General features: G+C 34.8%; 13 protein-coding genes and 2 pseudogenes across 14 annotated transcripts; 5 read left to right on the forward strand and 10 right to left on the reverse strand.

The window, feature by feature from the left end:
- Nucleotides 1-588: 588 nt before the first annotated feature.
- LOC112022294 (uncharacterized) lies at nt 589-1,038 on the reverse strand. The gene has a single exon (XM_024054861.2). It carries the CDS (start codon nt 1,036-1,038, stop codon nt 589-591), a length of 450 nt encoding a protein of 149 aa, XP_023910629.1.
- Nucleotides 1,039-1,415: 377 nt separating this feature from the next.
- On the reverse strand, nt 1,416-1,931 carry LOC112022295 (uncharacterized). Its single transcript, XM_024054862.2, has one exon. It carries the CDS (start codon nt 1,929-1,931, stop codon nt 1,416-1,418), a length of 516 nt encoding a protein of 171 aa, XP_023910630.2.
- Nucleotides 1,932-4,892: 2,961 nt separating this feature from the next.
- LOC112022305 (mannan endo-1,4-beta-mannosidase 7) lies at nt 4,893-9,108 on the forward strand. The gene is made up of 5 exons (XM_024054870.2): nt 4,893-5,216; nt 6,867-7,061; nt 7,500-7,622; nt 8,292-8,488; nt 8,578-9,108. The coding sequence occupies exons 1-5, from the start codon at nt 4,893-4,895 to the stop codon at nt 8,921-8,923; spliced, it is 1,185 nt and encodes a 394-aa protein (XP_023910638.1). The 3' UTR covers nt 8,924-9,108.
- Nucleotides 9,109-18,993: 9,885 nt separating this feature from the next.
- Nucleotides 18,994-28,399, forward strand: LOC112022303 (mannan endo-1,4-beta-mannosidase 7-like; annotated as a pseudogene).
- A 522-nt stretch (nt 28,400-28,921) lies between these two features.
- LOC136064692 (glucose-1-phosphate adenylyltransferase large subunit, chloroplastic/amyloplastic-like) lies at nt 28,922-33,985 on the reverse strand. The gene is made up of 14 exons (XM_065766755.1): nt 33,268-33,985; nt 33,061-33,183; nt 32,698-32,871; nt 32,344-32,436; nt 32,181-32,264; nt 32,029-32,084; nt 31,535-31,628; nt 31,252-31,437; nt 31,023-31,103; nt 30,556-30,642; nt 30,376-30,480; nt 29,671-29,777; nt 29,448-29,508; nt 28,922-29,320 (listed from the first exon to the last, which is right to left on the reverse strand). Exons 1-14 carry the CDS (start codon nt 33,499-33,501, stop codon nt 29,219-29,221), a joined length of 1,587 nt encoding a protein of 528 aa, XP_065622827.1. The 5' UTR covers nt 33,502-33,985; the 3' UTR covers nt 28,922-29,218.
- An 11,833-nt stretch (nt 33,986-45,818) lies between these two features.
- On the forward strand, nt 45,819-46,504 carry LOC112022300 (large ribosomal subunit protein bL31c). The gene is made up of 2 exons (XM_024054866.2): nt 45,819-45,952; nt 46,041-46,504. The coding sequence occupies exons 1-2, from the start codon at nt 45,893-45,895 to the stop codon at nt 46,395-46,397; spliced, it is 417 nt and encodes a 138-aa protein (XP_023910634.1). The 5' UTR covers nt 45,819-45,892; the 3' UTR covers nt 46,398-46,504.
- A 957-nt stretch (nt 46,505-47,461) lies between these two features.
- On the reverse strand, nt 47,462-48,093 carry LOC112022293 (defensin-like protein 19). The gene is made up of 2 exons (XM_024054860.2): nt 47,991-48,093; nt 47,462-47,648 (listed from the first exon to the last, which is right to left on the reverse strand). The coding sequence occupies exons 1-2, from the start codon at nt 48,061-48,063 to the stop codon at nt 47,476-47,478; spliced, it is 246 nt and encodes an 81-aa protein (XP_023910628.2). The 5' UTR covers nt 48,064-48,093; the 3' UTR covers nt 47,462-47,475.
- Nucleotides 48,094-49,015: 922 nt separating this feature from the next.
- Nucleotides 49,016-57,071, forward strand: LOC112022301 (protein RER1B). The gene is made up of 4 exons (XM_024054867.2): nt 49,016-49,130; nt 49,753-50,127; nt 56,329-56,509; nt 56,638-57,071. The coding sequence occupies exons 2-4, from the start codon at nt 49,778-49,780 to the stop codon at nt 56,686-56,688; spliced, it is 582 nt and encodes a 193-aa protein (XP_023910635.1). The 5' UTR covers nt 49,016-49,130; nt 49,753-49,777; the 3' UTR covers nt 56,689-57,071.
- Nucleotides 57,072-61,917: 4,846 nt separating this feature from the next.
- On the reverse strand, nt 61,918-67,019 carry LOC112022298 (eugenol synthase 2-like). The gene is given in 6 exon segments (XM_065766758.1): nt 61,918-62,252; nt 62,399-62,602; nt 62,948-63,185; nt 66,475-66,609; nt 66,736-66,860; nt 66,863-67,019. Coding segments are annotated over 6 exon segments (921 nt in total). The 5' UTR covers nt 66,915-67,019; the 3' UTR covers nt 61,918-62,085.
- A 4,133-nt stretch (nt 67,020-71,152) lies between these two features.
- LOC112022299 (phenylcoumaran benzylic ether reductase Betv6) lies at nt 71,153-74,707 on the reverse strand. Of its 2 annotated transcripts, none has more exons than XM_024054865.2 (5): nt 74,233-74,707; nt 73,975-74,109; nt 72,167-72,404; nt 71,629-71,832; nt 71,153-71,492 (listed from the first exon to the last, which is right to left on the reverse strand). In XM_024054865.2, the coding sequence occupies exons 1-5, from the start codon at nt 74,413-74,415 to the stop codon at nt 71,326-71,328; spliced, it is 927 nt and encodes a 308-aa protein (XP_023910633.2). In that variant the 5' UTR covers nt 74,416-74,707; the 3' UTR covers nt 71,153-71,325. The 2 variants fall into 2 exon arrangements, with proteins under 2 accessions (XP_023910633.2, XP_065622829.1); XM_065766757.1 differs by having other exon boundaries at nt 73,975-74,119; nt 74,233-74,341.
- Nucleotides 74,708-77,493: 2,786 nt separating this feature from the next.
- LOC136064691 (uncharacterized mitochondrial protein AtMg00310-like) lies at nt 77,494-77,988 on the reverse strand. Its single transcript, XM_065766753.1, has one exon. It carries the CDS (start codon nt 77,986-77,988, stop codon nt 77,494-77,496), a length of 495 nt encoding a protein of 164 aa, XP_065622825.1.
- Nucleotides 77,989-86,479: 8,491 nt separating this feature from the next.
- Nucleotides 86,480-90,016, reverse strand: LOC112040894 (phenylcoumaran benzylic ether reductase Betv6-like). Its single transcript, XM_065766754.1, has 5 exons — nt 89,744-90,016; nt 89,261-89,404; nt 87,512-87,749; nt 86,985-87,188; nt 86,480-86,839 (listed from the first exon to the last, which is right to left on the reverse strand). The coding sequence occupies exons 1-5, from the start codon at nt 90,014-90,016 to the stop codon at nt 86,673-86,675; spliced, it is 1,026 nt and encodes a 341-aa protein (XP_065622826.1). The 3' UTR covers nt 86,480-86,672.
- A 2,511-nt stretch (nt 90,017-92,527) lies between these two features.
- On the reverse strand, nt 92,528-95,970 carry LOC112022292 (phenylcoumaran benzylic ether reductase Betv6). Its single transcript, XM_024054859.2, has 5 exons — nt 95,673-95,970; nt 95,416-95,550; nt 93,560-93,797; nt 93,033-93,236; nt 92,528-92,887 (listed from the first exon to the last, which is right to left on the reverse strand). The coding sequence occupies exons 1-5, from the start codon at nt 95,853-95,855 to the stop codon at nt 92,721-92,723; spliced, it is 927 nt and encodes a 308-aa protein (XP_023910627.2). The 5' UTR covers nt 95,856-95,970; the 3' UTR covers nt 92,528-92,720.
- A 9,251-nt stretch (nt 95,971-105,221) lies between these two features.
- LOC111988033 (protein BPS1, chloroplastic-like) lies at nt 105,222-106,116 on the forward strand (annotated as a pseudogene).
- A 14,915-nt stretch (nt 106,117-121,031) lies between these two features.
- Nucleotides 121,032-121,653, reverse strand: LOC112001925 (uncharacterized). Its single transcript, XM_024034099.2, has 2 exons — nt 121,306-121,653; nt 121,032-121,214 (listed from the first exon to the last, which is right to left on the reverse strand). The coding sequence occupies exons 1-2, from the start codon at nt 121,651-121,653 to the stop codon at nt 121,032-121,034; spliced, it is 531 nt and encodes a 176-aa protein (XP_023889867.2).
- Nucleotides 121,654-125,912: the final 4,259 nt, after the last annotated feature.

Genomic DNA, 125,912 nt, shown 5'->3' on the forward strand with positions numbered 1-125,912 from the left:
TTGGACATGCATTTTTTAAGTCTGTAAAGTCTACATAAACTCACCACTTCCCACTCTTCTTCTTTACAACCACGGTGTTAGCCAACTACTCAAGGTAGAACACCTCCTTGATAACCCCTATTATTTGAGCTTTCTCACCTCAACCCTGACAGCATCGGCATGCTCCTTGGATGGGCGCCGAGGTGGTTGTTTTTTGGGAGTGGCTAACGGATTTACATTTTAGTGGTAACATATGAAACTCAGATCAATTCCTGGGGCATCGTAAGTGTCCCATGCGAACACGTTGACGTTTTTTCTGAGGAACGATATCAATCCTTCTTTTTCCCAAGGTGCCAGTTGAGATCCCACCTGAAAGAACCTCTCCGAGTCCTCGCCAATGGTCACTTTGTCTAAACCCTTGCATTTTGCCTCCTCGGCCAGTGCATTGATAGGCGACGTTGGGTTCTTTGATTGCTATGAGTTTTCTTCAACAAGGGTTGAGGACTCTGCTCTTGGCCGATGTGAGATAGCAGCCACCAGGCACTCTCTTACCATAGCCTGGCAACCTCGAATTTCTAGGACTCGGCCCTCGGAAGGGAACTTTAGCTTTTAATGCAGGGTGGAGGCAACGACTTTTAATGTGTGAAGCCAAGGTCTGGCCACGATGGCAGTGTAAGGAGAGTAAGTATCCACCACAATGAAGTCGACCTCCACTATCTTAGGGCCAGTTTGCACAGGTAGTCTAATTTGGCCCTTTGGCATGACAATCTTCCCATCAAAGCTCATCAAGGGGGAACTGTAGGGCATCAAATCTTTTGGTCCCAGCTTCAGCCCCTTATAGAGATCGGGGTACATGATCTCGGTCCCACTACCGTCATCTACCATTACCCTTTTCACATCATAGCCCCCAATCCGAAGAGTAATTACTAGCGCGTCGTCGTGGGGTTGGCTAGTTCCAATTTTGTCGTCCTCGGAGAAATTCAAGACCAGATGAGGATATATTTTGGATTTTTTCAGCTCTAGGCTAAAGTCATTGGTGGGCAGCCGAGCTACAAACATCACCCTGGAATGACATGAACCCGTCCTCCCCGGAACGGCAAAGATTACGTTGATTGTTCCTATAGGTGGTCTTAAGGACGTATCTCTTCGGGACTCTTGGTTTGCTTGGCCTTGGTGGTCACTGTAAGGATGTAAAAGGTTCCTTAGTTTTCCTTCTCAGACCAACTGATCTATGTGGCTCCAAAGGTTCCTACAGTCCTCTGTTGTGTGTTTATGGTCCTGGTGGTACTGACAATACAGGTTCGATTATGTTTCATTGAGTCTTCAGCCATCTTGTTAGGCCACTTGAAGAATGGCTCATTCTTTATTTTCTCCAAAACCTGATGTATTGGTTCTCTAAATATGGTGTTGACTATCCGCGCTTTGGCTGATCCAAATTACCCCGTGAAATCTCTCCTCGGACGGTCTTTACTGTATCGGTCCAACCTAAAATCCCTATTCTTTTGAGGGATAACCTTCTCCTTCCCTTTCCCTTGCAGCTGGTCTTCTTCCACTCTTTTGTATTTGTCAATCTGGTCCATAAGCTGACGTACACTAATGACAGGCTTGCCAGTCAAGGATTTTCTCAAGTCGTGCTCGGTTGGGAGACGGCTTTTGAAAGTGCTGATGGCGATGTCATCAAAGTTGCCGTCCATCTTATTATACATTTCCCAATATCTGTCCAAGTATACCTTTAGAGTTTCTCCCTCATGCATGGATAATGAAAATAATGAACTCAGAGGCTGTGGGATCCTGCTATTCGTAATGAAGCAAGAGCCAAATGCTTGGGTGAGCTGCTTATAGGAATCTATGGAGTTCGTTTTCAAGCCGTTGAACCATCTTATCATCACAGGTCCTAGGTTGGATGGGAAAACCTTGCACATTAAAACTTCGTTCTTGGATTGGACAGCCATTCTTTGATTAAACTGGCTCACATGCTCCACGGGGTCCGTTCGACCATTATAAATGGTGAATGTAGGCTGATGGAAACGCCGAGGTAACCTAGCCCCTTCTATCTTGTGTGTGAAGGGTGACTTAGAGATCTGATCCAGAGTCTTGCTCATGGCATCATTACCCAGGCCCCTGCAAGACGGGCCCTTGTGTTTTCGTCTATGGTGGTGTTCGTTTTCATAAGAGAAGGTCTCGCTCGGGGGAGTGCTTTATCTTTGCCTGTAACTGCTATCCCCCTCATCATTAAAGGATATGTCAGAACTAGGAGGAGATCACCTACGTTGTGCATGGCGCAGTCTCCTTTTTAAATCATTTATCTCCTGCTGCATGGCTTGATTATTGTTTAATCTCTGGGACACGAGACTACCCACTTGGGAGTAGCTTCTGTTCGTCTGGGTGGTATGCACACTCCCCTCTCGATTTCTTTCATTCTCATGATTTTGTTCATGTTTAAGGCCAGGAAGATTACCCTGCAGCTGGGATCCTATGGGCTCTATCCGTTGGGGGCCTACTTGGCGTGGGTTAACCTGGTGTGGACCTGAGCCTACCATGTCTAACTGTTGCACTCACGAATGCACAAATTCTTTCCCACAGATGGCGCCAATTGTGGGGGCCGGATTTGAGCACTTAGCCCTAGGGGTAAATGTACTCAAGCCCAACAAGTCCAATACAATAAATTTATAGAGAGTGGGTAGAAGAATTGGGTTTTAAAGAGTGTAACAACAACTGAAGATGATTTAAGGAATGAATAAGTAAAACAAGTATGAATTTAAGCCAGTAATTCAGTCCTCGGCACTAGTCCGAGGGGTTTCTATTTATTATTTCTTGATTGATGTGACAATGGTTACAAAACTAACTCAGGTTGCTACAACGTTTCTTTCATTAAAATTCCGATCCCCCTTTTTTCCAGAGCTCCTTCCTCCTTATATACTACTTTCCTCCCTCATCTCCACTATACACATGCATGTCAAATCTACTATTGTTGATCTTTGTCACATTAACCTTCCTTCCAAAGCTCTTAGGTAGTAGCTGTAAGTCTAAAAAACCACTACTCAGGTATCACTTCCACATTTAATGCAGCCAAAGTATTAGTTGTGGAGCATTTAATGTGGAGGCTGTGACTCTTCCTAGAGTTGCTCTGCTACCATGCTCCATAGTGCTTGTTTGTTATACTTATATTCTTCCCTGGGGTACTTTGGAAGGTTATTTTTGTTGGTAAGTCTCTTTATATTGTCCTTGGCCATGTTAGCCAAGGACAGAATTGTCCTCGGCATAGTTTCTTAGGCTGCCATGATTTCCATTGCCTTCCTTACATGCGACTATGGGCCTCATCATGGGCTTCAGGCCCAGTATAGAAGGTGGACACATATTTTTGGGCTTTATGACCCCATAATATCTTAATTTTAATTTAAAATGCTTTCATTCTATTGTCTTCAGGGTTCTATTATTGTGTTGTCACCAAACAAATGAATAATAATAAGCATTAGCTGCATTACATTACAGCATTCTGTATTCCTTGTAATATCTATTCATATTCTTTTGTGATTATCATTACAGTTTACCAAACGTGCCTTAAAGACCCATTTGGTACACTAAATGTGGATTACAACAGGAATTGTAATATTTATTACAGAAAATAAAAAAGTTTTTTTTTAGCCAAAATAAATTAATGGATTATTTAATGAGACTAATTAATAGTGTACATTTAATGATATTTTATTAGGAATTTATGGATAACATTTGTCCATTACAGTTTACCAAACATGTTCTAATATACTTCCAAATAAAAAAACTTTCCATATCCATGTAACAATTATGGAAATAAAAAATCATCAAAAATAACTTATCTCTCTCAAATGTTATAACTCACAACCAAGCTAATAAATATGTTTAGTTATTCCATTACAACACATTTTATTTCCAGTAATAAAGATTACTATTCCTATTGTAAGAAAGTTTAACCAAAAATAGAAAAAAAAATTATCCAAAAAAGAAAAATAAATGGAATATTTGATGAGACTAATAATGTACATTTAATGATATTTTTTTAAGGAATTTATGGATAACATTTGTTAATAATACATAGAAACCATATAGTAAGCAATAAGGTTGAGATGGACAAATCAAACTATGCCAATTGGAATCAATTGTCTAAATCATTATCAATAAATACAAAATTTAACCCCATGTCAAGCCATGGTAGCTCCAGCAATAATACATGGTAGAATCTTATCTTAGGCTTTGTACATCATGTTAATATGTCCAAAATTACACATAATGATGAATCCGAATTTTAGAGATATATTAAGGGCACGTTTGGTAAACTGTAACGATAATTACATAGGCATAGGAATAAGTATTACAAGGAATACAAGATGTTGTAATGTAATACTTATTACTATTTATTTGGTGACAACACAATAATAAAATCCTGAACACAATGGAATAAAAGCATTTTAAATTAAACTTAAGATATATTTTAGAAAATATCTTACTCATATAATTATATTTCCTAAAAAATAATATTTTTTGAATTTGAAAGAGAGAATAGTTAATTTTTTATGATTTTTTATTTTCATAGGAATTATATTAATTTTAGAAATTAATACATTTACTAAGGAAAAGTTATTACAACCCTTTTAGAGATGAATAGTTATTCCTTATTTTAAAGAATAATTATTCATAAGGAATGACTATTTATTGTAATAAAAATATAACCAAACTATTGAATTGTTAAACCATAGGAATAACTATTACATTAAGTACCTATTATAGTTTACCAAACATACCTAAGTGAAATTTATTTTGCAAATTGAAGGGCCCAACCATGTGTACATTTTTAGCAAATCCATCTATAAATACTTTCATGAACACGACCATGAAATCCTTATAGAGTGGAAGAAGAAGAGGAAGGGACAAAGAAGATGAAGCAATTGAGTGTAGCTTTCTTTGTTCTTCTTTTGATTCAAAACTATGGGATTTTGCCACATGCAGACCCAAATGATGGGTTTGTAACAACCAAAGGAATGCAGCTTATGTTGAATGGGAGACCCTATCATGCAAATGGGTTTAATGCCTACTGGATGGTGTACGTGGCCTTTGACCCATCTCAGAGAGACAAAGTTTCAACTGCCTTCCAAGATGCTAAAGAGAATGGCCTTACAATTGCAAGAACTTGGGCGTTTAGTGATGGAGGAGTTAGACCCCTACAGTCCTCTCCCGGCTCCTACAATGAGCAAATGTTCCAGGTTAATTAGTTTTTATTTTTCTTTTGGTTCATTTAATCCAAAAACTAATTATCACTATAAGAAAAATGTTTACAATGAATTTTTTTTTTTTACAATAATATCAGAGTTTATTGTAATAGTTGATGCGACGTGTTGCAATAAAATATGAGATAATAGATTTGTGCAATAAAAAATTTTGTTACAATAAATTTCAAATATTTTAATGACAACTTCGATGCTATAATATACAACTTGAAATATCTTGTAACAATATACTATTACTTTATGAATTTTATTACAAATTTACAATAAATTGCAAATAATTGACAAAAAGAATTCGAATCAAATTATTGCTACAATATATTCGTTGTAATAAATAATTATTTTATGTTTTTCATTGTAATAGATAGTAAAATAATTGATATCAGGTTATTGAATGATATCTTCGTTCTAACTTCATGTTTGTCATTACAATAAATTATAAAATAGTTTATATAAAGTTATTACAATGATAACTTCGTTGTCTTTTCTTTTTTTTCTTTTTTTTTTGGCAGTAGACTGCAAAATTTTGTATCAAATTTTTGCAACGATTTCTTCATTTTAAGTTATTTCAACAAATTTTTCCAATGCAATAAGGTATTAAAATATATATTGTAATTGAAAATTAGAAGTTATTGTAACTAATTATTGTTGATGTAACAACTTACCATTTTTAAGTTACAATTGCAACAATTTTTTATTTGTAGATGCAATATTGTATTTAATACTATTATACTTTTTTTTTTTAGAATAAAAAAAAAAAGAGGTCTTTATGGTCATATTATACCCCCGAGCAGGGAGCCAATGGCCTCGGTTGAGGTAGCCCGATCTCGGGGGCCCTTCTGTATCACTGTGTGGGAGTCACCTCACATTTGTGAGTACACCTCACTCCTAAGTTTACCCACCAACAAAAACATGTGGGTAGCGGGACTCGAACCTAGGTGTGTTGCACGAAGTGTTCGAGCCTTACCCACTTAGCCAAGCCCCCCGTTGGCATTTAATACTATTATACTAATTTTTTGTATTAGTACTTAATGCAATAGATTTATTCTGGTGTAGTGTATTAATAAGAAAAATTATTATTATTTTCTTTTGAACTTTTTTTATTATTGAAAATTACACCCCACATTTTACACTTACCAGTTACCGCCCCTAAACTTTCAAAATGCATAATTACCACCTAAACTATAACTCGTGTTTCACTTTGTACCATATCATCAATTGGATGATTAACTTGGACAAAAAACATGTCACATGTGACTTAAATGATCTCTAAATACGTGGTATCACATGAAAAGACTAATTTACCCCTCTTCAATTCCTAAAATGAAAACTGTTTAACAAATTTAATCCTTGTGATGCTAAGTAACATTTGTTTCAAGGGATTGAAAATGGGCAATTTCATCTTTTCATGTGATGCCATGTATGTAGTTGTCACTGAGTTGTAGGTGACATTTTTTTTTTCTTCCTATTCAAGTTAACGGCCCCATTGATGGTAGAGTATAAAGTGAAATACAAGTTACATTTTGAAAGTTTAATGTGATAAGTGCAACTGAGGGTATAGTTTAGGACAGTTACATGTAATTATCCCTTTAATGTTTTTTTTAGACATTTCTTTTTCTTGTTTTGTAGGGGTTGGATTTTGTCATATCTGAAGCTAAAAAATATGGGATTAAGTTAGTGTTGAGTTTGGTTAATAACTATGCGGACTTTGGAGGAAAGAAACAGTATGTGGACTGGGCAAGGGGTCAGGGCCAATCTGTAACATCTGATGATGATTTCTTCACCAATTCTGTTGTGAAGGGATACTACAAGAATAATATCAAGGTAGATTACACTACAAACTCTCTCTTTTGAGCTAGCTGTATATTAAATGTCATATTATAAACTTGCTCTTCGATTTTTTTTTTTTTTTTTTGGCTAAGTAATTGGATGGTTGGGTCAACCATAAATAGGAAGTTGAAATTAGTGGTATATGAATGATGAATCGTGAAGCATTAGCTGTATTATTTCCTCTATCGTTTTTTTGGTAATTTCATAAGAGTTTGCATTAATTTGCTAGTAGTTTGGCAAATTGTGGTAGACCACTTTTAACTACTTTGGACCAAAGGAAATAGAAGTTGCCCTGAAAATTGCTTCTTTGTAAATTCAAGAATTTGGTAATTTTATTTTGGGAAAGGCGGCTTTACACATTTTATGACATAGGTAAAACTAGTATTTTCCTTGTTCTATGTAATTTAACTATTTTATTGTTTTGTGTAACAGACTGTTCTTACAAGACGTAATAGCCTGACTGGAATTGCTTACAAAGATGATCCAACCATAATGGCCTGGGAGCTTATCAATGAGCCAAGGTGCCCTTCGGATATATCAGGAAAGACCATTCAGGTTAGCACACCAGACTCTTTTGCATTTTTGCTACTTAAAATCTAAGGAGTACTTCTTCTTTTTTTTTTTAAGGGAACATTTTTCTTTTCCATTTATGCACAAGATTTCTATATTGTACATTTTTTTTTCACTAGAATTTGGACAGGTTGATAGTATAACTTTTAGAATCAGAAAAGAAGAAACAGTGACTAAGACTTTGTACTTGCATTAGCATCAACTAAGAAACAATTAGTTTCATCAATGCATTTTTAAAAAAATAAAGGTTATATCCAATATAATTAACTCCAATTTTTGTAGGGTCCAACAGAAGTGAATAAGTGATTAGTAAATAAGTTTTTTTTTTTTTTTTTTTTTTTTTTTTTGGTCTTGGACTTGAACCATGACTTATCATTTTGAATGGAAGGCATTTGTCATGGCACAAAGGCCTGCTAAGCTGACCTCTTTAGTCTTCACTAATGCCTTAAGCATAAGGAAATGTGAAACATGGCTATTATTATGTCATGCATATAATACCAGTCACACACTAGCCAATAGAGTCAAACAAGAAAAAGATATCAAATTGCAATGGGCAAAAGAAAGCATACATACATATATATATATATATATAAATATATATCTGTGTGTGTGTGTGTGGTTTTAACGTTTTACTATAATGCATTTCTCTGACAGGCTTGGATTACAGAGATGGCACCCTACCTGAAATCCATAGATGGAAAACACTTGCTAGAAGTTGGTCTGGAAGGGTTTTATGGAGCATCAAAGCAACGATCGAATCCTAATAAGATACAAGTAGGGACAGACTTCATCACAAATAATCAAATCCCTAGCATTGACTTTGCCACAGTTCACGCATACCCTGATCAATGGTATGGATCCAAGTTTCTGCTTAAAAGTTAAAACTAACAATTAACTAGCAACCATTTCCTTAAAGAGGTTTTTTTTGTTTGATGAGCAGGTTGCCTGGCTCAAGTGATGAAAGCCAACTCTCATTTTTGACCAGTTGGGTTAATGATCATATTCAAGATGCACAGAATATCATTCACAAGCCAGTTCTCTTTACTGAGTTTGGAAAATCTTTGAAGTCATCTGGTATTGCACAAAGGGACCAGCTTTTCAAAACAATTTACTCAACAATCTATTTATCTGCTAGTTGTGGAGGTGCAGCCGTTGGCGGCTTGTTCTGGCAACTTCTAGCTGCAGGAATGGACGCTACCCGAGATGGGTATGAAGTAATCATCAGTGAGAATTCCTCAACAACTATTTTGATTGCTCAAGAGTCTCAAAAGCTTAGTAAGATTTGATAGTTGTGTGCTAGGCTGAGAAACATTGAGAAGTGGAAGAAAGCAAGGACAATAAGAATGAAAATTGAGCAACAATTATAAGAGTAGTTACAGATTACCAGCATTATAAGTTATGTACTGGAAATGTATGACTTTTAAGAGGTGAATTATCTGTTAAGTGTCTAATATTTTTAGCTTTTCGTGGAGTCATGGGCTTCCAGTAAAAATAAATAGAAGACATACTTTTAGTCCTTCAACAATGGGGTAATTTCAAATTCTTCCCTATTCATTTAATTGTGTCAATTTCATCTCTCAACTTTTAATTATGTCATTTAATTTTCAAAAAATCAAGCCGATTTTATTTTTAATAAAATCCACTTATAAGAATAAAATTGGCATAATTTTGAAAAAAAAAAAATGAGGGAAACATAATTTTGAAAATTGATGGGTGACATTGACTTCATTTTGTAAATTAAAGGATGAAATTAACACATTTAATTTTGAGGGATCTCATATTGAAAGTTGAAGGATGAACTAAATACAATTAAATGTATAAAGATAAATTTGAAATTATAACAAATGTGCAGACTAAAATTATATAGGCAAAATTGAAAGTGTGACTAATGTACAGAGACTAAGATTGCAGTTTGAACTAAATTGAATCAAGCAACAATTCTTTTTATTCAGGAACTAGGAGACCTTCCTACAGATATCTAAGGAACTAGTGATTTACATATATAGTGGCATTCCTGCTAGCGTTTATTATTGCATGCAATTTAAAACCAAAAACTAGCTGGCTAATGCTTGCAACACTGGCTTAATCTGGACATGAAGTCTTTGCAAGTGTGAAAGATCTAAATAACCGTTCCATCTTTAATTGTTGCATTCTTCAGTATTACCACAATCCCTGAATGAATGTAAAATCCTTCGTTTGGCCTTTCTACTTCCTCAACACCCTGAGAAGTCAAAAAAATTTCCTTAAGCAGAGTGTAAATGAATAGTAATATGCCATTCTTCAATAACTTGGATAAGCTTGAAGTGCAAAGCAATTCAAAATTTAAAGAGTGCGGAAAGCCATTCTTACATCACCATTTGCGATGACCACATCTCTTCCAATCCTCGCATTCTTATCAATTATGCAATTCCTTCAAGATAGTAGACATTAGAAATTAGTTAATAGACCAAGGCATTTCATTATGAACTTCTAAGACAGCATTCAGTTATGAAACTTTTTTTTTTTTGTTGAGACAGTTATGAAGTGAAACATTAATCACTTCTCATTATTCCCTATCATGCAATTTCAGATTCCGTTTGGTAGTAGTCTGCACCCATCATCATAGGGAGATATTAAGTGGAATTAATTGTGCACATTGAGGGGCATATCTACCTTTTTGAACAAAGTCCTGTTGGGGGTGATTTTTGGGGTGGGAGGAGAGAAAGTGGAGAGAACAATATTCCTTTGGGTGTCATTGGGGTGATTTTTAGGGAAAAATTTGGTGGGGCGAGTGTTTTCTTCTAAGCCTACCAAAATATATTCTCCTTAAATCAAAGAGAAAAGTGAAGAGAAAGACTAAACAAAATTTTCGAGTGTGTTGGACCAAAATTGCCTTGGGCAATGTTCAAATGAGTTTTGTTTTGTTTTGTTTTTCTTTCTTTCTTTGAATTTTGTCATTTTCAAGTACTTATTTGTTTGATTGTTTCGAGTTTTTTTTTCTTTGATTATTGTCTTTTAAGAAGCATGAGAGCAAATTTATACAAATTACATTTTTCATCTTTTTTTTTTTAATTAAATAAAAAAGTTTTTCATTTCTTCACTTTTCTACCCCAATCAAACACATAAGAAAAAACTAAAATCTCTCTTGTCCTCCACTTTTCAATCTCTTTCTCATTTTTTTTTTTTTTTAATATCCAAGATAAAAATTTTACTCTATCCTAATTTAAGTATATATAAAGATAAGTAGTGACCAAACCTCACCAACTAAAGCGCACCGAACTTTGGGCCAACCAAAGGAACTGATGCCAACAAACAGAACCTGGTGACCCTTTCGACGCTAGTGCAGTGACACAATCGAAGTTGATTTTCAAAGCCAACTCACGAATTGTACCAACCGATTCATATATAGAGATAGAAATAAGGGGAAAACAACATTCTTAGTAAATTACTAGAAAGAAATCCTCCTTACACCACCGAAATTATGCTACAACCACATCTATTTTTTTTGCCTAGGCCTTTAGTCATGTGCTCAAATCTACCCCAATTTTGTGCAAATCTGTCTCTTGCCCTTGCTATTTGCATAGCTCTAAGTGGTACAGATCTCTCACTCTTTGACTGTGCAGTTATCTCTATGTATTTTTTTTGTCTACATAATACTGTCTTGTGATTTTGAGTACTATGTTTACTAGGTATATTTTATTGAAGTTGACGAAAATATCTAAGTTCCTATTAGCTTTTGTGGTTTACATGGTTTATAGTTGGCTTGCACTAGTGTTGACTTTTTTTCCCCTGCAAAAGCACTAATACTAATTTAACTTTAGGTATTGAAAATATAAAATATAAATAATATTTATGATAAGATTTATTCATTGTAAAGCATTTATTTTGGTCAAAAAAATTATTATGTTATTGTTATTGTTGGACCTAATTGTGATTGAGTAATGACTAACAATTTTTTTTTTTTTTATTTACAAACCTATAAAACTAATTAATCGACCGCAAAAAACTGCACCGTTGTAGGTTGAAAAACTGACCCTTGGCAGTATGCATCAGTACTAGGTATGGGGAAATGGATCCTTATCGGTTCGGTAATAAATTTGGGAAAATACCATACTGACCTAACCGCGCACACCCCTAAGTGTATATATGTGTATAACGCTCCCTCTTGAAAAATTAAATTTGGCCCTTGCCCCCCACCCCACAAGATCTTTGTACTTATGGTGTGACCATCATGCCAAGCGCCCAGAAGTACCTCTTTAACATTTTCTATTCTCTCTTTTTTTTTTTCATCCACAACCAAACAAACACTAATAACAAGCCCTTTTTTTTTTAAGTGTAAGGAAGTTCAACCGAATAATAATAAAGGTTTTTGTAACCAAAAAAGGAAAACGTTAATGGAATATTTGACGAGACTAATAGTGTACACTTAATTATATATTTATTAAGAAATTCATGGATAACATTTTTTTTAGCTTTATTTATGGAAAACATAATAATAATAATAATAATAATAATAATAATAGGTGAAGCTGAGAGAAAATTCAATTAGATTTGAATTGAATTCTCAATTTTGCGCCACATGTTTTTTTTTTTTTTTTTTTGGGGTCAAATGAGTTAATTGGATTCTAATCTCATTACCAAGTCCAATGAATTTTAATTGGAATTCAATTTTTCCAAGTGGTGCATCTCTTGCAATATTCTTTCATTTTTTATTTTTAATTAATTTTTTGAAATTTATTTTGAATTCCCATGGCCACTTTCCATATTCAGCTTCTTGTTATAGTTCCCTGGGCACTTTGAAGTTTGAACCAAGAGAACAATGAACCTACGTAAAAATAAATAAAAACAATAAATCAAAGTAATGGTTCTCTGGAAAACAACTCCAAATCATATTATATTCTTATGATTATTTTCTTTGTACACGTGTATATTAAAATTGGACTCCAATTTCAAATTCTAATTGAACAATTGGAATGGCACATGGTACAAAATTGAAACTCTAATTTGGAATTCTATTTGAGTTTCTCTCTGCTTCACCTATTATTATATATATAGATTTTGGATAATGAAAAATTGGGTTTTTGATGAAAAAAGGTTGAGTTTATTCCTAATCATTCTATTCATGCTTACTTAAACTTTCTACCATGGGAATGATATTTTTTCTCAAACTCCTAAACAAGAGAACAAAACAAATATTTTGAAAAGATTTTATGATTTTATCTATTCCATTTTTTCCCACCCTTTTCTCCTTTTAGTAAATTTTGGAATAATGAAAATTTGAAAATAATTGAATAGAATCAATAGATTATAAAAATAAAAAATAGTGTAGTTCCTTGGAGTATCAAAAGACGCTTTTTGTGTAACAGGTCTTAAAACCCTTACAAGTTAGGTTTGTCTTGTCTGTAATTTGTTGAATATTAAATCAAGAACGAATTTGAAGGGATGATAAAAAATCTTTTTTGATAAATGAATTAGAGTTAGAAGCATTTGAATCCAGGAAGATGTCCATTGCTTTTTCTTTGGCTTTTACTTCTCCTTGTGCTCACGTATTTCGAATTTGCGTATACTAATATTATCATAATTTTATGAAAGACCATTGTGATAGTGTGGGTAATTGCATTTCTTTCCTTTCTTTTCCCAGAGCAATCTGATGGTCATGTTCTTTAAAGAGAAAAATTGAAAAGGGTACCTTGATTTCCAAATGAAATCCAATTGATAGATTTCCAAAATATTGAAGAAAAAGGAACTAGAAAGTCTATGGATTTGCTTAAAGTATAGCTTATAAATTGATTCCGTAAAAGTTGAAGTTTTGTAAACTGAGTACAATATTTTTTTCTATAGCTAATAAAGTTATAACCCCTTGAGTTTTCTATCCATCAAATTGACCATTGAGACTAACTTTTGTTAACTCTTATAGGCATAAAAATCACGTGACCATTATGTATCCAGTAGAGTGAATCAGTTGGTGTGTCTTATTAATGTGGTCACCTGAATTTTTCATCCATAAGAGCTAACGTAAGTTAGTCTTAAGGGTCAATTTGGCGGTTAAGGAACTTTAGAGAGTTAAAAGATGAAACCTCAAGGGGAGGGGGGTGGGATACTTTCGCATAACTAAAGAACAAAATTCAACGAAGGCACAAGTGTGTCAGAGGTCCTTACCATACCCAGGTACCTCTTGAGACTAAGGACAACCTCTTGCCTCCTCAAGTCTCCAGCTTGGCATGTTGGTGGGGTAGTAGGGACCTCTCTAAGGCATCGGCACATAAGTGCCTTCGCCCTCGGAAGTCCCTAAGGGAGGCATTATCTCAAGGGCTCCTATGAAGCATGGGGGCAGGCAGCCAGGCTTGGGGCTCGAATTTCCAGACGACCTCCTTTTCCTGGCCCTAGTGCCTAATTCTCAACTACTTTGAGGGTCGTCGAGTTTCATCCTCCTCCTAGGAAGAGCGAGATCTCCCCGTCCATTGGATCTTGCTTTGGATGGCTCTTCCTCTTTGGATCGGCGGGCTCAAGTTGAGAAGTCAGGGTCCGCTGAACGGAGGATGACCTAGTCTGCACAGGCTGAGGCTTGGGTAGAGGAGAAGGAAGCTTGGATTGTTGCTTCCTGGCGCGTCCTTCCCGGCTGGCCTTCAATCAGATCGAGCTGGCTAGTTTGAGTCTTCTTTTGAAACCCATCTCGGCCTGAGAAGAAATCCTTCTGACAAGATATCCACTTCGGTTAAATTGGGGTCGCCTAGGTCACAAAGAGGCCCTTAGACGGATTTACTTGGTCGAAAGCGCCAAATTCGTCCTCAGACGGACCCAATCAGCAACTTCTTCTTCTCACTACACTTTCTCCCTTGTCCTCTGTAACCTGATGGGATGAAGAAGGGCCTGACAATGGGATGCCCTCTGGGATAGAAGACCTTCAGGGAGTAAAAACCCATACTCCACTAGGTGATTTTGTGAAACGAGGATCTTGGCTCTAATCTCGTACTTCGGAGCCGAGAACGACTTCTGGATCGGATCGTACTCGAGGATCTTGTGAGCAGCCCTAACTTGATTGTCAACTTCGTTCACAAAGATCTCTACCCATAGTACAGTTTTCAAGTTTCCTTGTTGACAAATGAAAGTGTCGTCCGAAAATGTGTGGATCTGTAAAAAAGAAAGCACATTCATATTAGCACCAAAAATGCAAACTACAATAAAACAAAGATCAAGTTTTTCTACTCTATGCCCCACCCGATGTCCCCTCCTCTGTTGGACAATGAAGGTCGTCATGCCACTCCTGGACACTATGAGACAGTCTTATTTAACCCTCTACTGGACTCAGGAGGCACTGAATAAGCCAAACCTTATCGTCCTCGTCTTCATGTGTAGGACTTACCTTTAAGTGTTAGAGGTTGTAGCACCATTTACGTCGTGATGGGTAACCACGACCCCATCTTCTCGTTTAAGGCATCCATGCAACCCAAGATCTAAACACGTTAGTGGCGCACTGGGTAGGGGCTAATTGGAAGTTCTAAGGTAGTCCTCACACTGGCCCCATAGGGATTCTCATACCACCTTCAAGGAAGGCGATTATGGGATCACTACTTCGCCCACCTCCCTCTGTTGTACCAATCCCCTTATTCACAATACCTCAAACCCACATTATTGTGTATCCTATAATCGGCGATGAATCTCTCCATCGCCTCCTCAATCAACCACTTCTTAAACCTACCATCCTAATGAACGGCTGAAAGACTAGGGAAAGCGAAAGAAAGAGGGAATAAGGGAAAAGAAATCAGAAAGGGAAAACCAAGATAAGGTAAGAAGAAAACTTACAAAAATGAGGAAAAGCTCCAGGACAGGCTTTTATGTTGCAAAAAGACGCGAGTTGGGTTGGAGACTTGACTGGATTCAAGGTGTGTGCGCAAGAACTCTTGAAGGCAAAGTAAAGAGACAAATCAGTCAAATGGGTTTTATACCCTCAATTAAAAACACTATGCGGGGTTTCCTGCCCATAAAGGCAAAAAATCCCCACCGTTAGATTACCATAACACATTGACGTGAGGAGTATAGAGCCGCCAGTATTTATAAGGGTTCGCACCGTATACCGAAACGCCAGAAACGTGCATTGGACGGTGAAAAGACTCTAGCGCTAACGTAGGACTAGACTGGACAAGCCATGACAAGGGCCGAGGACATCAAAATCCCTCCCCGTCCGAAGAGCGGACAGCAAGATTTTGAAGGCCTATTGTGGGGCTGAGAATTTGGCGATCCCAGCCCACTTTTATTTAAGCCCAAGGCCCATACCGAGGATGGAAAACGTCCGAGGATGATCAAAGAAAGTCCAGTTGCAAGAAACATCGCCGAGGACAATCTTGTCCTCGGTTGCGAGATCATAGAAAGGAAGAGCAGCACGCCGCCAAAGGTGACCTCCTAAGCGCCAAGAAAAAGAGAAGTGATGGGTAATCCATGGAAGCATGGTGAGAGAGCAATTCAAGGAGAAACTGTCACTTCCACATTAAATGCCCAAACTAACGTCCTGGACATTAGTGAGGAAATGACCTTTGAACAGTGCTGTCTTGGTTGCTGCAACTCACAGGAGATTTGGTAAGGTGGTGATGGGACGGGTAGTCAGGTATAGGCTTGGATGATCAACAGTGGAAGGCAAAGATCGTTTAAAGAGGATATATAATAGGTAAAACGGATCTAGAGGGGGGAGGAACAATCCGAAGAATTCATGTAACCATTCTCATTCATAATATTACGACAAAGTTTCTCGGATTGTGCCGAGGACAAACTTTCTTAGATATTCAGTTCATCCTATTTGATTGTTATGAACATCATATTGACTGTTGTCATACACTAGTCTAGTTTTTTGGCCACTCTCTACAAATTTATTATATTGGGCTAGTTGGGTCTGATTCACTCACCCAAAAGCAGGAGTGCTCAAATCCAGTCTCTACAAGTAGTATCAAAATTTCCTTAAATTGTTTTGTTAACAATGCCCTAAGAGTATTTGTTACATGACCTAATTATTTTTNTTTTTTTTGGGAGTTATCACATGGAGGATAAAATTAGATAAAACAATGAAAAAAAAATTGCATTTTATTATTTGAGTTGTGCTACAATGAAAAAAAGAAAAGAAAAGAGAATTAAAAAAACCTATTAACCAACTTAAACATTTTAAGGTCGATTGAGCATTTGCATATGGTCAATAGTAGAGGTATTATTGATATTAAATTGGGTTATTAAACATACAGAGAGAGAGAGAGAGAGAGAGAGAGAGAGAGAGAAGAGAGAGAGAGAGAGAGAGAGAGAGAGAGAGAGAGTATTACTGTCCACGTTACTTATTAAATTATAGCAACCCAACTACCTTTCTTAGCAACCAAATGCTAAGCTGAATTAGATACCTTAAACCTTTAATTCATTCTTTTGATGAATTAGTTGATTTATCTATCAAGAATCATATACAATCAGTTCAAAACAATATAAAACACCGAAAAGAGAAAATAAAAAATTGCACATATACAAAGCTACACACTAGGCTAGAGATGGTAGCAAATCTAGACACCAAAGGAAAAAAAAAGATTTGTACAACAAAAACACAACTCTAAAATTGTGAGATACACTTTCAATTTCAAAACTACAACTATACAAAAATTCAATTCTTTGAAGGGCCTAAAACAACACACACTGAACACCACAAAAAAAATCCATCACTTATTCACTTGAAATTGGAATTCCCCATAGATAGTAAACTATCGTGTTAGAAAGGTACATGCGCAAGATTTTAAAAATATATTTCAATTTAACAAAAAAAAGAAAAAAAGAAAAGACCATGTTATAAGAGTAAAATCATGTTGCCAAGGTACATGCACAAAATTTTAAAAATATATTTCACATTTAACAAAAACAAAAATAAATCTCAATGAATGGTGACTTTCATTTTAACCACATGTAGATGAAAATATGAGTTAACAACACAATATTTTTGCATGGAGAAAAATAATTAACTAATTGTTTGAGTTTGTTTACTGTTCAGAAAGGTGGAAAGGAAAATGCAAAACGATATCTATTACTATTACATCCTTAATAGGGATAGTTGCAAACTGAATTTTATGGCATGTTTGTATCTAAAAAATTTTCAATTTCAAACACTTTTGAGAACAAAAGAAATCTAATACTCAAGCATGACTCTTTCTTCCCCTTTTGGGTTAAGTCGCCTTACATAAAATGATTAGATTTTAGATATCATTTCAAATTCATAATATCGCAAGTGTTTTTGGCTGGACAAAATCACCTAACAATTATTCAAACAACTATTCTTAAAACCCTTGTTTTAAATCCTCAAACCTAAATTTAACCTAACAAATGCAAATTTAACATCCACAAGAATCATTCGTTCCATACAAAATAGTGAAAATACATTACAATAACAAAAACCACCAAGAAATGAACTCTCTACTTTCTCGAATACCCAATTCCCTCAATTTATTCACCTAAGTCACTGACTTAAGAATCACTGCATTCCTATACCATCATTAAACACCAAAACAAATACATCAAAAACCACATTTTTATAAAAAAATAAAAAATGCAAATCAAAAGCAAATGCCAATCTAAGCAATGTATGTGTACAATTTAGCAAAACATATACTATTTACTGACCTTAATTATTTTTCAAATTTAATTAAACTCCTTACCACATGGAATGATTGAAATGGCTCGACAAATTCAACAAAACAATAAGGTTCATTTGACATGCCCAGTATTGCTTTTCGCCTTTATGTGATGTCACCTATAAACATTTTATTATGCATATGGATTAATGAGAGTCCCCATGTGATGCTCATCTTTCAGAGATCAAGCATTTCTATTGGAACATATTAAACAGAAAAACCTATATCTACACCCCCTCCATGTGATAACTCCCAAAAAAAAAAAAAACCAATAGCATCACTACAATTAACCATTTCCGAGCGGTATCATGGGTTACATTCTAGTTTGTTAATAATACTTAGACACTATATAGTAAGCATTAAGGTTGAGATGGACAAATCAATTTGTGCTAATTGCAATCAATTGTCCAAATCATTATTAATAAATACAAAATTTAACCCCATGTCAAGCCATGGAAGCTCCAGCAACGATACATGGCTTTTGTAACTATGTATTTAGGATGAAATGCCCAAATCAATTGTCCACATTAAATTTGGCGATTTTGTGTCAAGAAAAGATATGCTAATATGTCCAAATTTACACACAATGATGAAGCCAAATTTTAGAGAGATATTAAGTGAAATTAATTGTGCACAATGAACATTTTTAGCAAATCCATCTATAAATACTTCCATGTACACGACCATGAAATCCTTATAAAGTGGAAGAAGAAAAGGAAGGGACAAAGAAGATGAAGCAATTGCGTGTAGCTTTCTTTGTTCTTCTTTTGATTCAAAACTATGGGATTTTGCTACATGCAGGCCCAAATGATGGGTTTGTGACAACCAAAGGAGTGCAACTTTTGTTGAATGGGAAACCCTACCATGCACGTGGGTTTAATGGCTACTGGATGATGTCCGTGGCCTTTGACCCATCTCAGAGAGACAAAGTTTCAACTGCCTTCCAAGATGCTACAAAGCATGGCCTTACAATTGCAAGAACTTGGGCTTTTAGTGATGGAGGGGTTAGACCTCTGCAGTCCTCTCTTGGATCCTACAATGAGCAAATGTTCCAGGTTAATTAGTTATTATTTTTCTTTTGGTTCATTTAATCCAACCACTAATTATCACTGCCAAAAAAATAAATGTTTATAATGAAATAAATTGTTGCAATAACATCAGAGTTACAATAATTGATGCAATGTGTTACAATAAAATCTAAAATAATAGATGAGTAGTTCTAAGACCACAAATTATTTAACAACTTTTTTACCACAACTTTGACGTGGCAAATTGTGAGTGGTTAATTATCACTTAGACACGGACCCATAATTTTTTCTTTACCAATTACACTCTGTCACATCACAGTTGTGGTAAGAAGTTGTGAAAAATTATGTGGTCCTAGACTTTTCCATAATAGATTTGCATAATAAAAAATTATGTTACAATAAATTTCAAATACTTTAATGAAAACTTTTTAATGCAATAATATATATATATATATATTCTTGTAATAAATAATTATTTCATATTTGCCATTGTAATTGAAACGATTTCTTCATTTTATGTTGTTATTAAAAAAAAAAAATTCCTAATGCAATAAGGTATTAAAATATGTATTGCAACTGAAAATTATAAGTTATTATAAATATTTTTTTTGATGCAACAATAAATTACTATTACAACAATTTTTAACTTGTAGATGCGATATTGTGTTTAATGTTATTTTGAAAGTTCAAGGTGGTTACTTGTAATTACCCCTTTATTTAATTGTTTAGCCATTTTCTTTTTCTTGTTTTGTAGGGGTTGGATTTTGTAATATCTGAAGCTAAAAAATATGGGATTAAGATAGTGTTGAGTTTGGTTAATAACTATGCGGACTTTGGAGGAAAGAAACAGTATGCGTACTGGGCTCTAGGCAAGAGGTCAGGGCTAGTCTGTAACATTTGATGATGATTTCTTCACCAATTCTGTTGTGAAGGGATGCTACAAGAACAATATCAAGGTAGATTACACTGTAAACTCTGTCTTTTGAGCTAGCTGTATATTAAATGTTTCATGTTATAAACTTGCTCTTTGAATATTTTTTTCATTTTCCTTTTTTTGGCTAAGTAATTGGATGGTTGGGTCGACCATAAATAGAAAGTTGAAATTAGTAGTAAGTGAATGATATGAATCGAGTAGCATTAGTTGTATTATTTCCTCTAATGTTTTTTTGGTAATGTGATTAGAGTGTACATGAATTTGCTAGTAGTGTGGCAAATGGTGGTAAACTATACTTTTATACATTTTATGACACAAGTAAAACTAGTATTTTCCTTGTTCTATGTAATTTAACTATTTTATTGTCTTGCGTAACAAACTGTTCTTACAAGACGTAATAGCTTGACTAGAATTGCTTACAAAGATGATCCAGCCATAATGGCATGGGAGCTCATGAATGAGCCCAGGTGCCCTTCGGATATATCAGGAAAGACCATTCAGGTTAGCAAAACCTCCCACACCGGACTCTTTTGCATTTATGCTACTTAAAATCTAAGGGGTACTTTGTTTTTTTTTTTTTAAATGAAGCATTTTTCTTTTCCATTTATGCACAAGATTTATGTGTTGTACATTGTTTTTGTAAGGTTGAATTTATTCAACCATGTGTTGACTTTATTCCGTGCCAAATTTGCTTGTAATTCAACAATTAAATACCCTGTATTTAGGTGGGAGTCATGTAAGGGTTGTGTGTGAGAGAATGTGAAAAATTCAAGTGTGTATGCATTCAAAGAGCTTCTCGCGACTGATGACTCGCCAAAATGCCACACGTGTGAAGCATACAGGAAGCTGAAGGGTCACGAAAACTGGAGCACTATAGGACAAAAAAAGACAGTCTGGCTAGTTTGTTATTTCGCGACTAAATCTCGCAACTCATCCCAATCGCGAGTTAGTCACCAGAACACCTTATTTTGTAGAAAAATGACTTTTCACATTCCTCACGTACCTTACTATAAATACCTTTATACCCACGAAATGTAAAGAGCTCCTAGAGAGAATTTTGAGAGGGAAACCCAAGAGAACAACAAGATTGAGTTATCCACAATCTTATACCTTTGATTCTCAAATTCCTCTACTCTCACCCTCTCTATTAACATACCCTTGAGAGGTTCATTAGCCAAATCCTTATCTCACCATACCCATATCAGTGAGGAGATTATTTGGTGCTTGGGAAGCAGTTCAGAGAGGACCAATTCATTTGGTTGATGCAATGGGCTTACTGTGGGATCTGGAAAGTTAGGGAAGACACGATTAGGCTTAACCTTGTTGGAGCAAAAAGTTTAGAGGGCTTAGGTGCATTGGGTAGATTAGGCTTGGAGGGTTTATTGCGATTCGTATATCCTAACTTTATTCTCTAGTAGATTGTTTTGCCGCTTAGAGGGCAGTAGAGAGGTTTTTCACCGAGTTCTTTGGTTTCCTCTTTGATAACACGTGCTAGTATTATCTTTGTGTTTGCATCTATCTAACCCTTACTCTTGCCTTTTAATTGTTGCTGTGTTGTGATTAATTATGGTTTAGAGTAATTTATTTATTTGGGTATTGCTTAAACTTATCATTCCGTACATTTATTGTTTGAGTATAAGCTTGTGTTGGTTAATTTGAAATTGTGGGTCTAAACATTCTCTAGTGTTTTATACACCAAGTGAACTTTCAATTAGTATCAGAATTGGTACATTTTGTTGTATTTCTATATCCTAAGTGTGATCCTTGACCCTATAATGTATAGGTTTCAATCCCTGAATGCACCTCCCTTCTTTGATGGGAGCAATTACGCCTTTTGGAAAATGTGTATGTGTGCATTCTTGTGCTCTATTGATGAGAGCGTATGAGATGCAGTTGAAAAGGAATTAGCATACCTTGCAACGAACTTTCGTAAGTTCTTAAAATTCAAAAAGGATGGGAAGCCTTTTAAGAAGGGGAAATTCTCAAATTTCAAGAAGGATAAGAAAGATTTCAAGAAGAAGGATTCCAAAGATTCTTCTCCATCTCAAGCGGTCACGTGCTATAAGTGTAAAGGGAATGAGCATGTGAAGAAAAAATGCCCCACTTATTTGAAGGCAAATGGTAAATCTTTGCTGCTACCCTTAGTGACTCAGACAGCTTCAATTCAAATTCAGAAGAAAGTTGTGATAGAGAAGGAAATTACTCTGTATTTATGGCTATTGCACCCGTGGACTCCTCGGAAGATTTGAGCACTCTAGTAAAAAAGCTCGATGAGCACACCAAAGTGGAGTTTATGAGAGTAGGAGAGGAATCCGATGATGAAGGTGAAGGAGCAAAGGGATTGTAAGAATCCTATAATTTTTTTCTTGAGAAGACCGGAGAGTATGCTAGAGGGGCTAAGGCAGCCATTAGAAAAATGAAGAAAGCAAAACAAGACTACAAGAGCATACTTGTGAGATACAAAGAGACAAAATGTGAAGTTGAGAAGTTGAATGAAAAGCTAACGGATGCCTTCTAGGATCAAGTTTCTTGAGTTTGAGGTTGTTCAAGCTAATGCCAAAGTGGAGTGGATTACTTCAAAGAAACTTGATGAAGTGCTTGCTTATCAAAATTCCTCCTCTGATAGAAGTGGCTTGGGATACACTGAAAAAAGTAGCTTAAGTGCTAATGTGTCTAAGGAGATGAAGTTTGTTAAAGTCAAGGAACCAATGGTACCAACTCCACTTGTTGAGAATGTCAAGGTTGAGAAGAAGCCAAATGTAATTGCTCAAAAGTTTTGACAAAGCCTCCAAATCCACTTCTGGCCAAACCCAAAAAAAAAAAAAGTCTTTTCCAAAGTCACAAAGAGGTCCTCAAACTCATCATTTTTGCCATCATTGTGGAGTTTGAGGACATACTAGGCCAAATTGCCACAAGCTTCACGCATTGAAGAATGTGGGTTCTTAAAGGCCAAGAGGACAAGGAAAGGGCAAGGGGAACCATAAGCAGTCAAAAAGGTGAGAAGTCGATCCTGGTATTGGTGATGTGATGAAGATGATAGACACCATCACTTCTTGTTTGGCAAACTTCACCCTAAGGTTTGAGAATCGCAACTCAAATACTCAATCTTCTAAGGACATCACCCCAAACGCACATGCCTTGTGGGTGAAGAAGGGTACTCATGCATAAGCATTAAAACATGTTCATGCATCAATTCTTTTAATATGTTGTTACATTACTTGGTTGCTTGCGTATGTTTTCATTCTAGCATGTTTTTACTGTTTTTGTTTGTTTTTAAAAGCTTTGAATGATCGTTCTTATTTTATCAATATTTACTTAATTTGTGTCAAAAATCCAAAAACACATAAAAAGTAGAAAAATCCAAAAAGTTTGATTGGTATTATTGTGACTTGTCACACACATGTTTACACTTGTACCTCCGTACAAATGGCTTTATGCATTTACGAGCTTCGCTTGTTCTTTATGTACTTGTATCTTTGTGGGAAAAATCTTGACATCTATGTGATTGTTATAAATAGATCTTTAAACTTGTCATGAATAATTAGTCAATAGTTTTGTTGATCTTGAGACATGCATAGACTTATGTCTATATATCTTCCCACTCTTTTATGTTTTTGCTTTATAACTCAACAAATGTCAAATCTCAAAAAGAGATAATGAGTTGCAAAAGCCGTCGCACATATTAGTATTTGACTAGGAAAAAAGAAAAGCGACTTATAATGAAAATGTGTAGTGCCCAAAAGCCAAAGGCTTACTCTTAAAATTGAAATATAAAAAATTTCAAGCATCGATCTCAAAAAGATATGTATTGTTCTTTAATGATCAAATGTTATGTATTGTGTGAAGCCAAATGAAAAGTTTCAAAGTTATGTAATCAAGTTTTGTGGGAGGTCATATATGCACATTTTTATAATTGAGATTGGTCACTCTACTTAGTACTAATTATGTATGTCTTGGTTGAATTGATCATTGAAGTTTCACATTAAACTAAGGATCATCTCACATTTGATACCCACACACATCACACATGTCAATATTCAATGAATGCCTAATTCATTTGTGTGATTGTACTTGATTAAATGTGTTGTACCTACTCAATCATATGTTGATTAAACACAAAAATATTTTTGAGTATTTTTAATTGTTTTTGGAAAGTGTTTTGAATATATTCTTTATTGCTTAATCGCTTTGTGTTTGCTTCATATGCATTTCAAGATTTCTACTTACAATGAACTTTTTGTGATATTGTTTTCAAGAGAACTTGTCTGTATGGTTCAAGAGCTTCATAGAATCTAGAGTTAAGTGTGAGTGAGTTTTGACAACTATTCCTAGCTCACATTTTAAGCCTAGAGTCTGTTTTAGGGTTTTGTTACGGAATAGCCAAAGGGGGAGATTGTAAGGTTGAATTTATTCAACCATGTATTGGCTTTATTCCATGCCAAATTTTCTTGTAATTCAGCAATTAGATACCCTGTATTTAGATGGGATTCATGTAAAAGTTGTGTGTGAGAGAGTGTGAAAAATTCAAGTGTGTATGCATTCAAAAAGCTTCTCGCGACTACAACTCACAAGTGACTCACAACTGATGACTCGCCAAAATGCCACACATATGAAGCATGCAAGAAGCTAAAAGGTCATGACAACTAGAGCACTACAGGACAAAAAAGGACAGTCTAGACAATCAATTATTTCACGACTAAATCTCACAACTCATCCCAATCGCGAGTTAGTCACCAGAACACCATATTTTGCTAAAAAATGATTTTTCACATTCTCACGTACCCTACTATAAATACCCTTATACCCACGAAATGTAAAGAGTTCCCAGAGAGAATTTTGAGAGAGAAACCCTAGATAACAACAAGATTGACTCATCCACAATTTTATACTTTTGATTCTCAAATTCCTCTACTCTCACTCTCTCCATTAACATACCTTTAAGAGGTTTATTAGCCAAATCCTTATCTCACCATACCTATATCAGTGAGGAGGTTATTTGGTGCTTGGGAAGCAGTTCAGAGAGAACCAATTCATTTGGTTGATGGAATGGGCTTATTGCGGAATCTGGAAAGCTAGGGAAGACACAATTAGGCTTAACCTTGTTAGAGTAAGAAGCTTGAATGGCTTAGATGCATTGGGTAGATTAGGCTTGAAGGGTCTATATTTGTGTATCCCAACTTTATTCTCTAATGGTTTGTTTTACTACTTGGAGGACAGCGGAGAGGTTTTTCGCTGAAATCTTCAGTTTCCTCTTCGATAACACGTGCCGATGTTATCTTTGTGTTTGCAGCTCTCTAACCCTTACTCTTGCCTTTTAATTGCTGCTGTGTTGTGATTAATTATGGTTTAGAGTAGTTTGTTTATTTGGGTATTGCTTGTACTTATCATTCCGCACATTTATTGTTTGAGTATAAGTTTGTGTTGGTTAATTTGAAATTGGGGTTCTAAACATTCACTAATGTTTTATACACCAAGTGAACTTTCAATTTTTTACTGGATCATATCTCTTTCCCTTATTGACACTTCAGCGATCGATAAAATGTGTTTCCCTTGTATATACCATTTTACTGTGGCCAAGGTCGCTTTTGAAAACTATATTTTGTGTTTTTTCCCTAAAGAGACCTCATCCTTGTGTTTTTAAAGTGGAGTTGGTGTTTTGTTGAATTCAACTGGTGCTTTGTATCACTTAAAAAAAAAAAATCAACTTGTGCTTAGCCCACCTTAATCTTAAGCTTATTACGTAAATGTCCAACACTTCAACTACCCCCAAGAGAAACTAATGGAATAGATTTTCTTTGGTTAGCTGCTTGAAGCAGGATGGGGCAGGAATCGTGATCGAACCAAACCTATTAACTAGAATTTGGACAGGTTGATTATATAAATTTTAGAATCAGAGGAAAAAAAAAACAGTGACATTGATAGTGACAATGACTTCGTACTTGCATTAGCATCAGTTAAGAAACAGTTAGTTTCGTCAATGCCTTAAAAAAAATAAAATAAGAGTTCGTATCCAATACATTTTACTCCAATTTTTGCTGGGTCCGAGAGAAGTGAATAAGTGATCGTAATTCGTAAATAAGCTTTTTTTTGGGGGGAGGGGGGGAGATTGATTTATGGACTTGAACCACCACTTAATAAAGTGATAAGTGGCACTCATCACTTTTGAGGAAGGCATTTGTCATAGCACAAAGGCCTGATGGTCTGACCTCTCCAGTCTTCACTATTGCCTTCAGCATAAGGAAATGTGAAACATGGCTATTATTTTGTCATGCATATAATACCAATCACACACTCCAATAGAGTCAAACAAGAAAAAGATATCAAATTTCAATGGGCAAAAGAAAGCATATAAATGTGTGTGTGTGGTTTTAATCTTTTACTATAATGCGTTTCTCTGACAGGCCTGGATTGCAGAGATAGCACCCTACCTAAAATCCATAGATGGAAAACACTTGCTAGAAGTTGGTCTAGAAAGGTTTTATGGAGTATCAAAGCAGTGATCAAATCCTAATATTCAAGTAGGGACAGATTTCATCGCAAATAATCAAATCCCGGGCATCGACTTTGCCACAGTTCTCGCATACCCTGAACAACAGTATGGACTCAATAACAGAAAGTTTTTGCTTAAAACTAGGGGTGTCAATGTTCGACCCAACCTGCAAACACAACACAAACCCGACATAGGTTTTTTCGGATTAGGATTGGGCCTTAATGGGTTTGGGTCATAAACAGGTCGACTCCAGAAACATGTCATAAGCAGGTCAACCCGCGTAACCCGTAATAGACACGTTTGACACGCCAATTTATTTGTTTCAATCCGAAATGACCCACTTAACACAACTTGTTTAACTCATATAACAAATAAATATTTATTTTATTTTAGATTTGTCAAATACCTTTTATATCCAACATATATTTTAAATTTAAAAAGAAAAGTGAGTAATTACAAAAATTTACAAAGAATATAATTAGAAATTAAAACTTTACAGACCCTAGAACTACAAATACTTTTTTTTTTGGCATAGAACTTGCACAAATAAAATTGGATGAGCTTGTGGAAGATATTATGAATTTGGACATCAACAAAGAATCTATGGATAATAATCGTGGTCATAATCAGGATTAGTCTACTGTTTGCTCAAATTCTTTCAATATTGATACTTAGCATTTGGCGAGTTCCAAAAATATTATATTTTTGTTGAACTATGTTATTTTATTTTTTTTATTTTGAATTTTGGTTGAGTGTATGCACTTCTTTTGGAGTGAAAGAACTTATTTTCTAGATGAATGTTATATTTTTTTTGAACTATATTATTTTGAATGTGGGTTGAAAACTTGAAGTGTATGCACTGCTTTTTAGGATGTAAAAAAAATTATTTCTAAATGGATGTTATATTTAATATTATGTAGGTTGAAATGGGTTGTGTTACATTCGTGTCAACCCAACACGACTCATTTATTAAGCGTGTCAAATAGGTAGGGTCAGGTCAACCTACCTTATTAACAGGTTGGGTTAGAGTTGAAAGATTATGACACGATTATTAAATTGGTCGGGTTAGGGTTGAGCCATTTAGTCGAATACCCCTACTTCGACACGATACAAACCCGACACGCTAACCCAAATTGACATCCCTACTTAAAACTGACAATTAACTAGCAACCATTTCCTTAAAGAGGGTTTTTTTTTTTCCTTTTGTTTGATGAGCAGGTTGCTTGGCTCAAGTGATGAAAGCCAACTCTCATTTTTGGACAGTTGGCTTAATGATCATATACAAGATGCACAGAATATCCTTCACAAGCCAGTTCTCATTGCTGAGTTTGGAAAATCTTTGAAGTTATCTGGTATTGCACAAAGGGACCAGCTTTTCAACACTGTTTACTCAACAATCTATTTAAATGCTAGAGGTGGAGGTACAGCTGTTGGCGGCTTGTTCTGGCAACTTCTAGCTGCAGGAATGGACTCTTTCCGAAATGTGTATGAAGTAATCCTCAGTAAGAATTCCTCAACAGCTATTTTGATTGCTCAAGAGTCTTAGAGGCTAAGTAGGATTTGATAGTTGTATGCTAGGCTGAGAAATATTGAGAGGTGGAAGAAAGCAAGAGAGATTAAAAGCAAGGACAATAATAATGAAAATTGAGCAAAGAGAATCCCAACAATATTAAGAGTAGTTACAGATTACCAGCATTATAAGCTGTGTACCGGAAATGTATGACTTCTAAGAGGTGAATTATCTGTTACAGATGATATTTGTTTATCCAAGAGAGTAATATTGGAAAAGAGTTTTGAGATTTACACCTATGTATTAAGCTAAGTGTCTAATATTTTTAGCTTTAGCATCAATAATATTTTTAGCTTTAGCATCAGTCATGGGCTTCTAGTAAAAATAAATAGAAGGCAAATTATACTTTTTAGCGCTCCAACAATGGGGTAATTTCAACTTGGTCCCTATACATTTAACTGTGTCAATTTCATATCTCAACTTTTAATTATGTCCTTTAATTTTTAAAATCAAGTCGATTTTATTTTTAATAAAATCCACTTATAAGAATAAAATTGACATAATTTTGAAAATTGATGGATGACATTGACTTCATTTTTTAAATTAACGAATGAAATTAACACATTTAATTGTCTGAGGGGTCTCGTGTTGAAAGTTGAAGGACCAACTTAATACAATTAAAAGTCTAAAGACAAAATTGAAACTATGACAAACGTGCAGAGACTAAAATTATTTTGGCAAAATTGAAAGTGTGACTAATGTACAGAGAGACTAAGAATGCAGTTCGAACTACTAAATTGAATCAAGCAACAGTTCGTTTTATTCAGGAACTAGGGGGCCTTCCTACAGATATCTAAGGAACTAGTGATTAACAAATATAGGGGCATTCCTGCTAGTGTTTATTACTGCGTGCAATTTAAAACCAAAAACTAGCTGGCTAATGCTTGCAACACTGGCTCAATCTGGACATGAAGTCTTTGCAAGTGTGAAAGATCTAAATGACCGTTCCATCTTTAATTGTTGCATTCTTCAGTATGACTGCAATCCCTGACCGAATGTAAAACCCTTCATTTGGCCTTTCTGCTTCCTCAACACCCTGAGAAGTCAAAAAATTTCCTTAAGCAGAGTGTAAATGAACAGTAATACACCATTCTTCAATAACTTGGATAAGCTTGAAGTGCAAAGCAATTCAAAATTTAAAGATTGCAGAAAGCCATTCTTACATCACCGTTTGTGATGACCACATCTCTTCCAATCCTGGCATTCTTATCAATTATGCAATTCCTTCAAGATAGTAGACATTAGAAATTAGTTAATAGATTATGGTATTTCGTTATGAATTTTAAGACAGCATTCAGTTGTGAAACATTAATCATTTCTCATTATTCCCTATCACGCGTGTGCACACATATGTGCACTAAGATTAGTAACACAATTAAATCCTACCTGATTTTGGTATTCTGTCCTACGCCTACTGGAACCTTTCCCTCTGCTAGCAGAGATGCAATTTCAGATTCCGTTTGGTAGTAGTCTGCACCCATCATCATAGTATCCTGGAAAGTAAATTCCATAATCAAACATAATTAATTTTCACTCTGTAAAATGAAGAGCAAAACAGTAAAAGCTCCTACATCATGCCATATTCACCAATCAAAATTTGAACAGATTCAAACAGGAACTCACATACAAAAACTTCATTTGCTCATATTGAAGCTACTCTCAAGATGAATAACTTATATTGGAAGTTAAGTTCTTAAAACTCAATTATTGGAAATAATAACTATTATTGCTATCAATAAGTGCTTGAGAGGTTTACTCTGCACTTTGCAGAGAGATATTTCCTGCACACCTTGGAGTAGAAAGCACGAATTAGCCAAATCTTGGGAGGCAATTTTTTTTAAAAATAAAAGTGCAATACATTTACTTTTGGCTAGCAATATTCAATTGCATGGTTATCTTGTAGAATTACTGAAATAAAAAACCATAACACTATTCTGAAAGAGGTATAGACTACCGGACGTCTGAAGGAGCCATTACAAGTCAAACCTAACTTGACAATCAGCACCCACATGTTGTTGTGAATTGCACATCAAATGGCCAATTACTCTATATAGTCAAGGAGAGCTACTTAAGCATAAGATATTAGCTCACCTCAAGTTCTACACCATTCTCTAAACGTGAGCGCACACCCACTATAGAGTGTTGAACGCTACATTCCCGCAAGAAGCAACCATGAGAAATAATTGCATCCAAAATCTGCAAGACCCAGTTGAGTTATGAGATACAAGGAGCAGAGCTATCTTACATACTGATTTAAGCTCATGATCATACCCTGCATTTTTCAACTTTAGTAGGCGGCAAGAATCTAGGTGAGGTGTAGAAAGGTGTCTTTGGATAATTGAATTCAAACTTTGGAGGCTGCATGAAAGGAAGCATATTATCAGTTCATAGAGTCATTTTCTCGTTTACAAGGAAGAAAGACACAATTTCAATCTCCAAATTTCTAACATAGGTTTTTCAAATTTGCATGATTTTCTTTTTTTCTATTCTAAAGATTTCTAAGTTCATTTGCAAACACATGAAGAATTTTCCCACTCAGATTTATTCTTGGTTTTAACGGATTATCACTGAATTTCTCACCCAACTTTATAGCTACTACTGGCTTCCTGAAGTTTATACAGAATACTTTCCCGATTACCCCAAGTTGCCAGACAGTCATTTACTCAAATATCAGTTGCAATAGGATTTTTTTCGAATGATAATTGAGAAAATGTAACTTGGGCTACGATCATACCAACCTGTTCTGTGAGGGCCAAGTTGGCATCAAAAAAGGACTTTATAGTTCCAATGTCCTCCCAGTAGTCATTGAATAAATAAGCCTGACAATGAAATGAACTAGCCACTAAGAAACTATATGTAATTCAATAAACATATAAAAATCTTGTTTGCAATATTCAAATAGCTATAGGAAGATCAAAAACATTAAATAATAACACACAACAAATCATGTAGGTATTTCTGTCTTACTTGGACATTATGTTCCCTCACAGCTGACGGAATAATTTCAGAGCCGAAGTCATTGCATGAAGGGTAACTCCATCTCAATAATTTTAGTAGAACGTCAGTTCTAAATACATAAACACCCATTGATGCAATGTAAGGGTTATTCCGAGCATCTTTCTCAGAAAGTCCTAGAAGAGTGGTGTCAACTTGCTGCAGTGCAAATGAGTGAGAAAATAACCAATTGGGCATAGATATCTTAGAAAAAACTGAAAAGTTCAAACAACAGTGATGAGGTAAATTTGCCTACCATTGCTTTTAAGTCTGGGCCTTTTGGTTTCTCAGAAAATTGAATAATACGTCCTTTGTTGTCAATTTTCATCAGTCCGTAATCAGATGCACGGCTGCAAGACAAATACAAATATTAAACTATTAATATCAAGAAACCACAACCACAAGGTCCACGACCTGTGGCGTGGTGGTCACCTCACATGTACTAAGTGCTTGTGGTCACCTCATAGGTTCAAGCTCCGGAGGTAGCAGTATATGTAGGGTAGATTAGGATTTCTAACTCAGCTAAAAATACATATATCAAGAAACCAGCAACTGAGATCATAGAGCTTCTATGAAACTTAAATGCCATTTTCTTCCTTTTGGTTGGGATGCATATCTCACTTGAAGAATTAAAATGAAAATTACAACCATTGGCTGTTTTATTCCTTTAAACATATCACCAGCTTAAGAAATAATGTACAGTGTATGTTTGTGAATAGTTGAAACTGTGACATATAGCGCTAGACATACCTGTCATCCATAGGCACACATGAAACTGTAATATCAGCATCTGTGTCAATATGCTTCTGCAAACACAGATCCCATCAATAAGCAGGATTTTCCAAAAATGCAAATTAGTACTAGATGAACTATTGCACCAGTAAGTGGCTGAAAATAATTACCTGCAGAAAATCCATATAGTCCATCCGGTAGAGATGATCACCTGACAGTATCAATATATGCTCAATACTCTTGTTCTTGGCATCCTTCATGATTCAAACAAAATCCGATTATGCTTATTACGAGGATGCAATATTTAGTAAAAATGAAATCATAATCACCCACCTCAAAGACCCATGTAAATTGCCTTACAGCATCTGCTGTTCCTTGGAACCAGCTATTCCCTTTTTCTCCTGGTGTTTGAGTGGCAGCCAAAACCTGTTTGTCCATTTTATTAGGCTTTAATTCATCAGGAACTTTCACTGAAATTATTAACAAGAAAAAAAAAATTTTGATGAAGACTAATTTCTAAATTACTAAAACAAAGTTGTAAATCGTCAAGTAACATTCATTTCCACAGGAGATGAAAAATCATTAATCTCAGCTAGTATTGCCATGCAGTATCATTGATGCAATTCCAACATACTTCCATATGCCTAAAGTATCTATGAAGGTTTCTGTTTGCTTCAATTTTCTTACCTCCACAAACCCATCTCCAAAATTCACACCATTTCCGAGATTATAGGTGCGAGCAAGGTGGCGATTGAGGGAAAAAGAGTTAAACTGTGTCATAATAAAAATCTTCTTTATGCCACTATTGATGCAATTACTCATTGGGATATCAATCAGCCTGTAACACCCTCCAATTGGAACCTGCAGATCACACCAAAGTATCACAAAAATCCACCCCAAATTAAATTCAACTTCATAACAAGCTTTCAAAAACCAAAATTATTAGCTTTATCACTAATAATTGGTGTCTCAATATTGAACAAATGTCATTCTATAATTAATTACCAATGCCATAGAATCTAATTTCAAAAGAAATAGTTGATACCATACCGCTGGCTTGGCTCTTCTACTAGTAAGAGGAAATAAGCGAGTTCCAGCACCTCCACCTAATATGATCGAAGCTACTTTTATCGGGTCTGCCTTTGGAGTCTCAAAAAGTGGTTCATGAAATGACTGAAATAAAAATGTTAATGTAACAGTGAGAGTGAATAAACAAATCCTAAATAAATAAATAAAAACTCAAATGAAATCACTCACCAGGTTCTTTTTGTTGATATCTGAAGTGAGAACAGAATAGGCAACACCGGGCTTAAGCTTAGTGATCCTACTGGTTTTTTTTTTTGAACTTTTCAACAATTGGGTACTCAAGTCCCTGCTTTTCGGGCTCCCTCTGATACTCTCACCCCAAAACCTTGTACCTCCATTGTTCAATCCTCCGCCAAGTTTAACTGGATGAGCATTGGCCTTCAGTGTGGCACAGCAGGAATCCATGGTTGACCCACCAATGAATCAAATTCAAAGATCACTTTTTTCTTATAGATTTTACTCAGAAAAGTAACAAAATTCACACCCAAAAAAAAAACTCTCAGATCAGAAAACGATCCGAAAAGGAAGAATCAGAAACACCCAGATGCGAAGAAAGATTGAAATTTTAATTAGCGCCTAGTCTCAGGTTGTTGAAGTGATCAGAGTGAGGATGTGTTAATACGGACTAGTCTTGACTGAGACTGAGTGAGTGAGTGATGATGAAAATAGAGAAAGGAACTGAGGAGGATTGTATGGTCTTTTTGGTTGGATTGTGAGTCGTCACGAGAAACCCCGCAAAGTTGGTATCTTGTTGCGTCTGTTTGTTTTAATATTGAGTCAGCTATACGTGGTCTGTAAATTTGTGCGGATCTCTCAGTCTGTGACTCTGAAACGCTTCAGATTCTAGTTGTACAGCTTTGCACTTAATGCGGACTTGTAGTTTTGTATTCTTGATTTCAGGGGCCGTTTGGCAGGGAAGATTAAGCAATATTTTTAAATTTTTAAATAATATTATTTTTTTATATTTTTTTATTTACATATATTTTTAAAAAATATAAATAATATTATTAAAATAATATTACCAAACGGAGCTCCTTGGACTTTTTGCTTACTCTTTCACATTTGTTACAGTCCAATCCATACAAAGTCATGAGTGTAAATCCTTTGACCTTGCTTTCTCTCTTTTTTCATTCTTTTACAATCAACACTTTTCCACACTAAAAGATTCATCTTTATCATTTTTTCACACTTCTTTCTCTGTTTGAACTTTTGTTGGGAAGAATTTTTATTATAAGTTGTAAATAATATTTTGCAGTGAGAAATGTTACATTCTTAACAATTTTACAATAAATCTAAAATAACAAATTGTTATTAATTATTATTAATAAAAAAATAATTTCAATGAAAATTTTAAATTAAAATGCATAATAACTATATTTTTCAAAAAGATAGTATTAATTTTTCACATAAAATCTGTTATAAAAATATTTTAAAAGTACTGTTATACTTTTTGTATTCGGTGATAAATGTTTTATTATTACTTTTTTTTTTTATACAGAACATACTATATTTTAATATTATTTAAATTATCTAAAAGTCTAGACACTAGATTCTAGAATCATGTATGCTTTTGTTTGGAAAGATTAGTTTGAACTTTGAGGATGATTTCATCGTGTTGCTAGAGTTGTTGCCAGCTCTTCACTCTCACAGTGGCTCATTTCTGAGGTAAATATCAGGCCACGTGCCATATAAAACGGGATTTAATTTTGAAAATCGAGCTTAGAAAACGTAATCAATGAATTTCTTGTCCGTGGATAGCACTTATTGTTGTTGAAAGTTGATAAAAATTGATTATTGCTGAAAAATACTGTAGCAAAATAATTTTTAAATGTGTGAATAGTATTGTGAGACCCACTTTTAATATTAAATATTGTGTGAACAATGCATGAACAGTGCGTAAACAGTGCACGCACAGTACACGCAACGTGATTTTTGTCTCTCAAAAGTCAACAAAACCGGCAAAAAAGAAAAAAAAAAAAACAGAAAACGCAACTCTACTTTCAGCAAGAAGAAGCGCTATCCAAACCCAGGCTTTGTCAACGGAATTGTAACCATTTTTAAAGTACACATTTGTGATTTTTTTTTTTTTTTTTTATCATTTTTCCATGAAATTGAACTTCAAATCCATGAGCAAAGTTCACACTATATATCTAATCTAATTTGTGTTGGGAAGCTTTGTTTTTTAAGGGGGTCGTTGGGGATGATGATAATAATTTTCTTATTTATAGTCTGTTTAAGATCTGCTTATTTTGCTGAAATTGAAAACTTTTTACTAAAAATAATGTAGATAAAGGTAAAAGTCTACTGAAATAGTAAAGTGACACCCATAAATAATATCAAAAAGTACAATAAGGCCCATAAATAGTAACAAAAATAAGTTGAATAATAAAATAAATTAGTATTTCAATTTGGAGCCAAACACACACCTAATTTAATAATTTGTGTTGATTTAAGATGAATATTCTTTTAATCAAAGCTCTAAACAAAAGTTTGAGAAGTTGAGCATCGCATGTTACACTTGCTATTCTCAAAATGACATATCAAACATTTTGAAAGAGCATCATTTAATACATTGTTTTTGAAAATAAAAGTTATCAATTTTGAAAATTATCCTTCTTAACTGACACAATTAAAGTAAACTAAAATAATTATTGAATTCTCAAATTAGATAGTGTAAACTAACTAAAAAAAAAAAAAATAGTTGGGAGTTGAGAATTTAAACTTTGGATGTTTTTGCTAGAAACACTAAGAATTACCAGTTGAATCATATAACTATGTTTATTAAATTTTCAAAGTGAATCATATTTTAAACATTTCAAAATGGAAGAAGTGACAAACAATATGGAAGGAGGGAATAACAATCTTCCAAATTAGTTTCTCATACAAAAATAGTCGTAATGAATTTATAATATTAGAATATTTAGTTTTATATGCAAATATAATTATAATAAATAACTATTATAATTATTAAATTTCATATTTGAATCAAAAAAATAATACCGAAAAAAATCATATTATGTTAAATTTTTCCTTACATTAATACTTGGATTAGCAACTAGTTGAGAAATAACATGGAATGAGGAAATAACAATCTTCATGTGAAATTTTTACTTAAACTAAAGTTTACCCATCTCATTTTTTTCAAATTTAATAATATATATATATATATATACACACCCTAAAAAGTTGATCTTTTTGGCCGTGATGATAGTAGCTTTTTAGCCCTTTTATTTATTTAGTATTTATTTTGAGTAGCTCTTTGACTTCCTTACACTCTACAGTACATTATTTTTATTTTATTGGTCTAAGTTTAAGTCATGGATGCAGTGTCATGTTCCAAGTTCGCTAGGCTCCTACAAATGTCCCATGTCCATTACCCAATATGATGTTATGCCTAAATTAAATAAAACTGAAACTTATTGCTCCCCAAGCAAAATTTATGAACCTTAATATCCCATTCAATAAATAATAAATTTTCCCTTAAAAAAATCAAGTCGTTTAATTCTTTTTAAAAAAAAATACTTTTATCAATTAAAGTTTTAAAAAAGTTTGAAGATGTCACTTTAAGCAAATGACCAAAAGAAGCTGAGGACAAGTCTTAAATTTCACATATGAGAGAGAGAGAGAGAGAGAGAGAGGGGTGTACAAACTACAAAATAAATGAGAAATAGTTCAATCAATGATAAATAATAACTTAGAAAAATAAAACAAAACAAAATCATGTTGCCATGGTAATTAATCACAATAAGCTTCAATTTAAATATAAGTAATATTAGAGGTAAAAAATATACATACTCTATATAACAACCGACATGACACTAACAATTTATAGTTTGAAAATTGTATTAAAATGAAAATAATCATAATACTAGTTATAAAATCACATTTAGGGTCCTTTGGATAGCACTTATTGTTGCTGAAAGTTGATAAAAACTGATTGTTGCTGAAAACACTATAGTAAAATAATTTTTAAATGTGTGAATAGTATTGTGGGACCCACTTTTAATATTAAATATTACGTAAACAGTGCGTGAACAGTGTACGTATAATACATGCACAGTAAATTTTGCCCCCCCAAAATCAACAAGCGCGGCAAAAAAAAAAAAAAAAAAGAGGAGAAAACGCACAGAGGAAACGCGCCGCAACTTACCCTCCTATCTAAACCCATACTTAAAGCCTGCTTAGATGAAATGAAAAAATAAAAGGAGGGTAGAATAAAATTAAATAAAAATAAACTAATTTTAAGCTATCTCAATCGTACTTTTTTTTGCCTTTATCTCAATTTAAACGGATCATTAATTATAACGTTATGCAATCTCTCACACCAATTGTAAATTTGTTGTACCAATATAAACGACATCATTGCTGATGGTTTTCTATTAAAAAAAATTATAATCCACACCGACTCACAATAATGGAGACGTGTGGCCTATTGGCCTAGGATTAACGACTGTTATTGATCCGATGTCGACATGACTATCTGGGCATGGTTGTCGTTATTCGTTAACCCTTCTCTGATTTTTGGACTAAACTACAGTAGCATAACCCCACGGGGCTGCGTATCTCTTTTTTATTGGATACGTGGCTGTGTTACATTGTACTCGTACTGTCTACCCCATCCCCATGTAGTGCGTAGGCTCCACCACCTTAGAAATTTCAACGGTAGCTCCAATACCGACGTGGTATTAAGTGTGTCGATGACTCGATGCATGCATTTTTCTATTGACAAAAGGGTGGGTATTACATTTTGGGGTTCACTCTCGTACGAGTGAGAAGATGCATGCATCTAAAATATTTTATATTTTTTTTAATATTATAATTATTTTTATAATTTTATTACGATTTTGTTATGAGTAATAGAATCATAAACTTATATAAATTTATTATTTTATTTTTATCACTTACAACTTGTTATGACAGCAAATTATAACAAAAATGGTAAAAATTGTTGTGTTATTGGGAAGAAAAGATTGGGGGTAGCTTGATTTCTTACTAGGAAATAGCCATTGATTACGACGTAACTTTGGGCACAATTTGCAAAAATTATCGTAATTAGTTGATCTCTCTCTTTGTCTATAGCAATAAAATGACATGATGGTATATTGTGAAACTATTGTAGGCATTGCTTGGTTGGAACTTGAAAGTATATTGTTTGGATTGAGCATGATGCATGGTTTAATTTTCATATTTGATTGTGAAACATATATTGAAGTGACACAATATGAATTTGTTTTTGATAATCCACAATATGAATTTATAGTATACATATCACTAAATATTCCTATGGATATGACATATAGGGGCGGGTTCTCATGGATGAGTGGAGAGGTAGTAAGACTTGTTTGTGGCCCATAGAGAGGCAAAATGATACAAGAGCATCTTTTGGGCTGTTTTAAGATGTCTTTGTCTGAGTTCTAGCTAGCTGCCTTAGTTGTTTAGAACAGTTAGTTACTTGTATTAAATGTAACCAGTGTTAGTTTGACACTTGGCAAGATACTAATGGTTGTTAGTTGTAGAACAAATTGTATAAGTACTTTTGTACTATCATTTTGCAACCAATTTTTTTTAGAATTAATTATTTTAAGCCTTTGTGTGCTTTTCTTTGGAACTTAATGTTCTAGTAGAGGTGTCTAATCACGTACTAAATATTCTAAGCAACTCTCATTACTAAACAAACCCAAAACAGTTCAGCCTACACACATTCCCTACATTACAAAAATTTACACTTGAAAGGAAAATTGTTGATATACACATGTGAGTGAAGTCTAGCAATGAGAAGAGAGAGTAGCTAATATAATATAGTTGGACATGCCCAAATTTATAAGTTTAAGCTTTTAGATCAAGTTATGTCTCAATATGCTGCATTAACTACTCAATTGGAGCCTTCTTAAAACTCAAGGTGTTAGCTTTTCACTTCTTAGAGTCTTTTCAAGAACACAAATTACCTTTTTTTTTTCTTCAATGGGAAAAAAAATAATAATAATAATAATAATAATCGTGCCACTGGATCCAAGCGAAGGTCCAAGGCTTCTTTCTCAATTAATGGAGCACAAATCGACACACGAGATTGACCCTATGCACAGCCACCAATTCGACTCACCACTGTTTTCATTTCTCCTCTTCTTTGATGGTCATGGCAATACATACACACACAGAGAAATAAAATAATAATTTTTTTTTCTTAGGATTGACAATGAACAGTACTTGAAAACTTGGGTGATGTTCTGTTCATTTGCTACATTTTTTTTGGGTATTTTGTTGAGCATGATGCGAAGCATCATTGGATTGGTTATATAAGAGATGCTGTTTAGAAGAAGATAGGGTTTAGATGTACAACTATAAACAAGCCTAGCCAACCGAGAATAAAAAATTCAAATTTGTTTATTTAATTTTATTTTGAATGCAAGTTGGTCTTGAGTTTATTGCTAAATAAAATGATATGTTCAAACTTAATTTATTTTTTTTGTCAAACAAACTGAAGCATTTTAACGAATTACTTGATTAAGTTATTTTTTCCCCATATATAGTAATACTATAACTAGAAATTTTTACCCATACACAAATCTATAATTTTTTTAATGACAAATAGACTATTTATATTATTATTAAACTAAAAATAATAATATAATAAAATATAAACCTCTTTATAAACTCATACAATCTAATTTGAAGCTTGTATAAATATATTTTTAGAAATTATATATATATATATATATATAAATATATAGTATGTATAGTTGAATCTCATATGTTTATGAATTTATTCATAAACATATTATTATATTTAAGCTTAATTTATTTAATAGGTGAACTTAAACTTGAGCAGGGCAGAGCTGCACTTAGCAATGAGGGGGCCAATCTATGCGCCCCCCCCCCCCCCAATTTTTTTTTTAAAACTTCATAATGTATGTATATTTTGCAATTGTTTAAAATATTAGACCTTAAAATCAATATTTGGCCCCTCCAAAAAATAAGAGCTAGCCCCTACAAAAAAAAAATTGAACAACTAATTGTTGGGTTCCAAAAAATAGTTGTTAATTAAGAACAACAAACTACCTTGTAACATAAAATAGTCACTTTCAAATTTTTAGTTTTTTCCTCTCTTAATTGGTAAGTTTGTTGTTGTGTTCAAATAGTAAGTTTTTAATAAAATAAATTTCTCTTAGAGTTATTTTATTTGAGACTAAGTCTTTTTTTTTTTTTTTTTTGTTCAGTTTCAAATTGTTTGTCAATACTTAATTAGTTAGTCACAAAGCATCAAATGAAAAAAAAAAAAAAAACCTACACTGAGGATATGTAATGTTAGGGAGTGACAATACTTAAAAAGAAATTTTATCTTGGACACACACACACATATAATTTTTATATTTAATTTTCAATTTGGGACTAAGTCTTTTATTGTTATTGTTGTAGTTAAGTTTCGAATTGTTTTTCACTACTTGATTTAGACTAAACATATTGAATGAAAAAAAAATAGTAGAGAATAATTTAATGTTAGAGGGTAAAAATGTAACTGTGTAAATGTACGTATGAATAATAAATATGTAATTCGGTCCTCCCAAACTAAAAATCTTAGTTACGCCCCTAAACTTGAGCTTGAGTTTAACTTATTTCCTAAACAAACAAATATTAATAAACATTTTCCTGTATTAAGCTTAAACTATTCATAATCAGCTAGATTCATTTTCGGTCCTATGTTTAACACCAAAAAGGTCAATGGCGTAGCTTTGAAAACGACATGCCCGTGGTAGAAAACAAAAGGAAATGTCGTCGACCAAGCAAAACTCCAAATCTTTATGGCTTATTTTTCAACAGAAAACCTAGGAACTCTCTCTCTCTCTCTCGGAAAACACTATTCTGGTCTAAGCTATAGGGGACACGATTGAGAATATGTAGGTCCTGTCAATCTATGTACGGTGAGTTGAAGGGTAGCTGGTAAAACGTTGTTTCCCAAACGCATGGACGAAAATGTTTGATAACAGAGAGCCACGTGGAATGGAATTCAGTGTTATTACCTATCACTATCAGTATCCTTTAAAAGACAAAAAAGAAAAATACTTAAGTACAGCAATCATGGCCGAGAGTGAAAAGAAGGTTGAGCAAATTAATTGCAAACCCAAGATCCTTTTAGGTTGGTTGGTATATATATTTAAAAACTAAAAATTGTTATTTAAAAATATGTATGGGTAGAAAAGTATATAAAAATGTATGATATATTGTTTAAAAATTGAAAATTGTTATTTGAAAACACAAACTAAACACCCCTTTAACTACACATATATCATGAATTGAGACTATTATGCATCAAAGCAGGTCCCAATAATCATTTTGAGAAGCATGTATATATCCAGGACAAAGCTAAAAATATGCTACTAAAAAAGTAAAAGCCCAATGCAGTTTTTTATTCTAGATTTCCAGTTGATCTTAGGATGGATGTTGAGAATTTGAGATTGTGTTCCTTATTTTGTTGAGCACCTTTGGTTGGCATCTTTTGTAGCCAGATCGATATCTGATACTTCTAGTATTGTGTATTTTTTTTACAAATTTTTATCATGGTATTAAAAAAAATAAAAAAAATAAAAAACAGAAAAAGTTGGCAGTAGGAGAATAAAACCAAAGTAAAAAAATCAAGGAACATGGGACCAATAACTATTAGTCTATTAGAAGACAAATTACACATGGGACTTATGTGTTATTAGGATTTAGAACGATCATTAAATAAACTGCGATGGGATTTTTTTCATCTGCAAGAACCAAGAAGGTTGGATTTTTTATCGCAAGAAGGTTCGGTTGCAAATTACAATAACAAGCAATACCAAGCCCGTAGGCTTAAAAATTTTAAACCCAAAGTGACGTTTTTAGGCCTAAGTAATAGAACCGGATTCTTAGCCTAATGCTGTATATAGGAGCAATAAGTCTTATTTTTATAGCCCAAAATCAATCCTAAATGTATTTGAAATAGTGGTGGCCAGGTTTTCGAATTAAAATGGATATGGGTGAGTGTGTGTACTTTGTGAGCAAATGTTTGGTTTGAAACTATCTCAAAATTCATAATTCAAAACTTATCACTCAAACTCATCAATCATATCTCAAAACTCTATCTCATCAAAAATCCAAAACTAAAAACTTCTGTTTGATTCACAACTCAAAATTATGTTTCTCATTCTCATAATTCAACTTTATCACATTTTTGTAAAGCCACAGCCTGCACAATTCAAAATTATCACGGCTCCCTCCCACATGTAATATAAGCTAGAAAAGAGAAAGTAAAGGAATAAATTTATGTGAGGTTCAGAGTGGTGGATGAGATGAGTGAATGGGGAAGTTTGAATTGTAGTAATAGCTCCAAAGAGTAGAGAGAAAAAACAAAAGGGAACGGTGAGTGTATATATTTACTGACCTTATTGTGAAGTTGGAACTAAAGCTAAAGAAGAGAAAAGCTTCCAATGGTGGGTGTATAAATTTTTTACTTTAAATACATACATGTGGTTTTTCTTTTTCGTTTATGCTGTTTTATTATTTTATTTTTTATAAATATTTTTAGAGTTTCAAGTTTCAACCTTTTCAGTATCTATTTATTTCCTGATAAGAATTTCTAAGCCTCATGGTCAAAAATTTCTATGCATTCCACATGTTCTATCAATCGATCATAAAATGAGTAGTAAATGGATACTTTCACTTTCAATAAGGCTGTGTTTGTTTCGTGTAAACATTCTCCGGAAAATACATATTTTCCGGAAATGCTATTTTCCGGAAAAGGAAAATATTTTTAAGTGTTTGGTTGATTTATGAAAATTGTTGTGGAAAATATTTTCACGTGTTTGGATGTATTCTAAAATGCTATTTCCGGAAAATTTTTCACAAATTCCGGCAACAATTCAACAACAACAAAAAATTTCCGGTAGCGAATTCCGGCAACAACCAACAACAACACAACAACAACAACAACAACAACAATAATCAGTTCATCCAAAAAAAAAAACAACAACAACAATCAAATTAAAAAAAAAAAAAAAAAAACGGAGAGATCGAGGAAGAGAGAGTGTGGAGGCGACGGGGCACCGTCGGCGACGAGGTCGAGGTTCGTGGGTTGCTCTGGGTTCGTCGGTTCGGGGTTGCTCTGGGTCGAAGGCGATGGGTTGCGCTGGCGGTTGCTCTGGGTCGTGCGATTGCTCTGGGTTGCGCTGGCGGTTGCTCTGGGTCGTGCGATTGCTCTGGGTTGCGATGGGTTGCGCTGGGTCGAGGTCGCCGGCGGTTGCTCGTGCGAAGGTCTGGTCTGGGTCGCTGGAGCGGATCGGAGCTTGAGGTCTGGACCGGATCGAAGCGGAGGTCTGGACCGGATCGGAGGTCTGAACTTGCTGCTGAGCTTGGAGCTTGGAGCTTGGAGCTTGGAGCTTTGGTCTGGACCGGATCGGAGTACTGATCGGAGCGTGTGAGAGAGCTTTGTGTTGCTGTGTGAGAGAGAGTTGCTGCGTGAGAGAGCTTGGAGAGTTGAGAGATTTTTTCCGGAAATTGGTTTAAGGGAAAATAGAAGGTGAAAAGCATTCCGTCCGTTTTGGGTTATTTTCGGTCAAAGGGGAAATTATTTTCCGTTGACCCAATTTTCCCAAGCAGCCAAACACCATTATTTTAAGGAAATTGATTCCGGAAGTAGTTTGAAGTCGAAACAAACGCAGCCTAAGTCTCTTTTCAAATTCATAGAATTCATTTCTCACACGTTTAAAATTCAAGGAAGTTAATTAATGTATTGAGGTTCATTATATTGGGAGTGAGATATACTAAGTACTTGGTATGTGTCAATTGAACTATCACAAATGAATGTATGACAGCTGATCAATGATAGAGAGCTTAACTTTGTATCAAGTGACAATCTCTCAAACTCATCACTCAACCAATAACTATTAGTAATTCAGCAAAAAAAAAAAAAAAAAAAACCAATAACTATTAGTCTATTAGAAGCAAATTACACATGGGACTTCTGTGTTATTAGGATTTAGAACGATCATTAAATAATCTGCGATAGGATTTTTCTTCTTTTTTATTTTTTTCATCTGCAAGAAGGTTGGGTTACAACTTACAATTATAAGCAATACCAGGCCCGTAGACTTAAAAATTTTAAACCCAAAGTGACGTTTTTAGGCCTATCTAATAGAACCGGACTCTTAGCACCCAACACTGTATATAGGAGCAATAAGTCTTATTTTTATAGCCCAAAATCAATACTAAATGTATTTGAAACAGTAGTGGCCAAGTTTTCGAGTTAAAATGGTGATCGGTGAGTGTGTGTACTTTGTGAGTAAATGTTTGGTTTGAACCTATCTCAAAACTCAAAACTCATCACTCATATCTTAAAACTCTATCTCATCAAAAAACCCAAAACCGAAAACTTCTTGTTTGATCATAACTCAAAACTATGTTTCTCATTCTCATAACTCAACTTTATCACATTTTTGTGGAGCCCACAACCTGCCCAGTTCAAAATGGTCACTGCTCCCTCCCGCATATAATATAAGCTAGAAAAGAAAAAGTAAAGGACTAAATTTTTATGACGTTTAGAGTGGTGGTGAGATGAGTGAATGGGGAAGTTTGAATTGTAATAATGGCTCCAGAGAGTAGAGAGAAAAAACAAAAGGGAACGGTGAGTGTATATATTTACTGACCTTTATTGTGAAGCTGGAGCTAAAGCTAAAGAAGAGAAATGCTTCCAACGATCGGTGTATAAATTTTTTACTTTAAATGCATAAATGTGGTTTTTCTTTTTAGTTTATGCTGTTTTATTTTTTTAAAAAAATATTTTTAGAGTTTTAAGCTTCAACCTTTTCAATATCTATTTATTTCTTGATAAGAATTTCTATGTCTCATAGTAAAAAATTTATGTGCATTCCACATGTTCTATCAATAGATCATAAGATGACTTGTACATGGATAGTTTCACTTTCAATAAGTCTCTTTTCAAATTCATAGAATTCATTTCTCACACGTTAAAAATTTAAGTTAATTAATGTATAGGGGTCCATTATATTGGGAGTGAGATGTACCAAGTACTTGGTACGTGTCAATTGAGCTGTCACAAATGAATGTATGACAGCTAATCAATGATAGAGAGCTTGACTTTTATCAAGTGACAGTTTCTCGAACTCATCACTCAACCAAACTCTACGAATAACTATTAGTCTATCAGATGTCAAATTACACATGGGACTTCTGTGTTATTAGGATTTAGAACGATCATTAAATAATTTGCGATAAGATTTTTTATTTTTATTTATTTATTTTTTTTCCGGTAGTTCATCTGCAAGAAGGTTGGGTTACAACTTACAATTACGAGCAACACCAGGCCCGTAGACTTAAAAATTTAAAACCCAAAGTAACGTTTTTAGGCCTATGTAATAGAACCGGACTCTTAGCCCAACACTGTATATAGCAGCAAAAAGTCTTCTTCTTCTCCTTCTTCTTATTTTTATAGCCCAAAATCAACCCTAAATGTATTTGAAACAGTGGTGGCCAATAAGGCCCACAAATAGAAGCAAACTTGGTCGGGCTTGGATTAGATCTGTCTCTACCCAACTCAACATTTAGGCCCATTTTTTTTTCTTTAATATCTGTTGGTCCAAAATACTGATTTGTTTTCAATATGAAATTTGAACCCATTTGACCCAAACAAATTCTAACCCAAAAGAAGAAAAAAAAATATATAGAAAAAGAAGTGGCTTAAAAGTAATTTCGTCTTCTCATATCCATCGCAAAACAAAAACTTCATCACCCATTTCACGCAAACAAACACAGAGAGAAAGAAATGGCTCTAAGCCTTCCCAACACGTTTCTCCAAGGAAAACCCTTTCTTCCTATCAACAAGGCAAAATCCTCAACACTCTTTCCCTTTCCACAACCAAAATTTTTACTACCTTTTATTTCACAAATCTCTATTTTGTTTCAATTTTCAGGTAACCAGAGGGAAAGTTGGAAAAGCAACAGGTGGGAATTACCGAAATGTGGTGACGTGCAGGAAGAAAGACATACACCCGCAATTCCACGAGGAAGCAAAGGTGTACTGCAATGGTGAGCTGGTGATGACAACGGGTGGGACCCAGAAGGAGTACACGGTGGAAGTGTGGTCGGGAAACCACCCCTTTTACCTCGGCAACCGGTCGGCGCTGCTCCTCGATGATGACCAGGTCGAGAAGTTCCGTAGGAAGTACGGTGAGATTGCGGGAATCATGGAGATTCCTGTGCTCAAAGGAGAGATTGTGCTACCCAGTAAGCGCAAATCCATTTCCCCCAAAGGAGGGAAAAAGAAGTAGTCAATTACCAGATTGAGTTTTGGGTTTTTGTTTTTGTTTTTGTTTTTGTGAATTCTATGTTGTAGACCTTGTTCTGAATGAAATTGTGTGTTATGTGTTTGTGGATATGTCTAGAGTGACAGGTTTCTAATTTTCTCAAACTTAAGAAATCATTTCAATTTGAAACACTCGTTACCTTTATGTCTATGTTATTCATTTCTGAAGTAAAAAATTAAAAAATTTTAAAAAAAAAAAATTATTTCATCTAGTTTAAGTGGTTTTCATTTTGTGATAATCCACTTTCTTATTCTAAGTGGAACTTTGTCTGGCTACCATCTTTGTTTAATGGCGACCAAATTGATTTATGAACAAACTCTAGGTGAAGCGTAGAGTTTGGTAAATGGTTTTCAGTTTTTCTCTACTCTGTTATTACCCAGGATAATAGAAATGAGTTACGGAGATCTATACAGGCTTTGAATTGAAACAAGTTTATAAATTTGGGATTATGATTGTTAAAGCTAAAAACTTGGACTTCATCTGAAAGATGTTTTAAAATGTATATATATAGGCGTATGGGCTGTTTATCGGGGTAATAGGAAGGGAGATTTTGGATAGGGTGGATATGGATGATACCGGATGAGAGCTGCTACAAGGGTGGTATCAACCTCTCAGCTGTTTATCTAAGCCAATGACTTGCTTTGGTTGATTGTCTCCTGTTTGTGCTTTGGACCTTGAAGCTATTTTTCTGTCTGTTCCCTTACACCAGTAGGTCCTATATGTGATCTTTTTAGGAATTAGTATTTCAGTTTTTCTTGGAAACGAATTTCCTTATACTTTTTGCCAGATAAATGGATTTCCTTTTAGATAAAATGAGTGAAATGGGTAATAGCAGGGAAGATTAAAACAACTGTGACAGTAGTAGTAATATAGTATAAGATTATACTATATTGTAACTTGTGTCATGGATGACTTATAGTGGACACTAGGCACGCAGTGGTATTGTGGTACCAGTAGTTTTCTTCTACATGATATAACTATATAAAGTGCTTGATATATGAAACTTAAAGCTGAGGATGTCACTTTAGTAGTTGATGCTTGATCAATATGTGAAGTAACAGAAGCAAGCAAATCCTGGAAATTGGGTGTGACAAGCTCCATGTTGTGCACCCTCCCAGATCCTGCACTGGCTGTTACAGTGTCCAGAGTTTCCACAAAACCATGTCCATGTTTTGCTTCGCCTCTCGCAGAGGTTTCCTTCCACCATAAGCATCTCTGCATACCAAAAGACAAATAAATTATAGCATAGGCATCTCTGCATCCTCAAAGACAAATCGTTTAATGTTCAAGACACTATTTTCACGACTAGTTAACATGATTTGTTGTGATTGGAGTAACATTACTTCATTTAAGTCCACCATTGACATCACTTTTATTATGCACCAAACTAAACACAACATATCATGTCAAATGACTCAAATCTGTGAAAAATGTTACATCCCTGTACTTGATTATTGAGGCAAAATAGTTATCTTACCTTTTGCCATAAGAGGAATCATTAACAGTTGCATTCGGAAGGATCAATGAGGAAAGTAGGAATGTATTGATGATGCATACCAGTGGACACAAGAAGGAAAAAGAAGAGGAAGAGGAGGGCATAAGATAGTTGATGACCAAGTTCCTGAGCCATATTTGTTTGTTTTTTGGTAGTATGGTCAAGTTATTGGTCATGTAATTTGCTGTTATATATTAGCATTATGCAATGAATATCCTTGCAAATTACAGTTAAATGAGCATGAACAAATTGAACAGAACACAAACCAGTCGAAGCTTATAGAAGTCCTTTATCAAAACAAGATAAACATGAAAGTATTCAACAAATTTGGCTGCGTAGTATGCAATTCAAATCGTGTTCGTCACACCCTTTTGGTGTTCTATGTTATTCAAAGATTTTCATAAGGCAAAGGAAGAGAGGAAAGGGCCAACTAAGCAACTAAAACAGAAAAAAATAAAAAATAAAAAAAAGGAAAATCGTGGCACTCAAATACTCAATGGAGTGCAACTAACAAATTAACAACTTTTGTTACAAGTGACTGGTTGTTAGTAACTTTCATAACATAATTTGTGACAAGGAGAGTAGTGGAAAAAGTTAAGTATTTGTTTGTGTTTGCTAAATTACTAGATTATTAGTCCATTTTTATATTATTTTTGTGGCATGCTATTCTCAAGAGAACACAGTATATATGTATTTTTTTAACATATGGCTCAAATGAGATTCTCAAAACTTTTTTTCGTTAATTTCGTGAAATTACGTGGGTGTTGAATTTTAAATATCTTTATTAAAAATACGATAATATTTTAATTGTGTTGCATGACTCTAGATGATTAATAAGTAAAATTTTAAAATATGTGGTTTAATCTAAACTTTTAAAATTTAGGGTCTAATTAATTTGTTTCCATGCACAATATTTAATTTAAAAAATATAATTTACCAAAAAAAAAAAAAAAAACAACAACAACTTGGGGCCGATTGAAAAAATACGGAACAGAACGGTGCGTTTTGAAGCTATACGCATGATAACCGTGTGACACGTCTAGGCGAATGTTCTCTCTTCTGTTTGAAAAGTTGAAAACAAAAACAAAAAAAAACAGCTGAGCTCTTGGAAAACCCATGGACGATACTTAGGCTATAGATCTCCTCCCCATTTATAAAAACACAATCTAATCTGATCTATAAACTGCTCTTGTTTTTTGAAGGTGAGTTTCTACTTTGTTTCTTTCTCTCTTTTCATTCACTTTTCCTTTCCTTTTTTGGCCATCTTTGATGTCTTATGTTTATGTTTCTTACAAAAACCTTATTTATTATTTATTATATTGCCTTTTGTCTTTGTTACCACATTTTAATCAATGTTATATGGAAAGATTGTTTTTAGGATATTTTGATTTTTTTTTTTTAGGGAAAGTTTTGTTAGGGTTAGTTATATTTAAGGTAAGAAACTAACAATAATAGAATGTTTCATGGTTTTGGGAAGTGAAACCAATGGTGTTTTGAGTTTTTTAGTTATTCTTTGATTTTGAATGTGAAGAAGGGCAATATGCTTATTGGTTACTGAGAAAATAGGATTGGACATGAAATGATTGTGAAATGTGACTTAACATGTGATGTGACCCAGAAAACTAAAACTATAGTTTGAATTCATATTATTTGACTGCCAAAGCAATGGCAAGAATGAGATCTGAAATGGGGTCTTAAGACTTTTTTACATTTGGTTTGTTGTCTCGGGTTTTTGAATGGAGTGTGATTTTTTTTGGGCATCTTTTGTTGGCAGAAAGCCTAAAATTTAATCAATTTATTGCTTTTGGTGCTTTGGATCTGCAGGGGATTATTTAAAGAGTAATATCTAATGGAAGGAGTTGGGGGTGATGCTGCCTCTGCGGTGGCGCCTCTTGCCAAGTTGAGAAATGATTTCACGAGGATATTTCAGTACTATTTGGATCGGTCCACTCCTCACATGGTCCAGCGATGGCTGGGAACTCTTGCTGTTGCGGCGATTTACATGTTGCGGGTTTACTATGTTCAGGGATTTTACATTGTATCATATGGCCTTGGGATTTACATCTTGAATCTATTGATTGGGTTTCTGTCACCTAAGATTGATCCAGAGCTTGAAGTCTTGGATGGGGCTTCTTTGCCAACAAAAGGCTCAGATGAGTTCAGGCCATTTGTGCGCCGCCTTCCTGAGTTTAAGTTCTGGTAATCTAAGGATCCCTTGTGAGGACTAGTTTTGTGAATGATTTCACTTCTTTTGTTGCGTTAATTATCTTGAGAGTATGATCTTAAAGTGGTTTCTGGCTGATTCTCATTGGTTTATGACTGAAGGCCAAAATCAAGCAATAACCTCTCCTTGTCAAATTACACTATATTAGGATCTGGTTTAGAAAGGAGGAGTGCCGCTTCTTTCTATTAATAAAACTTGTATTTGATTAAACTACACCATTTTTATGGAGTTTACAATAACAACATAAACAAGGCCTTGTTCCCAAAATTTTTATGAAGTTTAATAATATAATACATTAGAGACTAGAAGTTGATTCCTTGAGAAGTACATGTTTTGTTGCTTTTATTTTATTTTAGGAGGAAGGTGCCATTTGAACCTTAAAATCTCCACCAAAAAAAAGATCACCAAGTGTTCAACTTTTTGACATTGTGAGTTTATCACTTATCTGAAGAAAAAAGAAGGCATTGCAAGTTTATTAGTAATTTAGTATTCATTTCACTCTAATTTTCTGATCTCAATTGTGAGAGGTATGCATGATCATCATATGCTGAACTATTATTTCTTGATGTTCATCTTTCTGTTTTCTGTTATTAGTCTGGATATCTTGCAACATGTAACACTAGAAGTCTAGAACCAGGCTAGAGGAATCAACTTAACTAGCATTGTCATGTAATATAAGTCACTTTTTTTTTTGATAGAAAATTGAAATTCCATTAACATGAACTAGAAACAAGTACATCAATTGAGAGAGCATGTTCTAAGAAACAAGGGCTCTCCTCAATCCAAGCAACATATTGCTCAACACTCTGAGCATGTTTTGCTAACAAGTGGCCTACCTGATTACCTTTCCTACCAACATGTGAAATAGAAAATCTACGAAAATTTTCTTAACAGTGAACTAATTCCATACACAACTGAAGCAATCGAAGATGGAGGAGGAGAAATGCCAGAAATAGCATTTGAAACCATAACAGAATCCCCCTCAAGAACAATCTCATGAAATCCCATATCTTTAGCAAACATAACTCCCAATTCATAAGCTTTTGCTTCAGCTTCCAATGGTCCCAGATGCTGATTTAGCTTCATTGACAAAGCTCCCATGAACAAACCTTCACAATTGTGTATTACCACTCCTACCCCAGATTTTCGTTGTTCTGTGAAAACAGCCCCATCAACATTTACTTTAAAAACAGAAGCATCAGGAGGTGGCCAAACCTGTCTACATTGTTTTGCCGAGCCTAATGCAGAACTTCCAGAAATTGTAGATGTTGCAGCATGTACAGAAGCTGCTGCATTTGCAGAAACTGGTACTGCATTTGATGAATCGGCAGAACTTGGTGCATTTGCAGAAACTGCATCTGCAGAAACTGCATTTGTAGAAACTGCATTTGCAGAAACTGGTACTGCATTTGATGAATCGGCAGAACTTGGTGAATTTGAAGAATTTGCTGCCTTGAATGATTCAATCTATTTTCCACACCACTTAACTAGTTCATAACCTGTCATAAACTGCTTTCCATTTCTTTTCTCATTTCGCCTAGTCCACAAAGCCCAAGCAATGGTCACAGCTAATGAGAGTACTTCCTCACCACTTTTCTGAACATGCACTAGGAACCAAAACAACTCCATAAAATCATTAAAAACAGATGTTGCTGCCTGCAGAAAATAGAAGTAAGAGCCCAGGTACTTGAAGCACATAAGCAGCTCCAAAACACATGACCTGAGGATTCACAGCCCATTTTACACTCTTCACATAAGTCATTCTCAACAATTCCTCACTTCTTAAGGTTAGACAATGTTGGTAGAATGTTTTTACACGCTCTCCACCCAAAGTGTTTAACCTTATCTGGAATTTTCAAACCCCACAGCACCTTCCAAAGTGTCTTCATATTACTATTGTCTGAACAGGAACCAGAATTGGGTTGTACTTTAGTCTCCATTGCAATTTTGTAGGCACTCCTCACTGAGAATTTCCCATTTGAGGTTGTACTCCATATCAAGGTATCTGCAGGCAGAGTTGAGCTAAGTGGCAAACCCAAAATGATCTCAGCCTCATGTGGTACAAAAATCTGATGAATCAATTGATATTTCCACTCCGCCGTATCACTGTTAATCAGATCAGAGACCAATGCTTGACTGCCCAGCACTCTTGGTGGTGATATTACTTTAAAGGTAGATGGAATTGGCAACCATTTATCAGACCAAATCCTAATCTTCTGCCCATTCCCAATACGCGATCTTACTCCACTTCTAACAATATTTTGTGCAGCCATTATACTCTGCGACAAATAAGATGGACGCTTCCCAATAGTTGCTGCCACAATCTCACAGTCAGGAAAAGTATTTAGCTTTAAGGATTTTATATGCAAGGGAATTAGTTTCTGTCTAAAGCTTCCAACCTTGTTTAGCTAGTAAAGCTAAATTAAATTCCTTAAGCATTTTAATTCCCCCCATAATTTTTGGAGCACAAAGTGACTCCCAACTCATCCAAGACATCTTCCTTTCATTACCCTTCTGCCCCCACCAAAAATTTCTAACCATACTCGTTAGTTCTTCACAGATAGAATCAGGAAGTTTAAAACAACTCATAATATAAGTAGGCACTACTTGGGCAACAACCTTTATCAAAATTTCCTTGCCACCTTTAGATAATAATTTCTCCTTCCACCCTGCCAATTTGGTAGCTAACTTCTCTTTAAGGTCCAAAAAGGTATTGCGTTTAGAGCGACCCACCAATGATGGAAGACCAAGATATTTTTCATGTTGGCGAATCACTTGAGCATCAAATCTCAATCTGAATTCTTCCTTGACATCATGAGGAGTATTTTTGCTAAAAAATAGAGAAGTTTTTACTCGATTTAAGAGTTAACCCGAGGCTTTTTCGTATATCCCAATTATTCTCTGCAAAGATTCACACTCTTCCATGGAAGCTCTACAAAATATTAAACTATCATCTACAGAAAATAAGTGAGAAATACTTGGTCCTCTTTTACAAGCTGCAACCCCATGTAACACCCCATTCTCCACAGACCTTTTAATTAAAGCAAAAAGCCCTTCAGCACAAATCAAGAACAAATAAGGAGATAAAGGATCACCTTGACGCAAGCCTCTAGTAGGAATAATAGAACCACTTGGTACACCATTGATCTTCAAAGAATAAGTAACTGTGGAAATGCATTGCTTCATCAAATTCCTCCATGTAACATTAAAGCCCATTTTTGCCATTATTTTCTCCAACCAAATCCATTCAACTCTATTATAAGCTTTACTTATATCCAACTTGAGAGATACCTCACCTACTTTTCCTTTCTTCTTTTGGCTAATGTGGTGCATAGTTTCAAAAGCAACTAAAACATTGTCAGTTATTAATTTGCCATGCACGAAAGCACTTTGAGTATCACTGATAAGATAGGACAATATTTTCCTGAGTCTATTAGCAAGGGTTTTTGATGCTAATTTATACACCACATTACAAAGACTTATTGGACGGTATTCAGTAACCTTGGTGGGATTTTTTGTTTTAGGAACAAGAACTATATGAGTCTCATTAAATTTTGGTGGCACTTTCCCATGGTTAAGAAAATCCAAAACCGTTTTAATTACACAATCACCAACAGATGGCCAAAAGTGTTGATAAAACAGAGGGGGCATACCGTCAGGACTTGGAGCTTTAGTCAGATACATTTGCTTCAAGGCTTGGGAAACTTCAAATCCATGGAATTCCGATGTAAGCATGTCATTCATTTCCACCGAAACAGTTGGCTGAACAGCATCTAAGATCTCTTCAAATTCAGTAGGTTGAGCAGATGTAAAAAGATCCGTGTAGTACTTCATGAAAACCTCTTCAATCTTTGAATCATCTTGCTGCCAAACCTGATTGTCATCAAGGATACCATCAATATGCTTTCTTTGAAGTCTGCCTGAAGCCTTTGCATGAAAGAATGCTGAATTCCTATCCCCCAACTTCAGCCAAGTGAGATGAGATCTCTGATTCCACATGGTTTCTTCTCTATCTAACCACTCATTCAGTTCAGCCCTTGTTCTACACATCTCCTGTTCAAGCTCCAAATTAGATTGTTGCTTTTCAAGCCATTGGAGGCGTTGTTGCAGACTATTGATTTTTGTTTGCACATGTCCAAATTCATTCTTGTTCCAGCTTTCCAATCTGTTTCTGCATAAATTCAAACACTTCAATAGTGGAAATTCCTCCCTAGAAAGCAATCCTTCCTCCCAAGCTTCGGACACCACTTTCTCACAGCTCGCATCTTTCAACCACATAGCTTCAAATCTGAATAGTTTACTCCGATTTCTACACTGCATCAATCTCATATCCAAGTGAATAGATAATTGAGAATGATCCAAAGTAGAGTTAGATAAGTGAAAGACTTTTGCACTGGGAAATAAATCGGACCAGGTGGTAGAAGCTAAAGCCCTATCAATTCTCTCCCGTATCTGAGTGCCATCTTGTTTAATATACCTCCATGTAAATTTTGAACCCACATATCCCAAATCTCTCAAACCACATACATCAATAGCATCCCTAAAGATCTCCATCTGTCTAGCCTGCCTAATTCTTCCTCCTTCTTTTTCACTCATTCCCAGAATTTCATTAAAATCCCCCACAACCAGCCATGGTAGATTGTTCCTTCGGTGTAAGTATTTGAGAAGCTTCAGAATCTTCTCGTTTTGAGGCTTTTGGATTACCATAAAATCCTGTGATGCGCCACCAGCCAATATTTTGACCATCCACATGGGCATCTATATACCACTTAGAATAGTGTTGAATATGAACTGAAGACTCAATCTTCCACAACAGAGCAGTACCGCCACTTCTACCTTCGCTCGGTACAATCAAACCATGCTTAAACCCAATTTTATTCTGGACATACTTCATAGTATCTAAATTAGCTTTTGTCTCCATAGAAGTCAGTTGATTGGTCATTTAATTCATTAGTTTATTGAGGAGCTTCGTGTCATCTTGTCCCTATGTTTCAGAATTGATTACAATTCAATTTTGCAAAGTGAAATTGTAGAAGTGGGTCATTCTTGTCAACTGCGGAGGTATTTTACTTAGACATCAAGTATGATAAGTTTTGAGTGATTTTTGTCAGATGTTAAAGAGAGTGGATGGTGGCCTTATATGCTCATCCATCAAAATTCTGAGAAAGCTAAAAGGGACATCTGAATCAAGCCCCCCTTCATTTGAACAACTACTGTACAAACAGTTAGTTTGGATCAAAGAGAAAAGCAAGTCTTAGTTACAGTTGGATGTTGCCTTGTCTATATTTTTTTCCTTCATAATCACCTGTGTATATTAGTACATGACTTGTTTTGTGGAAGATAGTTCAGAAATTGTAGAGTGTTCATTGACTAGAGTGATTGATTGTTGCAAAAGTTGAACTCTGTGCTGCTTTTCACATCCTGTATTTTGGGAAGCGTGATCAAGAGAGAACAGAGCTTTTGATAGAAGTTTCGTGTAGTCCAATTCTTTTTGAACTCTGCTGCTGTGTGGAAGTGGACTCTATGAATATAATTTGTCATCAAACAAGTACTTGATTATGTTTAATAGTTTTTTAGACCAATTTCAAGTGCATGGGTGCAAAGATATGCATCTCATTTTATTTGGTTGGTAGAAGTTTGTAACATGCTTTCTTCATATCAGTTTTAGTTGTTACTTACCAAAAAGCTATAGTTGTTGTTTTTACAAATTGTTGGTTCATTCTTAATCCTTTTGCTGGTACTTCTGGCATCCATAACTAATCCTTTACTGTCTCAAATTTGAGACATTTGGACATTGATTTAGTTTCACTCGTTACTTGTTAGAAACTGTTTTTGACCTCATACTTACTGGAACAAGTTACAAAACTATCAATATGAGGGAGCCTGTTATATAGCTGTAGATCTCTTCCGTTCTTACATGGTCTACCCAAGGAAAAGACCAAATAGAAGCTGTGAGAAGAGACATGATGGATCTGATGTGAATATGTAATTATAAAGTGAGGTCAGTAGCGAACAATAATTAACATAACTGACTCCAGTAGTTGAGATAAGGTTTTTTTTTAGAGTTGGTATTGTGTGCTTCCCCAATCTGTTTAATAAATCTTACTGTCAGAGAATTTCTGTCTTTTAATGTAGGCTTAAAAAATGACTTATTTCTCTTGGTTTTGTGGTTTCAGGTATTCCATCACTAAAGCTTTCTGTGTGGCGTTTCTGATGACCTTCTTTTCTGTGTTTGATGTCCCTGTTTTCTGGCCTATACTGCTTTGTTATTGGGTTGTGCTGTTTGTCCTCACAATGAAGCGCCAAATTATGCACATGATTAAGTATAGATATGTCCCGTTCAGCATTGGAAAGCAGGTGAGAGCTGTGCCTTCTTCCATCCCTGTTATATAGCATTTTATTTTGAAATATGTTGTGGCAGTTAGTTCCTCTTAGGCCTCGCAGTGACATTTTGTAACTTCTTTGTTGCTTTTGACTTTTGACAGAGGTATACTGGGAAGAAGTCTGCTGCAAGTAAAGGTCGCATAGTGGACTGAAGCTTTGAAACGTCCACTTTTAGGAAGAGCATGGGAGAAGTGCAGCCCCAATTTTGCTGCCCTTGGATTTTTTAGGTGGAGCACATGTTTTAGGCTAAGGCTATCTCCAAAGTTAACACAAATGTTGAAAATTCCATTTTGTTTATGAGCATGATTTGGGTTTCTCACATTTTTTGAATTATCTTTATTTGTTTTATTTTCTTGACATGCTGTATTTTCCAAGGAATCAAATCTGAAAAATGATGAGGCTCCATATCTTCAGCCTTTTTTCTAACTAGTCCTTTTGAGCCATTAGAATGTGTAAACTAAACACGTCCTGTTACAATGTGTTGATTACATTAAACAAGAATTAATCCTTGGGTTGATTTTCCCAATTTCTGGAAGGCATGATGTATATCAGTTATTATTTTATGCATATGAGTATATGACATTCATTCTCCCTCAGTGTATGGGTCTCACAACATGACTATGAGGAGGAGGATATATATATGGGATGCGTGAAATATTTTCAATGCATATGCACAATTGCACAAAAGAACATTTGTTGTCATTTTGTTGTGCTACTTGTGATTCCTAAATGTCAAGATTGTTGCACCTATAGAGTCGGTTAGTTATGAGACTTAACAATACAAATTAGGTATAGACCTGGTCTATGAGAGCAACTAGTACCTAGAAGAAGAATCTTTTGTGATATTAAGTTTATAAACCCCAAATTTCATTTGTTAGATGGAAATTATAAGCAAATTATTGATCAAATTATAAATAAAAGTGGTATTATATAAAAATTAATCATTGCAAAGAATGATTCAGTGGGTAATGACTTGAGCATGACTGCATGAGATGCCAGATGGATGTCCAATCATATATTCAAACTATATAACAACCATCCAACAACTGAACAACTAAATCACAAGTTTATTTGTGATGTACTTGACTTTGCTTATAGAAAATTATTAAAAAAAAAAAATTAAAAAGAGTTTTAGTTTTAGAATTTATAATGACTGCTCTTAAACATGGCCAGCTAATGAGTTCCATGGCTCTATCTCTCACCTTGTGTTCTTGTATTAAATTCTCAATTTCTCAAACACCCCATTACAGAACAATAGTTTTTTTCTCCAACAAAAGATGGAAAGAACATTCGTGTTGATATTCTTCTTCTGGGCTGTCCTTACAATCATCACGCCCACACTGATTATCCTGTCAGAGAATTCAAAACCCAAATTGGATTTAAATGGTAAGAGATACAAAGAGATGGATATCTTAACACTACTGTATTTTTCTGATGGGTTGGTTCCTTTGCTTTGCCTTGTTTATTGTGAAAAGTTGTTGACATCTTTTGCTTCATATTTTACAGTCAGAAAGATGAAGTAATAAAGGTTAGAAAAATAATGCTATATATAGAGAAATATTCAACAAAAATACCAATAGCTCTGGCACCAAAGGAAGCACCAGCACCGGCACCAGCACGCACCAGCACCGGCACCGGCACCAACACCAATATCAGCAGTCCCGTACTGGGACTAAAACCGGCGCAATGTTGATGATTTTCTCAAAGGAGCAATGACACTGGTACGTGAATTGGTGATCATAAGACTTGAGTTTAACCAAGGTAAGCCTATAAGAACATGCCCAAACCAAGTGTACGCTACCTTCAATGACATAGTCACTTAGTTCTTTGGGTTGTAAATATGTTCTCTGTGCTTATAGAAAACTGCTACATTGATTTCAGAGGAAGAAGGTTTTTGTCATTCTTTTAGTCAGGGAAACAAAAGAGTCACTTCTATTACAAATGTGGGAAAGAATGAATGAACAAATAAGAAATATGAAAAACTGGAAGCTTTTGTTGTTAACCAACAAGTATGCACATTTTTTTATTCCTTTTCTTCTTCTTTCTCCCCTAAAATTTAGCCAAAAAGTATGAACACTTTTATGATTTTCCCTGTCTCTTAATTGCATATACAGTCATATGCAATCTGGTTTTGTCCCCATGTAATTGTTTGAATTTACAAAAAGAAGGCTGGTGCAACCATACCCACGGTTCAATTCGTTTTGATTAGCTTTTTTAAGGAATCATTAATTATAGACTATTCGGTTTACTGACACACCATCAATTATTAGTTTATTATAGACTATCCCTTTTGTCAAGCACTCCGGTGGTTGTGCTATAACTATAACAGGGTTTGATTTTAGGATTAGGCAACTTAGGTCATGGGCCACGCTCTCGTAATGATATTTGGTTCTATATATTAAATTAATCTTGGTTTAGTTAGGATTAATACATCAAGTTATCTGTCGAATTTGTTTTTAATTGGGCACTGGATGATTCTATTGTTAAGTGAAGTTGCAATAATAGTGCCTTGAAAAAAAAATATTAATAGATTCTCTCCCAATTGGTTGGACCGTAAGTGCGATGATTTACTTCACGAGCAAGAAAAAAATAATTAGAAAACATAGTTATTAAACCCAACCTAACTTAGTTGGTCAAAATGGGAACTCGATAACCTAACAACTAGACCGGTCTGGGTGTTTTAATAGACCATTTCTACATAAGACCTAGTTAAACTCAATCAAACTCGACAAGCTTGTAAAGTTGTAGTAACCCGTTGAACTTAGATAAATTTATATAACTCAATTTGGTTTGTGAAATTTGAAAAATTACATCTATAGGTCTACTTTATTGAATTTTTTACTATTTAATGTGTTATAATATTGTAATTTAAAGAGGATAAAACCTAATGATTTTTTTTTTTTTTTTTAATGTAGTTCTTTTGTCTGTCTACTTACCTCCAAGATTCTCATCCTATCAAAAGACTACCATGTTATTGTGAAACCTTAATTTTGAATTATAATTTTCACTTTAATTAGGAATATGCCTATTTTTTAAATTTATATATTTATTTATTTTTAAAAAAAATTATTTGACCATACAGTTTGACCGGTAATCCATTAGTTGAACTGGTGACCTAGTGACCTGACTCATAGGCCATATCAATGTCCAGATCAGATTTAATAACTATGTTTGAAAGAATTCATGTGAAAGATTAAATTAGACTCTATTGTTGTATGATTTAAAATTTTATTTTATTCTTGTCATATTATAATTGTATCTTGTAATGAATCTTTTTTTACTTATAAATGTCTACTAGAAATATAAAATAATAAATAAATAAATAAACTTCAAAGAGAGTGAGAAAAACAAAAGAATTTTTCTAACTAAATCTCAAATAGGATCTTTTGATTGTTACTAACAGTATGAAAAAAAAAAAACATTTAGATGAATATCTCACAAATGAACAAGAAGTTCATCAAAAAGAGTCATAAGAAAAATAAATAATACAACAAAAAGATAACAAATAAAATATTCATAGTGTCATTTAAAAATGTAGTATAACAATTCTTGAGAATATAAAAAGAATAAATTATTTTCTAAATGCATGTATCACTTTTCTAAATTCATGCATTGCTTGCAGGTTATTGAAAATACTTGTTATAATTGTTTTTGCAGAAAAGAATTTTGAAATTAAAATTGATAAAATCTTACTTAAAGTCAATTGTATCACAAGAAAATGTTGATAAGCCATAGGTTGAAATACTTTCAAAAAAAAAAATTGTTTTCAATTTATTATTATTATTTTTATTTTTAGAAGAGGCGTCTTCAATTTTATTGTACTGAGTTCGTACTAACACTGTTTGGTATTAAGAAGTAATATTTGAATTAATTTTTGGAGAAAAATTATACTTTACCACCCTAAACTACCCCATATTACACATTGCACCCTAAATTTTTTGAACGTATGTTTTATACCATAAACTAGGACTCTTGTTGTACTTTGTACTCCAATGTTAAGTTTGCAGTTAACTTGGATGAAAATTCAAAGTTTATGATACAAAATATAATTGGAAGTATAGTTTAGGGTGGTAAATTGTAATTTATCTTTTGTTTTTAAAGAATTGAAAAGAGAGGCAATTAGGTATTTTCATGCAATGCCATATTTTCCATCCAAATTAATAGCAAATTTGATGTCAGGGTGAAAAGTGTAACAATGATCATAGTTTAGGATGCAAAACATGCATTTGAAAAGTTTAGATAGTATGGGTATATATAATGAGAAACTATTACATATTTTAGAAATGTATAGTTTAAAAAAAGTGTAAGCTAATACTACGTATAATTTGAATATCTTCAAAAAAAATTATAATCGTGATTGTTTTTAATTGTACCCGTCCATATATACAGGACAACACATTAGTTTTAATAACACATGGTGGATATGAGCTCTAATTATTATTCCAACAAAATCACTTCTATTAAAAAAAAAAAATTCTTTTGTATCGTTTATCATTAAAAAAAAAAAAAAAATTATGTAATCCATTTCAATCTATATGTCGATAAGATTTGAATTATCTATGAATTTTATCAATAGAAAAAAAAAATTACAATTTTCGTTTCCTTAAACTAAAAATTGAAATTCAATTTCTCTTTTGATATATTCCATCCAAATAAACCATTTAAATAACATTAAATACAATAAGCCACATCCCACTTTTTTTTTTTGAAAGGAAGCCACATCCCACTTCGAATTCTGTGTTTATAATTTTTTTTTTCAAAACGCTTTCCACAACGTGAGTACCATTACTTTATCTATGATTAAAATTAACAATCGTGTCCGGTGATAGACAATGACAATATATCCCTCTCTCTCTCTCTCTCTCTCTCTCATGCGGCCGTGCCTGTGCTAATGATATGTATGTTCTTTTTTGGAAGACCCTGTAAGTTATAACCAGTGTGTGAATATTGTGTGAAAACTATAAACAATGTGTGCTTAATGCATATTAACAAGTATAAGAGAACAATAACTTATAATGTGGAAAATCTTCCACGCATGTTTAAGTTTAACTATGATGTTGTAACCCAAATTTATCTTGGCCATTCCATTATAAGTTACTACAATAGAACCATTTTTTTTTTTAGAATTCGATTGTTAGAATGGAAGAGAGGGGGGGTTGGAACCCTTGAAAATCTCTATTGGAAAACTTAGAGGTGTTAATTTAACTAAAGGCGCTTGGCACAATAAAATCATTCGTACAATAGCTTTTAACCATTCAAACCAAACCTTCCTTTTTCTTTATTGATTCTCCCATATTATTATTACTCTTCAACAATAAAGAGGAGTTGTGTGAGAGAGAATAGACCACAAGAAATATAAAAGACATTCAGTTACAAGCATAAACTGTGGAGAGAAAAATGCATCAGTCATTAGTATATTATGGTTCTATAGGATAAGGTTAAAGAGAACAACTTACTATAAGTACAAACACTCTTAATTTCACACACAATGTTCACACATTGGTTATAATTATTTATCTTAATAATAACAAGAGCTGGGACTAGATTTCTCAAACAAATTGGTCGAGATATTCTTCCACAGTGGTGTATTTGACATCTGGGTACAACTGGGAAGCCTCCACACCAAATGATGGCTCAATTTTAAAGCTGGTGTGATCACCCTTCACAAAGGCTGAGTGGTTGAGTGACAACAACGTATCGAGTGGAACTGGGGCCTCTGCAAAAATGGACCAACATCAAAAACATATTAATTAACCCCTTTTTTGCTCCTTGCCAATGTTAAGAATACTAATGTTAGATGACATGAAAGAACATAAAAACAGCATAGCATCTTTGGACTTTTGGACATATTTTCTCACTGACCTTGGATGTCCTTCAAAAGCTTTTCCTCCGGAACATAGACTTTCTCAAGAGTTTTGCCAATCTTCTTCTCCCAAAGGGCGACAAGCTCATTGAATGAGTAAATGTTTTTGGGAGGCCTAATGTAGAGTACCTTGTTCAATGCTCTTGGGTCATCCACAGATCTAATGGTATAGGTTGCAATGTCATCTTCCTTGTTAAAAATTGCTGCAAGGAGAGTTCAAAGCAACACATAGTTATATAGTACTGTATACATATCTTACCATGGCTATACAGTAACAATTAAGATCATTCAGTTTCAGCTCACGCTCTTCTTCATTTGCTTCAAAATTAAAAGATAGTCCACTTCATGCATGTTGTCACATAATTTAGTGTTTAATTCCACCAAATAAAAAATGATAACTGATATAAAATAATGTGACATTCTATTCACCAAAAAAACATACTCGGAATGAAAATGCTTAAATGTTGTGTTTGGCAAACATGGATACACATTTACACATCTTGATAATGCAAAATGCCGATCAAGAACTTAAAGAAATCGCTAATTACCCTTGGGATTCCCATCGCCAGGGATAATGACTTTGTCTCTAGGAGGAGCAGTGGCTCCTGGCTGTACCAAGTTAGGGAGAAAATAGGCAGCAAAGAAGTGGCATGGGACATAAGTGTAGGGAATGCCTTCAGCCTCAATGGCACGTCGGATTTTGGCCCTGGCAGCAAATGCACTCTTCGCTGGCTCCACAGCATTGTTACGGTCCGCATCAACTCCGAATTCAGATGGGTAGAATCTCTAAAAAATAGCTCAACCAATAAAACCTCTTAATAATTGTAAACTTTTTCAATGAAATTTGTTCATGAAATTCCAAAAAATAATTATACAATCAGAAATTTTTATTTTATTTTATGCTTCCCCACCGTGTGGAATTGGTAATTTAACCTACTGAGTTGCTCCATATTCTTGTTCTATGACATGCACAATCACAGTCACAATCACAAACATCATCATCAAATTAGTTTAGAGAAAAAGATAGTCAAATGGATGAGATTCACGTGCAAAAAGAAACAGAGAGAGAAAGAGGCAAGCAGTGATAGTGATGCGTGAGAACTGGAGTTTGGTTGCGACTTGCAAGCTAGGAAGCACGGGTGCGTTTTGGGATTTGGGTGCGGGTGTGGGTGCGAGTGCAGGACTCGGCAATTTTTGAAAAAGGTGGGTGCGGGTGCGGGTGCGGCGGGACTCGGCGATTAAAAAATTATTAAAAATATTTTTATTTATATTTTTAATATATTGCTAAGCATACTTTTTCACATTATATATACATATACCAAATTTAAGAGCAATAATAGATAATAACTAAAACATGATGTTCAAAAATTAAATACAACCCACAAGATTGAAACTAAAAGTCTAAAACATTCCATGATGTTCGGAAATTAGAATACAACTCACAAGTTTGAAACTAAAACAAAATAAAAGATAATAAACAAGACAATCAAACACCAACATCATCATCCTCAAGATCAATTGCTTCACTTCGAACTTCACTTTCACTAGTAGTAGCACTAGTGCTAGCATTCCCAATAACCACTAGAGACTAAAAGGGAAGCAAAGAGAAGAGAGAGCACAGCACACCTGAAGTCGAGCACACCGCAGAGAGGAGAGGCCGGAGGCGGAGAGCGCAGAGAAGAGAGATGAGGGACAGAGTGAGAGAGAGTCTTTTGGACGAAGTGAGAGTCTGAGGGATTTAGGTTAGATTCAAACGGTGTGTTTAGCACCCTTTTTTTTTTTTTTTTTTTTTTAAATAAATTTTAGCCTGACTTGGCCGTTTCGGCCTGAACTGGCCATTTCGGGTTTCGGCTGATACGGCCCGAGTCGGCGCAAGTCGGGGAGGCCACGTGGTAGGACGCGGCACAGACTCGCAGTCAGCCGCGTCGCAGCGTCCCGCCGAGTCCGACTCGGTGCGGCTCCTCCGGAGCCGCGTTGGTGCTTTCTAGCTTGCAAGAGATAAAGATATTGGTTGAGGTGATTAATAAGCAAGCAAATCAGGTGTTCGACTTTGTTTTAAAGGATGGGCTTGCACGGGTGGGTTTAAAAGTGAAAAACTTAACACTGTTGTATTGACATATATAAGAATTCTTATAAGTGATTTCTTAAAATTTTAAATAAAATGCAATGAGGCTTTTTTTTTTATATAAGAACTTGGGGTAGTTTTTTTGTTTGTTTTTGTATTTAGATTATGGGGTAGTCTTTTTTATAGGAACATGGGGTAGTTTTGGTTGTGTACATGGGGTAATGGGAAGTTTTATAAACATTGGTAAGTTCTTTATTATAATTTTTTTAATCAATTTATGATTTTATCTTTATCTTTATGTTTTAAGAATAAAGATTTTTTTTTTTTGAGAAACTTAAGAATAAGAAAAGTTAATTGAATTAAGGGTATTTTTGAAATTCTATCTTATATAAAAAAATGATATTTTTGAAAAAAAAGAAGAAGACAATAACTAACTTTTTGAATTCTTTTAATATATAGAGAATAAATAATTGAAAATCTTGTAACTTAATAAGTATTTCTAATAAAAATATCTAAGATTTAAAATTTCAGCATGAATGTATATAAAAAAAAAAAATATATATATATATATATATATAATATGTCAGAATTAATTTATATACATATACAAACACAAAGTTATAATTATAAAGTCATGAAGGAGGGGTCCCTACCTGTAATTTTCAAATACACACACACGCTAACGTGCTGATTAGAAGATTAGTTCTGTTTGGATTGAATTTATTGTTGCTGAAATTGAAAACTGAAAACTGAAAATACTGTAGTAAAATAATTTTTAAATGTGTAAATAGTATCGTGGGATCATTTTTAATATTTTTTAGTGCGTAAACAGTGCAAACAGTGCATGAACAGTATTTTTTGTCTCTGTACAGTAAAATCATGTGATTTTACTGTTTATTTTCCGAAAAAAAAAAAAAAAAAAGAAAAAAAGAGGAGGAAAACGCAGCCTCCAGACACAGACGCCAAACTGCACCTCAGAACCCACCGAATTGGCCCCTTTTATTTTTTAATCGTGGCCCATTTCCTATTGTGGTGCGGTTATTGTGAGTTATGACGTGCAACGTGAGCCAGGTACGAGGGCCAATATTTGAAGGGTTGTTTCTCTAGGGACAGTTTTTTTTTGAAATGTTCTCTAGGGACAGTTTCTCTCCAAACTCCAAAACCTTTCAAATTTTGTCTATGTATTTTTTTTTTTTTAATGAAATGGGAATTTTAGAATTTTAATTATTAAATTGTATATTTTTTTTTATGTTCTTAACACATGTGTCAATATTCATTTAAATAAAATATTATTTACTATTTAATCAATAAATTATTTTTTGTGCTTAATTTTAAATTATAAAAACTTGAAATTTAAACATTTAATTGATAACATAACTATTGATGTTAGATATTTTTGAAATTTTGCAAGAGATATAATAAAACCATGTAATCTAATAATTAGATTTTCAAAATTTACATTTAATAAAAAGATATTAACAAAGTTGGTTTAGAGAGAAATATTTTCCTATTTTTAAAGTCATGGTGGAGGCTGGAGGGGTCCTTACTTGGACATTTTTCTTCCTATTGGTCAAAACTCATTATATTTCTCTAGACAAATAGCAGGAAATTAACAAATTTCAAATCCGTATAATTCTCCTAGATTTTTTTTTTTTTAATTTCTTTTTTTGAGAAATGCCACTTTAACCTCTCTCTTTTTCATTAAGTATATAAGGTGATAAATTGAGATTGGACCATGTTAAAAAATTTTAAAACAAAAATATTAAAACTCTGATTAATTGGTGACGAAAATGGCTAATGAGTTATAGCAACAACATCAGAATTCACAGAAGGGTTTTCTTTATCTAATCCTAAGAACAACTTTAGTCTTTAGAATCTATTTTTAAGACAAGTTTCTGAGCCAATTCAAACTGAAACTATAAAAATTATTTAGGAAAAAAAAATGAAGGAATGAAATTTTAGATAAAAGGGTTTCAAACTACAAAGTTTGAGTAGTTTAAAAATACAAACCTTAACGTTACCAGCTTCTTTAATGGCAGCAATGATCTTGAGCTGATCTTCGAATTGCATTGGACCCACAGTTGATATCACCACGTCCGCTTGCTTAATCGCACTCACCAAACTGCCATGGTCGTGAAGGTCTCCCTGCATTCCCATTTTTTTTGTTTAACACCATCAACAAACCTTTCCTACAAACAAAACCAACCCATCTAGCCAAAACACACACACACACACAAACACATACATTCAGAGAGAAAATAATATACGTACTTGGAGCAAAGTGACACCCAAGTTCTTGAATTTCTCAATGAGTTTTCCCTTAACGGGATCAGAGAGTGTGCTCTTTCTGACCAGAACAAAGGTGGGATGGCCAGCCTTTGCGCTTGCTTCCACAGGAATTTTCCGATGTAGCCTGTGCCTCCGATTAACAAAATCTTGCTCTGAGCCATTTGAATGTTTCTTCTGTGCTAAAGAAGGGAAGTCTACAAGAACTGGTGTAGTAGCAAAGAGAGGGCAAAGAAGAAAGTGGAGTGTACGGAAATGTTGTTAAATGGAAGTATCAAGCTAATTTATTTATGGATGGGTTGAGTTGGGCCGTGGGCCTATTGTTGGTACTTTTTTTTTCCTATATTTAAATAATTAGATTGCAACGACGAGTTTGTAGTTGACCTACTCCTCCTATATTTGTATTGAGTAATGTTAGGGTCATATAAAAATAAATAATTTTGTGCGGTGAATTGTGAGCCTATTGTTGGTACATAATTTTTTTTTCTATATTTAAATAATTAGATTGGAATAAAGCATTTATAGTTGACTTGCTCCTCCTAATATTTGTATTGAGTAATGCTAGGAATACATAAAAATGCACACAACTCACCACGTGGTGGGTTGTGACACAAAATTGTGCATTTTTATGTGTCCATAGAAATACTCATTTTTATCCAAAACTTTTTAATTCTCGTGTTTAAATATCCTCTATTTTTCTTTCAAAATAAAAATTTTCTTCTATTTAATTCTTACTAGATTTTCAAAAAAAAAAAAAAAAAAACCCTTACTTAAAAAATATAAAAATATCAACAAATATTTTTTTTGTGAAAAATGTACATTATAACTAATAACTAAGAGAAATGATATGTCTACAACGCATCAAAATTTGAACCCCTAACACATCAAAATTATAACTAACTAAATTTGAACCCCTAACGCATCAAAATTTTTTTTTGAACCCTTAATTAGTGTCCCAAATGCACAAATTATGGAATAATTAAGGAACCCTTTATTATTCCTTAATTTTTCCTTAATTTGTATCTTTATGACACTCGTTAATAATTCCATAATATTTCCTTAATTTGTGTGCTTATGATTTTTATAATAAAATTCATAAAAATATCATTTAATATAACATTAAAATTTGAAAACATTTTAATATGTATGCACTTGTTAACAAAAGGCTTAATAATAGACTATTTTTTTGCTCAATATAACCATATATTTGAATTTAATCAAAAAACTTAAGGCCCAATACCTAAAAACTTCCCATTGTTGAAAGAGTATTACACTGATACTGACTATGTCGAGTGCTCCTTTTCTTAGCGCATGTATAAATTCACTTTTATGATATAGATTCATAACAAAACATAGATACATAGCTGAATTCAATTATTCTTAATGTACAAACCCACTTTTATATTACGGATTCATGGCATAACATAGATACATGGTTGAATATAACTATTTTTGGGTAAAATTTAATATTTTGCATCTATTATAATTTAGAAAAAAAAATCAAACAAATAAAAATGATAAACTTTAGAGATAAGCAGTAACTGTATTTTTTTTTTTTTAATGTAAAAGAAAAAATCCTAAATTTTAGGAGTTCTTTTTTTGAATTCAAAATGAAATTTGTTATTTAACATTTATGACCATATTTTTAAATGAAGTTACCTTTCATTAATGAGGATATTTTTTAACCATATAAAAGTCCAATTGAATGAGAGGAATCCTCTTATATATAGTATAGATAGATATTAATTAATAAAATCATATATTTGAATTTAATTGAAAAAGTTAGGCAACAAGAAAGAACACCTAAAAACTAACCATTATTGAAAGAGGACTAGTATTGATTAACTATGCAAAACTTTTATTCGCCAAGCGTCTGTATAAATCCACTCTTGTGGTACAGATTCATGACATAGAGTGTCAATCATGCAAACGTGTGGTGATCTCAAAATGCCTTAATAATAGGCTATTTTATTGCTCAATGTAACCGTATATCTGAATTTAGCCAAAGAATTTAAGGCATAATACCTAAAAGCTACGCATTGTTGAAAGAGTATTATACTATTATTAACTAAGCCATGCGTTACATTTTTTTTTTTAGTGCTGTTGATGCCGTTTTTTATTCGACTCTAAATTTCGATAGAAGTTTTAGCCTAAAAATGAAGGATTTCATGGTTTTAATAATTACACCGTATTGTTTGTTGATTTTCATCAATTTTATGTGGTTGACTATATTTAATTGAGCTCTAATTGAAATCTAACCATGTGATTGGATTATTTTGGAGCTATGTTTAAGATTGTGAAAATCCACTTAATTTGATTGGTCATGATTAAAATTGAGAACTAGTTTGAATGAGATATCACGAATTGAAGGAAATTACCTACTTTACATTTTTTTTTATTTTATACAAGATAGAATTCTACTCTAGCCTAATCTAAGTGTATATGTGTGTGAAGTTCCCTCCTGGAGACTTGAATCCCGGCTCTTGCCCCCCACACCCCACAAACACTTATACTTGTGGAGTGACCATCTATACTTGTGGAGTGACCATCGCACCAACGGTGTGCGGTGATTACATACTTTACATTTTAACGGTTAAAAAAAGTATACAATTTTCTATGTAATGCGTTCTAAATTTTAAGTATAGTTTTCATGGGAAATTGGTACCATTTTGTAACTTTTTAATCAAACATGCCATTTATTTGGGTCCATTTACTTTGACATATTTGGTCATTTATTTTTTATGAGGTTATCTATATGATTTATTTGAAGATCAAGTCAAATTTTTTTTTAATTAATGAGCACGCTTAATTTTATTGTGAATTATTAACTGTTGATTTAAAATCTATGTTACAGTTCCTTAAGTGCATTACAGTCCACGTTTAATTATTGCAAGGTGAATTAAGGTCTGTCTCAATTACTGAAAAATTCTCATGACCAGATACTAATAGGGTGACATTACTGATTTAAATACCTTCTTTTTTTCCCTCCTATTCTGGGAAAGAAGTAGAACATTCATCAGCCCCTTAGGAAGCACAAAAATCCTTAAAAAAAAAAATTGTAGCTTTATATATATATATATATATACTAGTTGTTAAAAAAAAAAAACAAATATTTCATGAAAAATTTAGTTTCAAAAGGGTCCTCTAGATAATTTATTACTAGTAATGAACACAATATAATAATAATAATAAAGATGAAAATCTCATAAATAATTTTTTTTAAGTTTAAAAAAAAAAAAAAAAAAAGATGGACAGCTTACATATGAACAAGAAATTCATTAAAAAAAAAACTAAAAATTTTTGCATCTAAACAAATTAGAATAATAAATTTTAAGTTAATATATATATGTTATTTAATTAAATTAAATACATAAAATACCTCATTTTAAACGTCACCTTAGGTTCCACAATCCCTTTGGCCACCCTGGGAAAAGTGAATTGGAATCCTATACATCTCTATTGAAAAATTTAGAGCAGTCAAATTTGTCCATGTATAATATAGTATAAGGGTTAAATTTTGCACATTAATTAACTTCAATAATCACCCACATCAGTTCATGTAAACTTGTGTAAATTTTAGATTGTAACTACAATAACCAGGTAAATATATACAATTATTATCCACATGCAAATCTATTTTTGAGTACTTCTTTACTCCTCTCTCTCTCTCTCTCTCTCTCTCTCTCTCTCTCTCTCTCTCTCTCTCTCTCTATATATATATATATATATACAGAGTTGGGTTCAAGTTACACTTGATGTAACTTTAAGTAATGTTATACCACCCAATAACTTGTTATTGAATTAATATTTTGAAAATCCAACCGTTAAATTACATGTTCTATATGTTCTTAACATGCGTGCCAATTTTCATATCAATCGGATGTTATTTACCATTTGATCCATAAACTCATATTTTATACATTATTTTAAACTACAAAAATTTGAATTTTAACAATTGATTGTTGACATGGATATTAATTTTTGATCATCTTGAAATTTTGCAAGCATAAAAAATATATAAAGATAATATAATCTAACGGTAGATTTGTCAATATTCGCATCTAATTAAAAAATATTGAGTGGTGTAACATTACTTAAAGTTACACCAGGTGTAACGTGAACCTAACCCATATATATATATAGAGAGAGAGAGAGAGTAATAAAAAATGATAAATAAATAATATTTTAATGAAATTTAGTGTAATAAAGATAATATGTTTTTGAAAAGTGTAAAAAAAAAAAAGTAGGTTTTTATACTAAAATAAATAGAAATTTTTGCACAAGTTGATGCAAATGATTTGGAGTGAATGTAGATAACCGCCCTTGCCACAATAAAATCATTCATACAATAGAGAAGATGACTAGATGAGAGAGAATAGACCACAAGAAATATGAAAGACGTGTATTGTAAATAGAAAATACATTACTAAAATCGAGTGGATTATGGTTCTTCACGATATGGTTAAAGAGAACAGGATATTGGTAAGTACAGACATCCTTTGCATGAAATCACCTATATATAAACAACTATAATTTTTTTATCTTAAATAATAACAAGAGCTAGGGCCTAATTTCTCAAACAAATTGGTCTAGGCATTCTTCCACAGATGTGTAATTGACATCTGGGTATAGCTGGGAAGCCTCCACACCAAAGGATGGTTCAATTTCAAAGTTAGTGTGATCACCCTTCACAAAGACTGAGTAGAAGACTGACAATTTCCCATTGATTGGAAATGGGGCCTCTGCAAATATGCACCAAGATCAAAAACATATTAATTAACCAATGTTTTGCTCTTTCCCAATGTTAAAAATTCTAATGTTAAAGAACATAACAATAGCATAGCATCCTTGGAATTTTGGACAGGTTTTCTCACTGACCTTTGATGTCCTCCAAAAACCTGTCCTCCGGAATATAGATTTTCTCAACAGTTTTTCCAATCTTCTTCTCCCAAAGGGCAACAAGCTCATTGAGTGAGTAGATGTTTCCGGGAGGCTTGAGATAGAGTACCTTGTTCAATGCTCTTGGATCATCCACGGATCTGATGGTATAGGTTCCAATGTCATTTTCCTTGTTAAAAATTGCTGCAAGAAGAGTTCAACGCAACACATAGTCAAATAGTATTACACATCTCTTATCATAGCTATACAATTAAGATCATTCAGTTTCAGCTCACTCTCCTCTCCATTTGCTTCAATATTAAGATAGTCCACTTTATACACATTGTCACATCATGTAAAATTTAATTCCACCAAATAAGAAATGAAAACGTATTTAAATGACCTGACATTATATTTGCCAAATAGACATACTAGGAATAAAAATGCTTAAATGTCGTGTTTGGCAAGCATGGGTACACATTTACACATCTTGATAATGCAAAATGTTGATGAAGAGCTTAAAGAAATTGTTAGTTACCCTTGGGATTTCCATCTCCGGGGATAATGACTTTGTCTCTAGGAGGAGTAGTGGCTCCTGGTTGCGCCAAGGTAGGAAGAAAATAGCCAGCAAAATAGTTGGACGAGACATAAGTGTAGGGAATGCCTTCAGCCTCAATGGCACGTCGGATTTTGGCCTTGGCAGCAAAGGCACTCTTCGCTGGCTCCACTGCATGGACACGGTCCACATCATTTCCGAATTCAGATGGGTAGAATCTCTGAAAAACAAAACAACAAATAAAATCTCTGAATAACTATAACACTTTTTCAACAAAATTTGTTTGCTAAATTCCAAAAAGTAATTATACAATCAGAATTAATATTATTATTATTATTATACTTTCTCACCGTGTGGAATTGGAAATTTAACCTACTAGGTTGCTATAACTAATACCAATTTTTTGGTTCTCGAAAAAAAAAAAAAAAAAAAAAACTAATACCAATTTTACTATGGCTCAAATTGACATAATAATAAATATATGAGTTGTGTTACTTTAATTACATAATACGGAGTGTGTATATATATATAAACAAGAGTTTTTCAAAAGTATTTTTAATTAAAATATTCAAAATTTAAAATTTCCACCCCAACCATGAATGTAAAAAAAATACATAATATATGTCAGAATTAATTTATATATATACAAATTTATAATTATAAAGTCATGGTGGAGGGGTCACTAGCTGTAAAATTTAAATATACACACACCAAATTGGTTTTAAGTTTTAACTTTTAAGATGATGGGAATAATATATTATTGGTTTTGAAGAATATATGCACACACTAATGAGTAATGACTACTAACTGATCAGAACACAACGAAATTTTTTTTATAATAAACATATTTGCCGGTTGTACGAAGAAAATTGAGACGTAATAATTTTACAACAAATTTTAAGTGGTGAGTTATTATTAGTTTTAATTTGAACTTATTATTGAAATTATTTTTTTATCTACTAATAACAGCAGTAACAACTGTCTACTTATTATTTGTTATGAAAATATAATGAACATAGCAATTCTCATGATGTAAATGATAAATGTGCTTATAACAAGAATTATAACATTTTCACAACACTTTCACAACAAATATTAAGTAGTGGGTTGTTACTAGTTCTGATTAGAATTTACAATTGAAATTATTTTTTTACCCATTAATAGTAACTAATAACAACCTTTCATATAATATTTGTTATAAAAGTATTGTAAAAATATTGTAGATTTAACATTTCTTAATAATAATAATAATAATAAAACCACTTTAATCCTCTGTTTTTTTTTCTTCATTAATTATAGAAAAATCATGTACATAACATTTTTACAACACATTCACAACAATTCATAGCTAATAAATTGTTATTATTTCTAATTTAAATATTTTTTCTTTCACCAATCACAACCTGTAATAAGGTGATAAATTTAGATTGGAATATCAGCTTTTATATGTTCAATCGTTAACACAAACTCTATTCTAAACCATTCGGAATGGACCATATTCAACAATTTTAAAATAAAAATTTTAAAACTCAGATTAATTGGTGACGAAAATGTCCAAGTAATAATTATAACAACCGTAGTAGCATCATCATAATTCACAAAAGGGTTTTCTTTATCTTGATCTTAAGAACAACTTAATTTACTAGTTTTTAGAATCTATTTTTAAGCCAAGTTGCTGAGCAAATTAAAAATGAAACTTTACAATTATTTAGGAAAAAAAAAATGAACGAATGAAATTTTAGATTAAAGGGTTTCAAACTACAAAGTTTGAGTAATTTAAAAATACGAACCTTAACGTTACCAGCTTCTTTAATGGCATCAATGATCTTGAACTCATCTTGTAATTGCCCGTGACCCACGGTTGATATCACCACGTCCACTTGCTTAATAGCTTTCACCAAGCTCCCGTGGTCGTGAAGATCTCCCTGCATTCCCCTTTTTTTTTTTAACACCATCATAAATCTTTTACCACAAACAAAACCAACCCATCTAGCATATATAAAAACACACAAAAACACTTGTATGCAGAGATAAATTAATATACGTACGTGGAGCAAAGTGACACCCAAATTCTTGAAATTCTCAACAAGTTTTCCCTTAACAGGATCAGAGACTGTGCTCTCTCTGACCAGAACAATGGTGGGATGACCAGCCTTTGCGCTTGCTTCCACTATGAATTTTCCTATGTAGCCTGTACCTCCAATTATCAAAATCTTGCTTTTCTGAGCCATTTGAATGTTTTTTTTTTTTTTTTTGTGTGCTAAAAAGGGAAATTTACAAGAACTGGTAGTAGCAGAGAGATGGCAAAGAAGAAAGTAGACTGTATGGAAGTTTTGTGAAATGTCAAGCTATTTATTGATGAGGTGAGGGGTGTGCAGTTACAATAATAGGCCTATTGTTGGTACACGTTTGCTTTGATGAAAAAGATGGACACTTTTTTTTTCTTTCTATATTTAAACAAAGAGTTGGTAGTTGACCTGGTTCCACCTGAAATTTTTATTTCAAACTTCTTGATTCTCGGGATCAAATTTCCTCTATTTAGCTCTTACTAGATTTTTGTTTGTCAAAAAAAAAAAATCTCTTACTAAAAGATATATAAAAATATTAACAAATATACTTTTTTGTGAAAAATGTACATTATAACTAATAATTAAATTTGAACCCTTAATTAGTCTCATAAATACAAAAATTAAGGAATAATTAAAAAAAACCCTTTATTATTCCTTTTTTTTTTTGAGAATATTATTCTATAATTTGTGTCTTTATGACACTCGTTAATAAATCCATAATGTTTCCTTAATTATTCCTTAATTTGTGTGGTTATACACTCATTAATAAAATCCATAAACATATCATTTAATATACATATTAAAATTTGAAAACATTTTAATATGTATGCACTTGTTAACAAAAGCCTTAATAATAGACTATTTTATTGCTCAATATAACCATATACTTGAATTTAATCAAAGAATTAAAGGCACAGTTGAAAGAGTATTATACCATTATTAACTAGGTTGCTCATTCTCTTAACATACGTAGAAATTCACTTTTATGATACAAATTCATAAATAACAGAAGTTACAGAACACACACACAGTTGAATTCAATTGTTCTTGATGTACAAATCCACTTTTATGGTACGGATTCATGACATAATGCATATATGGTTGAATTTAATTGTTCTTGATAACTACGACAATATATTGTATTGATTAAGAAAAATTATTGAATATATCAGGAATATCATAAATGTATACTTCCTCCTCTCACATGAATTGTGAGTCCTATCATAAATTTAATTAGTAAGACCTATAGTTATGTGAAATGAGAGAGTACACATTTATGGTACTCCGGGAGTACTCAATAATTACCCATTGATCAATAGAATTATATATTTAAATTTAAATAGTTTCTTAATCAATGCATGCATTAACATTTCCCATAACATATACTATTACAAAATTAAACAGAATATATATATATATATATATATATATATATATTAATAGGTAAAATTTAGAGAAAATTCAATTAAATTCTACAATTGAAGTCTAATTTTGTGTTATGTGTTTTAAATTATTTATTTTTAGAGAGTTTTATTTCTTAATTTTAGAGTCAAATGTGGGACCACATTATAAATATCCATCAAAGTGAGTTATTGCGTACAAAAACCAAAGAGTTTAGAATTAATGAACATAAAAAATTAAAAAAAAATGTACAATTTACATTTTCTATCTAATAATATTCTTACAAGACTTTTTAAAGAGTTAAAAAAATATATAAAAATGATTATTAATAATTATTTAAATTATATATGTAAGAATTATACTATGCATTTTAATGTATATCTTTTAAGTATATTCATACATATGCATGGAGTTACAAGCTACTCCAAGCTAGTTATATTAATTAATGGTATAACCTCTACAACCAAGAAGCCCTAAAATCAGATTCTCAAAAAAAAAAAAAAAAAAAACCCAAAATCAACACCCACACCCTAACAAAGAGAAATTTATACCCACAACCACAACAAATGTTGAGACTTAAGGAATTGCACACCGTGCATTGCACGGGTCTCAATCTGAGTACCATTACTATATCTATAAAGTCATGTTAGACAATGACAATATACCTTTACACTCACTCTTTCCCTCCTTGTGCTAATGATATGCATGTTCATCTTTTTTTTTTTTTTTTTTTTTTGATAGTGAAAACATAACTTTCATTACTTAGGACAAACTGTCCACTATGATTAGATCCAGTTGAATTTGATTTGCAATTACATTAGGGGTATCTTCTACCCAAACTACACAGCCCGTAACATTAAAGGCCTCCCTTGCCATGATATGTGCTACCCTGTTACTATGTCTACGAATGTGAGCACAGCTCTAGGAGCTAAAGACTTTTAGCCAAAGCTTTACACCTTCTACCACTTTCTGGATTGAGCAGGGCCTGGTTCATTTGCAATGACTGCACCCACCACCACCTATGCATCACTTTCCAAATCTATATCCCTAAGTCCCAGATCCCATGCCAGTTTAATTCCCTCCTCCATGGCCTTCGCTTCCACCTCTGTGGCCCTTAGTGGGAGGGTAGTTTTTTGCTCATCGCCCCCATGATCAAACCATTCTTATTTCTAATAACTACCCCACACTACACCATCCCCAGCTCACAAAAACCGCCTTGTCTACATTTACTTTGTACCTCCCCTGTCTCAGTGGTTTCCATTAGTTGCAGACCCTAGCAATACTGCGTGGACATGGCAGATGAGTTCCATGGATTTCTAAGCCAAAATCACGCACCTCCCTAGCTATTCTTTTTGGTTCCTTGCACCTTCCCTCGTGCTTGAATTTATTCCTATTATTCCAAATTTGCCACACTGTAATGGCAAACAAAACCCAATCCGCATCCCCTTTCCTCTCCATCACCGCCCAAACCACATCCACAAAGTCCCTCGTGGGCTGGTTCAGCCTTGGAAGATCAATATCCACCTCCCTCCAGACCTCAACAACAACTTTACAATCCCAAAGGATGTGACTCGAAAACTCACATTCACCACAAAATCCAAAACGGTCATTGTTACTCACCTTCCTCGTAGCCAAGCGGTAATTTGTTGGCAAAATCTCCTTGCAAGCCCTCCAAAAAAATGCTTTATTTTATTTGGGCAATTGAGCTTCCACCCTATCTTCCACAACTGAGCTACTTTTTTTTTTTTTTTTGTCAGAGCAGTCACTAGTTGGTCTCATCTTCCTTAACAATTTCAGTGACACCCCATACGCACTTCTCACCGTGAATAATCCATTTTTTTACCAGACCCATACATTTGAGTCCTTTGGCATTTGTGTGCTTAATGGAATGCTTAGGATGATTTCCACTTCATGGGGAAGGAAGACCTCCCTTATGAATTTAGCCTTCCACATACTAGCCTCACTGTCAATGAGTTGTGCAACCTTCTCCACATCCGTATTGTGTCTCTGGGGACTGATAACTTTGAACGAATTGGGCGATGGAAGCCATTTATCACGCCAAATATTCACTTTCCTCCCATTTCCAATCAACCACCTTGATCTCGCTTCAATAGTTTCCTTGGCTACCATTAGACTTCTCCACACATAGGATGGCTTCTTTCCCACTTGTGCTTCCATAAACGTGCACTCTAAGAAGTATTTAGCTTTAAACACTCTGTGGGTGAGGGAATCCGGGTGTTGGTTCAGCCGCCACCCTTGTTTTGCTAAGAGCGCCAAGTTAAAGGCTTTTAAGTCTTTAAAGCCTATACCGCCCTTTGATTTGGGCATGCACATTTTTTCCCATGATATCCATGCCATCTTCCTTTCCTTCTCCTTCTAGCCCCACCAAAATTGGCTCACCAAGGCATTTAACTCTCTACAAAGTGAATTCGGGAGTTTAAAGCAGTTTATCATGTATGTTGTAGTTGCTTGGGCAACCACTTTAATGAGAATTTATCTCCTCACATTTGATAGTAACTTGCTCTTCCACCCCGCTATTTTCCTTCCCACTTGGTCCTTTATGCTATTAAAAGCCTTCCTCTTTCCTCTCCCCACTAAGGTAGGCAACCCCAAATATCTTTCGTGTTTATTTATGATCTGAGCCTCGAAGCTATTTTTTGATTTCCTCTTGGATCTCCTTTCTTGTATTCTTGCTGAAAAAGAGCAACGTCTTCTCTCTATTAAGCTTTTGACCTAACTCACTTTCATAATCATCAAGAACCTTTAGGACCCTGGTTCCTTCCCTAACACTTGCCTCCCCAAAGATAATACAATCGTCGGCAAACAAGAGATGCGAAATCTTTGGTGCTCCCCTACACACAGAAATCCCATTAATTGACCCCTCCCTCTCTTCCCTTCGAAGCATAGCTGTTAACCTCTCTGCACACAATAGAAAAAGGTAGGGAGAGATAGGATCCCTTTGGCTTAAACCCCTCGTCGGAGTGATCTTTCCTTTTGGCTCCCCGTTGATTAGAACTGAGTATGAGACTGTTGTTACGCACATCATAATCAGCCTAATCCACCCCTCTTGGAAGCCCAATTTTCTCATCATCGCCTCCAAAAAACCCCAATCCACCTTGTCATAGGCCTTACTCATATCGAGCTTAATGGCCATCAAACCCTTTTTTCCTTTTCTCTTCTGGTTTATGCAGTGCATTGTCTCAAACGCCATTAGTACATTGTCTGTGATCTGCCTTCCCAGGACAAAAGCGCAATGTGACTCATTTATCACTTCAGGTAAGATCTTCAACCTGTTTGCAAGGACTTTGGACACAATTTTATAAACAACATTGCACAAATTGATTAGGCAGAATTCAGTAATTTGGTGTGGGCAACTAACTTTTGGAATCAAGCATATATAAGTTTCATTCAAACCAGGAGGCATCACACCAGTATCAAGAATTTCAGAAACACAACTTACCACGGACTGACCCACCACATCCTAGTATTGCTGAAAGAAAATAGGTGACATACCGTCAGGGCTGGGGGCTTTGTTCAAATGCATTTGGTTCAACGCTGCTCTAATCTCCTCATCCCTGAACATTCTCAGCAACTCACCGTTCATCTCCTGAGTGACCCGCTGTCCTACCGCATTCAAGCTTGCCTCAAAGGAGATGGGGTGGTCGGTACTATAAATGCTTGAGAAGTAGTTGAGGATCACTCTCTCTATGTCTTCAGGACTATCATACCATACCCCCTCCTCCATACTCCCTTCAATCCTATTACTTTTTCGCCTTTGAGACGCTGTCGCATGAAAAAACTTAGTATTCCTATCCTCACATTTTAGCCAAAGCGCCCTTGACCTTTGATTCCATTAATTTGCTTCTTCACTTCTTGGATTTCAATAGCTGTTTCATGGAGAAGATTCTGCCCCTCAAGAAATTGGAGGCTCTCCTTCAATATTTTTAGCCTTGTGTTGACATTTCCAAAATTCTTCGGATTCCACTGCCTAAGCTGGGATTGACACATTTTAATCTTGTCAACAATGCACCCATCCGCACTTGCTTGTATGGGATCCCAAACTGATTCAATTATCTCTCTGCATCTCTCATCCTTAACCCACATCTCTTCAAACATAAACCTCCTTTTTGTCGACTTAATAGGTCTTTTCTTTCTTAGGAATAATGCAAGCAAACAATGATCCAAAGTTGACATTGAGATGTGCTGAACTTGTGCCTTAGGGAAATGCACAACCCATCTCTCATCTGCCACTACTCTGTCCAGCCTAATCATCGTTCTTTGCTCCCCGTATCTACCATTGCACCAGGTGAACCTCTGCCCCACAAAACCCAGATCAAGCAACCCACACAAATTCAGACATTCCCAAAAATTTCTCATTTGATCTACATCCCGTTCCAACCAACCTAACTTTTCCTCCGGATGGACGATTTTGTTGAAGTCACCAAGCACAACCCACAACAGCGTGCTTTGATTTTTCAGCATCCTTAGTAGCTCCCATGAGATATGCCTTTTTCTAGCATCAGGGTGGCCATAGAATCCAGTTGCCTTCCATGAAAACGCCCGACCCTCACCGATCACGACAACATCAATATGTGAGTTCAAACAACTCCGAAGCGTCACATCTACTCCCTTACGCCATATCATAAGTCACTGCTTTGGCCATCTCTCGGTACCAAAATTCCTTGAGTAAGCTCCAATTTTCTCTGAAGCCCTTTCATCCGACTCACACTAGCCTTGGTCTCTAATAGGAAGACCAAAACTGGGTTTTTTACCTTCACCTCATCAGTGAGAGTCCTGACTGCCAGGGATGACCCCAAACCCTGGCAATTCCACGCCAAGACACTCATTGGGCTTGGTGGTGCTGCTTCGCAAGCACGACCTCATCGCCATCCAATTCTAAGTTTTTCTTTTGAGGTTTGTTCTATTTAGCTAGTTTCCTTCTTTTCTGAACTAATATATATGGTTTAAGTTCTTCAAGAGGGGTAGGGTCAACTCTCTTCTTTAATTCTAGGGCTTTTTCCTCTTTCAGGTTCTCATTGCGGGCCTTATGAGCACGCCTCTTCTAGTGGTGTTGACACCTCATTTTGCAACCCGCATTTAACCTCACTTGGAAGGTAAAAGAGTAATTTTTCCTTGGAAATATGCATCTTAATTCTGGCCATTAGATCCTTAGACTCATTTCACCAAAATGATCTTAATGTTGTAACGATCAAAATTGACTAGTCATAAGCCCTAATCGGACCACTAGATCGAAAGTTATCATCAAATCAAGTTTTAATAGCTAAAATGTACTATCACAAATTGAATCCGACTATATGTGATTATGAACAATTGATTTCAATGGGTTATAAGTGTAATCAATTTGAGATCAATGATGTGTTATAATTTGATTGATTAGAACTACATTTTATGGTGAGGTTGCATACACCTAATTAATTAGATAGTTAAACATTAATTATTAAATGAGTAATTTGTGCAATTATCTTTTAATTAGAGTAAATTTGGAACCAATTAAGTCTGAAATGAGAGTGATTGGTGCCATTTAATGTTAATTGGGAGATAATTTGGGACCTATTAATGTTAATTGTGCTGAAACCATTTTCTAACAAATGACCTTTGCTCACCATTTCATTGATATCTCTCAGAATATTTTGAATCTGTGAATGAGGTTAATTTTCTCAGAAACTAGACATCCGGAGCTTCAATTTGAGTATAAGAACGAGACAATTTCGATCAGAATTGAGTTAGATATGATTTTTCGAAGTTAGCTCTATAGGCTATTACAACAGCTACGGAAAAATCGAATTTTGGCTTACTCCTTACTCCTACCAATCTTTCCATTTAATGCACCAGATTTTTTCTAATGCTAAAATGAGGTCTAGCCATCTAGGTTCATGATTCTTTGTCAACCCTCATTAAATGGTCTTCCATTCATATTTCCTCCACTATTACTATATAAACTCTCTCTCCTTCATTCTAATGCACACAAAAATCCACTCTCTTCCATCTCTTGAGTTCTAGTGAAGTTAAGTAGTCTTGTCATATCTTGATCTTCCTGAGACTCAAGGTATTGAGTGAGACTCACTCTGCCTCTCCTAACTCTTTTTTTCCTCAACCATTAGGATCTCTACCAAGAGTTTCCTCCTCCACCATATAGATCTTGCATGAAAGTATAATCTCTTTCCCTAACTTATTTCTTGTGTTGCCATGATGATAATTTAGGATTAAAGCATGATAGTAACTATTTAAATTCTCTTGAATATGTTTGAATGTTCTTAAATGGTCTTATGTGTTCTTCATATGTTCTTGGTTGTTTATCATATGTTCATGCATAATACTAGTTTCGATCATAAATCCACATCAAAAACATGAAAAATATGTTTGTTTAATAATTCTTGAATCTAGGATATCACCATCCACACACATTCACTAGAATTTATTTTTCAATCCAAATAAAATGCTTAATAAATTGAATTAGGGTTTATCACATGCATACACTTCAAATTCAACATGCAAATTGATTAATGACATATTAGATGATGTGATATGAATGTTGGCCACCATAGTCTAGAAGACCGGTTTCACAGGTCAAGGTGGATGCCTAACACCTTTCCACCTTGTAACATAGCCTCCGAGCTTAGATCAAGGGTTAGTAAATCAAATGTTTATCAATATAATTTTCGATTTTTAGATTGTAACTAGGAAATAAAGCCATGTACTTTATCTTAGATTGTATTTAGGACCAAGACCATGTAATTTTCTAATGATCAATGTAAATTCAATTGAAAATTAATAAAATGAGGAATTTTTCAATTTTGGTTTTTTTATTTATCCTAATAATTAAATAAGTACCGACTCTATTGTAAAACCCTTAATCTAAAGGGGAAAATATAATCAGTCGAACCGCCATTTTGAGATGCAATAACACGACTCCACCCATTCACGTGGGTTTGGCCCAACACCACATAAAAAATGGGCCGGGGGCACAGTCTCTCACAAGTGGCCACTCGTTGGGCCCAACTGTTCCGCAATCCAGCTCATATTTTCCTTATAGCATAGCACCATTGGGCCTGGCCCGCATTCCATACCTATCTGGGCTTTTACCCCGTTAATTCCTTCGTTAGCTGGCACCACTCTAAATTCAAACAAATTATCTTCCCCTTGAAACATCCCTGTCTCCCATTGCATCACATCCTTTGGTGCCTTTTCCGTCTCACTTCCTTCGCAAACTTCCTTGCATAAGATAGGTAGGATTCTATTTGTCATCTCTCCTAGACAAATACATTTTCCCTTCTCATGATCCTTCACTGGCTCTTGACAGCTTTGATCTACGAAGTTTGTCTCATTCTCCATGGCCCCAATCCCCAAGGGTGGTTACGTTGACTCCAGCACCTTTCCTGCCCCACTCCTTCCTTCTGTCGTGTGCTTCACTCTTGCCTGACTTTCCCCCACTTTGTTCTCCGATCACCCCCTACCGAGCCTTCCTTCCTCCTGTCTAGCCTTCATAAACTCTCCTCCGCCTCTCCTTGGCGCTTCACCTCGCAGCCATGCCCCACACAGAAGCTTGCTTAAATCCAAATGGTCCTCATCATCATTCCCTTCCTTACATTCCTTTAAACCATGGCTGAGCAGCCCACACCTATAGCGGAAATTTAGAAGCCTCTTATATTTGAAGGCTATCCACCTCTGCTCCCCCCACCCCCCCCTCTTAAAACAATATTTTTTCCCCTCACAAGTTTCTTCGTAACATCAATCTTCACCCTAACTCTCAAGGATTTTCCCTAGTGAACTCCAGATTTCGCTGCATCGACGTTCAAGATCTCCCCTAACTTTGCTCCTATAGCTCTGCCCATTTCTCTGGTTCTACTCTTTAAAGGGAGATTGTGTATTTGCACCGGGAGATTGTGTATTTGCACCCAAAACGGGGACTGCCAAAGGGAAATCTCCTATGGTATCTGTTCGCCCTCAAACTCTCTCAACAGGATCAAAGACTTCTCATATGTCCACGGGCACATCTCCATAACTCTCTTCTTATCCCTTCCATCCCCAAATTCCACTAGATAGAGTTCATCTTCAACTTCATTTATCTGGATGCTCTTATTTGGTTTCCACACCATTCTAAGGTTCTTTCTAAGAGCATCAATGTTTATGCTCCAATGTGAAAGCACCTTCATCACGAGACAGTTTTTTCCTATTGCTATAGCAGCCTCTGTAGTGCTCCTTCCCAACTCAATGCTCTCACCCTCCTCTTCTGTGAAAGACAACTTTTTCCACAGTTCTTCTAACTCCTTTGCCATGCTTTCTCCCTCCGCTGGTCCTACGTAGGTGAGGACCACTTCACTCTTGCAAGGGACAACCTACAAGACTCTCTACTGCATCCACATGCACTAGCACGGGAGCACTGTGATTTTATCTTTTCATTTGCACTATAGGACATGCATGTTCATCTTGGTTGGACCGTTTGGTGCTCCTAATTAATGAAGCATGCATCTAGAATCTGGTGATGATCGATCGTAATAGCTGTTGAATATTAGCTCTGATACCATGTTAAATGGACAATATTATCAAACGCAATGTGTTATACCATGTTGTGTATGCTAGAGTGGATGCGGAAGAGGAAGCATATAATAGGAACATCAAGAACACGAGGGTTACGTGGTTCAGCCTTGACGGCTTACATCCACGGAGGAGTCCCTTAAGGGCTACATCTTTATTGTATAAGAGTGTAGTACAATAACCTATATTATAATGAACCTTAACATGAGTATATATAGGCGACTAAACCCTAGACTACTAGTACAAGCAGGAATGGGCTTGGGCATATTACATTGGGCTAATATGACTAATATATATCTCTAACACCCTCCTCAAACTCAAGGCAGAAGCTCGATGAAGGCTTGAGGTTGGATAAGCATAAGAAGATCACTTGGAGATGCTTTAAAGAATGCCTTTGAAAAAAACCGCAATGAAGAATGTGCCAATTGACCAATTTTGGAGTTTCAAATGAAGAAACGGAGTCCAAAATCGGAATCTACGCGAAAAATTGAGCAAGATAGGCCCTTTCGAAAATTTTGACTTTTGATCAAAGGTCAACGCAAAAAGTCAAAGTCAAAGAAAGTCAAAGTCAACATATCATGGTCAAAGTCAACGGATACATGGACCGGGTCGGTTCCGGGTTTTCCAGGTCGGGTCACGGATTGGGCTGCAGAGCCGCTGACTCATCCTGATGACGTGGTGCTGACCTGGACTAGGGTTGACGTGGCAACAGCTTGCGGGGTGCTGACGTGGCAAGATGACGTCAGCAGCAGACTTCAGGCACGTGTGGCGCGTGAGGTTATTCCACTGGCGCGTGGAGAACTCCGGAAGGCGCGTGAGAGCGCGTGCAACGGAGATTGATGCTCGGACTTCGGGGTTTGGCAGATCGGCGAGCTACGAGGCCGTCATGGTGGCGCGTGTTGCCGGAGGAGGATCTACTCCTGAGGAATTCGAGGCGACGCGTGAACTACAACGGAAGCACGTGAGGCTGTTGTTGGTAGCTGTGTTTCTGGGTTTTTGTCGCGGGAGGTCGTGTAGCACATCTGTGGTATTGGTTTCATCAGGCGAGGCATGGATTTGCACAGATCTGAAAAGTTAAGCCACGGCTTGCTTGGTTGTTGGATTTTGACACAGCACAGAACCATGGTGGCTGCGAGATACCGTGGAGTCTAGATCCGGTAGACAAGCATGTGTGACTTTTGATGGTGGTGTGCACGTGAGAATCTTCTTTGCTTGCTAGAGATGTTTGTTTGATGCCAAGAACGAAGTTTGGCTCTGATACCATGTTGAATATTAGCTCTGATACCATGTTAAATGGACAATATTATCAAACGCAATGTGTTATACCATGTTGTGTATGCTAGAGTGGATGCGGAAGAGGAAGCATAGAATAGGAACATCAAGAACACGAGGGTTACATGGTTCAGCCTTGACGGCTTATATCCACGGAGGAATCCCTTAAGGGCTACATCTTTATTGTATAGAAGTGTAGTACAATAACCTGTGTTATAATGAACCTTAAAATGAGTATATATAGGCGACTAAACCCTAGACTACTAGTACAAGCAGGAATGGGCTTGGGCCTATTACATTGGGCTAATATGACTAATAGTAATATATATCTCCAACATAGCAAAGAAACCAAGGACAAGTCAATTTCATGTTGATATCAAGCAGGTGAAAGTAATAATGGTGTGGCCATTTTGACTTTTAAAAGAAGCAATATATATATATATATATATCCAGTATTTGCATTGTCGTTATCACTGCCATGTAAATCTCACAGTTTTGTGACCTACATTCTATAACAAAGATGATTTATATGTTCTATTCTTTATTGTACATTGTTCTTACTTATTACCTATTTCACATTTTAAATATACACATCAGTATATAAATAAAAAAATGTGAACATCATGCATGAATTATAATCATTGTGTGTACTTAATCACATTAATAAGTGTGAGAGAACAACAATCCATGTGGAAAAACTACCACACGTTTGAGTTAACTATGATGTTGCAACCCGGCAAACCCACCTTGGCCATTCCATTATAAGTTACTACAGTTTTCCCAGGCAACAATTAAACCCTTTTTTTTCTTATGATTAGATTGTTATAATGGGAAAGGAGAAATCGGAACCCTGGACGTATCTATTAAAAATCTAAGAGTTGATAATTTAACTGGCACAACAAAACCATTCGTACAATAGGTTTTAACCACTGAAACCAACCTGTTCTCATTTTTCTCTGATATCATTATTACTCTGCAACAATAGAGAGAAGATACGTAAGAGAAAATAGAGCTCAAGAAATATGAAAGACATTCAGTTACAAGTACATATTGTAAAGGCAAATGCACCAATCAAAATAGATTATGGTTACAGAGAACAGGATACTTAAGTACATACACACTTTGCTTGAAGTCAACCACAACAACGATAATATTTATCTTAATAATAACAAGAGCTGGGGCTTAATTTCTCAAACAAATTGGTCCAGGTATTCTTCCACAGAGGTGTATTTGACATCTGGATACAGCTGGGAAGCCTCCACACCAAATGATGGCTCAATTTCAAAGTTAGTGTGATCACCCTTCACAAAGACTGAGTGGTTGATTGACAATATCACATTAATTGGAATTGGGGCCTCTGCAAATGTACCAAGATCAAAAACATATTTAATTAACCAATGTTTTGCTCCTTGCCAATGTTAAAAATACTAATGTTAAAGAACATGACAGAACATAAATTAAGCATAGCATCCTTGGAATTTTGAACAGGTTTTGTCACTGACCTTGGATGTCCTTCAAAAGCTTTTCCTCTGGAACATAGATTTTCTCAATGGTTTTGCCAATCTTCTTCTCCCAAAGGGCAACAAGCTCATTAAAGGAGTAAATGTTTCCTGGAGGCCTGATGTAGAGTACCTTGTTCAATGCTCTTGGGTCATCCACAGATTTAATGGTATAGGTTCCAATGTCCTCTTCCTTATTAAAAATTGCTGCAAGGAGAGTTCAAAGCAACACATGATCAAATAGTTATATACATATCATAGCTATACAATTAAGTTCATTCAGTTTCAGTGGACACTCTTCTCCATTTGCTTCAAAATTAAGATAGTCCATTTTATACATGTTGTCACATCATTTAAAATTTAATTACACCAAATAAAGGAGTGACAAATGATTTAGAAAGACGTGATATTCTATTCGCCAAAAAGACATACTCGTAATGAAAAGGCTTAAATGTCGTGTTTGGCAAGCATGGATACACATTTTGATAATGCAAAATGCTGATCAAGAGCTTAAAGAAATTGTTAGTTACCCTTGGGATTTCCATCTCCGGGGATAACGACTTTGTCTCTAGGAGGAGCACTGACTCCTGGCTGCGCTAAGGTAGGAAGAAAATAGCCAGCAAAGTAGTTGGATGACACATAAGTGAAGGGAATGCCTGCGGCCTCAACAGCACGTCGGATTTGGGCCTTGGAAGCAAATGCAGTCTTCGCTGGATCCACAGCATGGACTCGGTCCACATCGTTTCCGAATTCAGATGGGTAGAATCTCTGAAAAACAACTCAACCAATAAAACCTCTAAATAATTGTAGACTTTTTCATTGAAATTTGCTCACTAATTTCCAAACAATTATTATACAACAGAAATTTTCTAATACCACAACTTTTTTTTTTTTTAATACATGATAAAAATTCTACTACCTAATCTAAGTATATATGTATGTAAAACTCTCTCCTAAAAACTTGAATCCGGCCGTTATCTCTCACACTCCACAAGTACTTATATTTGTCATGCGACAGGTGCGCGATAGTAATACCATTACCTTTTTCTACTACAGCTCAAACTGACATGATAATAAATACTATTTGTGTTACTTTAGTTATATTTTATAGTTACCACCGCACACCTTTGGTGCGATGGTTACTCTACGAGTATAAATGCTTGTGGGATATGGAGGGCAAGAGCCGGGTACAAGTTTCGAGGAGAAAGCTTCACACACAATATATACTTAGATTATGTTAAATTAAAATTCTATCTTGTATAAAAAATAAAAAATAAAAGTTATATTTTATAGTTTATCATTTATGCCACCGGAAAATATGTTTATTATAGGTTTTTTTTGGTAAGGTTCAGTCCCAGAAATCCAATAGGAAAAGGCCCATTAAAAAATAATAATAATAATAAAGGCCCAATTTGGCGTGTTCTGATTAAGTCATTATTTTAGTCATTACAGAGCTTCCACCAAATTGGTGCGGTTGCTGTGAGTTATGACATGTGACATGGGCCCATGACGGATTGTTCACGCCCAACCGAATTTTCTCTATTTTTAAAGTCATGGTAGAGGGGTCCCCTACGTCGACATTTTTCTTCCTTTCGGTCAATATACTCATTTTATATTTCTGTATATAAATAGCAGGAAGATTAATTTATTATTTAACACATTCCAAATCCATAATATACACAGATTTTTTTTTTTCTTCTTGTTTTTTCTTTTTTGAGAACCTACAACAATACACTAGATTCACTTATTACACTACCTTCATAAGAGGACAAACAAAAAGATACATTTTTATCTTATATTTGTTTTCATTAAACATTACCTTCATAAGAGAACAAAAAAAAAAACAGACATTTTTATCTTATACTTGTTTTCATTAATTTTTTTTTTTCTTGAGATAAGGTTTACCTTATACGTTCGTTGCTTAGCAGATCAAGATATCAATTAATTTTTTATTTTTTTTATTAATTAATTAATTATTAACATAACTTTTATTATTCATCAAGCAGAATCAATAGATCACTTTCAACAATTTTAAAATAAAATATTAAAACTCTTATTAATTGGTCGGTAGCATCATCAGAATTCACAAACGGGTTTTCTTTATCTTGATCCTAAGAACAACTTTACTAGCCTTTGGAATCTATTTTTAAGCCAAGTTGCTGACCCAATTAAAAATTAAACTTTACAAATTATTTAGGGAAAATAAATTGAAGGAATGAAATTTTAGATAAAAGGGTTTCAAACTATTAAAGTTTTGAGTAAAATTTAGAAACACGAACCTTAACGTTGCCAGCTTCTTTAATGGCAGCAATGATCTTGACCTGATCTACTATTTGCAAGTGACCCACAGTTGATATCACGACATCCACTTGCTTAATTGCTTTCACCAAACTCCCATGGTCGTAAAAGAAGGCTATCCACCTCTGCTCCCCCCACCCCCCCCCCCTTAAAACAATATTTTTTCCCCTCACAAGTTTCTTCGTAACATCAATCTTCACCCTAACTCTTAAGGATTTTCCCTAGTGAACTCCAGATTTCGCTACATTGACGTTCAAGATCTCCCCCAACTTTTCTCCTATAGCTCTGCCCGTTTCTCTGGTTCTACTCTTTAAAGGGAGATTGTGTATTTGCACCGGGAGATTGTGTATTTGCACCCAAAACGGGGACTGCCAAAGGGAAATCTCCTATGGTATCTGTTCGCCCTCAAACTCTCTCAACAGGATCAAAGACTTCTCATATGTCCACGGGCACATCTCCATAACTCTCTTCTTATCCTTTCCATCTCCAAATTCCACTAGATAGAGTTCATCTTCAACTTCATTTATCTGGATGCTCTTATTTGGTTTCCACACCATTCTAAGGTTCTTCCTAAGAGCATCAATGTTTATGCTCCAATGTGAAAGCACCTTTATCACGAGACAGTTTTTTCCTATTGCTATAGCAGCCTCTGTAGTGCTCCTTCCCAACTCAATGCTCTCACCCTCCTCTTCTGTGAAAGACAACTTTTTCCACAGTTCTTCTAACTCCTTTGCCATGCTTTCTCCCTCCGCTGGTCCTACGTAGGTGAGGACCACTTCACTCTTGCAAGGGACAACCTGCAAGACTCTCTACTGCATCCACATGCACTAGCACGGGAGCACTGTGATTTTATCTTTTCATTTGCACTATAGGACATGCATGTTCATCTTGGTTGGACCATTTGGTGCTCCTAATTAATGAAGCATGCATCTGGAATCTGGTGATGATCGATCGTAATAGCTGTTGAATATTAGCTCTGATACCATGTTAAATGGACAATATTATCAAACGCAATGTGTTATACCATGTTGTGTATGCTAGAGTGAATGCGGAAGAGGAAGCATAGAATAAGAACATCAAGAACACGAGGGTTAAGTGGTTCAGCCTTGACGGCTTACATCCACGGAGGAATCCCTTAAGGGTTACATCTTTATTGTATAAGAGTGTAGTACAATAACCTATATTATAATGAACCTTAACATGAGTATATATAGGCGACTAAACCCTAGACTACTAGTACAAGCAGGAATGGGCTTGGGCCTATTACATTGGGCTAATATGACTAATATATATCTCTAACACCCTTCCTCAAACTCAAGGCAGAAGCTCGATGAAGGCTTGAGGTTGGATAAGCATAAGAAAATCACTTGGAGATGCTTTGAAGAATGCCTTTGAAAAAAACCGCAATGAAGAATGGGCCAATTGACCAATTTTGGAGTTTCAAATGAAGAAACAGAGTCCAAAATCGGAATCTACACGAAAAATTGAGCAAGATAGGCCCTTTCGGAAATTTCAACGCAAAAAGTCAAAGTCAAAGAAAGTCAAAGTCAACATATCAGGGTCAAAGTCAACGGATACATGGACCGGGTCGGTTCCGGGTTTTCCAGGTCGGGTCACGGATCGGGCTGCAGAGCCGCTGACTCATCCTGATGACGTGGTGCTGACCTGGACTAGGGTTGACGTGGCAACAGCTTGCGGGGTGCTGACGTGGCAAGATGACGTCAGCAGCAGACTTCAGGCGCGTGTGGCGCGTGAGGTTATTCCACTGGCGCGTGGAGAACTTCGGAAGGCGCGTGAGAGCGCGTGCAACGGAGATTGATGCTCGGACTTCGGGGTTTGGCAGATCGGCGAGCTACGAGGCCGTCATGGTGGCGCGTGTTGCCGGAGGAGGATCTGCTCCTGAGGAATCCGAGGCGGCGCGTGAGCTACAACGGAAGCGCATGAGGCTGCTGTTGGTGGCCGTGTTTTTGGGTTTTTGTCGCGGGAGGTCATGTAGCACGTCTGTGGTATTGGTTTCATCAGGCGAGGCATGGATTTGCACAGATTTGAAAAGTTAAGCCACGGCTTGCTTGGTTGTTGGATTTTGACACAGCACAGAACCATGGTGGCTGCGAGATGCCGTGGAGTCTAGATCCGGCAGACAAGCATGTGTGACTTTTGATGGTGGTGTGCACGTGAGAATCTTCTTTGCTTGCTAGAGATGTTTGTTTGATGCCAAGAACGAAGTTTAGCTCTGATGCCATGTTGAATATTAGCTCTGATACCATGTTAAATAGACAATATTATCAAACGCAATGTGTTATACTATGTTGTGTATGCTAGAGTAGATGCGGAAGAGGAAGCATAGAATAGGAACATCAAGAACACGAGAGTTACATGGTTCAGCCTTGACGCCTTACATCTACGGAGGAATCCCTTAAGAGCTACATCTTTATTGTATAGAAGTGTAATACAATAACCTGTGTTATAATGAACCTTAACATGAGTATATATAGGCGACTAAACCCTAAACTACTAGTACAAGCAGGAATGAGTTTGGGCCTATTACATTAGGCTAATATAACTAATAGTAATATATATCTCCAACATAGCAAAGAAACCAAGGAGAAGTCAATTTCATGTTGATCTCAAGCAGGTGAAAGTAATAATGGTGTGGCCATTTTGACTTTTAAAAGAAGCAATATATATATATATATATATCCAGTATTTGCATTGTCGTTATCACTGCCATGTAAATCTCACAGTTTTGTGACCTACATTCTATAACAAAGATGATTTATATGTTCTATTCTTTATTGTACATTGTTCTTACTTATTACCTATTTCACATTTTAAATATACACATCAGTATATAAATAAAAAAATGTGAACATCATGCATGAATTATAATCATTGTGTGTACTTAATCACATTAATAAGTGTGAGAGAACAACAATCCATGTGGAAAAACTACCACACGTTTGAGTCAACTATGATGTTGCAACCCGGCAAACCCACCTTGGCCATTCCATTATAAGTTACTACAGTTTTCCCAGGCAACAATTAAACCCTTTTTTTTCTTATGATTAGATTGTTATAATGGGAAAGGAGAAATCGGAACCCTGGACGTATCTATTAAAAATCTAAGAGTTGATAATTTAACTGGCACAACAAAACCATTCGTACAATAGGTTTTAACCACTGAAACCAACCTGTTCTCATTTTTCTCTGATATCATTATTACTCTGCAACAATAGAGAGAAGATACGTAAGAGAAAATAGAGCTCAAGAAATATGAAAGACATTCAGTTACAAGTACATATTGTAAAGGCAAATGCACCAATCAAAATAGATTATGGTTACAGAGAACAGGATACTTAAGTACATACACACTTTGCTTGAAGTCAACCACAACAACGATAATATTTATCTTAATAATAACAAGAGCTGGGGCTTAATTTCTCAAACAAATTGGTCCAGGTATTCTTCCACAGAGGTGTATTTGACATCTGGATACAGCTGGGAAGCCTCCACACCAAATGATGGCTCAATTTCAAAGTTAGTGTGATCACCCTTCACAAAGACTGAGTGGTTGATTGACAATATCACATTAATTGGAATTGGGGCCTCTGCAAATGTACCAAGATCAAAAACATATTTAATTAACCAATGTTTTGCTCCTTGCCAATGTTAAAAATACTAATGTTAAAGAACATGACAGAACATAAATTAAGCATAGCATCCTTGGAATTTTGAACAGGTTTTGTCACTGACCTTGGATGTCCTTCAAAAGCTTTTCCTCTGGAACATAGATTTTCTCAATGGTTTTGCCAATCTTCTTCTCCCAAAGGGCAACAAGCTCATTAAAGGAGTAAATGTTTCCTGGAGGCCTGATGTAGAGTACCTTGTTCAATGCTCTTGGGTCATCCACAGATTTAATGGTATAGGTTCCAATGTCCTCTTCCTTATTAAAAATTGCTGCAAGGAGAGTTCAAAGCAACACATGATCAAATAGTTATATACATATCATAGCTATACAATTAAGTTCATTCAGTTTCAGTGGACACTCTTCTCCATTTGCTTCAAAATTAAGATAGTCCATTTTATACATGTTGTCACATCATTTAAAATTTAATTACACCAAATAAAGGAGTGACAAATGATTTAGAAAGACGTGATATTCTATTCGCCAAAAAGACATACTCGTAATGAAAAGGCTTAAATGTCGTGTTTGGCAAGCATGGATACACATTTTGATAATGCAAAATGCTGATCAAGAGCTTAAAGAAATTGTTAGTTACCCTTGGGATTTCCATCTCCGGGGATAACGACTTTGTCTCTAGGAGGAGCACTGACTCCTGGCTGCGCTAAGGTAGGAAGAAAATAGCCAGCAAAGTAGTTGGATGACACATAAGTGAAGGGAATGCCTGCGGCCTCAACAGCACGTCGGATTTGGGCCTTGGAAGCAAATGCAGTCTTCGCTGGATCCACAGCATGGACACGGTCCACATCGTTTCCGAATTCAGATGGGTAGAATCTCTGAAAAACAACTCAACCAATAAAACCTCTAAATAATTGTAGACTTTTTCATTGAAATTTGCTCACTAATTTCCAAACAATTATTATACAACAGAAATTTTCTAATACCACAAATTTTTTTTTTTTTAATACATGATAAAAATTCTACTACCTAATCTAAGTATATATGTATGTAAAACTCTCTCTTAAAAACTTGAATCCCGCCGTTATCTCTCACACTCCACAAGTACTTATATTTGTCATGCGACAAGTGCGCGATAGTAATACCGTTACCTTTTTCTACTACAGCTCAAACTGACATGATAATAAATACTATTTATGTTACTTTAGTTATATTTTATAGTTACCACCACACACCCTTGGTGCGATGGTTACTCCACGAGTATAAGTGCTTGTGGGGTATGGAGAGCAAGGACCGGGTACAAGTCTCGAGGAGGAATAGTTACCACTACACACCCTTGGTGCGATGGTTACTCCACGAGTATAAGTGCTTGTGGGGTATGGAGAACAAGGATCGGGTACAAGTCTCGAGGAGGAATCTTCACACACATATACACTTAGATTAGGTTAAATTAGAATTCTATCTTGTATAAAAAAATAAAAAATAAAAGTTATATTTTATAGTTATCATTTATGCCACCGGAAAATATGTTTATTATAGGTTTTTTTTGGTAAGGTTCAGTCCCAGAAATCCAATAGGAAAAGGCCCATTAAAAAATAATAATAATAATAATAATAATAATAAAGGCCCAATTTGGCGTGTTCTGATTAAGTCATTATTTTAGTCATTACAGAGCTTCCACCAAATTGGTGCGGTTGTTGTGAGTTATGACATGTGACGTGGGCCCATGACGGATTGTTCACGCCCAACCGAATTTTCTCTATTTGTAAAGTCATGGTAGAGGGGTCCCCTACGTGGACATTTTTCTTCCTTTTGGTCAATATACTCATTTTATATTTCTGTATATAAATAGCAGGAAGATTAATTTATTATTTAACACATTCCAAATCCATAATATACACAGATTTTTTTTTTCTTCTTGTTTTTTCTTTTTTGAGAACCTACAACAATACACTAGATTCACTTATTACACTACCTTCATAAGAGGACAAACAAAAAGATACATTTTTATCTTATATTTGTTTTCATTAAACATTACCTTCATAAGAGAACAAATAAAAAAACAGACATTTTTATCTTATACTTGTTTTCATTATTTTTTTTTTCTTGAGATAAGGTTTACCTTATACGTTCGTTGCTTAGCAGATCAAGATATCAATTAATTTTTTATTTTTTTTATTAATTAATTAATTATTAACATAACTTTTATTATTCATCAAGCAGAATCAATAGATCACTTTCAACAATTTTAAAATAAAATATTAAAACTCTTATTAATTGGTCGGTAGCATCATCAGAATTCACAAACGGGTTTTCTTTGTCTTGATCCTAAGAACAACTTTACTAGCCTTTGGAATCTATTTTTAAGCCAAGTTGCTGACCCAATTAAAAATTAAACTTTACAAATTATTTAGGGAAAATAAATTGAAGGAATGAAATTTTAGATAAAAGGGTTTCAAACTATTAAAGTTTTGAGTAAAATTTAGAAACACGAACCTTAACGTTGCCAGCTTCTTTAATGGCAGCAATGATCTTGACCTGATCTACTATTTGCAAGTGACCCACAGTTGATATCACGACATCCACTTGCTTAATTGCTTTCACCAAACTCCCATGGTCGTAAAGATCTCCCTGCATTTCCATTTTTTTTTTTTTAACACCATCATCAAACTTTTCCCACAAACAAAACCAAACCCATCTAGCAAAAAAACTCACAAAAACACATACAAACAGAGAGAGATTAATATACGTACGTGGACCAAAGTGACACCCAAGTTCTTGAAATTCTCAACGATTTTTCCCTTGACGGGATCAGAGACTGTGCTCTCTCTGACCAGAGCAAAAGTGGGATGACCAGCCTTTGCGCTTGCTTCCACGATGAATTTTCCGATGTAGCCTGTGCCTCCGATTATCAAAACCTTGCTTTTGTGAGCCATTTTAGTGTTTCTTTTTGTGCTAAAAAGACGAGAGGTAATTACAAGAACAGGTAGTAGCGAGAGAGAGAGAGAGAGAGAGAGAGCAGAGAAGAAGGTGGAGTGGATGAAAATTGTTGTAAAATACCAAGCTATTTATGGATGAGTTTAGCGGTGTGAAGTTACAAGAATGGGCCTGTGGTTGGTACAAGAATGGGCCTGGGACTTTTTTTCTTCTTCTTCTAGATTTTAATTAATTAGATTCGTGCAAAGAGTTTGGATTTTTTTTTTTTTTTTAAAGAAACACACATTTTAAGTTACACGCATATTCGGTGAGTAGACAAAAAAGATTGTATTCGGTGAGTAGACAAAAAAAAAAAAAAAAAATACACACGTATACTTGTGTCATTAAGATACTCATTAATAAAATTCATAAAAAACTATCATTTTATATAATGTTAAAATTTGAAAACATTTTAGCAAGTATGCACTTGACTATTTTATTGCTCAATATAACCCTATATTTGAATTTAATAAAAGAACTTTAAGTCACGAAACCAAAACACTACCCATTGTTGAAAGAGTATTATACTAATAATAACTATGTTAAGTAGAGTATAAGTCACTTTTATGATACAGATTCATAACAGGACACAAATGCATAATTGAAATCAATTGTTCTTGATGTACAAACCCACTTTTATAGTACAGATTCATGACATAAATGTGAATAGATATATAGCTGAATTTAATTGGAAAAATAGGGTTCAAGAGAACACCTAAACACTAACCATTATTGGAAGAGGACTAGTATTAATTAACTAGGCAAAACGTTTATAAGCCAAGCGTCTGCATCAATCCACTATTATGGTACAGATTCATGATATAGATTGGGAATCATGCAAAACTTGTGGCTCTCTCTCTGTCTCTCCGTAATGATAAACTGTCCACTACTTTATTTTGTCAAATCAAGCCTTCCATGTGAACTGATAATGAATATTGAAATCTTCATTTGGCAGCAAAGTGTTTGTTAAGCCGTCCTTTTGTTGTGCTTAATTTCATTGTTGGGATGTATCAGAATTTCTTCAAATGAATATTATAAAAATTAAAAAATATATATTTGAATTCAATTTTATAAGGTTGGTTTTCAAAATTGATCATGTTTCTTTATTCTTTTTTAAATATACTAGCTGATATTATTAAAAATGTCTTGTTAACAAATGTTTACAGTGCAATTATTAATAAATTATTTTAAGAAAAATTTTAATACAATTTTTATAAAAAATAGTCAACATAATAATTTTTTTCTTTTAAAAATATTTTTTAAAAATATTTTATAAATCAATACTTTTAAAATATCACATTATATATATATATATATATATATATATTTTGTTGAAATTGCAAAATTGGAATTAAAGTGGGTCCCACAACACTATTCACACATTTAAAAATTATTTGCTACAGTGTTTTCAGCAACAATCAGTTTTTATCAACTTTCAGCAACAATAAGTGCTATCCAAACGGACCCAGTAAAAGTAAAATTTTCAAACTTAGCTTGAACTCGATATAAGTCTAGGGGGGGGTTTGGATTCCGCGTTTGCGTTTCAGCAAACGCGTTTTCCTCCCCTTTTTTTTTTTTTTTTTTTGCCGCATTTTTTTACTTTTGGGAGACAAAAAAGCTGTGCATGAACAGTGCGTGCACTGTTCACGCACTGTTCATGCACTGTTCATGTAATAAAAAATATTAAAAGTAGGTCCCACGGTACTATTTACACATTTAAAAATTATTTTGCTACAGTATTTTCAGTTTTCAGTTTTCAGTTTTCAGTTTCAGCAACAATAAGCTCAATCCAAACACACCCTATAAATAATATTCAAACTTGAGCTTATTATAAAGTATAAAAACTTGAGCTCGAATTGGCTTGGCTTGGCTTGATTCATTAGTCAAGCCAAGCTCGAGCTCAATATCAAGCCCAAACTCAAGCTTAATATCGTACTTTTGAGCTTGAGATCCAACACAAGCATATTATCAAGTCCATATCAAACTTATTATCTAGCCTATTTGGTTTGGATGAGTGGTTTCAACTTATAATTAATTAAAGTCTTAGAAGGATATGAGCTAACTTATCAACTTCATATCAATTTTATTACTAAACTCATAAATAAGCCTAAGTTTAACTTATTTTGTTAATTTTGTATCGAGTCTTGGTGTTCACAAACTTGTTCATGAACAATATTTTTTTACTTAGGTTCTGCTTGTTTATTAAACAAGCTTAAAACTAAGCTTGTTTATTAAAGAAACTTAAAACTAAAACTTAAGCTTGGCTTGTTCATAAACAAACAAACATAAACAACCAAGTTGTTTATGAATGGATTGGTTCATTTAGAGCCCTACCTAAAATCAAAAAGTATATCTATTTTTCCATCCAAAAAAAAAAAAAAATATATATATATATATTTGAGATGAGGCCCATAAAGGTAATTTGAGGAGTCACTAAATTCTTAGCATCAGTAATGGTTGCATTCTCTAGAAACCCAGATGAATCCAGTCATTATCACGGAGAGGTGCATTTTTTTTTTTTTTTTGGAGTCAGTAAGGTGGCGTTTGGAATTTGGACTTTGGGGGCCATTGGCAATTTTTGACGTAATAACTGAATAGATTAATATTGGGTCATGCTAATAAGTGTACTTAGAGTATTAGTTAATTATTTATTTTAGAAAAGTTTTAGTACCACTTTTATGAGAAATGAAAAAAATTGTTAAATTTATTTTTTTCAATAAAAATTTTCTTTAAATGAATTATTAATCAATACCTTGCACTCGTTAGAATTTTTCATAAATATTTAGAGTTGTAATGAAACTTTTTTTTTTTTTTGAAACAAATCATTATAAATATTCCCATAAAAAAAAAATCATTATAAATATTATTGAATGGTTGGTAATCGGCAAGAAATTCATTATTAATGTTCAGAGAACCAAACTTCATCTAAAACTAATAAAGAAAAGAAAACATTGCTCTCCGGGACGAAAGCTACTGCATTACTTTGAGGAGTCACTAAATTCTTAGCATCAGGAATGGTTGCATTCTCTAGAAACCCAGGTGAATCCAGCCATTATCATGGAGAGGTGCTTCTTTTTTATTTTTTATTTTTTATTTATTTATTTTTTTTTTTGGAGTCAGTAAGGTGGCGTTTGGACTTTGGACTTTGGAGGCCATTGGCAATTTTTAATGCTAGTAACCGAATAGATTAAATATTTAGAGTTGTAATGAAACCGTTTTTTTTTTTCATTTTTTTTTTTTTTAGAAACAAATCATTATAAATATTTCCATAAAAAAATAATTCTAAGGACCAAATTTGAACTTATAGCCCACTATGTGGAATGACTCAAGCCCAAAAAGCCCATAAACAATGAATTTATAGAAAATGGGTTGGAGAACTAGGCTGTAGTTGATCAAAAGAACTTTAGAATCGGTCAAACGATAAGAGAGTGAAACGAAATAGGATTATATTGAAGAAAAATTATCCTCGACCAGGTCCGAGATGCACTGTTCTGTTCTATTATCTTCCTCTTTGGTTACAAGTTTGGTTCCTGAATACTATAATATTTTCCTTTTGATTTTTCCATCCCTATTCTTTGCTCCCTCTCCTTCCTTTTATACTCTTTTCCTTTCCATCCCTATCTTCCATGTGCATGCCAAATGGTAAATCTTGATACTTGTTCCATCAGCACCTCCCATAAGTTTTCATGTAGTAGCTGTAAGACTGAAACCCACTGTTCAGGCATCACATCCATATTAATGTGGCCAGAGAATTACCTACAAAACATTTAATGCGGAAGTAGCAGCTTTTTTCTTGGATATTTTATGATCCTTCTATGGCTTGAGCTTCCGTAGTGCTTATTTGCATCAACTAAGTACTTATGTGATGTTTCTTCGGATAGCAGATCATCTCTACGAGCGATGGTCTCGGTCAGCCGAGGTGACTCTTATTCTTGGTACAACCCATTAAGTCATCATGATCTAAATTGACTTCTTTGTTTATTAACATGGACTCTTTTGATAACATTTACCCCTTCTCGGACATATTTTGTCCTCGACGTGGGCCTTAGGTCCATTACACAACATGTGTAATGGACCTCTAGGCCCAATACCGCTACAAAAATCATTATAAATATTATTGAATTGTTGGTAATTAGCAAGAAATCTATATATATAATAATAGATGAAGCTGAGAGAAAATCCAATTAAATTTCAATTAGATTCTTAATTTTGCACCACTTGTCCTAACCAAAACTCAAAAAAAAATCTAATTAGATTATAAATTTGACTCCAATTTTGTGTCATGTATCTTATCTAAATTTTCTAATTTTTGTGCTCAAATAAATGATGCATTAACATTTAACACAGAAGTCAAGAAAACCACAATGATAATGCTCATTAGCCTAAGTAAGAACATCTTACCTACACACTTTTATAGAGATTATAAATTGGACTCTAATTTTGTGTCATGGTGCTGCTGCCAAACTCTCTCTCCATCCTTTGCATTTCATATTTTCAAAACCTGGAATGTCTGTCCCCCAAGGGGTTTCAAAACCTCACATCTTTAAACCAACTAAAGATCTATAATTGCCTAAAGCTCACATCCTTACCAAAGGAGGGCCTGCCTCCCTCACTTACACAACTTGAAATCCGTAATTGTCCTCTGCTAAGTCAACATTGCAATAATGAGAAAGGACAAGAGTGGTCCAAGATAGCTCACATCCCTTGTGTTTTGATTGACAACAAATTCATCCATGAAACAGTGACAACAGATTCATTCACAACACAGCCCAACAGGTGAATTCCTGATTTTGCAAACAAGAGGATGTTCAACTTTCGCATTGCATTGACATCTACGTAAGTCATTTATTAAATCTCCAAATTTATATGTTTACACAGCATACATGTCAGAACTTTTTATATGACAGTGTTCAATATTTTGTATATTTAGCCAGGTAAACCCAGCACAGTGACATAATGAGAACCAAAGCTGAGTTCTATGATAACCTCTTACATGCTTTTTGCAGTATATACCTTACTGATGAATCAAGAAAATTCACCAATGAATCGCACGATGCCCCTCTCGCTTCATATACTAACCTGCACGAAACAAAAGAGAAAACCTATCGAAGGACACCGGTGTGGTGCCGGCCAAACTCCCTCCGAAGGTTAAGTCAGAAAGTATGCTCACAACTCTAGAGTGCTAGAGAGGGTTAATTATGCGTACCTTGGCTTGTGAGGGTATTGGGGCTTTTATAGTGGCTTGAGGTTGACATCCCTTCCTTGGCGCGGAAGTCTTTTCCTTATAAGACTCTTCTTGTAGAATCCTAAACGTGATAAATAAGTCTCTTCCTTACGCGGAAGATTTTTACCAAGTATATAAGATTTCCGGAGTCCCACTAGCGCAAGGACTCTATTTGGGCCCTTATGAGAATGGGTCAAAATATCCCCCATTAGGGGCTCAGCAGGCCCATGGACAACTAGCCCACCATTCTTCACCCCGTCCGTATCCGGCCCGTTCACATCAGGTCCGTCCACTGGGGGCTCATGCAAATGATGGATCCGTTCATTAGGACGCAAGCGGATCACATTAAGGTCCGTTCAGTCACATAAGACATTCCAAGATATTTTTCCCCTTTCAGTTATTAATGAGTACCTTGGCATCACTTTTTTTTTTTTAGTATGAACTTTAAAAATCTAACGGTCGAATTTTATGTTTCTTATGTTCTTAACATGCATATCAAATTTCGTTCAAATTGAATATTATTTACTATTTGATCAATTAATTTATTTTTTATATAACTTTATATTACAAAAACTTGAAATAATAACATTTAATTAATAGCATAACAATTTTTTTTTTTAGGAATGATGGTATAGTAATTGATTTTTAATTTTCTTGAAATTTTGTAAGCATTAAGAATGTAATAAGAACATGAAATCTAACGATTAAATTTTTTTTAAAAAAAAAAAAAAAAAAACTCTCTCCGTCTAAAGTAATCTTTTCTTTCTGTTTTCTGTGAATTTCTTTCATATACAAATTTTGTTCTTTGCTAAAGCTAGGAGCCTGCACAGTCAAATTAATACTACCTGTCAGTTCAACAAATTAATACTAGCCTATTATTAATATATATACTAGCATACAGCTGTTTTTTTTTTTTTTGTTGTTGTTGGGGGGGAGGGGGTAGAAATCATACAGCTGTTATAGTTTACCAAAATACAGCTGTTATAACATAGTAATAATTGTTTCCTTAATTTTGTCGCATGTGGTGGGATTCCACGCTGTGTGAGTGAGACACTCGCATTATATATTTGTTATCAATTATTATTTATACAAGAAGCACTATGCTAGATTGGAAATAACTCTAAATTAGTCTAGTCCAAGAAAACATTTTATTTATTTTTATTGTTATTTTTTTTTTATAGAAAAGAAGAATTTATTAAAACAAAACAAATGAACTACAGTCTAGAAAGAAGCAAGACTACTTGCCTAGACCTTGATAATAGACTCAAAACAAGGGGGACAACAGCCTATATCAAAAGGACCACATACATTATGATTGTGCGGCCATTTGGCCAAGATGTGGGCTACACCATTAGAATTTCTAAGAACCCAATTCATAGAAACGATTATGAATTGGGAGAGTAGAAGGGACATGTCAGAGCAGGTATTGTAAATTTTCGATTCTGAGCCTTGGCTTTGTAAGAGCCTGAACAACAACTTTGAAGTCGCTCTCAATGAAAATGAAATCAAAGACCAAGTTGGCAAATAGTTTTATGGCCCATTTTAAAGTTTCGGCTTTCGCTTGGGGAGGGAGGTTGGTGTTTACCTTCATGGAGCAAGCAAATATCAACTGCCCTCTCCAATATCTAGCCACAACAGCAATGGAAGAATAAAATGTGCTTAAAAGATGCATCTACATTGATTTTTACGATTGATCTTCTTGGCTTGGACAAGACACAAGGAGGGTTGAAAGAGGGAAAACTGAATTGTCTAGAAAGGTTGGACCTTGGATTCCCATGTTCTTTCGTTAGAGCGAAAATCTTTGCGAAGATATAATCGAGATTTGATGGGATGCCTTCAAACGTGAACTTGGTTCCAATTCTTCCATATCAAATCACAAACAATCGCCCCAAATAACAGGAAATCTTCTTGCTTTCTCGTCAAATGGATCTAAATTAATTATGAAGGAAAGAAGAAAGCCCCGTGTTATCCATTCTCAAACCCCATTGGCTATTATACCAAATTGCTTTTGCAAAAGGGCATAAAGCAAATAGATGAAGACAAAGTTCAACATCCGTCTTACACAAAGGGTCTGTTTGGATAACACTTATTTTTGCTAAAACTGAAAACTTGTTGCTGAAAACACGGTAGTAAATAATTAGAAAAATGCGGATGAAGTAACTAAATGCGGGTACTGTAGCGGAGGTGAAAGTACTGTAGCATATAAATACCAAATTTCAACTCTTTTTCTCCTTTCCTTCTCTATTCACTCCTCACCCGTACCCTTGCTAACACCTGTGCCAAGAGAGTTCCACGCCCACCAGAGTTCCACACCTACATCGGTCCGACGCCGGCGAAGAACTCCGGTGAGAAATCCACGAGGAAGACAACCCCAGTTCGACGTCGGCGTGTACTCTTCCTTCAGAACAGGGATCACACAACTCATAGCCTACACCTACCTGCCCCATTCCTTCTTCTCCACAATCCCAAAGAATTCTTAGGTGTCAAGATCAAGCTAATCCAAAGGAAATTTATACTTTGTTAGCTGACATTTTTTTTTTTCTTTTGGTAACATCCAGACGAAATTTGTGGGTCAGATTGGCCTAATCTGGGTTCTGATTCATAGATGTTACTGTTAGATGAGTTTTTATTTTTTTGGTATGTGTTTATTCTTAATTTTGATTTTCTGTCTCTTTATTTTGGATGATTTTATAGATTCTGTTTTAATTTCTGATGGTATATGTTTGGATGCAAGCGATTTATGGTTGAAAGTTGAAACCTTTTGCCGTTGATGTATATAATTTGTTTTGCAAGAAGAGGGTTTGGGTTTTGGATCTTCATTTTTTTTTTAAAATTATTTGCTGTAAATTTTTAACAAACGTAGGAGAAGAGAAGGGAAGCCTTCTCTTTCAATTTTTTGGTTTTAGTTTTGCGCTTGAAAGCTGGGTTCATGAGACTACCTTTGTGAAAATGGAAATTATGGGATCTAGATCTGTTGTATGAATACGATTTGTAGGAAGTCAAGGGATTATTTCTTTTGGGTTATGGACAAGGTATAAATTTAGCCTCTCTATTTCATCTTTTCTTTAATGCAAAGATTCTAATGTTTTCGTTAATATGGTGGCCTCTTTTGTTAATTCAGGTTCTATGTGCTGACTGGTGGAAAGGTGATAGTGTAATTAGTGGTGGTGCTAACTCAAAGCTCTACATTTCTTCTGGAATTTCTGTGCTGTGAGGTAAAAGCTGTTATTCATACTGCGATAATTGAATTATGGACTTATAATTGTAAAAGACATTCTTTTCCAAGCCAGTGTATTCTGATATTGTCTGCTCTCTCCACTCTTCACACCTTCCTCTTCCAGTGTCAGTCTCATCTCCATTGCAGCGATAATCTGATGTGGTCCAGTCAGTGCAAAGTTCAGTACTTGCATTAAAGGAAAAAAAAAAAAAGTAGATAGGAATTTAATCAATCACCGAGAGTATGAATCACATGGATAAACTGGAGAACATAGGGTTGCCCAGGGTTAAAGAGGCAAGGCTTTATATCTAAACGTTCAAATTGACAGTACTTAAGGATTGTCTTACATACAGTTGCTTTAATGTTGGGGCTTCATAATTTTTGAACTATTTGTTTTCGTTTGTTGCTTGAGTTGTTCTAACTTGATTATATATATTGTTGAGAAGAAAAAAGAAATGTGCAAGATCTAAATTTTCATCAACTAATGATTACATGTGGCGGATCTTGGCTACTTTGTTTAGGATACATATAGTCGACCCAGAAATTTTTAGATGGCATGGTTGTTGTTGTTGTTTCCTGATGGTGGGTTATTAAAATCTAAAAAATATTTAGAATGATAATTGCACTAGTATCCATGAAATGGAAATGGAATTCATTGAGTATTTTGTTTGGTTCTAGTTATTATCCATAGGTAGGTGTTTTGGTAGAAACATCTTTGCTGAAATGATTACTTTCATGCTGTGTCAAGGAATTGTTTATGCTGCATGCAAAAATGAGCCAATTGTATTAATTATTTTCATATGGTGTAGGAAATTAGTGATTTGTCTTATGGTTTTTCTGCTGCTTTTCTAATGTCATCCCTGCTCGTTTTAACTTTCTTGTGCAATGGCTTTCATTGACATGAGTCATCCACATGACTTACCCCATCTCTTCTTCCACCTATTCAGTGTGAATTTGCTCGATATATGCAATGCTTTTAGCTTTGAAATCTCAAGGTTGAACCAGGGCCATCTCTTGCTTCAGTGTGTGCTGTACAATTTGGATTCCAGCTCTTCAAAGCAATTTATCAAGGCTCGATCTTCACTTGATGCATGGAGACAGCATATTAGTTCAAAGAACCCTAGAGTTGAAAATTATTCCACCATTTTGAACTCAGCCAAATGGATGGTTTTAATGCGTGCTATGTATGGGGTTATGGTGGAGACAGTATTTATCTGCAGTGTCTTTGCTTCAACCTTCTATGGTTCTACAAGAAAGTTGTTTGATTTGAATGTTGATGACAAATATATGTGGGCTCAAGCTTTTACCGGTTTGCAAATTAGCATTAATAGCGATATTAAAAATTTATATTCAAGTGGAAGATTTACAGTTTTGAAAAAGCTCGAAGCAGTTGATACGAGTGTAAAAAAATTGTATCACATGATCCAAGCTTCTAGTTGGACCCTATTGAAGTGGAAGCATTCCAGAATTCCGTTTTAGATTTGGCAAGGAGAGTAAAGGGACTTTCACAGGGACTAGATCTTCTTACAAAGGAAGTTGATGGCTTTTTTCATGTAGTTTTAACTGGGCGTGATGCTTTGCTGTGTAATGTTTAAGAGAGTGGCATTGTCTCTAACCCAAAGTTAGGTTGCAAAGTAGTAGAAAGAATACAATCTTAATTATTGGGGGTAGCTAAAATTTGTTTAGGGTTTGATGTAGATTCTTCTGTATTTGATATTATTCTGTTGATTCTTTTGTATTTGATATTATTCTGGCTAAATGGCACTTAAATAAATCACATTTGTGAATTATGTCATTTATTTTGATTATTTTACAATCTATTTGAAGAAAAACTATTTGTTTTTGCCTTTATTATGCAAATTTATTTTCCAAGTCATTGGAAATCTGTTTTGAGTGTTCAATAAATCTTTTAACACTAAAGTATCATATATTTTCTTCAGAGCAGTCTAGTATGAACGTGATAATTGGCCTTAATTCTATTTGTGAAAATAAACACTCTATGGCAAGAACAAAACATTCTTGTGTGAATTTGGATATGCCTATCAAGTGTCCTGAAAGTTTCTAAGATATAGGTTTAACACTTGAACCTTATGCTTCACAACATAACAAATCCACGAGTTAATGTGAGATGTATCAAGTTTGGCACAACCTTCAGTTCTGCTTACCAACAATACAACAACAAATGCATTTACATTATTGAATGACAATTGAACCATCAGTTATGGTCCTCACAAAAATCAGTTATCGTCAGCACATATCAATGTTGTGATATCAATACGAACTTGTTTCATCTTAGGTTCGTCCAAGATTGAGATTGCTTCTGCCACGGCATCGTAATGACCTCTCTCACTACATCCAGATGTGCCCCCTATAGATCTGGAACATTCAGCGTCATTGTTTATCTCATGTGCTCTAACGAAATTGTGAAGAGCCATTGTAGCAACAATGATCAAGTTTTGAGTGCCTAACTTAAAGGATGGCATCTTTCTCAAAATTTTCCATTTGTTCTTCCAAACTCCAAAAGTTTGTTCTATGACCGAACGGAGTGATGAATGGAGATAATTAAATCTCTCCTCTGGATAATGCAGCATTTCAGAAGGTCGAAATTCTCCAATGTGGTACCTCTCCCCCTTATATGGTGCAAGGAACCCTTTTCTCATAGGGTATCCTGAATCAACCAAATAATACTTTCCTGCAAATGAACACGTTTATTACATTAGCATTTTCACTACATTAATACATACTTTAATACTGTAATTAGACTGCTTATTTACAAACCAGCTGGAGCTTTTGGGAAGTTGTAACTCTCATTATTGAGGCAACTAAAAAAAATCCTCATGTCATGCACTGACCCTTCCCATCCAACACATGCGAATGTAAATTTCATGTCAAAGTCACATGCGCACATACAATTTGTTGTGGTGGTCCCCTTCCTGCCATAGTATGTGAGCTGCTCATCATCTGGTATGACCACGGGACATGGACCCCATCAATCGCACCAATGCAACCCTAACCATTGCCACAAAAATACCATGTGAAATGAAATACGTGGTATGACCATAAAGATAATTTGAATAAAATCAAGTCAAGATACCAAATTCACAAAGTACCTTGAAATGTGGCCAATATCGATCTGAATGCTGAATATGTTCTGGCACATCCTAAAATGTACGATCAGCAGGCTTTATAATGTCCGGTGCCATAACGGTGGCTAACAATTTAACTACTATGCCCATATGTCGATGCACTGTCTCACCTGAGTGCTGAAATCTTTCCTTCACCATTTTGTTACCATGAGCACGACCAAGTACCATCAATGTCATTGCCAGAGACTCTTTTACGCAAACTCTTCTGGTATCGTCATATCCATACTGGCGCAGTGTATTACACAATTGTCCAAATACATAGCTTGACATTCTAAAATTTCTTCGACATTTCTTCGCTCCAGTTAATATATACTGTATCCATTCTAAGCCTGTTTGTATATTCGTATGCAATGGTACTTTGGTCATATAGGTCTCCACGTAAGCTAGACATGCACACGCGCCTAGATATGCTGCGAGTACAAGGTCGTCGCTTAGGTTGAAGTCTGCGTCCCTGCACAAGTTGTTAAATTTTATTGAATCTTTATTAGTAATAGGCTCAAACTATGGTCGTACCAATAAATTAACAATCCTAAGCATATGCTTTCACGATTTCATCCAAGATTTCTTAAAATTGTAGATTCACATCTAGAGGGGAAAGTATACAAACTCACTGGTGCTGGGAATCAGATTAGTCGTTTAGCAAATCCATCCTTTTGTATACCTTGACATTGCTTTACAGCTATTGAACAATGATCTAAAAGATATTGAGCTTAAAATTCAGAGCCTCGAAATCTGTATACCAAAGATTAAAGTAAAAAAAACAAAAAATAGAGAGAGATTACAGTTGTATGTAACAATTTCAAAGTAATGTCTTAGCTTAAGTTCGATGACTAAAAAAGAGAGAAAAATTTAGCAACATAAAGAAATAGGTGTTTATCCAATTTTCAACTAAGTTACACATCTTATTCAAATAGTCATTGCTATTATTTGCCATTAATCCCACTGGGTATTGAGTATTGACAGCCCCACTTCCTAAAACACTCCCTACAAAACTCTATCTCTTACTTCTACAAGACCAAGACCCATTTATAGGCAAAATTGTGTACAGCTTATCCATGAAACACTAAAGCAAGATGCACAATTCCATAAAACTTGTCATATCTGTAACGAAATTAATCTTTGATTGGCCATTTACAGTATAACTTCATGCACAAAAAGACCATTATCACCAGCTAGTCAAATCAAGGCTTGTAATGATCTTCAGAAATTCAAAACTTTGATGTTTGGAAGAAAAATGGTCAGGTATTACAGTATGTTACAAACTAAGTAGTAAGATGTGACAAGTAGTAAGATTTGCATCATTTTTTCCCCCACACATATGAATCTTTTTTATTTTTAAGCACTTGTTTTGTGTAAGTTGGGTTAGTATTGGACTAATAGGCTTTTGTAGGTTTGTTTTCAGTTAGGAAAAGGGGTCATCTATTAATCATATTAATATTTTAATATTAAAATAAAAATTTTAAATTAACAGTAGTTGTGTTATTTTAACATCTTTTTGTATGTCACACTAACCTTTTTCTCAACACCCTCTTTCATCACTATGATTCATCATCATTCATGTTTTTGCACAAGTGGTTAAATTGATATTTATCTTTATCGAAGCTATCATGGGTAATATTCACAATTCTTACTTGGAGAGATGATTTTTTTTTTCCTTTTTCTTACTTGGAGTGAAGAATTAATGCAGAATAGTATAGAGCTAACACAAATCTTCCCTTTATTTTTTTCCCTATTTCAGGTGGGAACACACTCAAATCTGGCTCAAAAAACTCATAAATTATGCACCTAAAAAATGGCAGGTATGATGTCATTCCCAAAGTCATAATCTACATCGGAGAAGCAATGTGCATGTTGTTCTAGGCTGTGAGTGCAGTACTATCAGTCCTACCATCAAAAGTTGATCACCTAACCTAAAACTGCAAAGATGAAAATTATCCTAACTACTTTTCTTAAAAGGCCCATATTCTAATTCAGTTAGTTCTACCATACAACCATTAACTACTAATAGCAAAGCAATACAACAAGTTTTGACACTACCAATCTTGGATCAGATGAACAACTCACAAAACCAACTTAGTGCTGCCCTTCCACATGATCATGAATATGCGACTATTAGCAGATATTAGATGAATCAAAGGGTGAATTCAATTAAGGGTAAACTAGGCAAATGAAAAATCTAAGTGTTAAATTTCAGCTACTTTGTCACTTTGAATTTCTGATATTCTTTATATAGACTTTGAGATAACTAACACCATGTAGGAAGTCATAAATTACTCTAGGTCTCACCGGGTGAACCACTGCTAAACCACATTTAGAATATGAGAACAACTTCACGATACCAAAATCTTGTTTAGTGCAAAAGGTAGCTGTCTAAGAATAAAAAGTTCTGCATCTGGGAAATTTCATGTTGGAAAGTAGGAATGGATGAATAAGCCACAGGATAATCAGCAAAAAAGAAAAAACACCAAACCTGACAGAAAAAAGAAATTAAGAAAAGAAAATTTAATTAGACTAGTAATACAAAAGGTATATGGAAGAAACTAACTTACTAGCTGATAAGAACATGTAAACACAATTAAAAAAAAAAAAATGATTTATGCCTTATGGGAAATCTCATAGCTGTACTTATCAAAGTCCTAAAGTTGTAGTTCCCAGTTCTGCAGCAGGTGCATCAGCTGCCATACTGGTGTAGCCCAGGCTGCAACACAGTGCAGCAGACAGTGCACCAAGGCAGCACCAGCAAGTGCATTAGCTGCTACACTAATGCAGCTCAGGCTGCAACTCAGTGCAGCAGATAGTGCACCAGGGCAGTATTAATGTATGCCAGATCAAGCAAGACATTTTGATGATGTTACTGTTGGAATTAGTGCCCTAGAATCCTATTGTATGATGTTATGTATGATATTATGTATGACATTATGTTTGACACGATGTATGACTTAATATTGTAATTAATAAAGTTGTTTTATTATTATCTAAAATAATGGTAACATGAATATTCAGATATTATCATATAGTCCATGAGATGCATAGTATGTGATTTAGTCACAGAAGATATAAGTCACAAGTTCTTTGTAAACTCAAAATTTTAGTTCGTAATCGGTGATGAAAATTGGGCATTTCATCTGTGAAGACTATAACATATCAATTAAGATGATTTGTCTTGATCATGGAAGTAGAGACTTCTAGTTGATATGTTGATATGTTTTAAGAGTTAAGATATATTGAACTGGACCGCTGTGAGATTTATTATTTTCCTAATGACTGTCAATTGAATAATAAATCTCACGACTTATATTTACATGAACTCTTAATCCTGAGAGAATAATGGACCTGATCATGAAGTGTTGGTTGCTTTGATATATCAAGAGTGAGATCTAAAGTAACGGTCAAATCTCAGTATATTGGGCAACCACATTTAGTGTTGATGGAACATATATTCTCAAGATGGAATTCATAGTCTCTTAATGGAGATGTAAAATATTCTCTTGAGATAAGTTTAATGGGTTCAGTTATTCAGAGAGTTAGGCCTAACCACTTTGGTAAGAAATTACTAAAGTATATATTTATGAAATTAGATTTCATAAATATATGGTGAATAACTTAAAAGCATTAAACTGGGTACTTAAGGATTAAGATGTAGTAATGTTCAAAGTGACAATCTATATTCATGACTTTGAATTACTACGAATATTTTATGAAGGGGTTGTATGTATAATAAAGTCTTGGGATATAATTTATTAATAAGGCCTAGAGTGCAATTATATTTTTATAGTGATATTAAATATAATTAATGGTAACTTTGGACTTGTCAAACGTTGACAGAAAAGCCCAAGCCCCATTAAAGCTAGTGTCTTATTGGTCCCTTTTGGTCCCACTCCAAGCCACATACTAAAACCCAATTGGAAATGGCCAAAAGACTAGCCCAATTAGACAATCAGTTATTAGGAGAGAAACATACAGAATTTTATAACACACAATAAGTTTGTGAAATGGTGTGTATGTCTGAGTGAAACCACTCAATTACTCTCCCTTGAAAACTGATTGAGAGACCACATATCTTGGGCGTTAGTGAAATTGGAGTGAAAATTGAAAGTGTTCCCGAGAACTTCCGATCTTTGGTTTTGAAATTCACTGCACCAAGGTTCACTATCTTGTTCTATATTCTGAAACTTACATAAAGCATGTTATCAATTCTGAATGAAGTAGATCCGTTATTTTTTCGCTGCGTACATAATTATTTCCAACAATAGGTATCAGAGCAGTCTTCATTTTCAAATCTATATATTATGTTTAGTGAGTTTTAGAATTAGAGAAAACTATATTCATAGTTGTGAAAATTCTGCAGTCATTTTTCTGCATATTATAGTTTTTGAAACTATTGTTTGATTAAAACTGATTTTGATGTTATGATGTTGTTTGAGTTTGATTTTGACCATGTAAAATTGAATTTTAACACTTTAACATCAATGAAATTCAAGTTTTAATCTTAATCTCATCGTTTTTGATGATTAAGAATGTGTTTTGTTCATTAGAAACATCAAAAACGATTAAACAGAAAAACGACTATTTCTAGGTTTTTTCGCGGCTAGCGAGTCGCGAGATAAGTCGCCAGTGAGTCGCCAAAACTCGCGACTGGTTCTGGCGACTGGGCGAGTCGCGAAAACCAGTCGCCAAAAATTCTGACACTTGTTTATTACATGTATAAAGTGTAAGGCTATGTGTAATTAGTTTATATATGCATTAAACAATTAAAAACTTTTCTTTTAAAATATCTAGTGGGAGAGAGATACAAGGGTTGGATCTCACGGCCTCCATTATCAGTTCATAGTAGTGTGAGGTAAGCACCTCATCTTGGCGTATATGCCTCGCGATCCCAAAGGAGGGTGTTTTGTTCCATGGTACTACAAGTTTAAACACCATAAAGGGAGATGAAATATGGCTACACATGATTCTAGATAATGATGTACACTAAACTAAGTGTAATGTTAACCTCCCAAAGGAGCTATGTCATTATTACTTAGAGACTAAAGGTAATACGGCATATTATTAGTGTTTGATAAGAGTTATCATTGTTAGGTTCTAAGGTCTTAGGATTTTATGTATTTAAAACTCTAATTTGTAATGTTGGCAAACCATGATCAAAACATTGTATGGTGTCTTCTTTAGACTTGCTCAAAGTTGGTTTAATATTGTAAAGTTGGAATCGAGTGGCTGCAGAAGTACTTGGGACTCTCGGCCTGGCTCGATCGATCGAATAATAGACTCGATCGATCGAAAATCGCACAGGTTGAATTTTTTGCAGAATTTCCAACTCAGCCCTACTTCATTAAACGTTTAGGGTTTTATGTTTTTACCCTAGGTATATAAATAAAACCCTAGCCACGTTTTTGAAGGTTGTCCATATTGTATTGTTGCTCATACATTGCTGTTTTGTGTGAATCTCGTGTGAGATCTTTGAGGAGCTTTCCTTTACACAAAACTTAGGGTTTTCATGGTGGAGATTATTTCAACATCTTGAAGATCATTATTGTTGCAACCATTGGAGTTTAAAAGAAAAGCAAGCGGGGAGCTTGTAGCTGATTGAAGAATTCAAGAAAGAAGTAGTCCGTGGATTCGGAGCCTGCGCGTGGTCGTGTCAGGAAGTTTTACTGGTGGGTAGCATTAGGAAGTCGAGCGGGGAGCTTGTAGTCCTTCTGTAAGAACTTCAATTCTTTCATAGTGAATTCTGTTTTGCCTTGAGGATCGGTGGGTCAAATCCTCCCCAGGTTTTTACCGTGTGGTTTCCTGGGTGATCATATCTTATGTTATTTATTTTCCGCTGCTTTATATTCTTGATATGATTGTTTGGATTGTTTTAACCTAGAATTGCTTAATTTGACTAAGTAACAACTTGGCTAATTAATCTAGGCTACGCAATCTGGTTGTTTAAGGGGTCTAAAACCGCAACAATCATGATAGCACTAATAATGAGAATAGTTCTCAATCAATTAATGTGTTTATAATAAACTTGCTACCAAGGAATTATAGACATGGATTGAGTTGTCGTTTCATATATTATTTTATGGTTTTATTAAGGTTCCATATTATATGTTTATATGCTAAATAGATAATGTCCAGTTTACTTATTATATTCATATTTATTATTTTCAGATTTGTTCATGGCATCATTTAGCCCACTTGTTACTATTCTTAATCAAAACAAACTAACTGGATCCAACTATGTTGACTGGAAAAGAAATTTGGATATAGTTCTCATTGCTGAAGAGCACAAATATGTGCTTACTAAACCATGTCCTAGTTTTCCTTCATTAGATGCCCCTCTTGAGAAAAAACAACGATATGATCGTTGGCAGAAATCTAATGAGATGGCCAAGTGCTACATCCTAGCATCTATCTCAAATGTTCTACAGCATCAAATGCAGGATGTAGAACTAGTTTTGGACATTATGCTAAGTCTGACGGAGATGTTTGGTAAGCCATTCTGCAAGGTAAGAAACCATGAGGCAAATTTATAATACCAAAATGGTTGAAGGTAGTTCAGTGAGGGAGCATTGTCTTACAATGATTTCCAATCTGAATACATTAGAGGTTTTAGGTGCCGATATTGATGGAGAATCCCAAGTGGATATGATACTCTAGTCACTACCGAAATCATTCAAGGAATTTAGACTCAATTATAATATGAACAAAAACATTTACTCTTTGTCTGAATTAATTAATGAGTTGGTAGCGGCGGAAGGCATCCTTGGTACTTCTAATGTTGAAGTCAATGTGGGTGAAGCTTCTACTTCTCAACCTAAGTCGAAAGGCAAGGGTAAGAAGAAGAAGAAGAAGGAATTCACCAAGCGGTAAACAAATTGCCTTAGGGGTTACTGATAAAGGAAATAAGCTCAAAGGAAAATGTTTCCATTGTGGTGAGAAAGGGCATTGGAAGAGGAATTGTCCAAAATTCAAGGCTGCCAAAAATAAGGGTATGAATAGTTCATTCCTCCTTGAAATATGTTTGGTACAAAATCCCACAGATTTCTGGTGTGTGGATTTAGGTTGTACTAATCATATCTACAATTCTTTGCAGGGGTTCCAGGAGACTAGAAAACTTAACGAAGGAGAATTATTTATTACTTTGGTTGATGGGAGCAGGATTCCAGTTGTAGCTATTGGTGTTTATAATTTATGTTTTGAGTCTAGAGTTTTAATATTGAAAGACTGTCTATATGTACCTAATGTTCATAGGAATTTAATTTCTGCAACTTATTTAGGTAAACATGGATATTGTGTTATCCTTAAAGACAATGTTGTAATAAAGAAGGGTAAAATATTTATTTGTTCTGGCAATATTGTGGATGGTCTTTATATTTTAACTCCTGATAAGCATGAATTATATAATTCTGAATTAGATAATAACTCTCATATAAAATCATTAAAGAGAAAGTTTCCTTCTACTAATGATGCATATCTTTGGCACTTGCGTTTGGGTCATACTAATCCAAATAGAATTCAAAGACTGATCAAAGATGGACTCTTAGAGCCATTGGACTTTGATGAATTTCCAGTTTGTGAATCTTGTTTGGAGAGCAAAATGACCAAACGACCTTTTAATGCAAAAGGTAGAAGAGCCCAAGAGTTGCTTGAATTAGTTCATACGGATGTTTGTGGTCCTATGTCAACCCAAGCAAAAAGAGGTTATGAGTATTTCATCACTTTTACCAATGATTACTCAAGATATGGTTATGTGTACCTAATGAGACGGAAGCCCGAAACCTTTGAAAAGTTCAAAGAGTTTAGGGCTGAAGTTGAGAATCAATTAGGTAAACGCATAAAAGCCATTTAATCTAATCGTGGTGGCGAATATCTTCTTGGGGATTTCAAAGATTACTTAACTCAAAATGGGATGATATCCCAATTAACTGCACCTGGAACTCCCCAACAGAATGGTGTAGTAGAAAGAAGGAATAGGACTTTTTTAGAAATGGTTAGGTCCATAATGAGTTACTCAACTTTACCAGTTTCTTTTTGGGGATATGCACTAAAAACTGCAATGCATATTTTGAATTTAGTTCCATTAAAATCTGTTCTCAACATACCTAAGGAATTGTGGAATGGGCATAAGCCTAGTATGAAATATCTACACATTTGGGGATGTCCAGCATATGTGTTGAAAAGGAAGTCTGATATGTTGGAATCTAAAACTGAAGTATGCATATTTTTAGGGTATTCAAAAGAAACAAAGGGTTATTTATTCTATAATCATAAAGATAACAAAGTGTTTGTTAGCACACATGCTAAATTTTTGGAAGATGATTATATGAATAATTTTGATCCTAGAAATAAAGTTGTTTTAGCTGAAATGAATGAACCTATAGTTGAACAACCAATAGATGAAACTAGGGATGATGTGGTTGTATCGGATACACCACAAGATACTACTCATGAGATGTCTAGTACACTGGTGCCTCGTCGTAGTGGGAGGAATGTTAGGCCACCTATAAGGTTTATAGTTTGGGAGAAACTCATGAAGCTATCTCAGAAGAGGCCGAAACCGATCCTTACACTTACGAAGAAGCAATGAATAATATAGATGCACATCATTGGCTTAAAGCTATGAAATCTGAATTAGATTCCATGTATTCCAATCAAGTTTGGGATCTTGTAAGGGCGTTTGACGGCATTAAACCTGTTGGTTACAAATGGATTTACAAGAGAAAGAGAGGGATAGATGGAAATGTTGAAACCTTTAAAGCAAAGCTAGTGGTGAAAGGGTACACACAAAAAGAAGGTATTGATTATGAAGAAACCTTTTCACCAGTAGCAATGCTTAAATCTATTAGAATTCTCTTATCCATTGCTGCTCATTATGATTATGAGATTTGGCAAATGGATGTCAAGATTGCTTTTCTAAATGGCAATCTTGAAGAAGAAATCTATATGATGCAACTAGAAGGTTTCATAGATAAGAACCAAGAGCATATGGTATGCAAATTGAAAAGGTCTATTTACGGACTTAAGCAAGCATCTAGATCATGGAACATCAGATTTGATCAAGCAATCAAATCATTTAGTTTTGAACAAAATCTTGATGAACCATGTATGTACAAAAGACATCAAGATAAAGTAGTAATATTCTTAATACTTTATGTAGATGATATTCTACTCATTGGAAATGATGTAGAGGTAATGTCATCTGTAAAGGTTTAGTTGTTAAGTCAATTTGATATGAAGGACTTGGGTGAGGTTAACTTTATTCTAGGTATCAAGCTTTGGTGAGATCGCAAGAATAAGATGTTAGGCTTATCACAAACTAGATATATAGATAAGGTTCTAGAACGGTTTAGCATGCAAAACTCCAAGAAATGATTACTTCCTTTTAGACATGGAGTTCCTTTGTCTGATGACCAAAGGCTTAAGACTTAAGAGGAAGTAGATATAATGAAACAAGTTCCTTATGCTTCTGCAGTAGGAAGTCTCATGTATGCCATGCTTTGTAGTAGGCTAGATATTTGTTATTCAGTTGGCATGGTCAGCCGATATCAATCAAATCCAGGACCAAAACATTGGTAAGCTGTAAAGCATATTCTCAAGTATCTATGGAGAACGAGAGATTATATGCTTGTTTATCGTTGTGAGAATTTCATTCCTATTGGTTATACAGATTCAGATTTTTAATCGGATCTAGATTTCAAAAAGTCCACATCAGGATGTGTTTTCACCTTGGGAGGTGGAGCCATAACTTAGAGGAGTGTCAAGCAATCTTGTATTGCGGACTCCACCATGGAAGCAGAATATGTTGCTGCTTGTGAAGCAGCAAAAAAAGCTGTATGGCTCAAGAAATTCCTTTCTGACCTTGGTGTAATGAGAATGGAACAAGTTCCCATCACATTGTTTTGCGACAATAGTGGCACCAAAGAATCACAAGCAAGGAAAGCACATTGAGAGAAAGTACCACATTATTAGAGATATTATAACTCGTGGAGATGTGGTGGTAGCAAAGATTGAAAGTGCAAATAATCTAGCAGATCCATTTACCAAAGTCTTACCTTAAAGGACCTTCGAGTCGCATTTGGAGAGAATGAGAGTTAGATTAGTACACAATAGTCTTTAGGGCAAGTGGGAGATTATTAGGATTAGTGCCCTAGAATCCTATTGTATGATGTTATGTATGATATTATGTATGACATTATGTTTGACACGATGTATGACTTAATATTGTAATTAATAAAGTTGTTTTATTATTATCTAAAATAATGGTAACATGAATATTCGGACATTATAATATAGTCCATGAGATGCATAATATAGGATTTATGTGATTTAGTCATATAAGATATAAGTCGCAAGTTCTTTGTAAACTCAGAATTTTAGTTCGCAGTCGGTGATGAAAATTGTCCATTTCATCTGCGAAAACTATAACATATCAACTAAGATGATTTGTTTTGGTCATGGAAGTGGAGACTTCTAGTTGATATATTGATATATTTTAAGAGTTAAGACATATTGAACTGGACCGCTGTGAGATTTATTATCCTTCTAACGACTGTCAATTGAATAATAAATCTCACGACTTATATTTACATGAACTCTTAATCCTGAGAGAATAATGGACCTGATCATGAAGTGTTGGTTACTTTGATATATCAGAAGTGAGATCTAAAGTAACAGTCAAAACCTCAGTATGTTGAGCAACCACATTTAGTATTGATGGAACATATATTCTCAAGATGGAATTCATAGTCTCTTAATGGAGATGTAAAATATTCCTTTGAGATAAATTTAATGGGTTCAGTTATTCAGAGAGTTAGGTCTAACCACTTTGGTAAGAAATTACTAAAGTATATATTTATGAAATTGGATTTCATAAATATATGGTGAATAACTTAAAAGGATTAAATCGGGTACTCAAGAATTAAAATGTAGTAATCTTCAAAGTGACAGTCTATATTCATAACTTTGAATTACTACGAATATTTTATGAAGTGGTTGTATGTATAATAAAGTCTTGGGATATAATTTATTAATAAGCTCTAGAGTGCAATTTTATTTTTATAGTGGTATTAAATATAATTAACATTAACTTTGGACTTGTCAAGAGTTGATAGAAAAGCTCAAGGCCCATTAGAGCTAGTGTCTTATTGGTCCCTTTTAGTCCCACTCTAAGCCACATACTAAAACCCAATTGGAAAGGCTTAAAAGACTAGCCCAATTAGATAATCAGTTATTAGGAGAGAAACATACAAAATTTTATAACACACAATAAGTTTGTGAAATGGTGTGTATGTATGAGTGAAGCTACTCAATTACTCTCCCTTGGAAACTGATTGAGAGACATCACATATTGGGCGTTAGTGGAATTGGAGTGAAGATTAAAAGTGTTCCTGAGAACTTCCGATCTTTGGTTTTGAAATTCACTGCACCAAGGTACACTCTCTTGTTCTATATTTTGAAACTTACATAAAGCATGTTATCAATTATGAATGAAGTAGATCCGTTATTTTTCCACTGCGTACATAATTATTTCCAACAGTTACAGCAGGTGCCAAAGCAACAAGTATGAAGATTGAAGAGTTGAGCGATTGTTTAGCAACTGAATCTAGTATTGCACAGTTGAAGAGAATCAAGAATTGTACAGACACACTTAAACGACTGAAAAAAGCTAATCTTTAAAAAAGCAATATATAAACAAACAAACAACAAAAAAAAAAAAAAAATGCCAAACTAAGCCATTAACAACGACACCTTCACATGTGAAATTATCTGCAAGATTACCATTAAGCAGTGTTAAACAGGTACAAGCAATGACTCAAAACCCTGTTCATTTTCTCCTGAAAATTTTTTAATGCAGCAACCAATGCATTAAGAGAAAGAAAAGTTGACTTCTTGAATATTAGCTATAAAAATAATTGAGTAAGAATAGTGTTGTGTGTTCAATGTCAGTTAATAATCTCTATAAACAAGTTAACCACAAATTTCTTATCTAACTCCTAAACAAAAAATGTGCACCAAGACATACTTGCTGCATCAATATCCCTAAAGACTTAGACTCAATCATGTTGGTGGCATTTTTGCGTCCATGATCTTCTTCACCACGTCAGAACTATGACCCATGCTACTGTCCAGCAATCCAATAAATGTCACACAAGTATAACATGCAATTCAGAAATTATACACTAGAGATTTATTTAACATGCTACTTTGTTTTGGTTTTGGAAATGCATTGTGACAAATTCTCATGATTAACAACTATAACATGGTCAGCTCATCTTTTCTGATTTTTTTTTTTTGGGCTAATAAGTGAAGCCAGTGGCTTTTCTCATATTTTATTACTTACCTTGTTTTCCTACATCTTCCTTACTTCAAAACCATAGCAGCACAATATTCAAAAATGAAATCATCAATAATTAGCCTCTTATATCAATCTTACATGACTAATAATGTCAGACCACATGTGAGTGGGTTAAGATAGCATTAAAAGGGCACAAATCAATGTGAGGAATGTAAGACATGCAAGCTATGAGCCCACCACCATAGATGTAAATGTGGAACAAACTCTAATATTTTAAATTATGAAGAAGAACCAAATCACAAGGTTAAATAGAATAATACTTGGCTGTATCAGTGTCCTCAACAAGGAGTTGTACAGCACGTTTAACCAGTTGCTTTTTGACTCCTGCAAGATTCAGATGATGTTACCATGAATCCAATAATTTGATTAAAATCTAGTTATCATAGCCAATTGACTATAAAAATCAAATGTAGGAAATGCTAGATTATAAAGGCAAAATGACATCAATGGTAGAAAACACCATTGGCCGCAAAGCAAGGAAAAAACAACCATCATCAAATTTTACCACAAATAACAGTGCATAACCATCAAAAATAAAAAAAAAGTCAGATAAAAGAAGCATTGGACAAACATATATAAATATAGCTCAAACACATAGGAGTGATGAGCATTGTCTTACATACACACCCATAACAAGCATTAGTTTCTACTAATAAAAAAAGAAAAGAAAAATAATAGTGCAACAGGTACAACACCGACAGTTCAATTACTAAACCAAGCCTACATAACCCTATCGAGACAATCTATTGTTCCTTCACTACATCATTGATATTCAGGATGCCTTTTTGGTACTCTTTTTCTAGCCACTTCAGTTGGACATCTTTGTTATCGGAAATTGCTTCAAACATGTGCCTAGCCTGCTCTTTTTCCATGAAGTAGATGGTGTTGAACATATGAAGGTAATGACCCGAGTACACCCTGGGAAGACTCAACACCATGTCTAGAATTGCTTTAACTTAAGCAATTACTGTGGGAGCAGATGGTGTACGGGCACTTAGACTAGATCTTTCAACAAGGACATTTAAGATGCTCTTCAAAGAGTCTGAAATCTCTTGCGTAGCTGAACGCTTTTTTTTTTGGTTTCTTGGAAATTGGCTTGAAAATGTGGACACTGGTTGCCAAGCCTTTCCCCTTATTCACTGCTAGTCCTGCCCTTGACGATGATGGACCTTCAACCTCCATTGTGTCAACATTTACAATGGGTTCACATTAGGGGTCAACAAATTCTATGCTATCGGCGGAGTCCTCAGACCCTTCGTTGGTTTCCGTTGGTATTGGACCATTCGTGTAGAATGCATTTCTCCACGTTGCAACCATTCCTCCAAACATGATTTTCAATAAGTCACGATTCAGCAAACCATACATTTTAAAGGTTTTTGAATCAGGACATGCCTACATGTGGACAACCAGTAGTTAGAACACAAGAATATAGTTTTAGATAGTAAAGTTTTTCACAATTATATATGTATTGATCAGAACTAACCGTAATCTTTCGGTTCCACCACTCATCAGGTGTGTCAAACATCCCAGTTCCAGCATCATAACCTAACCCAGTCTCATTGTCCATACATTTGTTATAAGTCTTCCACCTTTTTCTCAGATTATCCCATTTGTTTTTAATCTGCTTCCAAGTCACCACTTTTTCCATCTCACCCAACTGTCGAATCACTTCATTCACCCCAATTTTGGACAAAAATTCGGTGGCCTTCCTCTGGCCGTCCATGAATTGCACAGCACAGAACCGACAAAAAGCTTCTAGTTCCTTAAGGTCTTTCCAATCAGCTCTTTCATCTTTACCACCATCGTCCATTGATTTCTTTTGTTTAACCATTTTTGCTACAACTTCCTATACTCATATTGAGGCATTTCAACAAACAGTTCAGGTGCATATCAATAATCAGTTAGGCATGCCCACATGACAAATGCAAAGTAGACTCACATATATCCAAATACAATAGAGAACCAATGGCATTACACGAAGGATCAAGAAACCCACATACTACACTCATGGAAAACACAACAGAGAACCACACACAGACGTTGTTGAACACAAAAAAACCACACGCAAACGTTGAATACAAAAAACCACAGATTGATGAAGTCTCATGGAAAAGCACATATGAGAGAGCATGAAAGATAAAATCACTTACCTGTGAATGCAGACACCTATAGTGGCGGCAACGATGTCCCAAGTGGAGAGAAGCTTGTGAGCTTGAGCTTTTGTTGAACAGAGGGGATCTTTTCTATAAATTCCGTGTAATGGGTTTGCGTTCATCAACTGCTGTGCTCTGTTTTGATAGCTTCATGGTTGGTGGGTAGGTGCAAGACATTGAAGATGATTCGGACAGAGCATTAAAGGGGATTAAAGGCATTCTGCCATGGTAGTTGGAAAGAAAAATCAGAAAGCTTGAGGAGATTGGAATTAGCCGTTGAGAGGCAACGCACCGTTTTGATCAGAAATGATTTTTAGCTTCTGTGATGAACAGTACGCGCAAAGGTTCCCAAATCAGCTAAATCCATGAACAGTACGCACAAGAAGAGGCTTATGGAGATATTTGTTTCAGCTCTTGCAACACGCATAGAAAACTTAATGAAATGGTGCGTAGAGAGAGTTTAATGAAACGGTGCATAGAGAGATCTTCTTAAATGAAATGGTGTGCTCCGCTGAAAACTTGCGTTTTCTCACTTGCGTTTCCTCTCCAGCTTCGTGCGCGTGGGTCCCAGTGCAAAACGTGGAACGTAGAATTAAGTGAAATGTAGTGCTATCCAAACCGGCACAAAGGACAAGTAGAGTCCCTAGTGCTTATGAACCTACAAAGAAATTCTTTTGTAGGGAGACAATTAGCTGCAATTCTCCATAAGTGGGTTTTGAATCCAAATTTTGCCTCAAGATGGATCTTGATTGCATGGAGGATTTTCACTTCTATAAAGCCAATAGGCTGATTTCACTGAGAATTCCCCTAAGCTGGATAAAGTCTCATTTATCTTTGTGGAAGTATAGTGAAATGGGTATTTTTGTATATGATTAATTGTAACATCATCAAACAACTCTTCTGATTTATGAGAGTCACAGCTACATTTGTCTTGGGTGAAGAGTTGAGAGACAATCAATGCGTTATTTGCATTGGCGTCCTCCTTTGGGATTGGAATAAAATGGGTTAGATAGGGGAACCATGGATCATCTCATGTTCTAATGGAATTTCCATTACCTACCAAGATGCAAGCCCATCTAGCTATTAGTTGTTTAGTACTTGCCATACTCCTCAAAATAAAACATCATGTAAGAGTTTTATCACTGAATCCAAAGGCTTTGAGTAGTGAGATCATAAACTTCCATTCCATTCAATGATAAGTCTTTTGGAAATCTAATTTGACTCTTAGATACCCTCTTTTTTTGCCCACTTTTTTTAAGCTATGAACAACTTCTTGAGCTAGAATAATGTTTTCAGCTATCCATCTTTTGGAACAAAAGCTACTAGAGCTTGATCTATCATTCAAGTCAACATAGGCCTTAACCTGTTCACTAGGATCTTGGAAATAGATTTCATGATGTAGAAAATCATCATTTGAGTTCTCGTCTATGTAGAAGAACGATGGCGTTGGATTCGTCTAGAGACGAACTTGCAATAAGATATGAAATTGAGAGAAAGAAATACACCGGTGTGGTATTTGCTAAAAACCCTCCGATGTTAAGTTAGAATGGAATTCAATTGAAGTATATCGCAAAAGATTCAACTTGAGAGTAGTTTTTGGGATGAGAATTGTGTACCTCTCTCCCTTTGGTTTGTGAGGATTTTATAGCCCTTGTATTCATTGTCTGAATGAATATCTGCATTTATGGGATATGGAGCCAATGGTATTAATGGCTTGCTTTTATTGTCTGCCAATGGCTATTCGTCTATTGGTGCGTGTATGTTACTCTTTAGCTGTTTTAGGCATTGAATGTCTTTTATGGTTTCGTTCGTCATTGATGTCCGTATGTTACACCTTGTATTGGATAGCATTTAATTCTTTCGTCGAGAGATGGATGATTTTGATAAATTAACACTTAACAGTAATGAATGCAAGGGCATTATAAACTTCAATGGTCTTTTGCCTGTTAGTCCGTCGGTTACGCTTTTGCCTGTCTGCCACGTTAACTATTACTCATGTCATTTACGGGGAACTCATTTAATGTATGTTATAGTCGTTCATCACATGGACGATGCTGGCTTAATGGACAATGTTGTATTTCTCTTCTTTTGCTATATAGTGGACAAGGGTGATTTTTATCCTCTTCAAGCTTTATAGCAAACATTGCACATGATAATTGGATGAAAATGACAAAAATTGCAAGCTCCAGCTTCCATGGGTATAAGAGATATGAAAGAAGGCTTATGTCTTATTAACATCAACCTTCCTTTTCGTAAATAATACTACTATATTAATAACCCTTGATTTTGCCATCAATCCTAATAAATCCACCAATTGTAAATAATACTACTATATTAATAACCCTTGATTTTGCCATCAATCCTAATAAATCCACCAGAATTGGTGGCTGCTGCCCCCACCTAATTACGTGGCATAGAAAAGTAGATGAGGAGGAATAAAAAATCATATAAGAGTAAAGGCCAAAAAAAAAAAAAAAAAAAAAAAAAAAATCACCACCAGACTCATCATCAGAAACCTCATTATCACTAAGGGTTACAGCCATAGCTTTACCCTTAGTCCTTAAGAATGTAGGACATTCAGATTTCACATGACCATACCCTTGACAGCCAAAACACTGAGGACCCAAAGAGTTATTAGAAGATTGACCAGAATTTTCTCTAGGTTTTTCAAAATTGTTAACCTTAGTGGGATCATTCTTCCTAAAATTTCTAGGTTCAGCAGTGTAAGTACCTCTTGCCTTTCTATTTGTATTCCTAAGAAAGTTCTTAAAGTTTTTGGCAAGATAGGCAATCTCTGTAGCAGAGAGCTCATCATCAAATCCACCACCATCAACATCATCAACTGACTTAAGAGCCATTGATTTGGATTTGTTCACTTTAGGTAGGTCAGACTCATAGGATTGAAGAGATCCTACAAGCTCATCAACAGGGATGGAGTCCACATCCTTGCTTTCAGTTATGGCAGTCACTTTGGGTCTAAAGTCTTCAGTTAAAGATCTAAGAATCTTCCTAACAATCTTAGGTTGATCATAGATTTCACCCAAATTAAAAGCAGAATTAACAATATCATTCAGTTTGGCATAAAATTCATCAAAGGATTCATCATCAGACATCCTAATGTTTTCAAACCTAGAAGTTAATTGCTGCAGTTTGTTTATCTTAACTGCCTTTGTGCCTTCATGCACAGTTTGGAGGATTTTCCAAGCAGTATGAGCAACCTCAACATTAGAGATTCTCTTAAATTCCTCCATAGAAACAGCATTAAAGATAGCATTCATAGCTTTGCTATTGAAGCTTGCTGCTTCTTTTTCAGAAGTTTGCCACTCACTCACAGGAGTAGCGGGCTTCTCCCATCCGTATTCAACGGAATTCCAAACCCTTTCATCAATGGATTTCAGGAATGCTTTCATCCTTACTTTCCAATAAGCATAGTTGTTCCCATCAAAATGAGGAGGAACAAACAGAGAGTGTCCATGCTCCATGACAACAGGGGTCAAGGATCAGCTCAGAGATTAAAAATCTCAAACAAAAAGAGCTACCACGCTCTGATACCACTTGAAGGTTTTTGACCCCTTAAACACACAGATTGCGTAGCCTAGATTAATTAGCCAAGTTGTTACTTAGTCAAATTAAGCAATTCTAGGTTAAAACAATCCAAACAATCATATCAAGAATATAAAGCAGCGGAAAATAAATAACACAAGATATGATCACCCAGGAAACCACACGGTAAAAACCTGGGGAGGATTTGACCCACCGATCCTCAAGGCTAACCTGAATTCACTATGAAAGAATTGAAGTTCATACAAAAGGACTACAAGCTCCCCGCTCGACTTCCTAATGCTACCCACCAGTAGAACTTCCTGACACGACCACGCACAGGCTCCGAATCCACGGACTACTTCTTTCTTGAATTCCTCAATCAGCTACAAGCTCC

The sequence above is a fragment of the Quercus suber genome, unplaced genomic scaffold, assembly GCF_002906115.3.
Source record: "Quercus suber isolate HL8 unplaced genomic scaffold, Cork oak 2.0 scaffold_738, whole genome shotgun sequence".
NCBI classification, from domain to species: Eukaryota; Viridiplantae; Streptophyta; class Magnoliopsida; order Fagales; family Fagaceae; genus Quercus; species Quercus suber.

Coding starts and splice junctions, on each gene's coding strand:
- LOC112022299 (XM_024054865.2), bottom strand. CDS start 74,415: ATGGCTCAGAAAAGCAAGATTTTGATAATTGGAGGTACAGGCTACATA. Junction 74,110..74,232: donor TGGGTGTCACTTTGCTCCAC/GTACGTATATTA, acceptor AGGGGAATGCAG/GGAGATCTTCACGACCACGG. Junction 71,833..72,166: donor CGGAGATGGAAATCCCAAGG/GTAACTAACAAT, acceptor CTCTTCTTGCAG/CAATTTTTAACAAGGAAAAT.
- LOC136064692 (XM_065766755.1), bottom strand. CDS start 33,501: ATGGATTCCTGCTGTGCCACACTGAAGGCCAATGCTCATCCAGTTAAA. Junction 33,184..33,267: donor ATATCAACAAAAAGAACCTG/GTGAGTGATTTC, acceptor TTTTTATTTCAG/TCATTTCATGAACCACTTTT. Junction 30,481..30,555: donor CTAAAGTTGAAAAATGCAGG/GTATGATCATGA, acceptor TGGGTCTTGCAG/ATTTTGGATGCAATTATTTC.
- LOC112001925 (XM_024034099.2), bottom strand. CDS start 121,653: ATGGTTAAACAAAAGAAATCAATGGACGATGGTGGTAAAGATGAAAGA. Junction 121,215..121,305: donor GGTGGAACCGAAAGATTACG/GTTAGTTCTGAT, acceptor GTCCACATGTAG/GCATGTCCTGATTCAAAAAC.
- LOC112040894 (XM_065766754.1), bottom strand. CDS start 90,016: ATGGCAAAGGAGTTAGAAGAACTGTGGAAAAAGTTGTCTTTCACAGAA. Junction 89,405..89,743: donor ATGGAAAGGATAAGAAGAGA/GTTATGGAGATG, acceptor TGGGGGGAGCAG/AGGTGGATAGCCTTCTTTTA. Junction 87,189..87,511: donor CGGAGATGGAAATCCCAAGG/GTAACTAACAAT, acceptor CTCTCCTTGCAG/CAATTTTTAATAAGGAAGAG.
- LOC112022300 (XM_024054866.2), top strand. CDS start 45,893: ATGGCTCTAAGCCTTCCCAACACGTTTCTCCAAGGAAAACCCTTTCTT. Junction 45,953..46,040: donor CCTTTCTTCCTATCAACAAG/GCAAAATCCTCA, acceptor TTCAATTTTCAG/GTAACCAGAGGGAAAGTTGG.
- LOC112022295 (XM_024054862.2), bottom strand. CDS start 1,931: ATGGCTGTCCAATCCAAGAACGAAGTTTTAATGTGCAAGGTTTTCCCA.
- LOC112022294 (XM_024054861.2), bottom strand. CDS start 1,038: ATGTTTGTAGCTCGGCTGCCCACCAATGACTTTAGCCTAGAGCTGAAA.
- LOC112022305 (XM_024054870.2), top strand. CDS start 4,893: ATGAAGCAATTGAGTGTAGCTTTCTTTGTTCTTCTTTTGATTCAAAAC. Junction 7,062..7,499: donor ACTACAAGAATAATATCAAG/GTAGATTACACT, acceptor TTTGTGTAACAG/ACTGTTCTTACAAGACGTAA. Junction 7,623..8,291: donor TATCAGGAAAGACCATTCAG/GTTAGCACACCA, acceptor TTTCTCTGACAG/GCTTGGATTACAGAGATGGC.
- LOC136064691 (XM_065766753.1), bottom strand. CDS start 77,988: ATGTGCATGCCCAAATCAAAGGGCGGTATAGGCTTTAAAGACTTAAAA.
- LOC112022301 (XM_024054867.2), top strand. CDS start 49,778: ATGGAAGGAGTTGGGGGTGATGCTGCCTCTGCGGTGGCGCCTCTTGCC. Junction 50,128..56,328: donor CTTCCTGAGTTTAAGTTCTG/GTAATCTAAGGA, acceptor TTGTGGTTTCAG/GTATTCCATCACTAAAGCTT. Junction 56,510..56,637: donor CGTTCAGCATTGGAAAGCAG/GTGAGAGCTGTG, acceptor GACTTTTGACAG/AGGTATACTGGGAAGAAGTC.
- LOC112022293 (XM_024054860.2), bottom strand. CDS start 48,063: ATGGCTCAGGAACTTGGTCATCAACTATCTTATGCCCTCCTCTTCCTC. Junction 47,649..47,990: donor TTTCCTTCTTGTGTCCACTG/GTATGCATCATC, acceptor TTTGGTATGCAG/AGATGCTTATGGTGGAAGGA.
- LOC112022292 (XM_024054859.2), bottom strand. CDS start 95,855: ATGGCTCACAAAAGCAAGGTTTTGATAATCGGAGGCACAGGCTACATC. Junction 93,798..95,415: donor AAGAAGCTGGCAACGTTAAG/GTTCGTGTTTCT, acceptor GTTGTTTTTCAG/AGATTCTACCCATCTGAATT. Junction 93,237..93,559: donor CGGAGATGGAAATCCCAAGG/GTAACTAACAAT, acceptor CTCTCCTTGCAG/CAATTTTTAATAAGGAAGAG.